Source organism: Rattus rattus, chromosome 5 (genome assembly GCF_011064425.1).
Source record: "Rattus rattus isolate New Zealand chromosome 5, Rrattus_CSIRO_v1, whole genome shotgun sequence".
Taxonomy (NCBI): domain Eukaryota; kingdom Metazoa; phylum Chordata; class Mammalia; order Rodentia; family Muridae; genus Rattus; species Rattus rattus.
This window is the reverse complement of record NC_046158.1, coordinates 108,457,075-108,601,253: the sequence shown is the minus strand read 5'-3', so window position 1 is coordinate 108,601,253 and position 144,179 is coordinate 108,457,075. Positions and strand designations below refer to the sequence as shown.

The following is a 144,179-nucleotide window of genomic DNA, read 5'->3' as shown; positions in this document are numbered from 1 at the left end:
GTGTGCACATTATGATAATCATTGACTGAAAACAGCAAACATAGGCTCAAAGCAATCTTTTAAATGAGCAGCCTTAAGTGTTGAAGACAACGTGACTATGTCTCGATGAGCAGTGGTGTTTGTAATACTACTTGTTATGTGGGTCAGTTGGAATCAGTGGTTTAACTCTTGGTAAAACTCGGTTGAAGATTTGTGTAGAGCATCCCACTCCTTCCCCATGTGATGCTTTCTGTGCCGTTCAGTATATACAGAGCAGAAGCCCTTTGTTAGACACACACAGACACAGGGACCCAGGGACATTCAGGTAGGCACAGATTCTGACTTGAACAACAGTCAGGAACAGCAGAAGACATGCGGCTCTCAGTAGCTCCTGTCTTCATGCCAACCCCCATGTGTTGACGAAATCATTTTCCTGGGAAGAAACAGATTAATGAAGCCAGGTGAGTCTCCCAGCCCAAGTGCAGCTTTCCACCGCTTGGAGAGCACTTCCTGTCCAGGAGTGACAGCTCTTTGTGTCCCATACTGTGCGCAGTGCACAGCAGCTCCCAGAACGTTCCCAATCTCAGCAGCTCCTGATGGACCCAGCTTTGCCTGTGTGTGGGAAGTGTACCTGAGGGACAGTCCACAGTCATCAGTCACTGAGGTGAGGCGGAGTCTTATGCCTCCACCCACTGGCCCTGTAAATCCGATGGCTTTAAGGCCTGACCCTTGGCAGAGTAGGACTTGGAAGTGACACACCATGCTGGCTCCCTCCTTCACTTGTAACCACCACTCTGTTTCCCGGGGATGGTTCCATTTAAGTCACTGTGCCAGAGAAGGATTCAGTTGGAGTCACTTTCAAAGGAATCCCTGTCTCAAGGTCAACTTCTGAGGAGCCCAACCCAGAACGTTTTCGTGGATTCCGTCCTTCCTTGTCTCTGGGCCCTGAGGGGAAAAAAAACAACAACTGAGAAGTGGCTGGTTGGAACCTGCACAGTTACCAAGTGGCCTGAGGAGGACTAAGACCTGAAACAACAAGCCTATCGTGCACATCTTCAGAGGAAGAATGGCGACTCCCGCACTGCCTGAGGAAGAAGTCAGGCCTCATCTTTGTTTTGCTTCCTGAACGCAATGGACCTTGTGCAGCAGACACCTGCTCAGGAGAGCACCTCCCCAGACAGCCCGTTGAGGTTTGAGTCTCCTAATCTGGTTCCGCAGTGATTATGCTACCTGACAGCAAATCGTCATTCATGCTGGTCACATCCTCAATGCTGTTGACTGTAACTGCAGCGGGCAGACCATGGTGTACTCATTCACTGTACCCTGACTTAGGACCTCTTGCATTTATTTGCATGTTATTTGATTGGGTCTGGGAAAGGAAAATCAACAGATGCAGTTCCTAAATGGGCCCGACTGTCTTCTCTCTCATTTTATGGAGCGGGAGGTCCAGGAGCACCAGGCTCTGTTCTGCTCTGAGATCTATTCTTAAACCACAGCTGAGCTGGTTCACTTCTGCAGCCCCACAGGTCTTATCTGGGCAGGAGCTGGGGCTCCTCTGTGAACGTCACATCACCATGGGCTCACCTAGCGTAGGACTGAAGCGATGCCCCATCTGGGTCTCCCCGCCCCATTGCTCCATGCTGGGAGCTGCTAGGAAGCTAATAGCACCTCCATCCGGTCACGACTACATTCCACAGCCTTGGCAAAGATGTTTTTATAAAGCACTGATTGTTACACAAATGAATGAACAATGTGCACGGTCTAGTTAATCTTTCCAAAACAAGGTTCTTCTGTTCCTGTCTTGCTCAGAAATTCTCGATGGCTCCATGAGAACTGGAGAGGAAAAGAAATGTGCTGTCATTCTGACAGCCAGTGCCTTTTACATCTTTTTTCAGAACCTGTGACTATACGAATAACACTTGCGTAAAAATTCTGCCAAACCTTGCTGATTTTTCTGAAACCCAGCCCCGGAGAGGTGAAGAGCTGAAGTATTTTACTTGCTTAAGTCAATTTACCAATTCTTCCCTCGTTCCTTTTCCAAAGCTGGCTAGAACGCCCTGATGTCCAGGGCCAGAACCAAATGTCACAGTCAGGAGAGGAATCTTAGAAATGATAGAGACCCCTTGGAGGGGTCTTGGTGGACGTATCGAGCAGAAATCATCCACACCTGTAAAGGTGAGTTAAGATTAGAATGAGCTTCCCAACCAAGCCGATTGCTGGCAAGACCCTGCATGCACTTCCCAAATCTTTCCAGAAGAGGGCGGCAGTATGCCTGGTTCTGAGTGCCGGCAATCTTAGGCATATCTAAACAGGCAAGCCATGTATAGTGTGTCCCCGTGTGCTTGCAAATGTGTGGGAGAAAATCTGAGCCTATGATCAAGTGCACATGAGAGAAACAGTGCTTGTCGTAGAATGTGTGTATACAACCTGTGGCGCACAGCTCAGGAGAGTTATACACCCCCCACCCCCACCCGCACCACAAATCATACCATACCTGGAATAAACCTAACCAAGGTGAGAGATCTCTACAGTGGAAGACTTTAGGTCTCTGAAGAAACAGATCGAGGACGACTCGTTAAGATGCAAAGACATCCTGTGCTCATGGACTAGTAGGGTTAATATCGTGAAAATGGCTATTCTATCAAAATTCATTTGCACATTAAATGCAATCCCAATCAAAATCCCCATGTCGTTCTTTGAAAAAACAGGAAAAAGAAATCCCGACATTCCAATGGAACCACAAAAGACCCCACATTGCCAAGGCGGTCTTCAGTTTTGCTGGGGGGACCAGTGCTGGAGGGATGGCCATTCTAGATTTATTACAGAACTACAGTAATAAAAACAGCATGGCACTGGCAGAACAGAGACTTGTAGATCAGTGGGACAAAACAGAAGACCCAACCTGAGTACATGTAAATACCACCATCTGGTATTTGATAAGGATGGCAAAAAGCATACAGTGGAGAGGACATCTTTAACGAAGGACCTGGGACAACCAGATCTCCATACGTAAAAGACTGAAATTAGACACACGCCTATGACCCAGTACACAAATTAAGTCCAAATGGACAGAAGGCCTCACTATGAAGCCTGAAACGTTAGAGGATTACACAGACAGAACGTACATATGTGTGGGAAAGGGCTTCCGGGCAGGATTCACTTGCCCAGAAATTAAGGCCAAGAACTAATAAATGGGGACGCTTAAAACTCAAAAGCTTCTGTATGGCTAAGGAAACAATCAACTGAAAGGAAAGGAAGACCGCAGAATAGAAGAGAATGGCCGCCAAGTACACATCCAGCACCACGCATCTATACATTAATAATCAGAACATATAAGAACTCGAAAAACAGAGTCAAACAAATGGCCCAATTGGGGGTTTGGGGATGGGGGTAGGGTGGGCTATGGATTTGAACAAAGTTCTTAAAAAACAAAAGGAAAATGCTTAAGAAATATCTCCAGAAAATGTTCATCATTCTTAGCAAGTGGGAGAATGCAAATTAAAACCACTTTGAAATTTCATCTGGCCTTAGAATGGCTCGATTTAAAAAAAAAAAAATCAGTAAAGAGCAAATGCAGGCAAGGGTGCTGAGAGGAAGGGAACCCCATTCACGATGGCGAGGCAGCCGAGTGCTGCAGCCATGCTGGGAATCAGTGTGGAGAATTCTCAAAGAGCTGAAAGGAAGGAAAGTCTACCATAGGACCCAGCGGTGCCACTTCTCTGACACTGGCTGGGCCATCGTCCCTCCACTCACAACAGCCAGGAAAGGAAAACAACCTGCGTGTCCTTCAGAAGATGAGTGAGAGACGAGAATGCAGTCCATGCACACTACGGAGTATTATATTATTCAGTACAGAGATGAAATCATGACATTTCTGGTCAGCGGTCAGGACAAGAACAAACCCTACTGAGGGCACAAACGAAGACCCAGAAAGACAAATGCCACACATTCCCTCTTATACATGGATCCTACCTCCAAATCTTTGGATGTGAGTATATAATCTGGAGGAAGCACAAACACCAGAAAAGTAAAAAGAGACCATGAGGTGGGGGAGCCCTAGAGAAGGGAAGAGCAGGATACAGGTGAGGGGGGATGGGAAAAGTGGGAGGAGTGCTTTAAATGGGAGGAGGGAGGACAATACAGTGGAAGGAAGGGGGAGATAACACTCAGGATATTTGAAAACCTAAGGAATCATATTATATTATACCTAAATATGATTATTTACCTAAATTATTTACCTAAAAGTAATGTAAGTATATGTGTGTATACACCCCCCACACACACACACACCGGCACGCACGCATACACGCACGCACTCGGACAGAAACAAATGAATTTTACTGGCAAACAGGCTGGCAAGTTGGAAGGTGAAGGACTTCCAAGCAGATTCCTTCCTGCTAGGGGCCTGAAGATACAAAAAATCACATGGCATTTCTAAAGGGTAGGTGATAGGGGCTGTTGCCAAGCAACAGGCCTCAGCTCAGGCCCTGTCTCAAGGTCAACCACCCACTCTCTAGCCTATTTCTGGGGTGTGGAATTGTCAAAGGCATCCTGGATTTGTTACTTGCATTAAGGTTGATTGGGGAGGGGTGAGCTCTTAGGGCTCTATAAATCACCACACCCCTGCAAAAGCAGATTCATTAGAGGCTAAATTAAATACTCACACTGTATCATCAGCTTTGGCACCCAGAGAAGAGCTGGGGGGATCCCCAAAACACAGAGCAAGTCTGGTTTGGGTACTGGAAGGCCTGGATTTATCTCCCAATTCCTATCTCACTGGAGAGGGGGGCAGATGGTTCAAAAGAGGTCAAACGTGAGGCCCAGGCTCATACAGCAAGTAGGGGCCAGAGCTCGGATTCTGTTGCCCAAGCACAAAGAGTACAGGAATCCTTTATGCACCTCGTGCTTTGCAGGTGGAGTCTTGCGTGTCACAGAAGCTTCTCAGGGACCTGCAAGACGTGAGTGGGGATGAACACACAAATGAGACTCTAATGTCCTTCCTCTGCTAACGGTCATTTTATTTGGGTCTCACAGCCAGGATAAGATGGGCCAGAGTTCCTGACCTTTCCCCAACCCCATGCTCCCTCTGCCCTTGTGGGAGGGAATGGGAAGTAACAGGAGGTTATCTGTGAATGCTGGCTTCCCAATAGGGACTATCAGCAGCCAGGGTGAATGACTCCCTTTAAGGGCAACATGAAGATTTTTCTCTCAGCTCAGATGCATGATGATGGTGATCCACTCTTCATTGCCAGGCTCCCCACCAACTAGAATGGCAATTTGGGGGGCCAAGTCTGTGTTGTTGACAGCAGTTCCCCACCCCCACCTTTGACACTCATCAGGCGTTCAGCAACAGGAAGGCACAAAGCTTCTCGACCTATGTAATGGGAGCATAGATTGCTTTTAGCTAACCAATACCCATCTTCTTTCTATTAATCAAGGTTCTCTAGAGGAATAAAACCAATAGGATGAATAAATTTAATAAATTATATATGCGACACACACACACATACACAATCTACTAATAAGCTTATGTTAAAATAGGAGCTACAGTTGTCTCACACCTGCAAGGTTAAGAACTGAGTAGTTGGGCTGGAGAGATGGCTCAGTGGTTAAGAGCACTGACTGCTCTCCCAGAGGTCCTGAGTTCGATTCCAGCAACCACATAGTGGCTCACAACCATCTGTAATGGAATCTGATGCCCCCTTCTGGTGTGTCTTAAGAGAGCAATAGTGTACTCACATACATCAAATACAAATACATACAGTCCCTCCATCCTTGAGGCTGGGTGCCTCAGAAGTTGGAACAGTCCCAGAGTGGTGTGTCACACTCCAGAGGCCAACCACCCTCTCAGTCACAAGGCAGGGTCCCTCAGCAGTGCCATGCAGGCAGGCCTGAGAGCACTGGTTCTGATGTCAGCAGAGTAGGAACAGCAGCAGCCACAGAGCAAATTGACTTCTCAGCAGTGGGGCAAGCCAGGCAGGCAAGAGGAAAGGCCAGACTGAGAAAAGGTGCAATAATTCTCCTTCTGCTACACCATTTCTCATCTGGGCCTCGACCAGGCGACATCCACATTCACGGTGGGCCTCCCACATAAATCAAGGTGCAATCAGTTGGGCTTTCTTATTCAGGAGCTTTGAATTTGTGGCAGTGTAGGCACTAACATCAACCAACAAATTTCTCACCCTAAAAGTGCGCAGACAAATTCACATCAACGGTGTTTGGTGAGTCAGCGACTGGAATCTTGCAGCTCTCCTTCCTACTGCAGATTCGCACTTTCCTACAGCAAAACGCACTTAGAATTAGTGCGCGGCAGCGCTTGGTGAGAGTTTTCGGAGTACGAAGTGCCCCTCGCGGTTCCACGCCTGTATCCTTTAACCTTCACAGTCTAGTCAGTAAGGAGGGATGATGCAGCCACTGGTAGAGAGCAGGCAAAGGACTTGCTAATGGCTGGCGGGGGGGGTGGGGGGTGGAGGGGTCTGAACTGTGATGAGCCGAAGTCTCCTGCTTTGTCATCAGCCTGGGATGTCTCCTCCTCAGGTCCGCCATCACGCTCATGACCAACGCTGGATGGGTGACTTGTAGCCACATCAGACTAACTCCTGGGTGAAAATATGCCAGGACTGAAGACCTGGGAGAGAGGCTAATTTCCTAGGTCAGACCCTGACAATCTGGTAACTACTTCTCTGATTCTAAACCCGCCTCCACAGCCTTCCTGGGCTCTCCAGAAATCTCCCCAAAACTCCCCTTTGACCCATGAATCCATGTAGGTAAAAGAATGAGAGACAATGTATCAACTAATTGTTTCTGTGGAACTAAAGGCCCCCAAGCCTTAGTGAGTTAAACATCAAATAATTTCCAACAACTCAAGGCTCTGCTGAGAAGCTCTGGTCCAGACCAAATCCCCTGAGACCAGCTGGTCTAAGACGGCCATTGTTTATCCATCCAGCACGACTGGGACGGCTTACCTGTGTCACAGCCTCTATCGCTCCCACAGGCTAGCTCAGACTCTAGCACCACAGTCTGAAGAGCGATCTTTGCTTTCTAAGTCTCCGGCACGTTAAGTTCAACATTGTCACCATTGGTCAAGCAGGTCGTAAATCAGTGACCAGGTCAGAGGGAGAAAATACCACCAACGGGCTCGATGGCAAACATGATGACCCGGGACGGTTTACAGGGCTTGGGTTGGGTTTCCAGCACCCACAGGGTAGCTCAACCATGTCACTCCAGTTCTAGGGGATCTGACGCCCTCTGCTGACTGATGCGGGCACTGCATGCTTATGGCACACATGCATACACGGCAACAAAGCACTCGTGGGCACAGGACAAACATAATTAAGTCTTGAAGAAGAGGAGCATGAGAGGAGGTGCTCACCATTTACCACCCGCGAGGACTCAAAGCAGTTGTGATGAGCAGACAGGGAAAGCCAGAGGCACAGCACAGTGGCTGGAACTCGGAGTCGGAACAGGGAGTCCACTGTTCGGGACTCAGTTTAGTTTTCCTCCGTAGGACATAATCTCTCATGCCATAAGGAAGATGTAACACTAAAACGCTTGTTGTGTAAAATAAGTTAGTCTCCTTTCCGACTGCCACCCTTGGGTAATTGCCTTTGTGAGCAGAAAAATAAGATGGACCCGAAAGCATTTTCCAGAGTCCAGAAAGGTTGCCTTCCTTTATTTAAAAAAAAGGAAAAATCAATTATGTGTTCGCACTTGAGAGAAAAACACTTCATAAGGCATTTTACATTCTAAATGGAATTCAGCTCCAGGCTGCAATGTACCTGGAAACCTGCTTGTGAAGAAGACAGATGGAAATCTCCCGTTACCTCTGCTTCACCCACCGAAGTTTCAGCAGCGGCCATCTCAGTAATGAACTGCTTTGTTTGGATCTGGAAGAATCTGTAAATCACCTTCCCCTCTCCACTTCCAACCCTGTCCTTCCCCCCCTACACACACACTCAGGAGAGGACGGAAGCTCGTTCCCTCTTAGCTCTGCCCCACCGGAGACCGGAGCTCAATCTTGGTCCTTCCGCTCCCTTGCTCTGCACAGCTGGCTAATGACTCCACGGCTCTTGGCCTTGGCTTTTCTCCTTTTCTGCAGGAATGGTAATGGTGTTCCACGGAATTGGGTGACACATCACCCTGAGGGGCAGCTGCACAGGACAGAGCTTTACCCGAAGGCAAGGGCAGGGGGCTGCCAAGGGGAGCACGTCTATCCACCTCTGGCTTCAGCCTGCCCACAGTCTCTGCTGCTGGGCAGCCAAGCATGGCAGTTCCCATGGACAGGCGACGAGAAGCCAACTAGAAAGGAGTGGAAGGAGCTGAGGTGTCCTCGGGTGAATGAGTGGAGATGTGGGCACATTTGCCTGAGTCACTGTTGTGTGACGGACTTCTGGGGAGTTGAGACACACAAGTCTACTCACCCCAGACAGGGAGTTCGTGACAGGCCAAAGTACAGATGCCACCAACGTCTGGCCTGGTGAACCTATGAGTTTTATTGGTGTTATTTACAGGACTGGATATGGCTCAAAGGCAGCTGTATCCCAAAGCCCACCCCAGCACGGCAGACACAGCTCACCAAGCTGGGAACCTGGAGACAAGGCTCAACAGACAGAGGGGCAGACCTCCCTTCCAGGTGGCCTCTTCTAGGTAGGCAGCTTGGCTGATCCGATTCTTTCAGGAGACTGGGTTTCTCTTGGAGTCTTCTTTGTATCTTGGTTCATCGGACAGTGACTCTCCATGGTTTTCACGGTTTACTCTGGGAGGACGGAAAGGCCTGGTTTCAGGGACTTCCTGGACTTCCTTTGAGTTGCTTACTTTGTGTCTAGAGGCGCCTTCCAGCAGGATCTGATGGACGACAGAGCAGGTGGACAAATACTGTGGAGGTCCTGCTGGCTCTGCACCGGGCAGAGGAAGCAATGTGGGCTAAAGCCATTTTCACAAGGGCAGTGCTTCGTGCATTCAGGAAGAAGGATCGAGAGGCTATGGTGGGGGGCGGGGGGAGCCCTGGCTGGCCACAGCCTCTCTGGTTATGACAGAACCAGGCTGAGACAGCAACCCTCAAGCAACAACTATTCCTCCAGCTTAAAATGAGGACAGAGATGCACCGTTTGTTTTGTTGTTGTTGTCTGGATTGTTTTGTTTTCTGGGGTGTTGTGGTCTGCAGTGTGAGGACATGATCCAAGATGGTATTGCTGACCCCACTCCATATGTACAGACATTCTGCCAGCCAGGCTGGTTGGCTCTACCCTTATATGGACCAGATACTCCATACTTCTTCCCTGCCATCTTGGCCAGAGAGGAGCCAGGATGCTGGTGCTGGCCCCTCGCCTCTCTCCAGCCTCTTCCTCGAACTCCTGCCTCAAATTGACTTCATTTCCTCTCCTTGCTTTCTCTGCTAAGAATCCCTCTGGCCTCAGGCACACCCAGACCTTCCTCTCAGGACCTGTGAACTTCCTATGTCTAGGCTCATCCTGCTTTAGGTAAACTCCTCCAATGCTACCTCTACAGAGAAGCCATCCTGACCCCGATCTTCTTTTCCCTATGTCCCTGACTTCTCTGTCTTAGAGTTTTGCCCCCCTGCACTAGATTCTAAGTGTCAACAGAGTAGAAACCTGAGGGATGAATTTTGAGACCCCAGCAACTGCCCTGTGGATGTAACAACGACCCTTGCTGTTGACCTTGAGAGGAAGCAAGGCTTTCTCATCACTCTGGGAGGTCAGTTTGATTTGAGGGTAGGCAGAGGATGACTGACTGGGTCTCTGTGGGTAAAGGAAGCCTAAGGTGCTGGGTAGTGCACCTCAGGCTGTGAGCAGTGCAGGAAAATGCCACCAAGCAGGTAAGCAGTCTCCCACTGTAGCATTTTAGAGCCCTGAGCATGCGCAGGCAGGTGACTAAGTGAGAGCTGCCCAGGGCACCGAGGCACCCAGTTACAGCATCAGATGCACGCCACAGCCCAATCTATTCCCATGCCCTAACCCTCCATCCATGAAGGCTCCTTTCAGAGCCAGTAGGCCTGCTGAATGGGTGCTGAACCCTGTCAGTGCAATTAGGAAGCAGAAAGCTGAAGGGTTGATAGCCCCGTATGTGGCTTGGAGAAGTTTCTCTGGGCAAACACAGAATAAAGGATCTGCCTGCCCCTTTCACCCCTGCCCAGTGCCAGGTTATGTAATGTGTTGATGCTGCAAGTGGCATCTACCCAGCCCTCTGCAAGCTGTGCCTACACCCCAGGAAATGAGTCTCAGGATGACCCAGATAGCTGGATGCTTCAGCGGGGGAGACATGTGGCATCAGAGAACAGATGGGAAGGAAGGTCAGCATAGCACTGCCCAACACGCATAAGCATACACACACATTCATGCACACGTGTACACTGGGTTCACACACACACACACACACACACACACACACACACACACACACACACACACACACACACGATGCATATACACCACCGTCCAGATAAAGGTACAAACCCACCTTGGGAGTCATTCACACCTAGTAGTTTCTATTATGTCTTATTAAGCGCGGTTAAAAAGCAGAAAGACAGATGGAAATGAGGTATTGGAGGTACTGAGTTGGGGCGACAGATAGACACGTGACACATCCCCGTGGATGTTTATCGGCGCTCCAAAGGAAAACAGCCCGCGGAGAAGCTGTGAAGGCACAGGCTGGAAGAAACCAGGGAAGGGGCCAAGGGAACATTTCAGAAGCATAAATAAGGCACAGCAGCCCCAAGGCAATAGTGTACAGCCTCAAAGTTTTAGGAAAACTAGTGAGGTTTGGACAGCGTGAGAGGGAGGGGTGGGGGAAGGGTAGGATGCAACCGTGGACAAAGAACCTCGCCTTCTTGGTCAGGGCTTTCACCTCAGGAAGAGAGACGCGCAGCATCAGAGAGCAGATGAGAGAGCAAGGGTGGTCCTGGGCAGGGGCGCAGAGCGATGGATGCATTTCAGCTACAGGTCGAGCTGGCGAGTCCCGCACCTCTTGAAACCATACTGCAGAGCCACTAGGCATGCGCAGCTTGCCTCTGAATTACTACTGAATACGCACCTCATCCATGTACCTCAACCAGACCTTGTAGACCATCTAAAAAGGATGAGAGGAAGGGAAAGCCCGTATGAGGAAAGACAGTGGAAAGCTCATAGAGGATAAGCTCCCGATATCCCTGGTCCAGGCCCCATACACCGGCAGGCTGGGAAGCTGACAGATTCCGAGTATGGGGCTTGGGTACTGCCTGCTACCCAGAGGTCACAGCCTTACATGGAGCCTCCAAGCTGAAAAAGCTCTGGGTGGCCAACTATCCATTTTGGTCCACTTCCAACTTTTCATCTCTATTTTCACAATGGCAGAAAAGGTAGAGGAATCCCACGATGCAAACCCCTTCACTCCTCACCCAGGCCCTTAGATGGAGCACGTGGGCAACATACGTGTTCTCTTTTGCTCTCTTCCCCCTTGGCAGATGGGTAGGTGGGATATATCTATACTACACGTATGTATTTCACATGAAAATGCACAATGTATCCAACTAAACAAGGGGCACTCCTCCATACAACAATACCAAATACTAGGGGCTGTCAAAATGGCAACCTTGTCACAAACTATAAAGGCAAGCCTGAGTCTTAACTGCTTTCATTTTTATTCTTTTCCAATCTAGGATTGATTTTACTGTTCCCATCAAGGAAGAGCCTCTTCATCTGGCTAAGTCCCTCTTGTTTCAACTCTAATGACCCCACTGGCCTGCCCTTTCCGACCTTCTTTCATGACACTGACATTTTTCAAGAGAGACAACCCAGTTGTCTAGTCGAATGTCTCTCAAATTGGGCACAACTCACTGTTTCCACATGATTAGATTCTGGCTAAACGCTATGGGTAATACTCTCAGAGAGGTGGGGCTGTGTCCTACCCACTGTTACATAAGGGGGCACCACGCCAGTTCCTCCTATCATTGGTGATATGAACTGTGCTCATTTGATTAAAATGCTTCCATTATGAAGGTAATCCCTTTTGTAAATAATAATTCATCTGTACGATGGATTATATTTGAGACGTGAATATGCTGTTCCATCACAAATTTTCACAAAGTGACTGTAATAGCTGTTGATACTTTGCTTGAATTAATTATTTTGCATTAGTGGCTGCAAAATGAAGATTTTTCCAAATTCTGCTATTTTTTTAATATACTTGTATGCAGCTTTCCCCATTACCCTTCCCTCTCCTCCTCTCGTTCTGTAGGAATACCACGTACTTATGCGGGTTTTTAAAGTCATTATTCAGTGCGTTAAAATATATCACCATGGTCCTTTTTATGTTTTCTTTATTACAAATTTTGCTGGAGGAATGAGTCCTTTTAAGCAAATCTAATACCTTTTTCCTTTTGTTCTGAAACAACTTTGTTGAGGCATCGTTGACATACTAAACTGCACATCTTTGAAGTGTGTGACTTAATAGATTCTTCACATGTTTGTATTCAAAGCCATCACTGTACACAAGATGAGGAACATATCCACCACCCTTATAATCTACCTTCTAGCCCTTCATTTCCCGGAAGCAACCCCTGGCCTGCCTTCAGGTATTGTATATTTGTCTGCATTGTTCAGGGTTGTATAGAATAATGGAGCTGCAATTCTTTTGACTTGAATTCCTTTTGTTCAGCATAATTGTGTCAAGGATATTCTGTTACTGTGTGCGCCAAATAGGTTTCGTTCTGCTCTGTTTTTTCCGTTTTGTCATGAGTAGACCCTCCACGGTGTGGATGCTTCACTGTGCAATTATCCAGGTGCTGATCTGCTGACGGCAATTGGGCCTGGTTAGGGTAGGGGCTGCTATGGGTAGGGGCTGCTATGGGTATTGTGTAGACCTCTGTATGGATACAAACTGTCTTTTAGTTTGGAGAAAACATGGAATGGATGACTGCATTGACCTCTAACAATTGAGAAAACCATGGGCACATCATTTCCCACCTGTACCAGCAGGCATAAGACTTATAGTTCTCTGCCCTTCCCAGCATTGGTAAGCTTTAATTTTTCCCCAGTCTATTAGATGTGTACTACTATCTTCTTGAGACTCTCAGTTACTTTCCTGTTGCTGTGGTAAAAGTAAGGCTTTCTTGTCACTCACAAATCAAAGCCACAGTCCATCATGGAGGAAGGCAAGGTGCAGGAACTTGAAGCAACAGGTCACATGTGACCACTGTCAGGAGGAAGTAAGCAATGATTTTCTTCTTTATATGCCGTCTAGGACCCAATCTCAGGGAATGATTCTGCTTTTGTTTAGAGTGTGTCTTCCCATCTAGATAAACTTAATCAAAATGAACCCACACAAAAGGCTGCAAGTTTGTTTCCTAGATGATTCCAGCTGCTGTTAAACTGACAACCAACACTAACCACTACAGGATGCTGTAGAACTGAAACTGAAACATTCCATCCTGCAGGGAAACTCCTAAGGCAGGAAGGTAAGCCATCAAAAGTACTTCAGGAAGTCCCTGAAACTGACCAGATTTGCTAGGCTCCTTCCTGCCAGAGTAAACAATAAAAGCTGAGAACTCCTCTCAGATAAGCCAAGATTCAAAAAGGACTGTTAGACCAGACCAGACCAGTTTTCCTGGTAGATGCACAAGTCAGCTGACCTGCCTAGAAGAGGTTTAGACCAATGAAGTCACCTGGCACAGACACTCTAGCCTGTTGAGCTGCCTGCAGGCTGTGCAGTGTGCTTTAGGTTCCATGCTGGGATGGCCTTTGGTGAGTCTTTGAGTCGTTTCTGCGAATTTATGTAACCTCTCACTTATATTCTTGTAAGTAACACCAGTAAAACTCATTGGTTCACTAAGTTGGACTTCGATGGTGTCTGTACTTTGGTCTGTTGTGGGTTCTCTGTTGTGGTGATTAGATGTATGTGCTGTGTATCCCCAGGAAAAGTTTTGTCAAAGGATACCCAAGAACCTCTGTGGTTATAAGGAGGAGCTAACTTAGATATTTTTGATGGTTTAATAAATTTTTAGAAAAACTTCGTCCATCAGCACAAGATCTACATTACTTCTGCCTCTCCTCTCCAGTTCCTCTTGTCTCCCTCCCAAATTCATGATCTCTTCTTTAGTTCTCATCTTTAACAATTGCATATGCATATACATAGGTAACACATACATGTATATATGAAATTTGAGTCGCTTTAGCATTGCTCATATATACAGCTTGTCCCTGGAGGAATCAGATTATCCCTCTTGCTCAGCAGATACTACCCCACCTATAGCTCTTCACCTAGGGGTGGGACCACATGGGAGTCTCACATTGGCATGACACCTGGTGATGTCATTACCACCCTAATAATGACTAGTCAAACATAATGTTGAGGTTTCATGGATGCAACTTCCCTATCACAGATAGAAGACACTATTTCACAAAAGATGTACCTCTGGCTCTTACAATCTCCCCAACCTCTCTTCCATGAATTTCCTTGAGCCTTAGTGTAAGCGCTATATTAGGAATGTATCAGTTTGGCCAGGGCATCTCACAGTCCTCTATTATCTGCACTTGATCAATCGTGGATCTCTGTAATAGTCTCCATCTGTTGCACTGGGGAGGGGAGGTACAAGGATAAGTATTTAGAATGCGGGTAGAGGTTACCTGGTTTGGGAAAAATGGCAATAGAGGGTTCTCTAAGGTATATGATCTAAGCCACCTTGGGAAGTTGGTTAGTGTCGTGGTTTGAAGGCTCATATGTTTTTTTTTTTTGTTTTTTTTTTTTTTTTTTTTTTTTTTTTTTTTTTTTTTGGTTCTTTTTTTGGGGACCCAACCCAGGGCCTTGTGCTTCCTAGGCAAGTGCTCTACCACTGAGCTAAATCCCCAACCCCAGGCTCATATGTTTTAATACTTGGTCCCTGGTAATCATAAACCCTTTGACATTAGACAAGTATTACAAGAATAGTTGGTAAAAAGAAATGTTTGGGAAGGATTAGGAGGTATGGTCTTGTTAGAGGATATGTATCATAGGGTTTGAGGGTACCAAGTTTGGGAGCCAAACTTGGCAGTGTCTTCCACATGGTTCCGGCTTTCCTGAAGGAGACATGAGTAAAAGGGTTGTAGAATCTTCCTCCATGGTTAAGCAGCACCACTGAGGCCAGGCACCTAGCAGGGGAGTCCCTGAATGGAGCCCCTAAGAGGCTGTTGCATGAAACTGTAAAATTGAAGCCTGGATTATGTTTGATCCCCCAAGATGTTAGAGGTGCCAGAGCCATGGGACATCTGCCAAGGATTGCTGCATGGTGGAACCAGCCCAAGAGAGAGACAAGTATATCTGAGGTGGCAAAGCTGGAGGGCAAAGGCATCTAAGCCCTTTGACATCAGACATGGAGCCACAGTATTGGAGTTCGACGTGCTGGGTTTCAGCCTTATTTTGGTTCAGTATCTCCTCACAGTGCCACTATGCATCCCTTTAAAGTGGTAATGCATATTCTCTGCCACTGTATGCTAGAAGCCTGTAATTTGCCTTTTGATTTTTACGGGGATTTCGATTAAGAGAACACCTTGAGTCTTAGCGTGACTCAAGGTTTTTTGTGACTGTGAAAGACCATGGGGACTTTTGAAGTTCCCATATGGGCACAAGCCTACAGGGACAGGGTAGTAGAACGTGGTGATTTGAGCGTGGCTCCCAGAGGCTGATGTGTTTGAATACTTGGTCTCTGGTCTGAGGAGAATTAGAGATGGCCTGTATACATGTATACATGCATATATGAAAAATATATGTCACTGGGGTTGGGCTCTAAGGTTTCAAGACTTGTGTGATTATCAGTGCTTTCTCTCTCTGCCTGGTGGTTGTTGATCAAGATGTGAGCACTTCGCTATCACTTCCTTTGCTATGTGGACTCCAAGTCTCTGAAACAATAAACCACGTTAAACATTCTCTCTTATTAAGTGCTTTGGTCACAGCAATAGGAAAGTTAGTGTCTTAGTCAGGGTTCCTATTCCTGCACAAACATCATGACCAAGAAGCAAGTTGGGGAGGAAAGGGTTTATTCAGCTTATACCTCCACATTGCTGTTCATCACCAAAGGAAGTCAGGATAGGAACTCAAGCAGGAAAATGGAGTCAGGAGCTGATGTAGGGGCCATGGAGGGATGTTACTTACTGGCTTGCTTCCTCTGACTTGCTCAGCTTGCTCTCTTATAGAACCCAAGACTACCAGCCCAGGCTGGGTCCTTCCCCCTTGATCACTAGTTGAGAAAATGCCTTACAGCCGATCTCATGGAGGTGTTTCCTCGAGTGATAACTCCAGCTTGTGTTAGGTTGACACACAAAACCAGCCAGTACATTAAGGTAGGGCTACAACACCAGGCATAAGTGCCATTCCTATTGAGAGGACTTTAATTATAACTAAACAGCTCTGGTTACCTGAACGATAAAAGCGCCACAATTGCACAACTGTGGCTGTCTTGCCAATCCAGTCAGGGTTATGGTTCATAGGCTTTAGAGCTGGGTGGGAGAAATTACCTGTTTCTCCTCTTCCTTGGCAGTTTGCACAACATCTTCTGAAACTATGAGAGCCAGTCCTCAGGGTGGAGGCATTCAGGTGAGTTCCAGATTCCTCAGAGTCCCGTATCCTAAGTATGGTGTCTCCAGCAATAGGCAAGTTCTTATCTTCATGTTCTGGAGGCAACCAAGGACAGTGGCAACAGTCTACACGTGTCTCATGAAGTCCGCTGGCAAACAAGGGAGGTTTCCACTGCCTGACAGTAGGGGTTTGTACGAGGGAGAATTACTACCCCAAGAGGCATAACTTGATTTATGTATGTATATATGACTTACATATGTAAGTAGTTTAACTGAATATAAAGTAATATATTTCCCTATGGTTTCTTTGATCATCCTTGGTGTTATATAGTCATTTATTCACTTTACATTCCGATTGCACTCCCAGTCTTACTCTTACAAATACCTCCCCCGTTATCCCCCTCCCTTCTCCTCAGAAAAGAGAAGCCCCTCCTCAGCTCCTTCTTCTCTACCCCATCCAGTCCCTTCCAGTCCCTTTCTATTTTCCTGGTTCCTATGGATACTCCAAGATATATATATTCACATCTAAAGATTTGGAGGTAGGATCCAAAAGTAAGACGGGACATGCAGCATTTGTCTGGATCGCCTCCCTCAGTAGAATACATTCTATTCTATACATTTGCCTGTAGATTTCTTTCATTCCTTCCTTCCTTCATTTATTCATTCATCTATGGCACGGATGAATAGTATTCGGCTGTGTTCACATACCATTTTCCTTATCCATTCACTGGGCGAAGGATATTCAGGTTGTGCTGACTTCCTAGTGCTGGGACAGCCCAGCAGTGGGCACGGCTGAGCACGTATCTGTGAAGTAGAAGTCAGGTCCTTGGCCTTACGCCAGGAAGTGGCATAGCTGGGTTGGGTGGCTCATTTATTTTTAGCTTTTTGAGAATTTCTCCACACTTCTTATTTCCAGAGTGGCTGCAGCAGCTTGCAATCCCACGGCTAGCGAACGAGGGCTTCCCTTTCCCCAGTATCCTTGCCAACATTCGGTCTAAGTTGTTTTTCATATCTTAAAGTGTTTCAGATTTGCATTTCCCTAATTGCTAAGAATGATGAAAACTTTTGGAAATATTTCTTAGCCACATGAATCATACGCACCAGTGATTAACCCTGAGTTGCCAGTAACGCAGTTGTCACATTTAGAAAGAAACCAAAGCACGTCTCCCCCCTCGGACCCATTTAACGAAGCGTGAGTCTAGGACTGACTCCCTTACTTTGCGCTCCCTGTGTCTTCCGTCCGCTGTCTGTTGCAAAAGTCTGAATCTGCTGCTGCCTGAAGAGAGTCTTGCAAATCTGTTTGTCCCTATGTCTGTCCCTATGTGTCTGTCTGTCCCTGACAAAGGGCTTTGCTCTGTATTTATTAAACAGCGTAGAAAGCTGTTAATAGGGGAAGAATGGGAGACTTTATAGAAATCTCTAACAGAGTTGTATAGAGATTAAGTCAATGGCTCCTTCTGATTCTCTCTGACCCAGATAACAAATACCATTGTTTATCAGCCAATATCCATAAATGGTTGTTTTCAACCTCAATGGTAGATGTTACAAGTTGCTCTCAACTTTGATGCTTCCAGCATATGATACCCATGTATTATCTGGATCAAGGGCACGAGGGAGTGCATAGTTTAAGATTACAGCTAGGCATTAGCTTAGTTTGTAAAAGTTGACCACATGGGAAATCCACAACAAGTAAGGCTGACTGTTAAACTATTCTCTTAGAGGAAGGTTAAACAAAGTTCGAGAATTCAGTAGGATAGCAGTCTTAGGTTTTAAGTAGCCTCATGATGTATTATTAACCTTGGCTATGAGATCCAGTAAAAGTTTTTAGAATGTAAGAGATGTTTTCATAATACTGCATCACCACAGCCATTTTTATTTCTTCTTTTGAAAACTCTTTGTTCAAATCCACAGCCCATCTCCTCATTGGGTCATTTGCTTTCTTTGCTCAGTTTCTGAGTTCTTTCTGTATTCTGGATATTAATTCCCTATAGTTATATGGCTGCTCAAGATTCTTTCCCACCATGTGGACTTCCTCTTCACTCAGTTAACTGTTTCCTTAGATGTACAGACGCTTTCTAGTTTTTATGAGGTGCCATCTGTCAACTGTTGGCTTTAACTCCAGGGCAAACAGAGCTCTATTCATAAAGGCCTTTCCTACACACATATCTTGTAGGTGCTGCCTGTGTTTTCTGTTTCTCAACCGAGGTCTTAACCCATTCAGAGTTGATTTTGTACAAGGTGACAGATGCGGGCCTGATTCCATTCTTCTTTGGGTAGACAGACATCGTCTCCAGCAGGATTGGTTGGGGATGCTGCCTTTTCTCCACTGTATGCTTTTTGCCATCCTTATCAAATACCAGATGGCGGTATTTACATGTGCTCGGGTTGGGTCTTCTGTTTTGTCCCACTGATCTACAAGTCTCTGTTCTGCCAGTGCCATGCTGGTTTTATTACGTAGCTCTGGATTACTGTAGCACTGCTCAAGCCTGCTTTGGCAACGTGGAATCTTTTGTGGTTCCATATGAATTTGGGGATTTTTTTTTTTCTGTTTGTGCAAAGAATGACATGGATTTTTCTGTGGGATTGCATTTAATCTACAAATGGCTTTTGGTAATATGGTCATTTTCATACTATTAATTCTACCAATCCATGAGTATGGGTGGTCTTTCCATCTTCTAATGCTATCCTCAGTCTCTTTCTTCAGAGATAGGACATTTTCCTTACAGAGATCTTTTGCCTTCTTGGTCAGGCTTATTCTAGATGTTTTACTACTTTTCCAGGCTATGGTATGTGGAACACATCTGTGACCTTGTTCTCGTCATGTTTATCATTGGTTTATCATGAAAGGCTACTGATTTTTGAAAGTTGATTTTGTATCCTGCCACCTTATTGAAATGGTTGATCATTTCTGGTGGTATCTTTGAGATCTTTAATATACATTATCATATCTGCAAAAAAAGTGATAATGGCTTCACATTTCCTTCTCTGGTCTCACTGTTCCCAGAACTGTACTGAAAAGGAGTGGAGGTGGTGGGCAGCCCTGTGTGGTTCCTGATTTTAAGGGGATTGATGTAGGCTTTTCCCCATTTAGGATATTGGCTGTGGGTTCGTTAGTCTTCATGTGCTGAGGTATGCTCCCTCTAGCCTTACTCTCCTCAGGGCTTTTATCTGGAAATCTTGTGGCATTTTGTCAAAGGCCTTTTAAGTATCTATTGAAATAAATGCTAAGTCTAAAAATCATGTGATTTTTTAAAAAACTTTAAACCAGTTTACATGGCTTATTTTAAATAATTGTTAACTTATATATGTTGAACCACCATCTCTGCATATCCAGGATAAAGTCACCTTGATCATGGTGAATGATTTCCGTGATATAGACCTGTATTTTACTAAGAATTTTTGCATCTGTGTTCATTGGCAATATTGTTCTGTAATACCTGTGTGTGCACACTTAACCTGATTTTTATTAGAATGAAAATGGCTTTGTAAAATGTGGTTTAAAATGCTCTTTCTGTTCTTTTTCTCTCTTTTTTTTAATAACTTAATAGTTTTTAGTTGCAGATAGTTTTCAAGAGCCTGGTAGAACTCTACTGGGAATTCATCTGGACTTGGGCTTTTGGTTTTTTTATTCAGAAGGCTTTTTAATACTGTTTCAATTTTCTTCTTTTTTATCATTTTACTTAGGATGTTGATCTCTTTTTAACTTAACTTGAGTAGTTTGGATGCCTCAGTAAACTTCTAGAAATTTGTCCATTTCTTTTAGATTTTCCTTTTTACATTTTAATTTAATTCAATCTTATATGCATGGATACTTTACATGTCTCTATGTTTCTGCACCATATATCCAAGTGCACATAGTGTGCATGAAGGAAGATGAGGGCATTGGCTCTCCTAGCACTGGAGGCACAGATGGTTGCAAGCTTCCATATGGGTGTTGGGCATCACACTTGGGCCCTCTGGAAGAGCAAGCAGTATTCTTCTGAGTCATTTCCAGCCCCTAGATTGCATATACAGTCAAGTTTAGAACCAAGGTTAGCCATCGCAAGCTGTCAGAACTTGTGTGTGTTTTTTAAACTTGAATTTTTTTTTTTTTTTTACAAATTTTATGATTTTTTCTTTTAAGTTCTGAGGCCTGTGTTTTCCTGGGTAATTCTCACTGGACACCATTTCCACAGGACTGGTGGATTTGGGGTAGGGATGAGGGTCCTATTGTCTTGGCCTCTCATGTTTGTGTTTTTATGATGAGACGTGGACATGTGAACTTCTTTTCTTGGATGTGTGTCTGATGAGAGGTTCTAGGTTGCCTTTGTAGGGTGGGGGTTTGATTGTGTTTTTATTGTTGAAGCCTGGTTTATTTCAGACCATGTATGAGAGCTTGGTGGGTCAGTCCTCTAGGGAGACCGTGTTGCTTTTGGGTTGGAGGAATGGGGGTGATTCCAATTCGTGGTTAACAAGAAACAGGTGAATGGAAGTAATGGCTGGCCCTGCTTGGACTGTGCTCTCCAAGTTTGCCTAGTAGTGTAAGGATGGTGTGGGTGGACCAGGGTCTTGGATACTCATGTGTCCAGCATACAGGCCACATGGCTGAGGCTAGATCTGAGGGGTTGGTTGGTATGATCATTCAACTCACCAGATCATATAGGCACACAAGTGAGTTTTGCTAGCCTGGAAGTTGAGCGTAGTGCAGTTTGGTAGCGTCCAGAGGACTCACCACACTAGACCAGCAATAGTATGTGCTATCTGGGCTAAGCCTGGAGTTGGATGTGGCGCGAATGGTCTAGGGTTTAGTGGATTTAGCAGGCTGGATTAAGTATCTTAGCACTTGGCAATGGTGCAAGCAGAACTCACTAGATTGGGCTGGTGCAGACAAGATGTGTGAACTGGGCTCGGTTTCGGGATTAGGAGGACACAGGTGGAGTGGGATCATGTAGATTCACCAGACTGGATCAGAGCAAAGGATTTGTGATGTGGGATAGGCCTGGATACGATAGGCAGGATAAATTTGAATGAATTCAGTGGATTGGTCAAGGCATATAGGGTCAGGTAGACTTACAAGGCTGGACCAGAACACAGAATGTGGAAACAGGAGTAGGCCTGGAGATTGAATATGGTCTAGATATGTCTTTTCTTTCTTCTTCACTCCTACCTAATCTAATCTTTTTGTGGCTTTTTAATATTTTTTTGCTGTGTTTTGAAGTCAAATCTGCATTTGTGTGTGTGTGTGATAGGGCTTTTCTGTGTGAATTAGGGTGATTTTGAACCCACAATGTAGCCCACACTGACCTTGAACTTGTAGCAATTCTCATGTTTCAGCCTTCCTCGTGCTGGAATTGCATTCATGCACCACAACTATTATTAGTAGCCTTTATTCTAGTAAACCAGTGGAATATCTAACATCATAGACCAGCTAGCTGCCCTCTCCCAATATCTACTCTCCTTTAATAACTGTGTTCATAATAAACACAGTTATTATGAACTTTGCTTCCCAGCATTCTTGGCAGTGCACATATATAGTCATGTGACTAATTTTTAGCCAATCCACGTAGAAAGAAGTGCGTTGTCTGTTTTAGAAGATTAGGAAAGCAGAGGGAGTAGGCTATTTCCCCTCCCCTTTCTTTATGCTGCGGTTGGGATGAGGATGAAGTGTGTGAGGTTCCAGCATCCATTCTGCACTGGGAGGGACCTTAGACACTGGAAGCCAAGGACTGAAGACAAGAAGATAAAACTTTGCTGACTTAATACATTCAATATGAGCCCTGTATTTCCCCTTGTTGTATGTGTGAAAGAAGACAGATTCTGTCTTGTTTCATTTTTTATTTATTTATTTATTTTGTATATGAGTACACTGTAGCTGTCTTCAGACACACCAGAAGAGGGCATCGGATCTCATTACAGATGGTTGTGAGCCACCATGTGGTTGCTGGGATTTGAACTCAGGACCTCTGGAAGAGCAGTCGGTGCTCTTAACCACTGAGCCATCTCTCCAGCCCCTCTGTCTTGTTTCAATAGCTGTTTGGGACTCTCCCATTTGTGCAGCAGTGACAAATACACACACACACACACACACACACACACACACACACACACACACACACACATATACGAATCACCCTCATTTGTATATGAGGAAACTGGGTTCTTGAAAAGTAGAACAGCTTGGTTGGTACCCATGGGGTTTCATAGTAGATCCAGTGTGCTGAACCACTAAGTGGCAGGTGTCTCCAAGCCAAGGATAACGGGATGTGTTGGTGTTTGGTAAACACTACATGAGAGCGCCAGGCTCTGCCAGTGTGGAGCCAGGAATGTGCGGGCTTGGTGCCACACTTGATACGCTGTCTGGAGCTACCACTCTGTGTTCTTACCCACATTCAAATTGTCTGGTCCGTGCTCCCAAAGCATTCGGGCAAGAGACCTAGACTCTGTTTATTAAATTCCCAATATTTTTGTTTGCCCTCAGGGAACCAGAAGAATGAGTAGAGGAAATTACTGAAGGTTTTGCAAGAATGATGTGATTATAGTCTCATGGGAAACAGGATGGGGCGGCTAAAGTCCCCTGGAAGGAAATCGGGTTCTTAAAGGTGTAGAAATTATCTTGTTCAGCATCTCCCAATATGAACTCCAAAGCATTTCTCTCATGAAACGAGTGTGAGGAGATGTTAGCAGGTGCTGTTCAATTCGAGACCAGTGATCTGAGAAGTTTGAGGAAGAGCACTTGGTACAAGACTTCTCAGAAGTCCCAGAAGGGAAATAAAAACAAACAGGCTCTTTAATATATCTGAACTTAGAACCTTTTTATTTGAAGATTGTCTTATAGGGTGTCTGTTGGTTTAAGAAACAAAACTAGGAAAATAAGGGGTCCCTAGACCATGAACACCAAATGTTGACTTTCTCCCAAGCTCCAGGCACTGACAAATAGGAGTCTTCAGATGCAGAGAAACTGACCTAAACTTCTGCCTTCCACTCTGCTCCTGACACCCAGAGGCAAGGTGTTCCTAGACCCTGAGACTTCCAACACCTACTCACTCCCAGTACCAACAGGTAAGAAGCCCCAGACTCAGCCTCCAAGCCACCCTTCCATTCAACTAAGTCCAGTTGTGCAAGTTCCAGTGCAGAAACAAAACAACATAGAAGTTCAAATCTCCTCCAGAAAGTACTAATCCATAATAACAAACCCCAGGGAGAATGGCCTGGAAAAACATCCAGACAAAAGATTCAAACAAGCTCAAAAAAGACACGAATATACTCCGAGAAAGAAAAGAGAGAAATAAAATAAGGAAGTTAATACAAGAAATGAAAATGGGAATCAACAGAAAGAAAAACTAATGAAAAGCCAATTCTGTTTTCGTGTGGAAAACAGAATCAGAGCTGGAAGACAAGGCAGAGAAATTGGTTCATACCACAAAGGTCAATGATAAATCCTTTAAAATATGAATGGAGGGGTTGGGGATTTAGCTCAGTGGTAGAGTGCTTGCCTAGCAAGCGCAAGGCCCTGGGTTCGGTCCCCAGCTCCGAAAAAAAGAAAAGAAAAAAATATGAATGGCATATAGGAATGTTCCAGGACACCATTAAAAAGACCAAACTATGGGCATAGATGCAACATAATAATATTGGGCCAAAGGCATACAATATATTTTCGACAACATCATAGAAGAAAAATGTCCATACCTAGAGAAAGAGACCCATCCAGGTATAAGAAGCCTACAGAACATTAACTAGACAGGGACAGAAAATAAATTCCCCATGACACAGAACATTAGAAACACAGAGTAAGGGAAAAGTATTGAAAGCTGCAGGTTACTTATAAAGGAAGGCCTGCTGGAATAACAACTGATAATTTTACAGAAACTGAAAGCCAGTGCATGCCTGAAAAGATGTATTCTAACTTTTGAAAGACCATAGCTGTCAACCCAGACTATTCTACCCAGCAAAACAATCAAGTAAAATTGAAAGAGAAACAAAAACCTTCCATGGTAAGAACAGAATAAAGGAACTTATGAAACCAGCTCTACACAGGATGCTGGAAAGAATGCTTCAACCGAAGAGAAGGACAGACACACCCAAGAGGTCATAGAGAATAAGTAAATAAACAACACTATGACAGGGAATCAAAAGAGATCTAAAGGGCATCACAAAATCAAGAGACTGCCAGACACTTTAACAAAAACCCTGAATATTAATGATTTTAAATCCCCCCAAGAAAAAGAGAACCTAGCAGATTGGATTAGAAAACAGAATCCAAGGCTGGAGAGATGGTTCAGAAGTTAAGAGCACTAGCTGCTCTTCCAGAGAATCTGAGTTTGATTCCCAGCACCCATACAGTGGCTCACAACCATCTTTTACTAGATCCAAGGGACAGGACACCCTGTCCTGGCCTCTTTGGGCACCAACACATGCTTCACAAACATCACATTAAATTAAACTTAAAAAGAAAGGAGACAACCCATCTTCCTGATGCCTCCAAGAAAAACACTTCACCATCAATGACCAACACCACCTTAGGGTAAAAGATGGGAGAAATAGTCCAAGTAGATGTAATGTCTGACAAGACACCCTTCAAACCAAAACTAGTCAGGAGAGATAAAATGGGGCATTTCATACTCATGGAAGGAACAAGACACTATGGGGATATTATGGTTCTAAACATACACACACTAAACGCATGTGCACCCAATCGCACAAAAGAAATACGGTAAGGTATAAAAATACTAATCCACTGTGTTGGCTTAATCCCAGCGCAGTGAGAGTCGGAGAATTTAAAGCCACACCATCACCAATAGACAGGACACCTGGATTAAAACTGAACAGAGAATCTTTGGCAGAAGTGAAACCACAAGGCAAATGGACCTAGCAGACATCTAGAGAACACCCCGCCGAAACCGTAAAGAATACACATTCTCTTCAGGAGCATAGGGAACTTTCTTCAAAACTGATCACGTATTATGACACAAAATAAGTCTGAACAAAGAAAACTGAAATAATGTTCTGCATTCTCACAGTGGAATAAAGCTAAATATAGACAGCAATAGAAACTACAGAAAGAGGGTTGGGGATTTGGCTCAGTGGTAGAGCACTTGCCTAGCAAGTGCAAGGCCCTGGGTTCGGTCCCCAGCTCTGAAAAAAAGAAAAAAGGAAAAAAAAAAAAAAAGAAAGAAACTACAGAAAGGGGCTGCAGAGATGGCTCAGTGGTTAAGAGCACTGACTGCTCTTCCAGAGGTCCTGAGTTCAAATCCCAGCAACCACATGGTGACTCACAACCATCTGTAATGAGATCTGATGCCTTCTTCTGGTGTGTCTAAAGACAGGGACAGTGTGTGTGTGTGTGTGTGTGTGTGTGTGTGTGTGTGTGTGTGTGTGTGTGTGTGTGTGTGTGTGTGTGTATATATATGTATGTATTTTAGCTGGAATTGCACTGAGTCTGTAGGTTTGGTATGGTGGCTCTCTTTCACAATACTGATTTTTCCAATGCAGAAGCATGGAAGGTGTTTCCATCTTGCGGTCTCTTCCTCAGCATCTTCCTCTGGCACCTGTACAAGTCCGTCATTTCCTCATTAGGTTCGCTCCCAGGGCTTTCATTTTATTTTGTGGCCATAACCTGCTACTGTGCTTAGGGGATTAACTCTGAAAGTGTTCTTCTGGCGGAGTCTCCAGGGTCTCGGGAAGAGGATCAGGCCATCTACCAATAGCAGTCTTGACTTCTTTTCTAGTTGTATCCTTTCCATCTCTTTCTACCTAAGACTCCAGGTGCTACATTGGAAAGGAATAGAGAGAACGGGAGCCCTGATCTTAGTTAGAACGCTTTGGGGTTTTGTGTTTAACTGATGTGTATATAGGTAGCCTTTTTAAAAAGTGTTCCCCCAAAAGAGTTGGTGATGACATCGCCAAGGCTACTGGAAAGGTCTCAGGATTTCAGTGAAACTGACCATCCAGAACAGACAGGCCCAGATTGAGGTGGTGCCTTCTGCCTCTCCCTGATCATCAAAGCCCTCAACCAAGAGGCAGGAAGAAGCAGAAAAACATTAAACACAGTGGAAACATCACTTTTGATGAGATTGTCAAAATGATGAGACACCGGTCTTTGGCCAGAGAACTTTCTGGAACTATCAAGGAGATCCTGGGTTCTGCACAGTCTGTGGGCTGCAATGTGGACGGCCGCCACCTCATGACATCATAGATGACATCAACAGTGGTGCCATGGGGTGCCCAGCTAGTTAAGAAGCAACAAGAAAATATTTCAATAAAAGACTATCTGATTAAAAAGGCTCAGCAGTTAAGAGCACTGACTGCTCTTCCAGAGGTCCTGAGTTCAAATCCCAGCAACCACATGGCAGTTCACAACCATCTATAATGAGATCTGATGCCCTCTTCTGGTGTGTCTGAAGACAGCTACAGTGTAGTTATATATAATAAATATGTAAATCTTTTTTTTAATGTTTAGTTACTGACCTCTGCATCCCTAGCCTCCCTGAGACCTTTTCATGATGGAAAATTTAGATTTTGTCAAAGACTTCTTCTGCATCTCATGAGACGATCATGTTTTTCTGCCTTTTAATCCAGCAATGTGCTGATGGCTAGTTTTCATGGCTTTATCTATGTTAACCCTTCACTGAATCTCTGTGAAGCTTGACCATGGGAGATGAACTTTTTTTGTATGACCTTAAATTAGGTTTGCCAGTCTTTTACTGAGCGTTTTGTTATGTTGACCAAGAGATTTGTAATTTTCCTTTTCTTTCTTTTTTTCCTTTATCAGGTTTGGTATCAGAGTGTATACTGGCTTGATAAAGAGAGTTTGGAAGCCTTCGTTTTTCATTTCATGGAATAGTTAGAATAGTGACGGTGCTAGTTCTCTGAAGTCCTGGTAGAATTCTGCCGTGACTCCATCTGGTCCTGCTGTTTTGTTTGTTTTTGAGACTATTATGGCTTCAGTCTCATTGCTGGATGTGGATCTATTCATCTCATCTCGGTTTCATTTTGTGTGCATGCTTCTAGTAATTCATCCATTTATTTTAGATTTTCCAATTCCATAAAATAAAAGTGTGGTTTGAATAAAAGAATGCCAATCATAGGCTCAAGTACTTGAACACCTGACCCTCAGCTCATGGCGGGGCCCTCTGAGGGGGTGAAGGAAGGAGAAGAATGGTTATGCCCTTGTTGAAGGCAGCTTGTTACTGGGGACAGACTTTGAGAGCTTACAGCCACGCCCCTCTTCCAGTCCACTCTCTCTGCTTCCTCTGTGATGTTGACAGGTAACCTCCTAGCGTCTGCCTTCTGCTGCCTGCCACCATGCCTCCTCTCCCACTAACCCTCAGGAACCATAAGCCAAAATAAAGCTTTTTCCTTAAGTTACTTCTGGTCACTTTGTTGGGAAACCTGTGGATCAACACACAGAGAAATGAAACTAAATACTTACCTCTCACCCTTCACAAGTCACCCCAAATGAATGAAGGACCTCCATGAGGCCCAATGCCTTGAACCTGCTGACAGTAAAGCAGGGGCAGCTTCCAATTCCAGGCACAGGTAAGGACTTTCTGAATAGAACCCTGATACCCAAGGGAAGAAGATCGGCAACGGACAAATGAGCTTTCAGGGAACTAAATGCTCTGTACAGCAAAGGAAGGAGCCGATCAAGTGAGGAGGCAGCCTATAGGAGAAGGCAGAACATCTTTGCAAGACGTGCATGTAACGGAGGGTCACCATCTAGAATATACAAAGCACTCACAAAATAAACACTAAGAAAAATAAAAAATTAAAAAAGAAAACCTACTTAAAAACTGGGCTATGAATGGAACAGAATGTCCTCAGAATTCCTCAATAAATGTTTAACAGTGTAACCATCAGGGAAATGCAAATCAAGACTATGTTAAAGGACTGGAGAGATGGCTCTGACTGCTCTTCCAGAGGTCCTGAGTTCAAATCCCACATGGTGGCTCACAGCCATCGGTAATGAGATCTGATGCCCTTTTCTGGTGTGTCTGAAGACAGCTACAGTGTATTCATATACAATAAATAAATAAATAAATAAATAAATAAATAAATAAATAAATAAATAAAATAAAATGTTAAGAACCTCTCTCACCTCAGATGGCCATCATCGGAATACAAACGACAACAAATGCATGGGTGTGGGGGACGGGGAAACTTCAATATTATTGTGGGATTTTATAGTACAGGCACTCTGGAAATCAGTCTGGAGGTTTCCTAACCTAGAAAATCACCATAGGACCCAGCAACAGCACTCCTGGGTACAGACCCTGAACTGTGTTTACTGTAGAGATGTGTGCACGTTCATGCTCACCGCCAGCCCATTCACAAGTTAGTAAACTGAGTCAACTTAGATGCTTATCAGTGACAAGTGGAAAACAAGGGTGTGCTTCATACACATCAGATCAACTATTAGTCAGCTTCCTAAAAAATAAAACAAGGAAATTTGCAAGTAAATGGATGGGACTGGGAGTCTTTTGCTTTTTTTTGGTCTTTGTTTTTTAAACTTAGTAATGACACTCAGGCGCTGAAAGACAGATGTTGGGTGTTCTCTCTTATATGTCGGTGGTAGCTTAGAACCTTGCATTTTGTGTTTTAGTGTGGGGTAAATGTAGAAGTCAGAAAACCAGTAAGAGGTCAGTGGGAAGGGGAAGTATTTTATACGGTGGGCAGAGCTGATTATAGGAGACGTGAGAGTAGAAAGGAGGCAGAAAGGTCCATGCAGCTAATGAAGTGGTGCTGATGGGAAATAAGGGAACACGGAAAGGGTTAACCAAGTGTGCATGAAGAAGCTACATGGGGACGTAAGTAACTTATGACCCAAGTTAAGATAGTAAGAGGAGATAGCAGACACACGTGCTATGGAAGAACAGCCAGCAGGGGACTCCAAGGAGTAAAGGTTTCCGTGGAGTTGTGGGAGGAAACCTGAGGGCAGGGGTTGGATTCACCCTAACTAAAACTGTATGAAGGAACATTGTGAGAGCGCACTAATCTGTAAGCTTTAAGCATAGTTTCTAAAAGAAGTTTGAAATTTTCTGCTCCCAGAAGACATAGCTTATTAGCATCGGGTGCAGGTTACCTCCCTATAAGTTATTATCAGGGAGGTTCCCGAGTCATCCAAAACAAGGCAGGCTGTCGCCATGGCTCTTGGTCGCCCCTCATGACTAGATGCTAACATCTTGTTGCTGAAGACACACACACTCATGTTGCACGAAGGACATAGAGAAGTCATGACCTGACCGGCGCACTCTCTCCCTAGCTTTCACAGTGATGGAAAGTGCTATGCTGCTGTTAGGGTAGAATACATCATAGTTTCGCTCAGCTCTGGCTCCTGATGCTACGATAATGACCTGCTAGGCAAAATGTGCCCTCTGTGAGAAGCCGGGGAAGCCCACTGGTGAAGGTGCAGTTCAAAGTCCAGAGCTGAAGGAGTCATACAAAGAAGTTGAGGCTTGGCACCATGAAGAGAGCCTATGAGAGGCTATTGGTGAAGCCTAGAAGCCTAGTTGCAGCAGAAGACCCTGTGGTTTGGAGATGCCAGTACCATGGGATGACCACCAAGAACAGCAGTGGCAGTGGAGTGGGTCAGCCTGAGCCAAAGTGCTACAGAGGGCAGAGCTGGAGAAGTGACGCCAGCCCTTTGGAGGAGTCCAGAAGATCATGTGTGGATTCCAGACATTGAAACAAGAAGCTGTAACATTGAAGTTGCCTTGGAGACCCCAGGATGTTCAAGATGCCAGAGCCATGGGCTATCTGCTGAGGAAAGCTGCTAATAGGGAGTAAAACCAGCCCAGGAGAAAGAACTTTGTTGCAATCAACAAAGATGAAAAAGGAGTTGGAGATCTGAAGACTGCTTTGACACCAGACATGGAGATGCAGAGTTTGGAGTTTGTCCAGCTGGTTTCCTGTCTTCTTTGGGGATTACAGTTAAGTGATTGGATGAATCTCAGAAGAGACTTTGAACTTTGGACTCAATATTGCTGAGACTGCCATAGATTATGAGGACTTAGGAAGTTGGACTAAATGTATTCTTTATTATGCTGTGGGTAGGTATGGCCCTCACAGACTCATGTGTTTGAACAAGCATAAGGGGGTCAGGGAGTAGGATGTGATGGTTTCTATATGCTTGGTCCAGGGAGTGGCACTACTAGGTGTGGCCTTTTGGAGGAGGTGTGGTCTTGCTGGAGTAGGTGTGTCACTATAGGCGTGGGCTTTAAGACCCTTGTCCTAGCTGCCTGGAAGTGTCTTCTCCTAGGAGCCTTCAGATGAAGATGTAGAACTCACAGCTCCTCCTGCACCATGTCTGCCTGGATGCTGCCATGCTCCTGCCTTGATGATAATGGACTGAACCTCTGAACCTGTAAGCCAGCCCCAATTAAATGTTGTCCTTTTAAGAGTTGACTTGGTCATGGTGTCTGTTTACAACAGTAAAACCCTAGCTAAGACAGGGGCATTGTCTTAATAATTAACTGATACAGGAGAGTCTAGGCCACTGGAGGCAGTACCATTCCCTGGGCAGATGTTCCTGGGCTGAATAAGAAAGTAGGAAATGGTGAGCAAGCCAGCAGGCCGAATTCTGTCATGGACTCTGCTTCAGACTCCTGCCTGATTTCTCCCATTGATAAACATAGATGTGTAACAAGACAAACTCTTCCTCCCTAAAGTTGTTTTTTGTTATGTACTTGCCACAGTCACAGAATGAAACTAAGTACAGCAGGTGGCATCTGCTTCCCTCCTCCCTACTCAAAGGAACCAGGTGGGCATGAAGCAGGCCTCAGGGCTTAGGTTAACCTTGCGGGTGCCGGCAGCATCCTCACTCCCGTGAACCTGGCATAACCACTGAGCTGGCCCCATCTGATGATAAGTCACTATGTAATTCAGACTGCTCATAAAAGCAACCCCTGGACCACTCCAGTGTATAGTTTTATTTCTGTATGTATTAATTTATCATATTTATTTATTTAGACCAGTTCTCACTTGTGTAGCCCTGGCTGGCCTGGCACTTACTATGTAGACTGGCTCTGGCCTCAAACTCACACAGACCCACCTGGCTCTGCCTCCTAAGTGTTGGGATTAAAGGTGTGAACCGTCCTGCTCCGCAGGTGTGTGGTTCTAAGTGGTCGAAGTAAAAGTACTGACACCCTGGAGTAGACATGAAATCCGGATTTCTGCACCCATAACTAGAGTTCTGTTGTCACTCAGAACACTCACTTGTGTGCATACTCTCAATGGCAGTGTGCATCACGACAGTAGAGCTGGAAATCTTCAATGGACCCTTGAGCCAGCAAAGCCTGACATATTTACTGGTCGGCCTCCAACATGCTGGCCGACCCTTGATCCCGGTGAGGGAGATTAAACTGCAATCTCACAATTAGCATCTGGTAATATCCTTGGGTTTCATTCCTATGTCTCTGGGGCTGGCTGGAATGAAGCCAAGCAGAGTGGGCTGGGGCTCAAGGCTCTGGGTTCTTGTCCCATGGTGACAGTCTGCCCTGCTGGCTCCCAGTGTTTCCTTCAGAATGTGGAATAATAAATGACTCTGATTACACAGGGTCTCTCATTCATTGACTTAAATGCTGTCGTCTACTATGTGCCATTGCAGGAACTCTTTAAGGACATACACAAACTTTTTATATTTTCTATTACAGAATATAATTACATTTCTCCCTTTCATTTCCTCCCTCCAAACCTCCCATAAGTCCCTTTGCTTTCTTTCAAATTCATAGCCTCTTTTTCATAGGTATTACACATGTAGGTACATACTACATATATGTATGTATGTATGTATGTATGTATGTATATATACATATAAATTATTAAATTCAAAAGTACAACTTGCTCAGTCTGTGTTATTTATACGCAAGTTTTCAGGGCTGACCATTTGGTATTAAGTAAGTTGGTGTGCTCTTTCCTGAGGAAGGCTATTTCTCTCGCTGCCGGCATTCCTTGTTCTTGAAGTAGGGCTGAGGTTCCACGAGCTTTCTTGCATCAGGGTTAGCATGTCTATTGTCCTTGTTCAGATCATGTCTAGACAGCCGTATTGGTGAGACATTCCGTATTACAGCAAACTTCCTGGTCTCTGGCTCTCTTATAATCCTCCTGCCCCCTCTTCTACAATGTCCCTCCGAGTCTTAGGCGTAAAAAGCTGTGTTGCAGATAGATCAGTCGGGACTGGGCTCCATGTGTGATGGTTTGCATGTGCCTGGCCCAGGGAGTGGCACTATTAGAAGGTGTGGCCTTGTTGGAGGAAGTGTGTCACTGTTGGGTGGGCTTGGAGACCTTCCTCCTAGCTACCTGAGGATGCTCAAGCTGTTCCTGGCTTCCTTCAGAGGAAGATGTAGAACTCTCAGCTCCTCCTGCACCATGCCTGCCTGGATGCTGCCATGCTCCTGCCTTGATGATAATGGACTGAACCTCTGAACCTGTAAACCAGCTCCAATTAAATGTTGTCCTTTATAAAACTTACATTGGTCATGGTGTGTGTCTGTTCACAGCGATAAAACCCTAACTAAGACACCATGTATATATGCACATTACACAGGACAGTACAGTTCACATGATACAGTATACTGTAGTGATATGATTTAGGAGAAATGAGATATGTTGAAGAGTCAGTGACAGTTGGGGACTTGTTTCTTTAAATAAGTCAGGAAGGGTCTCAGGTGACATGGACGGACCACCTGTATGAAGCAGGAATGGAGGGAACAGGCGTGCAAGGCTCAGGGTGCTTAGAGACAGCAGAAAGGCAAGATGGCTTTGAAGCAGAAACAGAGAAGACGCTGGTGGCTTGAGAGTAAAGTAGAAGAAATGTTAAGTGCTACAACATCTATAATGTTCTGGGCCACTGTGTGGCCTGCTCTGTTGACTTAGAAGGAAACTGTGTGGATACTGACCAAGATGGGTCCAAGGCCATAGGAGCTCCTTTGGAAGCTCAGGCATGGACGTGGTAAAACCTCCTGGAAGGCTCCAAGTTGGAAGACCAGAGGCTGAGAGAGCCCTGGGCAGTTGAGACTGCAGACCGAGCAGGGTCTGGAGTGAGATTCTGGCTAGGTGGTAGGGTGGGCAGAACAGTCACCTAGGACTTACCTCCTCCAAGAAGACTACGCCACGCCCTCCAGATTGTTTCAGGGCCTCATTTCTGTCTCCCCCGGTCAGGCCTGCCAGACCAACGTGCCTGTATTCACCCCATTTCTTCCTCTGGAACAGAAGCTCCTGGGTAGCAGTGTAAGCTGGAGACAACTATTTATCAAGCCCCTCAAGCCCTGAACAACGAACAGAGGCCAGGTGAGGGGTGTGAGCAGGATTAGTGAGGTTCTGGATAACTTCTTCCACTGACATAAACACTCACTCACTTAGCTGGGTTTGTTGGTTAGTTAGTGGTGTCAATCTAGAACTCTAGGATCTAGAATGTACTGGAAGATGAGCCTCCGGGAATGCCTGTGAGGGATCTTCTTATGTTAGTAGATGTAGGAAGACCCACGTGGGTGGGACCACTCTCTGAGCGGGAGTTCAGGAGGATGCAGAGAGCTGCGCTGCTGGCATTGTGTGCATTCGTTGTTCTCTCTCTTGGCTGTGGATGCAGTCATCTGCTTCAGCCTCCCGCCTTCCCAACGTCCTAGCTACGACTGTGAACTTGCTCCTTTACGTTGATCTTCTTAAGCTTTTTTATCCCAGCAACAGAAAAAGAGAGACCAATATAGAAATTGGCACCAAGTGGGACCAACGCTGTGCTAAACCTGACCCTATGGTTTGTAGGTCTTTGAGACTGTTTTAATGTGGGCTAGAAAGCCCTTAAGTGCTAAAAGCAGAATAGGCTGTTCTGATGGGAGCTTGGAAGACAAAACTGCTGAGGAACTCAGACAGTGGAGGCCCATCTTGTGAGGTTCCCATGGGCTGAGTGGTTTGTACAGTGAGGCGTCTCCACCTCTGTTTGCCCCTGAGCTAGGGACCTCCAATGTGAGATTTTGGCCAAGAGTTCCATTTTGTCCATATCCTAAAAAGCTGAATGGAGCTCAGTGTAAAGACTACAAACTTGTTGTTTGGTAGAGGAAAAGGTACATAAACAAGCCTGCTTCGGGCAGAGAATACGAAGACAGCAAACCGCTGTCGTTAGAGAGAAGTGACATTCCTGGACATCTGTGCTGCACTGGAACTATAGTAAAGTTGTCCCCACAGAGGCTCCAGCCTAAGCTGTTGGCAATGAGGTACTGGTTTTGATGGCATAAAAACACAAGTCATTGGGAGCAGCTGAGACCAGGTAATCTGTGACAAGGTCAGGTTCCCCATAAAGAGGTCCTGAGAGGCCATTTGTGTACAAGTACAAAGGTTAAGCAATGGAGACCCCCAGGATATTGGAGATGTCAGGATTGTGGGATGTCAGCCAAAGCAAGCTGTATAGATGGACTGGAACCAACTGGAGAAGCCACAGAGCTTAAGGGGGTGTGGCTACCTTTATTTTTTGAAAATCAATTCCATCACAGCCTCAGACACTACGTAGAGAGCTGCAGATTTTATATGTGCTGTGCTGGCTTTAGTTCTTGCTTAGCATGACCATTCCTTGTTATGCCTGGATTCTTCCCTTCTGGAAGAATATTTCTTCTAAGTTGAAGGCCAGTTAAGATTTTACTCATTGAAACTGTTAGACTATAAGAGAGGGGGCCAATTATGAGGTGGCTTAGTAGTTCCATTGTGCTGTGACACACATGTACATTGTGCACCCCATGTACATGGGACCTCCCCCCTCACATAACCACAAAAGATCTTTAAAGACTATGGAGACTTCAAGTTGGGCTGAGTGCCTTTTACAATGAGGCATTGTCTTTGACAAGGGGTAGAGTTGGGGTCAGGGTAGACTCTAAAGTGACTAAAATGGGGTTCTGGACATCTGAAGGATTTTTTGAACACATTAGCAGATGTGGGGAGACCCTGCACAGTGATCCTAGAGGCTTTGCATGTATCCATCCTTGTTCCCTTTGTAGATATCTGTGGTCTGAAGCTTTTTCACCTCCACTTTCAACCTTTAAACTAAGTTGAATATAGCCCTTCCCTAGAAGTTGAGCTCCCCTGACCCAACCCCACCCAACGTAGACCTAGCAATCCTGGAACTTGTTATGCAGATTAGGATGAACTTAAACCCAGAGATTCACCTGCCGGTCTCCGAGGCACCACCACACCCTGCTGTTCTTACCAACGAGCCAAGTGCAGCTAAGAGTGTTCTAGATGTTTCCACAAAAGGTCTAAATGGCACACCTCAATTCCTTGGAACACAGTGCTTTACTACTTTGCTATAGGTGGTTCATGCTTCATGTTAGTAATGATCAAATGGTCACAACCTCCTCTTTCCCTTTCGAATACTACCCTACCTCCAGTGCCAGGGACAAGACTGGGAGAGAATGCTGATGGAAGAGAAGGGCATCTTGCTTTTCCTGTAAAAGGTTTTTTTTTTGGTCCTTTTAGCCATCCTGTGTGGCTATTTACTGCTCTGTGGATGAGAAGTGAAGTTGGAGGGAAGTGACCAGTGAAGGGCCAGTAAACAGCAGAGCTGATCTATATTCCTTTAATCTTGCCAAGTGTGGGTGTGCACCTCCTTACTGGATCGGTGAGTCGGGATCTAAAGAATCTGCTGGCTGTTCTCCCTCCCTGCTCTGTACACCGGAAGTAGACATCTGTAGTTCACACGTACTCAACTAACTACAAGGGGTGCGGCAGAAATGCATCTATTGGAAATGTTCAAAGTATGACAAAAGCAAGGTCTAACTAAACCTTGGTGTATGCCTCTAAAAAATATCTTAATACTCACACACATAAAACAGAATCTTAGAACACACACACACACACACACATACACACACACACCACACACACACGCAACCCCACTAAACTTGTGGTTAAATTCTTCAAGTGCCAACTCATTACCTGGGTCAAGGACAGAAGAATCCTTTCCAGAAGGCCTTGTCCCTAAATCTAGGATCTAAAATGGAGTTTACGCAGTTTACGTCTGTATCAGAAGTCTTTTTCCTCTAACACATATTCCAAAGTCCTGATTCTTTCATGTTTTGTTCTGTTCCTTCCAGTCTGCTTTGGTAAGATCCGAAATGGGGGAGGGAGGTTCAACAAGTAAGTGCTACACAGACTGCAAGAATCCCAAAGGTGACTTCAGGAAGAGGAACCAGGCCCAGCGGGTGTGTGTGTGTGTGTGTGTGTGTGTGTGTGTGTGTGTGTGTCTTTACTTGCTCTGAAGGCGGCCATCTTACTTCCGCTGTGTCCTGGCTGCTATTTGCCCCAGCTGGCAAGCTTTTCATTACCACTTCTGTTTAGTTGGTCTGTTGAGGGCAGGTCAGCAAGTCTAGCTTGTCAGAAGTGCCAGGGCTCAGGCTTTAACCCTAACCCCAATAATACTGTGGCCCCGCCACTCATCCGGTAGCAGTAAAATCACAAAACACTCATTTTCAAATAGCATATGGCTTTTTTTGACCCCATCAAATAACTTTATTCACACAAACGTCCCTTAATTTACAAAGTTTCAGTCATTCATACACATTAGAGGGAATCCACAGTGTTCAAGGAACTTAAATATGTTATCATACCAACCCAAGTAAGCCAAGTACAAAAAATATTCATATAAAGTTGTTCACACATAGGTCCTATATTACCAGCTTCTGTGCAAAAAAAAAAAAAAAAAAAAAAAAAATAAGATTAACTAGTATTTGAAACTAACCTTGTGCCTGGCTTTAAACCTCCCTCAAAATCAAGTCTGACCCACATGAGCATTAAGAGTAACTGAAATATCCTCCAATGTTGATGGTAAGGAGCCCTAGGGGTAAAAGTGTTTTAGGGAAAAAAAACAAAACAAAAAACAAACAAACAAACCCTCCCCTAAACAGGTTTCCTTCTTCCTATGATCTCATCTTGATTTAAAAAAAAAAAAAAAAAAAAAGGCCCACTCATTATACTCTCCCCATCCTAGGGGCCCTAGGCAACCCATGGCAGTAGACCTGCCCCTCAGCAATGGCTGTGGATACTGATATTAGCCAATGCTACGAGTACCTACTGGGTTCTCTTTCCAGAGCATGTGTGCAGACAAGGCTCCTTTTCCTCAAAGTCGGGCCTGTGCTGACCTGTGCACACAAGCTCAGAGTCAGAGAAGGCAGAGGCATCAGCCTGCTGGCCTGGGGAGCTGACTACCCAAGCTTAGCCGATTCTGAGGTAGACTCCCAGCAGCTGTCTGGAGCTGTCAGACCAGGAGAGAATCCAGTCAGGGGGAGGGAGGGATAACCCAAAGACCCACCAGTGCCCCCCTATGGGGACGGAGGAAGAGAGGTGGGAAGTTTATGGTGGGCAGGGCTGGAAGGGGCAACTCAGTAAGGCAAGGGCAGTGCAGTCCCTTCCTTGGAGGATAGCAGTCAAACTCCTGCTCTTCCCATTCTTCAAGATACCTAAAGGTTAAAAGCCATATATAACCACCCCTCCAAGCTGTCTTCCCAAACAGTAAACAGCTAATAGCATAAACAGATTCCCACAATGCTCTTTTCTTCTTGGAATAAGATTCACACAAAAACAATAACTTTATTGCTGCAAACACTGGTTTTCTAAAATAGTGATATGTTAGAGCTGAGAATCTTGGAGGAAGGAAATGACATGGAGGGGACTGGCGGGGCAAGAAGGCTACGTGGGAAATAGGGAGTGGTCTTAGCACCACAGGGTTAGGAAGCAGAGTAAGTCAAGGGCCTCTGCTCACTCCGGGCTTCTCCGCCTTTACCACCACTGCAGTTACTACTGGCAGTGCCACCAAGGAGACCAGGCCCTGTCCAGAGTCAGATCTTCACCTAGTGTGGGCGCATTTCTCCTCCAGCTGTAAACAGGGTATTTTCTTTAAGTAAACATTAAAACATCCCTCAGGCAGCCAAAGGGCAAGCCCTACAAGGTGGGACTAGAGTTCCTAACTCCCTGCCTCAGTGCCCCTAAGCTAGGTGAGGCGAAAGCCTGAACCTTGGTCTCCTGTGACCAGAATGGGGTTAGCTGGTGCCAGTTTGGATGGTGCAGTAGGTGTCCTCCTGGCTTGAGCTAAGTAAGAACAGGGAGGGACAAAGGCAGTGTGCATATATGGGCAGCAGCATTTGGTCCTGGTCTAAAGCTGCTGGGAGGGCCACGGAGGCAAGAGGGAGGTGTGTCTGGCTATAGCCCACAGAAGGTGGGTGGGGGCTCAGGTTTCCTTCCCCTGTGGCTATATACAGGTGAGAGAGTCTGTGAGTACAAGTGACAAAATGAACCAGAAGACAGCCACCTGCTTCTGGCTGAGTCTGGACAGGGAAGACAATGGAATAAGGCACTATGATCTGTCCTGCTGACTCCCTTCCCTGACAGGGAGCTGAGGCCAGGCTAGTCCTCACCAGCCCCACCCCGCAAGAGGACAAACTTCTAGAATGTGAACAGCTTTAACGCACCTGGAGGCACCTGAGATCAGATGCCCCAGACCTACTGGTGAGCCTGCACCCCAGAAGAGAGACTGAAGAGGGACAGGACAGGGGTCCTGACCCACCTGCCATACATTGCACATCAAGTGCGACATAGGGCTAGCTTTCGTCTAGCTGGCAGGTGATGGATGGGTCACAGGGAGGAAAGGGCGAAAAGAGCAGGAGCAGGCACTTGGGGCTCAAGACCTGGCTCTTGTTTGAGCCAGAGAAAGAGGTGCAATCTCCAGGCCAGAACTAGCTGGGAGTCATGGAAGAAAAGGTGCAGGGAAGCAGGCTACCCCTCACCAGGAACCCACCTGCAATCTACAGGGGCTGCATTGACACCAAGAAAAGTGCAGTGGGAAAGCACTATCCCAGGTCTCGGCTGGACCAAGAGCTAAGTAAGAGAGAGACAGGGGAAAGAAAAGAATTAAGGTAGACAGAATAGTGATTTGCTAGGCCTGAGTCTTTACCAGGAACCCAGAGCAGGACTGGAGCAGGGAAGAGTTAGGGTACCGAGCTCAGCGACTGCTTTTCCCATTTGCTCAGGCACAAAGGGATAGCAGCACCCAAGGGAAGGGAGGGTAGCAGAACAGAAGTGGAATGTATCTTGCAATTAGGGGATGCCGCTGTTCCCACCCTCCCAGGTGCCACTGATTAGGCTCAGGAGGCTGCTTAAAAAGTCACTCCAGGAGACGAGATGCTATCACAGTGCAGCACAAGGTAAGTAAGGTTCCACCTGCAGTCATGCACCCCCAGAACAGCTGCTGACTGACCTCTGGCCAAGAGGAGAAAAACTTTGGTGCTGAGTTGCCCAAGAGAAGGCTGGAAAGTGAGACTTGGAGGAGCTAACTAAGCAGGGTCAGCTGTGCAGACCTTCCCCACACTACAGGAACAAGGACCCTGCTCAAGGGAAAATTCCCCTCAACCTCTTATCTCCCTATCCATCCTGCACTAGTTTAGGAAGTATAAACAAGAATGAACAGAGACTTTCTTTCCTTGTCCAGAGGCCAGAACAAGGTGAAGTCTGGGAAAGTTTTGGACCAACCAAAGGTGCATCTAAGTAGAGGGCAACACCAGAGAGGATGGTGGGGTCCATGAGGCAGCTGGAGGGAGGGGGTCTTCCCTCAGGAGGTTGTAAGCACACTGCAAGGGTGTTTGGCAGTCACGGGGATCTAGGTTGGGGGTGCTTTATAAGGCTAGCTGCTATATGGGCCTCTAATAACCTGGGCACCCCTAATTGCCTCATACCTCCCTCTTGAGGCAGGTCCTTTCTCTTCTCGTCAGACAACAGTGACATAGAGGTTGATACCTAACATGAAGTCCCTGGGGGTAAGAGATGGCGCTTGGCAGTGTCACCCAGTGGTGACACTAGGGATCCTGTACACAGGGCACACCTTTCACTGTGAGGAAATGATGGCAGCAGCCAGTTGAGGGTACTCTGCAAGGATCAAAACTGGATCTTGGGACCTAGGTAGTCTCTGTGACAGGCTGGACTTGTAGCACATAGAGAAGACAATCCAGAAGTACAAGAGTGTGGAAGGTGTCAGCCTCATAGTAGTGATGAGAGGCCAAGGAAGACCAAGTCTGACGGAGTGGGGATGGGGGGAGAGGGGGACTTGGCACAACAGTCCTAATAGAAGATAGGCTTGTGCAGGAGAATAGGGGTGGGGTCTCTCTATCCCCAGGTGATGGGATGACCACTCTTGGTCTCTTTCCTCAGGGACCCCAGTTGGAAAGGGCAGAAGAGAGAAGCAATGCCTATTACACTGAGTCCGGGTGTGGCCTAGAGCTCCCAAGAACTTAAACAGAACCAAACCCATGGTTTAGGTCTTTTTTCTAGAGTCCCTCTGGCCAAACCCTGGTGGTTCCTCTTCTGAGAGGTTCTTCATCTCTGATCTTGTCTGAGGCCTGAGGGCTGGCCAGGACCAGCATCCAAGACGTTCAGCAGCTCCCACATCTGGAGGAAGGCAACTCAGAGGCTGCTTCCTCAGATCTTCTATCCCTTTCCAGGAGAAATACCAAACTCTGGGTAGACAGAACTTCTGTGGGAAGTGGGATGTTAACGAAGAACTGAGATGTGTGTAAGAAAGAAACAGAACATGAAAAATAAAACCAAAATTGCTTCCTAAGAAGTTAACAGTGACTATATGCATAAGCTTTGTCCACATTCAATGTTCTTAAAAACAAAACAAAAACAATAAAAAGGTGCCTGTCCAGAGTATAGCCTTCTGTTCCTCAGAAGACTTAATGGTTTAATGTTTAAAAAAAATAATTATTATTATAATAAAGGAGAAAGAAAAGGGTAGAGTGGGAAACCCAAGCAAAAGCTTCACATTGTGGGAGGTCCAGCTGTCAGGAGATCACCACGACCTGCACCCTCTGCCATCCTGTCCGAGACACGATGAGACTGTGGGTCCCGAAGGATCGACCTGGAAGACAGAAGGCAGGCAAGGAGTGGACATTGGATTAGTGGGTGAAGGTATAGAGCCAACACACAAACCAAACTGACCCCAAAGCTGTGTACACTGTTTTCTAAATACTTTACATACAGTAAGCTGAACTTCTAACTACCTCAGGCAAGGACACTGATGTCTCCAAGGTCATATGACTCTGGAAGAGGGGATTTAAGGCATGTTGGCTCCAGCTACCAATCTGATCACAAATCCTGTACCTTTTTCCTAATTCCAGCTTCCCTGTACTCCACAGGTCCCATTCCAGATAGGCTGTTCCCAGAAGACCCTCATGGTCTTGATTCTACTCAGCCTTCTCCACTCTCATCAACACCCGCTGTCACGGCCTCGAAGCTGACCCTGTATGGTTCTGCTAACAGTGCTCAGCACCTGGGAACCTGCACACGGTACGTTAACCAGCAAGCTTTAAAGAGAACACACTTCCCCCACCCCCTACTTAGTCAGGTAGACCCAGAGCAAGCTTTCCCAGAACCAAGTGACAGGTCCCACCCTACCCACAGCATCATCTACTGGGGTTATAACTAAGTGCTCTGCAGACAAAACTGGGCCTTATTACATTCTGCCAGCTGACCGTACAATTCAAGACAAATTCTTTGGTCTCACAATCTATGTCACAAGCAACTTTACAGATCACATAGTACAGCTGTCTGAATATCAGAGTATAGTTATGGGACCACCACTGTGTACTGTCTGTTACTGCTAGAAACATCATGACATGTAACTGTGCATGCGCGTGCATGCACACACGACTTAGAACACCTGGTCCTGTGAGCACTGGCTGCTGTTTGGGAAGTGCTTTGATACAAGGTCTCAGGAATAAGACAAGAAGCTGCCCTTCAAGGAAACACAGATTAGCCTTGGGTCAGCCCCATATTCTAAGCCACTTAATCACATAGCTAAGTATAGCTTTGTCTTAGACAGGGCAGGTCATCTGGGTAGGAAGTAATGTTCTGAAGTTTTAAAACTGTCTAGTTTCTCCCTAGATGACTGACTCAAACAAGCCCTTCCCTGCACACTTGCAACCCTTCAGTGGCTTCTACAGACACATCAAGCCTACCGTCATCATCATCAGCTTCAGAAGTAAGCCCTGCTTCCAGCCGGTGTGCACCCTTCTCCACTGAGCTGTGGCTAGTACCATCAGACAACACTGGCCCTATAGCCTTAGGTCTTAAACAGAGGCTCATTCACAAAGTGACACCAGAGTGGGCATGTCTGCCTCGCTCTTCCTCTGGAAGCCTTCTGTCCCCTTCTGTCCCCTTCGGGCTGAGTGGAATAACGATAAAGTATTGGGCCTACAGGAGTTCTGACATTCAATGAGTTCACTTGTCCTTTGCCAGTGTCTCCAGCTAGACTCTGAATGTACCTTCAGCCATTCAGCCATCCCAAGTGGTTTTAAGTGCCATGGGAAAGACTTCCCTCACACTGATGGAGGAGTGTAAGCAACCTCTGTTACCAGTGTAAGCTGGTTAAAAACCTTCAGACTTTCAGGTGTGTGAGAGCTAGAGCCTGGTACTCCCACTCCTGGAAACCCAACTTCACTGCTAACTCTAAATATGGAGAATTCATGAATAAAAATGACCAATTGTGAGGCAATAAGTTCAAAACTAAAGAGACTAAGGACCTATCAGCTCACTGTTAACTGAAGAATGAGTGAAGGATGGCAGTTGTGTATCAGTGAGAAGACTTAATGGGTCAAGTGAAATACTGTTACAAGGCTATGTGGTAGAAAGCAAGACTATGGCTCTCCTCTATAGGAGAATGTTAAAGTCCTTGTTGCAAAGGTAATAGGGTGGTGAAACGTGGTGTTTGGATGGAGGATGCCTTTGGGAGGTTATGAGAATTTCAAAAATCATTTGGGTAGAATCCCATGATTAAGCTCTTAAGAGGAGATCCTAAGCAGCTGGAGAGATGGCTCAGTGGTTAAGAACACGGGTTGCTCTTCAAGGACCTAGGCTCAAGTTCCAGTACACCCATGGCAGCTCATAACCATCTTTAACTCCAGTTCCAGGGGATCTCATGCCCTCTTCTGTGTGATACACATTTACATGTAGGCAAAACAGGTGTATACACAAAATGAGTAAATCTAAATAAGAAAGGGAGTAGGGTTGAAGTGCAGGTCCTGGACACATACACCATGGAGGCTTCTTGATACATGATGCCCTGTATTGCCTCAAAACAAGCAAGCAATGTGGACCAGATGTGGACCTCTGACTTGGGACTAAAACCAAGAATCCCCTCTTTTCCTTATTTTTAATAAACTTATTAAAACAAACAAAACATGACTTACACATAAAAACCATAACGTACTGAAATTAACCAGACCCAATGACTACACATAAAAGCATGCACTTTGGAGACAAGTTAGAGTAGAAGGGAAAATAGAATATATAGTTAATAGGCAGAATTGGTGGGATACAGACCAGAATGGATGGACCAAACTGAAAGGGGAAGAGAAAAGAGGAAACAGGAAGGGAATAGTGGAAGAGAATTAAGACTGAGGATCATTGGAGGGGGTCATATGGAAACCTTCTATTGTAGACGCTTCTTAAAATATATTCCTGTATGAAAGAAATCTAAATGGAGTCACCAAATAAAGGAGGAGACAATCCCCCAACTAGACATTTTTCTCTGCTACGTTAAACTTCCAGTGCTAGGAATAGGTTACATCTAATTCAGTTGTTGACCAAAGGGAAAAGCCATCCAGAGCCCAGGGTATTACCAGAGATAGTGGTTGCTTTCTACAAACTGATAGTAAGGCCCTACTGCTGAAAACAACATATATCTGTGAGCAGCAGTCAAGCTGTGTCTGCCTGACAGAGCGCCTGCACCCTTCCTGACAAGTTGTCATGGTACTGGAAGGTACTCAGCATGCTACCAGAGCAGAGAGGAACCACAAGCCAGCTACAAACCTACAATGGTAACCTGGTGCTTAACACACCTGTGCGATGGTTGACCAAACACCGTGGGAAAAACCAACTTCGGTCTACTGAAGTGGATTTAAGGTCCACTCCATGAGATGAACCGGAGACTAGGCAGACAGGCCATGGTCCATGGGAAAACCAAATACTATTGTTCTGCTAAAGAACGGCAGCAACAAGCAACGAAATGACTGCTAACAACTGTGCCCACAGAGCAGCATTTGCTCAGTCTCATCAGGAAGCTTCCTCCTGAAGTAGGTGGGAACCAATAAAGAGACTCAAATCTGGACAATTTAAAGAATGAGAGCTGTCAGGAGATGGGAGGACACCAAGGTAACAAGGCCTCCTAGGCACAACAGGACTGTGTTACTGTGACAGGTCCAAGCTGGACAGGGTCCCAGCACTGAGAGGGAAAGCCAGACAGAGAGTCATCAATATCCAAGAAGCTATCTCTGATTGATAAGTTTTCTCCAACAGAGTCTCCAACGATTCTCCAGGGCACCCGGCCCCACGCCCAGCAGTTGATGGTCAGTAGAAAACAAACCCCATGGTACTGGAGGGTGGTGTTTTTTTTAAAACCTTACTGGTCTTTGCATATTATGGCTTCTAATTTTGTGTTTTTATGGATTTTGTGTGTCTCTCTCCATATGTATGTGTTTCTCCTGTTTTGGGTTTTGTTTTGTTTAATTAATTATTGAGTTTTTGTTTTAATTTGCCTGTTTGCTCTCCAAGGAGAAAAAGAAAGCAAGAATAGTTTGGTGGGTGAGGAGGTGGGAAGAACCTGGGAGAATCAGAGAAGGGAAAACAGAATACACAAAAAAATACATCCAATTAAAAAAAAAAACAAAATTAGTACTGGACCCGAAGTCTATACCTAAAGAACATACACTCTAGAAAGAAAACTCTGAGGCCCACTCTTTCACTGACTGCATCTGCTCCCCTACTAGCACTAGGAAATAAAAAGTCCCCCAAAAATTCAGTTGGGGATTTTCCCCCAGCTTTCATGGGGAAAACCTCATCTACTCCCTGATGACTTGGCAGCTATCCCAGCTTATGGAGCTTTTGCCTGTTGCTCTATGTTTTCAGTAGATCAGTAGATGAGACAGAAGACAGACAGGTACACCTTCCCCAAAGCACACAACACAGCATGCTTACAAAAGATGGGAGGCACCTTTTACCACCTCAACACAACAGTAAAGGCCATCTGGGTAGGAGTCAAAGCAACCAGCCCTGAATACTTGTTAGCTGATAAACAATGCAGGGCCCACCCATGTGGGCCCTGGCTTAACTCCTTTCATCCTACCAGACGCCAGCCTTGGCTCCCTTGGTGACCAGGGTATATATCGTGATGTGGTTCCTAGCATCAACCAGGAATTTCCTTGTTGCTGTCAGTGAGACTCCTGGCCACAGCCCCTCCTGAAAGTTAAAGCTACATCTGCTAAGCATAATGACAAATGGTAACCATCTGTAGTGGACTTCAGTTTGTAACTACATTCCACCACTCGTGTCAAGATGAGCTTGACCACTTTTCCCAAAGAAAGGTACAGAGAGAGGGAGCAATCGGGTCCCATCACAAAAGCGAGAATAGTACTTCTATCTTAACAAGAACCTCTCCAACTTTCCCACTAGAACTTTTACTGTGTGCTTCAAACCTGGTGAAGCCACTGGTCCTAACAGCATACATTAGATACAGCGTTGGGATAGAAGGTAATCTATCAGGTTTTCTATAAATCCTTACCTTTGTTACTTCAGATCTTGGACTAAGGTTCCCTCAGGACCACCCAATTTCTCTAGAACACATCTTATTGGGCACTTAACCCAGTGAGGTGATTTTCAACCCTCCTACAAAGCTGTTCAATTTAAATTTGCAACCTCCAGCAACTCTGAGGTAGGAGGCAGCGTCACCCTGGCCTTAAAGGGAGAGACTTGAAGCTGGGAGAGGGGTTACATCATCACTAAGCAGCAGCCAGTCTCTAAAACCTCTACTTTCATCACATAACTCTGTGGTGTCAACTTCATTCTTTCAGACACAAGGGCCAAGTGTTATTTATTGCTTAGAACACATGTGACCCTTACATTTTTATATAGAAAGCTCAGCAAAGATTGTGGATTAGGCGCTTGCCATACGCCCAGTGTTCAAGGTAGAAAGGTGTGTTAGCCACCAGGACCTCTTCTGCCAGCGAGCAGTAGTTTGTTTTACTCAGTAAGTTGAGGGAAACTAACCCTTCCCACCAAGCCATCAGCATCTCAGAGTACAGAAACCAGAAGAGCAGGTAACAAGGGGTGGAAAGATATGTCTAGAGACAGGACAGTGTTGTCGACTTCCTGTCCTCCCCATTACAGCCTCTCCTCCTGTATGTCTAAGTGTTACTTCTTTAAATAACTGTTCATAATTAGCAGGAACAGTTTGAAAAGCTGGATCCCTGTACTGGACCCTAGTTTATTAATAAACTGTATTATCTTAGGAGATGTGTTTAGAAACATGGCAGGTGGAACACAACTTTCTTATTCCCAAACTCTATGAAGGAAAGGCACAGGTTTTACAGGAGACATCTAAGGGTTTGGAGTCAGACTACTACCTGTTATTTATGACCCTGATTGATGCGCACCTCCCACCCTCTCCTTTTTTTGGAAAGCAAACAGTGCAATGTACACTGAGGTCTGCTGTGAGGAGTAAGACAGAGTCCAGTCAACTGTCAGCCCATCCTCTTCACCTACTCACTACTCGGCTCACAGAATGACATTCAAATTACCTCACTGTCATGTATTCATGGTCACTTTGGGTATCAGACCAAACAAACTACTTAAAGCTTAAACTTTTTTTGTTTTATTGAAACAGGATTTTATTCTTTAGCCCAGACTGGCTTAGAACTAAGATTCTTAAAGTCAAGGCAATCCTCTGACTTTAGTCTCCTTGAGTGCTGGGGTTACAGCAGAGTCATCACGACTAACTTGGGAGTCGAGGCTTAATTCAGGGTCTGGCCTGCATCTTCCTTAGGAGGCAGAGAATGAATGCCGGTACACTCCATTCAGAGGATAGAAATCTCTACCACAATGGTCCCAGAGACAATTATCCTGCCTCAGCCCCTTAGGTATTAGGATTACAGACATACACGACCACGTCCAGCTTCAAGCAAAATCTGTAACTTAGTGTCTAGTCAGCCGTCTCTTCAGGTGAGAGCTTCCTTCCTTCCTTCCTTCCTTTTTTTTTCAATTTATTTATTTAATGTATGAGTGTTCTGCTGCATATACATACACCTGCATGAAGAGGGCATCAGATCCCATTACAGATGGTTGTGAGCCACCATGTAGTTGCTGGGAATTGAACTCAGGACCTCAGGAAGAGCAGCCAGTGCTCTTGGCAGATGGATGAGCCGTCTCTCCAGCCGAGAACCTCCTTTCTGCTTGAGGATTTAGCTCCCACAGTTCTGCTTCCTTCCCATCTAGCTGTCACCTTAGCCTTCCATATTGCTTTCTGTTCCTTCTCTCAGAAAGCATGTCCAAAGAACAGTCTTTGCAAGCACTCTGTGGTGAGCAGGCAGGCCCAACAATCAGCCTCCACAGTCTACACTGTGGTCTGCTGATTCTCTTAGGGTTATTAGATTATCACGTGGTGGGTCGGGGATTTAGCTCAGTGGTAGAGCGCTTGCCTAGCCCTGGGTTTGGTTCCCAGCTCCGAAAAAAAAAAAAAAAAAAAAAAAAAAAGATTATCACGGTGTTGGACGCTACCACTACAATGAACTCATATACTGAATAACTGATAGAAACTGTCAAATTAGTATATATGGCAATATAAAACTAATTTTAAAATTTCTCCGAGATATTTAAAAGGACAGCATTTTAAGTGAAAAATACGGTTATAAAAACTTTCGCTGGGCTAGAGAGACAGCTCAGCGGTTAAGAGCACTGACTGAGTTCAGTCCTGGGTTCAATTCCCAGCAACTACATGGTTGCTCACAACTATCTGCAATGTGATCCGATGCCCTCCTCTGGTGTTTCTGAAGACAGTGACTGTGTACTCACATACATGAAATAAATAAATCTTAAAAAAAAAAAAAAAAACTTCTGCCTTTGACTAAGTTTCTACCTCCATGGCAAGTACTGACTGACACACTCAGCCCAAGCTTCTGAGCAGCCAGCATATTGAGGAAGTTCATTCACACCTATAAAGATTGGGCTACTTCTCTTCCCCCTGACATAGAGCAAGGGGCAGAGCTCCCACGAAGCCTGCGCTCTTCTGGCACCAAGCTATCCATCCCTCGGCTCTCACACCATCCCAGCAAATGGAGAGCGTGGACTCTTCTGACTGACATTGATTGAGCCACTCTACTGCTTAGAGAGAGGCTCCTGTCTCCCTTCTCGTCCCAGCTTCTCAGCATGAGAACCTCCCTCAAAGGAAAAGCGAATTCCACATGATATTCATGTGGAAAGCTCCTGAAACCCAAACCTGGCTATGCTGAGGGGGCTGGCTGCAGACTATGTCCCTTGGGCATAAGTCAGGTATAAAGGACAGGATTCATGTCAAGAGCAGAATTAGAATCTGGCAACTATCTATCTGTAAAATAGCAAATGAATAAACAGGAATTAAGTTTTAGATGGCTTTACCCTCCTTGGCTGGCAAGCAGCTCAGGAGGTATAGTGGAGCTCTGGTGGCAGAAGAACAACTGAGACTCCACACTCACAAGTCAGTGTCAGAAGGGCCGGCTGTGGACAGATGCCAGCTATCAAAGGAAACAAGCAGTGCCCAGGAATCTCCTTCTTGGCCAGGGAGCCCATGCTCCCAGCTTCTACATCCCACATACCTACTTTGTTCCGAGTCATCTGGCCTGACAGCTTCTTGGAAAGGTAGAGTACCACCTGGGCTGTAGTAGCACTTGTGGCACACTAAGTCTTGGACACAGATTCCCAGGCGGTGGCCTATGCAGAAGCAACAGGAAAGACCTACATCTCTACATGATGGTAAGAGTGGATGAGAGGCCTGGCTTCTAGTGCCACCCCTTTTACCCACAAGTGCTCCATGAAGAACTTGACAAGACTGAAGGATTTTTAGTCCAAGACTCTTCTAATCTCAGGAATGTAGCATGAGTTCTAGAATCCCTGAAAGGCCGTAAGCCCTCACAGTATATGTGTCACATGCAGTTTTCCTGTAGACTATTTCCCTACTCAGATTCTGAGAAGCACCCATGGCACAATGAATAATCAAATAATCAATAAAGCCTGATTTATGCAGGCAAAAACTAACCGGAGGTAGCACTTGACCAAGAGAATTGGCCATGGCTTTGCAAGGTCAGAGAATCTGGTCACTGAGAAATGGTGAGGCCACCTTCAATTCAACATACCAGAGCCTTTCCTTGTCTCCGACATCTTCAAGCAGAACCCACAACCCTTTCTCAAGGGCACAGCACCACTGAGAGACAGGGCGCCATGTCCCATCATCCAAAGCTGGATCCACAGATAGCTTACTCTCTCAGAAACACATTGTTAAAGAAAGCACAACTGCCAGGCCAATGGACACCAGAGCAGGAAGAGTCAGGAAAGAGAGAAAGGACATGAGTAGCACACGGCTAAAAACACACCAGCTTTCCCTCAACTGTGTCAGAAAACTCCACAGGGCAGTGAGTGAGTCTACAGCAGCAGCACAAGGAGGAGCTTTCATACATTTAGACTTACTTCGTCCTAATGTGTCAGTAATCACACTTCATTACTGACATACTATTTTAAACCATCTGATTCCTTAGAGTGTGCTGCCAAAATTGCTAGTATTAAAAAGTTCACCAAATGCACAAAAAGAATTACTAGCCAGGATGGAAGATTCTAGACTTAGAAGGCTCCATGGTAACCAACAGTAGGCAGAGCTGCCAGCTGAGTCATCCTGACTATGAGAGCTTAGAACCACTGAGACCTCTCCTCTGGCCTGGAAGGAAGACAATAGGTCTTGGGGGTGGGGCTGGTGTTTTGTTTAGCATTTTAGCTGTTAATGGGTCCTAAATTAAAAGAGAACATTTTTGTTCCTAGAAATAGCTCTGCTAACACTGGCAGTGAGTTAAGTGCACACCATAACAAACACCTTCCCTAAGCTTGTAAGTGTGGGACTGGACAATGCTGCTCACTGCCTCAGTTGGTCCCCACAGAACCAGGTTCAACTGCAGATGCTATGATTAGCAGAGAAAGGGCTCCAGGGAAAAGTCAGGGATCCTGGGATTTCCCCAAAGGACACTTTCCCACCAGGAGGAAGCCATCTAAGTCCTCGTTCCTAAAGGAGAGGTCACTCTTCCATGTGGTGACAGACAATCTGTGGTTATAAAAGGAAAGGCTCAAGGCCAAAATGGTCCGGGCAAAGAACCCTCTGCTTACAGCTTAAAGCCCAGCATGCGGAGGGAAACTCCAGGGGCTCTTGCTAAGGAGTCTGTGGCTTTCTTAAGGGAAAGAAGGGCAGCATACATCATGAGGGAGAGATAAAGTCAAATTCATGGTTAGCCTAGAAAGGTTTCCCAAAAACAAAATACCATGGTGAGGTAAAAGGAGGCATGGCACATCTGAATTCTCTGCTTGCTGAATTGCAATGCAGACAATGGTGTGAACACCATCCCACATTTCACACAGGTAAACAACCCAGAGAGATGAAATACCCAAAGCCATTGAGGCTTTGGTTTAAATAAAGATTCCACAAACCTCTAAATGCCACTATGAAGATTCCACAAATCTCTAAATGCCACTACTGTGAAAATAGAGGGCTTCCATGATCCTGTCTGGTTGTCTTTCCTCCTCCACATAGAAAGGGACTGTGTAGTTAGTTTCATGCCCTCCATAGGTATCCTGCCAGCTGTGCTACTGTAGCTCCTTCCCAGAAGGTCTGACCCACCCTCCTAAAATGCTAGCATTTCACCCTCTCTCCTCCTCTTTAGGCTGACATCAAAGCCCCTGGCAGCTCAGATATCTGACCTTTGTATGAGCCAACCCAGGCCTAAGCTCTTTGCACATATATTCTGGTGCTCTGTCAGTGCTCACTCTGAGTTCTGCTCAGGATGCTGGCTGCTGGCCTTTCTCCAAGTCTATCTAGACAAATGTCCTGTCATCTATTTCAAAAGACAGCACTTTTCTTCTCTGAGCTTCTAGTGGCCTTTAAGACAGCGTAGCATCCCCCTAGAGTTGCCTACATGGCCTCTCTTTGGAGCTCAATGGAGGCAAACCTGGGCTACAGCTCTAGCACTTGAGCTAGCAAATGTCACCCACATGGCCAAATCACTCGCTTCCTCTCTGGAATGGAAGTGAAAACAGGGAGGAAAGCAGCCACACCAAGGACACAAATAGGATTTAACAGGCTATACAGTGGGAATGAATGCGGGGAGTCTGGCAAAGTCAGCAAGTGGAGGAAGCAGGGCTTCCCTTTCACATCCCACTTGCGTTCCCAGTGATAAAGAAGCCGGCTTGTTCTAGGTTGGCTCCTCTGCAAAAGTAAACAAGTGAATGCAGGGCTTGGACACACACATGTCCACTATGTACAAAGACAGAGAGGACCCACGGGTTCCTGGGTTCCATTACCAACATGTGCCTCTCCTTTGTACCATGTGTCATTCAAAGCAAGGTGTGAGAGGATACTGAAGGACAGAAGTCTCTTCTCCTCCAGGGAGAGGTCAAGCTAAGGCTACGGAGCATTCATTTCTGAGCTTCTGGTAACTGTACTCAGTTTTAAAGGCAGCTGACAGGAGAAGACTGTGTCAATGGCTTGAAGTTCTCTCTGATGGATTCCAGTCCTTGCTTATGGCTGTCTTAAGGTTTTGACAATGCTAAATTGGAATCACCTTCTAACACTGTTCCGTTTATCCGGGAGGCCAAGGACTGGGACTACAGAGGCCTGTCATTTGGTCTGCCCACACAATCAACCCCAGCTCTTCGAGCAGGTGGGCAAGTGGAATTCTGTATCAGTGGGATGGAGCTGCATGCTCTCCAAAGGCTTTTTATACGGCACTAGAATGAAGCTGGACCCTGAGATGGTCAAGGGACCTCTGGACTGTGTCAGTGGTGACAGCTGCACTTCACTTCAGTACTTGGCTTAAACCCCAGAACAAGTTTTATAAAGGTGAAAAGTCACCCTGTTGTTTGTCTGGGGTGTGGCATTTTTCACACCCATTTCTGCTGCACCATGCAAACCAAGAGTTTCTTCCAAACATTCACCAGATCCAAACAGGCAATCTGGTTACTAACAACAAATGAGTCTTTATTTGTGACTTCCAGTTTTCTTTATGTCTGGTACAAGGGGCTGGGTCCTGCTGGCAGTGGTGTAGAGTGCTGCCAAGATCTCACAGCAGCACCCTCCTACTCCATGCCTAAAATTTGTCCTAGACTGAAGCTTTCTAGAAGGGAGAGGTCTTCAGCATGTCCAATAGAAATAGAAAAGGAAAAGCTAAGGGGGCCTTTCCCTAGAGGACGGACGTAGGAACCTGCAGAATCAACCTGCTGCCTCACATCATCTTGGTAATTTTACTCCCTGGACAAAATAATAAATATTAAAATCCAAATGATATAGCCAGTGTTTCTGCCATCACTGCTCTAGGACCATGCCTGTGAGTTCAGAAAACTAAAATCTAATCATCATTCATAAGACTCCTTCCCCCAGCTTCAAATCAAGATTAGTTTTATAGCTAGAAAACAAGCATTTCTATCTTCCTTACTATGCCTTATGGGGAGCCAGAGTAACTCTAATAGTCTCCCCCACGTCCCTGGGCATCATTTTCTTTAACAAAGAAACAAAATACAGAGTTCTTTCTGACCTGTTTATGTTACAGGCTGAGTTACAGCTTTCCCAAGGTAGCTCTTACTAAAAGTGAAATTCCTTTAAGGTTGGGAAATTCACTGCAGTGTTTTATAGTACTGATTTATTTTAAACTTGGTTGGCATTTTTAAGACCTGCTATGCCTCTGAGCCCTAGAAATGCTGAAAGAAACCTCTATTTCTTCTGCTTTTGGAATAGTATGAGGTATTAGTTGAAATGAAGAGGGGCTGACTTGTCTGTTCTTCCCAACAAAATCTTAGGTACTCTTCCCAGTCCTGGATCAGCACTTGGGAACATCACCCTTCCCTTCTCAACAGGAGTAGGCCTGAGTAGTCTGTTGAACCAAGCCTCCTCAGTACATACCCAAGGGGTCTCCTCACATCCCAACTTTGGTAAGATATTCTTATGAACCAGTCCTAAACACTCCTCCACAAAGACCTGCCTGCCATCCACTGAGCCATCACCTGTAACTACTGCAAGCTCTCAGGAGACAGCAGGAAATCTAAACGACCAATGTCGCCAATGGGCTCCACTGCCTGCTTGCCTTGGCCCCAGAATTTTTCAACACAGGGTTGCAGGCAGCCACACCCATCAGAGCAGACACTCTTGAGGACATCCCAGCTTTAGTCAGGATTTGAGAAAATTGAGAGATCTGTCCCTGAGAATCATAGCAACCCTGCTGTTTTGTTTTGGGTCCTTGTCTACCTGAAATTTCTGGCTAATTCTTGGAAATAGGTTTCAGACAGGATGCTGTGGCAGTGCAAGCTAGTGCTGCACCACTACTTGGATGAAAACCCTCCTTGGTTATATGGGTGTCTCTATCCTAGACTGCCTTCCCTGCCAATGTCTAGGACAGGGTCACAGTAATTCAAAAGGAATCTGTTATACCCAGCTTAATGTTACCTAAAGCAATGGCTGGGCTGGTGGTCCTGCTGTGGTAAACATAGCCAAGAGCAGCCGTGGCTGTAGAGGAACCTACAGGAACTATGCATGGAGGGCAATCAGTGTAGTTTTTTTCTGGGAAAGAACTCATTACCTGCTTAAAGCATGAACCCAGAAAAGTGTGGTTTTCAAGAGACTGCAGAAGACAGAATAGAAGGCTAGAACCTCCAACCACATATACTTGTATCAAATTCTGACTCTCAGTGAACACTGCTCTCTCATGTACAGAAGGAGGACAAATAACTTAACTAGATAGATGATGTAAAATAAGTTCATTTAGGGATAGAGAATAAAGAGATAGGGCCATTGGCTCCACTCACAGGCCCTTCAAGCAGGCTTCTTTGATAGCATGTTATTACTTAGGTCAGTGGGAATATCTTCATGTCCCAAGGTCCTAAGAGATTCAAGTTGGGGAAAAAACAAACATTCAGACAGCTTTGCTGGCAGATGACTATCATCAGTCCCTCAGATTCGCCCAAGGGATGAATTTTCTGCTGGGTGAAGTCAAGGATGCTAGAGAAAGCCCTATTAGCAGCATCTGAGCCTTGCTACCAACAGCCCCAGGGCAAGCTTGTTCCTTCCCGATACTAGCATAACAGAGGACCCCGGGTGGGTACACAACCCATTACAGAACTAACAGCTCAGCTTCCTCCTGTCTGAGAGCAGGAGCCATCAAGAGGTGGTAAGGGATCCACCAGGAAGCTGCCTGGACTTGCTATCAGCCTTCCTCATCTGTGGAAGACAACTCCAAAACACCTAGAAAGACAAGGCCTCAAGGGACATAGGTGTGCACTGGTACCAAAGTCATCACAGTCAAAGACAAAGAACCAAAAAAGGCATCTTCCCCCAAAGTTATCTCTTGTTATAGCTCTGTCAACACCCTGTGTGTCTGAGACACACAGCCCTGACCCAATCTAATCCCTGTATAGTAAAGGGCCCAAAAGAGATTAAGACAGAAAAGACTCACAAGTCTGCCTAAAACAAAAACAAAACCCCTGCTAACTGTAGTGGTTTGAATAGGTTTGGCCCCCATAGACCCATGTGTTTGAAAGCTTGGCTAAAGAGAGTGGTACTTATGTGGCCTTGTTGGAGAAGAATGTCACTGTGAGAAGTGGGCTTTGAAACTCTAAATGACTGGAAAACAGTCTGCTCTTAGCTTCCTTTGAATGAAGATGTAGAACTGTTTCTTCTCCAGCACCCTGTTGCCTGCATGTTGCCATGCTTCCTGCTATAATACTGGACTAGACATCTAAATCTGTAAGCCAGCCTAAATTCAATGTTTGCCTTTCTAAGAGTTGCCTTGGTCATGGTGTTTTCACAGCAATGGAAACCCTAAGACACTAGTCAATGGATCCCCTGTAGCCAAGTGATCATTCTACTTAAATAAAAGTCTCATTCTTACATCTTCTGTGTGCAACAATCTACTTCAGGCCACAGAGTGTCAAGTTCCTCCTTTAACCCCACAAACCCGAAGGGGGGTGTGCATTGTGGCAAATTCAATGTTACCTAAAATCAACTTCTGGGACAGACACCAAAGGCCTTGGCCCTTTAGCCACCAGTTTTCCTTGAGAGATTGCTTGGACCGGGACACTAAATCTCATTGAAGAAACTATCTCCTATGGGAAACCTACCAAGTTCTCTAGCCTCTGCCTGCACTCCAGAATGCTTTGAGCTAGACAGCCAAAGTCAGGGTGGTCCACACTAAATTATTCACTGAATTCAATTATGGAGATTTAAGATTTAAGATCTAAACTATACACATTAGCTCAATGATCTTCATCAATAACAAAAACCAGGCCTACTTCTTTGATACAAACTATTAAAAACTTCGTATGGAGCAAAGACTATTTTCTATGACCCCACCTCTCTAGACATTTCAAGTCACACTGACATCTGCTTTCCTTCAGCAGACTTTAGTTGCCCATTCCAAATATACCACCCAAGAGCTTGACTTCAAAAGGTCCCAGTAATGGAAATGTGTGTACTGGACAGCAGGCTTGGTCATTAGCTCAGAGGCCCTCACTCTTATCACAGTACCCTCCTGGTAAAGTGTGGGCTATGGCACAGGACCATCAGTTTGATGGGCTTCCTGCTTGGGGTAAGGCTTGTGTCTGATAGGCTTCATTAGAAATGGCTCTCTTCTAAAAGTGACAAGTAAGGGAGAAAGATAGGCTGTATTGAGCAATTGTTAGATGCAGGTATCCCTTTCTAGAGCAATCAACTGGACAAGTCAGCTGTTCTCAAAGGCCAGCCAGCCAGTGTCAGGCTACTGTGCATCAGCTTGCTCCCAGCCAGCAGACGTACACCTAAAGCTACTGCTCCCCTCACACATTTGGGGCACATACAACCACTATAAAATATACATGGTTAAATCCATTCTGTGAGTTTAAAGCCAACGCCCAGAGTGCGGAAATAACCAGCCTGATCATCACGTAGCCAATAAACCACAGAAATGAGACTCAGGCCCTACACTGTAGCCAATTATCTCTGCATAGGAGGAATCCTACCTTTCCAGCCCAAAGGGCGGTTTCTCCCCTCTTCACTGTTGCAAAAACAACTGCTCTTTAGGCGCACACCTAACTGCTAATTGATTGGGTTTTTATGTTGGTACTGGGACCAGGTATGCTGGGACCCCCCAGCAATGACAAGTCTAACAGAAAGTTACCTAGCAACCAGGGTTTTCAAGTGCTATCCCTTAATTTGGGACAGTCCTCAAATAAATCCTTTGTGTGTGTGTGTGTATGGGGGGATTCTAACTAGCACACACTTCTCAGATGCTCTTCACAGAGCAACTAATCAGAAAGAGGCATCTGCATCACAGCTTCTCTACCTGCTGTCTAGCCTGGGAGTTTATGAAGCTACGCTTTTCATAACAAGACACTGCCTGCCTTTGTCACTTTCCTTCTCCCAGTGGAGTTTTCCAGAAGTTACATGAGTTGTCTACCATATTGTAATGCAGAACCCAGTGAGACTATTAAGGCAATTAAACAGATTTGTAAAAACAATGCTAGTCATCCTTAACTTTTAGAAAGTTATTTTCATAAAATATAATTACTTATGACAATAACTGGTATATTGTTACTAATCCATTCATTCATTTGGAGAACATTAAAATAATGTTTCTTGGGGTTGGAGAGAGCTCAGTAGTTAGTAAGTGGCTTGCTGTTCTTCTGGGAGGACCTGAGTTTGGGTTGTAACACCTAAATCAGGTGGCTCACAACCTGTAATTCCAGCTTCTGGGGACTGGCTTACAACACCTAACTAATCCACCCGACTTCTTGTTTTCTTTAGCTGCAACTTTGTCCTGTAAAGGAGTACATGTCTCATGTGCTGAACCAAGTAGGGGTCTGGATCTCACTTGAGACATTCCAATAATCCTAACCTAGAAAAGGTTGTCCTTTTCTCAATGACAACCTCTTACACAAGGGAAACTTGAATCCCAAGAGGTCTTACAGAAATGCAAAGGCCAGGATGGAACTGTAAAGCTATAGTTAGAATACAGTCAGAGCACTGACCAACCAAGTCTACTGAGAACAAGGCAGAAGCGTGCTGCTCGCCAAGCGCAAGTCATCTTTTGCAGAGGCTCAAAGGGAGAGAGAAGCCAGGTTCTGTGCCAGACGGTCCATTCCTATGACCATGAAACCAGCACTACCCCTAGCAAGACACCAGCAAAACCTATGTGCAGCTTATTTCTTCTACCCTGTCATCTGGATGATCCAGGGAAAGGGGGGTTGGTAGATTCGATAAGATATACTTGACCTTAATTTAATGGGATATGACTTAGAACACTTACGTGTGTGAAAATACCTAGCATATATGGTGGTCAATTTCTAATGTCCTGCCCTGTCCACCACACCTCAGACTTTGGAGAGTCAAACATCTCCAGACACTCTCTGTTCTTTATCCTAGCGGATCCTCTTCCATTTCTATGTTATTCCACACGAAGACAGACTGGTCTGTTCTCTCCACTTCCCAACCTCCTCCCTCCAGTACCAGGTCCCCTATGGACAGATCTGGGTGCAAGAACACCATTGAGACAAAGTGCCTTCTCTAAAAACTGTATTCCTTTTAGCACCATTTCATAGGGAAATAAATTTTATTATTTGATAATAAGAAAAGATGTTTCTAAAGAGCTTGAAAGATTCAGCCTAGTATAATTTCCTCTTAAAAGACTTTTCTATGTTCCTTACTTTTTACTCAAATAATCTGACCTATCTCTACTTGCCAAGACTTGAGGGCCAACCTATGTCAACAAGACTTACTTCTTGGCCCTGAATTTTCTCTACAACTCCAGAGTCCAGCACAGGGAGTGTGTTAAGTATAACAACAAAAAAGCACTCACCTAGTTTAACAACACCCAAGACGTTCAGCCCTGGAGTTTAAGCAGCACATGTGACCTGGTCCATTCGGGTTTCAAGTTCAAAAGCATCAGGTCGGTCCTGTGGGTTAGCAGCTAACATGTCTTTCAAGAGCTGCTTGACCCCCTCAGACATGGAAGTCCTACGTTTCTGGGGGATATGCAACTCCATCTTTGGGTTTTCTAGCAGCGCCTCACCAACAGGGACGATCTCAGTCCCTTGTTTAATGTAGGTCCCCAGGAGCTCCTTCTTGGTTTCAGAGTCAATAAAAGTAATTCTTTCTATCATTGCCCAGATGATAATGCCCAGAGCAAAGATGTCCGCCTTGGCTGTGTAGTGTCCCTCCCAGACTTCGGGAGCCATGTAGAAGTCTGAGCCACATGCTGAGGACAGCCAGTACTTATTCACATTCACATCTTTGTTATCTTGATTGCCCTCTTTGCCTCGAGGTGCCAGTCCTGCACAGACCTTGCTCAGTCCAAAGTCTGCCACCTTGAGGATGGGGGTGCCAGACCGCTCTGTGATCAGGATGTTGTCTGGCTTTAGGTCCCTGTGCACGATGTGGTTTTTGTGCAGGAAGGCAATGGCGCTTGTAAGCTGTAGCATGAAACTTTTGTTGGTGGCTGGGTCAGGTCTCCGGGACAGGACATACTGATTGAGGTCTCCACCTTCACAGTACTCCATGACAAACCAGAGATAGCAGGGCTCCTCAGCATAGCCCAGGATCCTTTCTCCTAAACCAAAGGACAGGAAAGAGCTTGAGTGGACATTCAGATTACTATATTAAAGAGAGAAGACGGTGACAAGTAACTGTGCCAAGAGGGTCTACACAACTGGCACCAAGGAAATTCCATGCCCGCAGTCCTCTTCTACCTTACAGAACAAGTCGTATGGCAGAGGCACCAAGGCTGGGTGTCAAGCACCCGGGCTTTGAAATCAAGACTCTGCACCTGCTGCCATCTAGTTGACTTGAGGCCATTTTGTGTATTTACATTTTTTGAACTGCTATATGATTCTATCCATTCTTTGTAAGGCTGCTGGAAAGATGAGAATAAAAATCGAACAACAGGAGCTTTGTAGAGTGCATGCTGTTTCCGCTATTACCATTTGGATAGCACCCTAGCTTCTGTAATTCCTAGTCCATTCAAGGCATATGTTCTAGCTCTCTTCTTCCTGATGCACGTAAGCCTTTAGTAACACAAACACAGTGACATTTTCTACAATTTTATTTCAGAAGTACACTCCCCTCCTTCCTTATCTTCTGCTAGTTTACCACATATATGCCTAGTCCAAGCTAGGACTGTACCATGCCCCCTGGCTCTATGAACCTTGGTTTCACAGGGACTTATGCCAGTTATTAGCCCGAATGGAATGTTGGCCATAAGATCGACTTCTATAGAAGATACACACACACACACACACACACACACACACACACACACACACACACACACACACACGTAAGAACTCTAGGCTAAGATGAAAAAGGATAATGGAACACAGACAAGTGGACCAGGAAGGTATAAGGAAATGAGGAATGAGGGTACGGTTAGGAAAACTTAACCTGATGGAACAGTGAGTAGATGCGTAAGGCAGAATTGGGTTACACAGAAAGCTGGAAAGCTGGTGACTGGCACTTCCACGTCGAATCAATCCCTACATGCTTCATAATGCAACTCTGGAACAGAGTCCTTATGAGTTACTGGATGACAAATGCCCTCTATAAGCTAAGTCCAAGTAGGCAGATGTCTTATTTGACAATACAAAGGCTGATACTGTGTGTGCAGGCATGCGCCTTTAATTCTGGCACTTGGGAGGCAAAGGCAGGCAGCTCTCTAGAAGTTTGAGGCCCGCATAGTAAGTTCTAGGACAGCCAGGGCTACATAGTTGACACCTTATCTCAAAAACAAAACAAAATAGAAGGAAGAAAAGGAAGACAGACTATACATTGACTGGCAATTGTTAAGTGAATCAAGACTATACATTGACTGGCAATTGTTAAGTGAATCAGACTATACATTGACTGGCTAATTGTTAAGTGAATCAGACTATACATTGACTGGCTAATTGTTAAGTGAATCAAGACTTGAAAATAGGTCCCTTGGCTCAGAGTATGCTATGTCCCAAAAGACAAGGCTAACACTTCCTCAGCCTCTAAAAGGAGGCTCTAGCCATTTACTACAATACTATATACTACAGTGATACAATAAGCCACTGCTTCCCCAGTGGCCCTTAAATCACTAAAGTACAAACAAAATCTACCAAAGCCAGAGGTAGGAAGAGACATGACAAAAACATTTTGTTTTAACCACAATCTGTCAGACCTAACTTCCCCTGTAATTGTACAATTTATTTGTTTATATTACTCACAAAGTAATACAAACAGAACCAATTCAGGACATATGGCTTCTTTTTAAAATCAGTGTTGAACTGTTCCCTCAACCCCCACTCCCTGCTCTATAATCCTCTTTTTGGTTGCCAGCAAGCAGGCTAAGTCTACCTTAAAAAGAAAAAAACAAAAAACTGAAAATGAAGCCACAACCTGAGGCCCCACCTAGAAACAGAAAAGGGACAGCAGGAAAAGTTCCATGACATACAGCCAGGGAGGAGGAATGCCATCAAATTCCTTCTACAGAGACCACATCACAGAGCAATGAAACTTCTAATCTGAGATATGAATAGGGAAATTATTATTTTATACACAAAACTGGTAACTATGGTAACTAAGAGGACTAAAAGAAAACAAGTTGGCTAAAGGAACTATCACACAGATCTCGGGGGGTAAGAATGCAGGGAAAGGAAAGCTGGGAAAAAGCACTCTCAGCTAGTCTATAGAAGGAACCTACAGATGCTAGAGGAGCCCTAGGACAGAGAGACCAACAGAAGCAGCAGGCTCAGAGCCCATGCAACCTCACTGAGCAAACAGATGGAACCCTGCAGAATCACTTCTCTAAGCAGGCAAGGGTCTGGGCTTCACTCAGGGGAAGCCTGTGAGTCCTGGCTGTCCACCCAGACACAGAAGAAATATTAGGATTCCAGTCCTTCCTTCAAGACAACTACCTGCCCGGGCCTCTGCCAACTTCTGACCAAGACAAAGGGAGGAGACACAAAATGTGAAGAAACCAGGAGGAGCACAGAGCAGGACCCACCCCCCACCCTCTGTTCTAATGGATTGTTAGCTCTTTGGCACAAACAGAAGGTAAGGGTAACCTTGGGAAAATCCAGAATTCTTATACATCAAATATGAGAACTTAAAATTTTGCAGAGCATAAGGATACTTTTTTTAAAAAAAATATCTGACCATCACTACATCCTCATCACTACCTGAACCAAGGTCCTCCAAAATCATCTGGGGGTGGGGGCTGGGGGCTGTGTGCAGCTGCAGAAGCCAGGAAAGGGCATCAGATCCCCTGGAACTGGAGCTCCAGGCAGCAGTAAGTCAAATGTTAGGAACCAAACTAAGGTCCTCCGGAAGAGTAAGAAACCCTCTTAACCTCTGCACTCTCTCTCCAACCCCTAAATTTTTTTGGTTCTTGAGACAGTCTTGATATGTAGCCCAGACTATCCTCAGTCGTGGAATTACACTCAGCTTGGAAGTCATTGATTTCAATAATCCCAGTACTATACAGGTTACAGAATGTTACATGTTGGGCAAAAGATGAGATCTAGAATTTTGCTCCATCTATACTACATCAGGATAGACATCAGGATGGGTTAACTTATGCAAGAGCACGCCACATCTTCGGACATTGGGTGAGAAAGCTCTCTCTGGAGCTGAGAGCCCCGGAAGACGGATGAGCAGGTAAGAAGTCATTTGGAGGTTCTGCAACAGAGGAAGACAGTGAAGGGAGGAAGCCAGAGGGGGCAGGGTCAAGGATTTGAAGGTTTACATCAGAATTTAGTAACTTATCTCCTGTGATAATTAATCAAAGAATTAAAAGCATTCTCTCCAACTGTTTCTGCCCCAAACTGTAATCCTGGTAACGACACCCTTAATCCTGACAATTAAACCCCAATTTCAGGTGAGAAGGCTAAAGCTCAAACAGTTTGTCTTATAATGGTGAAGCTAATTGGAGGGCAAGACTCAGAACTTTTCACTCAGAGCTCTATTGCTTCCCGGTGCTAGCAGCAATTTCACACTTGGATATTCTATTTCCCCTGCAACACACCAAACAATTTAAGCTTCATCAAGTCCCTAGTGCAGGATTATCCAACTATAGAAAATACAGATTCCTTTTTATGGTACGGGATTTTGATAGACTTAAATGTGCTTTGTGAAAGCTACTCATCAGGATTCAACTAAATAAGGATGAGAATTTGAGTCACTCAGGAGGATTCGTGCCCTAAGGACAGGGCTGGAGGGCAAATTCAAGGTGAACTGATACTCTAATAGGGAAGCTAAGGTCTCCTTGAGAGTTTACACTATAAAAAGCCTTCCCACTGCAACCCCAATTAACCAAGGTTCTCAATTAAGACAGGGTGGCTTCTACCTCCTGGGGCTAGTTCCTAAAATCCCTACACATGGAAGGAAAATACTCAGTGCAAAGAATATGCAATTGCCCGAGGCATCCAAGGACAGCTGAGAAAGCAGCTCCAGCCTCTCTGGCTGCCATGCAGAAGGATGGCACCAACAGAAAGCAGTGTGACAAGGGCTCATACCGCATAGGAAACAAACCAAACCGTGGCATCAGGATACATGACCGGTCACTAGCATTAAAACTAGTAAAATATAATTACACTTATTTTACAAGCAAAAACCCAAACCAAACCAAACAAACCAACAATAAACCACAACTCAAACCTTGAAGCCTCTCATTTAACATACCCCCTAGACTGTTAAACGACAATCAAGTCAGAAGGTCTGTACTTGAGTCCTGGCTGGGTTACTTGCTTATCTATTTTACATTATATATTGTCAAGTTTGGGATATCTGACCTGCAAGACACTCATAGAATCCATTTCCAAAGGTGGTCATGAAGGCTGAATGAGCCTGGCACTATCATCAAGCTTTGTTTCTGAGACATGGTCTGACTTAGGACTTGCTGTGTAGTCCTGTTTGACCCTGCACTCAAAGCAATCTTCCTGCCTCACCCTTAAAAAGATGGGCTTACATGTGTGAGTCACCACAACTAGCTTCATCCAGTAAATTTCAGTAAAATTGGGAAAGACTTTGTGGACTCTAAATCATTGTTCTACTGTATCCCCTTAATTTTGAAGGTCCCCAGTGCCACTTTATTTCAAGAGTCAAAGATCATCCCATTCTGCCTAACCTGGAGGGGCTCTAAATTCCACGGCCCAAGCCACAGTAGTAAAGAATTCAGAGATGCTTTGGAGATGACTACCATGCTCAGAGCCCCTTAGGTTTCCTTGGGCGTTCAGTAGCCAGGAGTTTGCAGTTAATTCCCTTCTAGATCCAGGTTCCTGTGTGTCAGCTACTTTTGTCCTGCTTTCCTAAGCCCCTAATGAAACTCTCACCAAGAACCTGTTTAATAGGATGCCACAGCCTGTGACCTTACAGATAATCATTAGGTGTACCCTCTTAGGAGGAAAGCCTGCAAGCCTCTTATGCAGCGACCTGGCTTGCAGCAGCACTGGCACATAGGGAGGAGGGCCACCCAAAAGCCCAGGTCAAACACATCTAAACTACAAAAACATTCTGGTAAACAGGAGAGCTTACACACGAGCTAAGCTAGTTTCCCAGCTTTTCTAAGTTCCCAGTCCCATGAGAGTTATCCAGAATTCATGTTTGGGGTACGTAAAGGTCAACCTTCCTGTCAGAAAGAGTTAGACTAGGGCAGCAAATTTCTGAGTGCTTGCTATTTTGTTTTAGGTACACTCAGGACAGGGGTTTTTAAGGATGGAAAATAAGGTGACAAAAGCAACTGCTGATACCTTAACTCACAGGCTAAGGGCTGGGGTAGAGCCCTGTTGGAAAAGTATCTGCCTAGCATACACGGAGCCCTAGGTTTAATTCTCAACAGCACATAAACAAAATACGATAGATAGTGCATACCTTTAGCCCAGTTCTCAAGGCAGAGAACCCTTAGTTCAAAATAATCTTTGGCTACATAATATTCTGAGCTACATGATACCCTGCCCACCATGATACAGGTCCTAGGAAACACCTGCTATGAGGCAGACATGGACCACACTGACTTCTGAGTAGGATTTGTTTAGCCCATGCTCAGAAAAGATGAATTTGACACACACACACACACACACACAAGCTAATATGGAGTGGGATATGACCAAGAACATAGTTATGCGTTCTTTTTTAAAATGTATTTTGGATACTTGTTTGTACTTCAAGTTATTTCAGTAAACTCTAAAACTGCTTTCTGTATATTCACTAGAAGCTGAGGTGAGAGGTGAGGTGAGGAGATAACTTAAGGCCGGGCACTATCCTCTCAGGATCACCTTTCTCTCTTAAATCTCTCTCCAGTCCTCTGGTTAATGAGCTAACCTGTCACACTGGAGTGACCCTGATCACTATCAATGCCTTCAAACTTTTCAGTAGCCATAAAGTGTTTTGTTTTCTTTTTTCCTCTTCCAATACTACCAGAGGCACGCAGTAAATCACTCTGCATTACAAAGGACAGGGCAAAGTATGATTGCAAAGAACTTTTGGGTTTAAGGAAAGCTTTGATATCACTAGACATCAAGTGCATGCTAAAAACCCAGGGCCAGACCAACCAAGACTTGGATGCTAGAGTCAAGAAAACATACCCTGGAGAAACCGGAGTCTTTGTTTTCCACTTTAATGTTAGCAAGCTATGCATTATTTTATCTGCTAAGCAGAGCACACATGACATGTGAGCTTACAGTCATTAAGACTCCAAATTAAAACAGACATGAAGTATGTGGCCTAAAGGAAAAAAATTCTCTAGTTTAAGCTCACAAAGGGAGGATGAAAAAATTACTGTAGCTTTCAACCCGCTGTTCCCAGCCATACAGGAAATGTGTTCCACAGTCAAAGTTTGAGAAGCTACAAACCTCTAGGATGAAGATGGAAGAGATCCAAAGCGGCTGAACTTAAAGAGGCAGTGGAACCTTATGGAATACTGCTGACAGCATGCACCACCTCATCAGAGAACCCCAGCGTAGGGTAAAGGCCCACTCCCTCTGAGTTTTCAATTTGTCATCGGTTCAGAACAAGCCAGGACCTCATTAAGTCCCAAACTCCAGGGTGTTAAACACTTGCTATCCTGCCACTATTTACTGTAAAATTCTTTTTAAAATGTTATCCATGAACAAAGTTTTTGTATGCTAGAAGAACTAATAGGGGCTGTTAGCTGAAGTTCAAGTTTCAAGCTGGCAGCAGCAATGAGCGAGGTTAAAGATATTGTTTGGCAATGCAAATTCATGTAGTCCAAGGTAGTACTGAAACATGACCATAGAAACATTCACTAAGATGTCCCATTCATTGCCATTGAGAAATGTGTGTGAGAAAGGACTGAGAACGTGAAGAGACTGAAGGCAAAGAAGGCGCTCCCCAGGAAGGAAATCCTCAAGTCCCCATCCTCCTGGAATTGATGGCCTTTTCAGAATGGACAAGCAAGATGGGAAAGGCCCCCAGAGAACTCCATCACGCTATCCAATCCATTGTTAAAGGAATTCCAAACTCTGCAAGGATTCTCCGGGGACCTTACAATAAAATCTGACAGGTGCTCTAAAAAGTTTAGGAAATCTAGTCCTAAATCCCACGCATCCTGCTAAGCTCAACCTCAGGTGGGGAAGACAGCATCACACCTGGAAGATCGGTGAGCACAGACCATTCCAAATACTTCAAGGACGCAGGAATTTGAAGCCAGGAGTCCCACCCCTTTCAAGCTGATTAACCTTAATCAAGTTGTATTTGTTCCTTCTATTCTTTAGTTCCTCCATTTATAGAACAGAGGCATAATTTGCTTTTACAGATATTATCCAAAATTGTAGTGCTCAGATTTCATATAGTTAGGATTCCGATTGTCCATTTTTCCCATGGCCTCTTCTCTGCCCCAGGAAGCCTCAGACTTCTAGCCCACTGCCTCTCTCCTCTAGCAGTTCACCCAGGAAGGCAAGTGTTTGGCCTCATAGAGCCCCATTTTCTGCAAAATCACTTCTCAGACAGCCCCAAAGGTTATAAAAAACTGAGATTGTACCGTGGCAGGAAAAGATGTGACATGTTTTGTTATGTGACAACTCTTGGCCCACCTGTGAGGGTTATTACTCTGTGTGAGCTATGCATGCCTCAGGGACTAAGCCAAGAACCAACTAAATAACTGTCTGCCCTCAGGTGAAGGGCTGGGTTCTCAGAGGAAACTTCACATGTGGAGACAAGGTTTGGGAATAGAGTTGGAAGAAACTAGAAATCAGAAAAGGAGACCGCACGGATGGGTCTGCTTCTTTTTTTCCCTTTATGTTCTGAAGAGAAAGAGGCATGAGGGGGCTTCTGCAGTTCTACCAACAACTTTGAATCCCACCAGGACTACTCTTCATCCATCTTTAAAATGCTAGACTTGTAATTATGGCTCACACCTAATGATTGAGTACTTTAAAAGATCAAGGTTAGCACTTAGTGAGCTTGTTATGGAATGCCAGCTAGTGTTTGGGGAACAGACTGATTTTGCAGCATTGAAAGAAAGGTGCCAAAGCCGGGGCAAGAACCTAAGTGAGCCAGAGACAGTTATTAGAGCTGAGAGGTTCTGAGAATGAGGGGGTCCAGGAGAGGGCGGGACTGCCTGCTGTAGTCTACCTTTGAGCGAGGTCTCCACCAGGCGCAGGTAAAGCTGTGAGTTCTTGTTGCCATGACTCATACGCTGGGCTAACCCATTGCGCTGTAGGACACACTCCTCAAACTGCACGATATTCTGGTGACGCCGCTTGAGGCTTGTTAGGGCCCAAAATTCAGCTAGTGCCAACTCCACGTTCTCAGGAGCGTCGCAGCGGATCTTCTTGACTGCCACCTTGGCCCCACTGCGCCCAGCCACAGCCTCATAAACCACGCCGTAGCTGCCGCGCCCGATCTCCGCCAACAGGCTGTAGCGCGGCCGTGCAGGAACATCCCCGCCGCCGCCATCCGGCCGCCGCCGGGCCAGGAAGGCCTCGCCCGGGACCTCGGCCATAGCCGGATCCTTGGCCTGGGCCACCGGCCTCAGCTTCTCGCAGAGTACCCGCTGCACTGGGCTTCGCCTTTTCCGCTCCGGGCTTTTTGTCCCTCTGCGGGCTCCGTTCTCTTTCCCCGTTTCCATGGCTGCGGGGGGCGGGGGGAGCAGCAACGGCGCCGCCCGGGCCCCCCCTGCCTCATCCCTCCGTCTAGCCCGGAGATGCGGAGGAGCGGTACCTTGGATTGTGATCTAAGAGCGAAAGAATCAGTTAAAACCACTAGGCCGAGAGGGGTAGAAGAGGAACTTAAAGCGTGCGGCGTCCCACCTCCGCCGCCAGTCGCGGCCCCTTTAAGAAGGAGCTACCGTCCCGAATTGAACGGGGGAAGGGAAAGGAAAGCGGGAAAGACGGAACCACCGGGAAGTACCGAGGGAGGACCGGAAACCGAAGCACAAACCGTTCCCTCTCTCCACTGATTTATCCGTCAAGAGTAGGAAAAAATAAAGCAGTAGGGACCTTCACCATTCAAGACAACCGTCTTAAGAGAGACAAGGCCGGCTTAAACTTTCCTGGGACTTAGCCCCCTCCCAACAGCCCCTCTCCGCGTCCTACCCAGACTTCTCCCGGTGTAAACAGGCCTGTGAATTAAACCTAGCCGAGCCCGTGGGACGACCGAAGCCCCTGGGGACAACGGGTGAAGGGAAACTGGCTAAAGGTTCGGCTTCCGAGGACGACAAGCCGAGGCCCCCATGACCCTCCCGGAGTGCTGTGGGGTACTGGGGATCCCGCTTCGGCCCTTCCTCCTCCACTCGCTCTTACCTGGCCGGCGCTGTTCCTCTTCCGGGCGGACCGGTTCCCCCTTGGAGCCCGCGCCGGAGGATGATCCGTTCCGAGCCGGAGTTGTCTGCAGAGCCGAGTAGGGCGCGAGGCGGGGAGCCTGGTTGGACGTGTAGCAGGTCGCGGCGCTACTCCTGAGATGACAGCAGCGCTCCCGGGGGAGGCCTCGGCTTCCAGGTTCCCGTGGCTGTCCTCGAGTTCGCGCCAGCTGAGCACTTTACGTAACCTCTTTATGTAAGCTGCACCTCCCGCCGCTGCTTTGGTCAGTGGAGATTCCTGGTGGCCCATCCCCCAGGAGGCCAGCGAAGAGCTGCGCCGCCTTTCTACAGCCGAGGTAGACCCAGCAGCCGCGACAGCCCGGAACCAATCACTGGCGAGAACACCCAGCCAACAAAAAGAGCGCGCCAAAATCCCGCGATTTGTACTGAGGGCCTTCGCCAGTCGTGTGCGCTCCGCTAACGCCTTTCCGGACTTGACCTGCATGGTACCTACAAGCCCGCAGTCGGCACTTGATGCTGATTGGGTGAATGGCTTAGGTGTAATTGATTCACCAGCTGAGACCCGGGTTAGAATGCTAATCCCCACGCCCACTAATGACCCCAATGATCTCAGCCGCACGTAATCCTCAATATCCTTCTCTGCCAAACCCGGTGGTCCTCACTTCCCAGGTTGCAAAGGCCCAAATGAAATATGATGGCTGGCTAATTGAGTGCCTGATATAAGCTGCTTTGGGCTTGGATTTTGATACTCTTCACCCCGGCCGCCCATTGTAGTGGGAGGGAGCACAATGGCTGTGTAGTTAAGAATGATCTTGAACTCTTGCCTTCCTCTCCTGAGTAATGAGATTAAAGGCGGCCACCACCAAACCGGGTTTATACTCCTTATTTGTTTGTACAGGGCTAGGAATCAAACCAAGGGCTTTGTGCATATCAGACAGGCACTTTACTAAGCTTCATCCCCGGCCCTTGGGCGTGGATTTTTAAGTATTTTGTGCCCTGCTTTGTACTCCAATGCCTAGAAGGTGCCCAGTATTTTGTTAGCTGATATTGAAGGTTGAGTTTCTGCTACACACTGTTTTAAGTCTAGGGAAAAAGTTGTGGGCTTGACAGCCTTTGCCTTAATTGTGATTCTTTGCCCCTGGAGGAGACAATCAACTTTGCGTCTTCGTAGACTTTTCACAACTAAAGTACTAGAACAGAACAGTGTTAAAAGCACACAGGATAGATTAAATATAATGTAAAACAATAAACAAGAGTTTCTGGAATTTCTATAGCTTTTTTGTATGTAAAAGGTCAAGTATACACACAAAGTGTAAGAATAGTAGAGAAGTCTCCCCCTTTTTGGCTAGAATTATATTGTTTTGCTATTTTCTCTTGTTTTACATAAATATATATATGTACTTGTTGTATATGTATGTATCCTCTTATAAATCCTTTTAGATTTATGCCATATGTGTGTATGTATTCCTGAAGACAAAGGTACTTTCTCACACAATCTCAATTACAATACAAAACAGGAACTTTAACAATAGAATGCTTTTGTTTAATATGCCACTTCGGGTTTTACCGATTGTCCTTTCCTTTCTCTTCTAGTCCAATATACAAGAATTTCAACAGCCTTGTTTTTAACTTAAACTCCTTTACTTCTTTGTTGTTGTTGGATTTTTTTTTTTTTTTTGAAACAGGTTTTCTCTATGTAGTCTTGGCTGTCTTGGAACTCGATCAGTAGACCAGGCTGGTCTTGAACTCAGGGATCTGCCTGTGTCTGTCACCCAAGTGCTGGGATTAAAGGTATGCACCACCAAACCCAACCTAACAACTCAAACAACTTAAATGTCTTTAAAGGGGTTATCTCCAAACATTGTTACTAACCTATTGGGGGTTATAGCTTCAAACATGATTTTGAGGTAAGGCCATAATTCGATTAGTAGCAAGTACAGAAGTGACACCATAGGCCAAGACTGCTGCTAAACTGTAGTCAATTAAAGAGACTATTAGAATGTGAAACAGCCTGGGTGATGGCTCAGTGGCAGAGCCACTTGCCAAGTGAACCTGTTGACTTGATTTCATTCCCCTGAGCTGACAAAAAGTGGATAGAGAACCAACTATACAAAGTTATCCCCTACCTCTACTCTAGTACCCACAATCCTACAGACTTCAGTGATGAACACCAGAGGCTCAAAGGTATGAGTCCCCTGCAGCTGTTGAATTACCCAATAAATCCTGAATTCACATCTTATTGTCTACTTTGGACTTGCTTAAACTACTAAAGTAACCTTCACTTACTTTTATGCTTAATAGCCAATGTTTATGAGCATTTTCTATCTTCCTGGCATAAAGATTGACAAAGAGTAGTTATGATATCCTTGAAAAATAAAGTTTCTTCCAAAGTTAAATATGTATGTTTGCATGTGACCTAGCAAGTTCCCGGTCTCGGTGTTTACACAAAATAAACTTAAGATTCACAAATAGACTCGTCTATAAAACTATAGTAGCTCTTTCCATGAGAGTCCAGAAGCTGGAAGGTACTACTATGTTTATCAAATAGACAGATGTGTCACTTCCAGATAATGGGAACAAAAGGGGAACTGAAACTCTATAGCATGGACGAATTAAAAAAAAAAAATGCTGAGTGAAAGAACCCAGGCACAAAAGAACATGTACTGGGTGACTCCTACACCACTGGGGAAAGAAATACGCCTAATTTATACTAGAGAGGGAATGAAGGAAAACAGGCAAACTTTTGGGTTGAAAAATAATGTTCATTATTCTTATGTGGTGATAGTTTTAATGGGAAATGCTAGAATACCTCAAATTGGGGCTAGAGAGGTGGCTCAGTGGTTAAAAGCACTAGCTGTTCTTACAAAGGGCCCAGGTTCAGTTCTCAGCATCTACATAGCAGCTCACAATTATCTGTAACTCCAGTTCCAGGGGATCTGACACCCTCACACAGACATACAAGCAGGCAGAACATCAACGTACATAAACGTAAAAATAAACTTAAAAAATGTTTAAAAAGAATATCTCAAATTGTGTCCTTGTATGGGTTTCGTTTATAGCCACCTTTCTGCCTCACCTCTAAAAAGCTCTAGAAATGGAGGAAGTAGGGAGAATGCTACATACTGTATGATTCCAATAATGTAAAGTGTAGCCACCAGCCTTCGGTTCCAGAATGCGAATGGTTGACTGCCAAGTGGCACAGGGTGATGGAATCTGTGAAGTGTACTACAATAAAATTCAATTAGAAGCTGAAAAACAAAAGCCCCTCAATCATGAAGATTTGTGGGGTTTGGTTTGGGGGTTTTCTGTTTTAAGACAGCATTTCTCTATGTAGTCCTGGCTGTCCTGGAACTCAATTTGTAGACCAGGAGTGACCTCAAACCCACAGATCTGCCTGCCTCTGCCTCCCAAGTGCTGGGATTAAAGGCTTGCTCCACCATACCTGGCTAAGATTTGTGTTTTAAAGAAGTTTCTGAGGACAGAGCACTGTGTGGTATATCCTAGCTCCACTCCTCCCACCCTTAGGTCCATAGTCTGAGAAAAAGTCAAGAACCTTTGTCCTCCTTGCTACTGTCCTCACCTGAATTTGAAGAGAGAGAGCAAGAAGCTCTAGAAGAACTATGGGTGTGAGTTTTCTGCAGCTGTTAGAGTACTTCATTTCTTTTTAATTTGCTCAAATTACAAATATAACTATTGTTATGCCTGATGCTAACATTTATGAGCATTTATGAAACTGACATAGAAGATTTATGACATTGCAGAGATGTGGTTTCTATCACCAGCCCATTTTACAGACAATGAAAACGAAGGTGAACGAGGTTTGGAACTGAGGCCCTAGGCTCTTTATACCCTTCCTGGCTTTAGCAAGGTGGTGCTAGGGGTTGGGACAAGGTATCATTTTAGAATGGATGGTTTGGAAAACCTCTGTGATGCTGGAATCATTGAATAAGGGTTTGATTCCTGTAACAGAATAACCAAATGTATCTCTAAGAAAGTATTCCGCCCCTAGGGGGTCCACCTGGGATAACCAACGGAGACAGGAGCCTAGCTTAGCCGCCCTCTGAGAGGCTCTACCTAGCAGCTGACTGAGATAGATGCTGATAGCCACACACATTGGATGAACGTTGGGAATCCCCATGGACGAGTTAGGGGAAGGATTAAAAGTTCTCAAGGAGACGGCAACTCCACAGGAAGACCAACAGTGCCAGCTAACCTGAACCTTGGGAGCTCCCAAAGACTGAGCCACCAAAGAGCAGACAATGGCAGGTCCGAGGACCCTGGCACATACATAGCAGAGGGTTACCCTGTCTGGCCTCAGTGGAAAAGGATGCACCGAACCCTGCAGGGGCTTGATTATCCTGCAGGGAGGAGGGATGCCCTCTCAGAGGCGAAGGTGAGGGGGGACTGGGAGAGGAGACAGCATTTGGGATGTGAATATATATACATATATACACATATATAAGCATACATATTTATAAACATATCAGGAGAACAAATGCAAAGTCCCTGAGATGGGAGAGCCCAAGGAAGCCAGTGGAGCAGGAACTCAGAGAGTGGGAGACAGGTAAAAGAAGTAGGAAATGGTAGGTGTTGTGTGTGGGACTCACAGTGAAGCAAGGGCAGAGGCCATGGTAGACTTGGGTCTTACTGATGTGATCTGAGCAGCTGGTCTTGCACATAAAGCCTCTCCTTTCTGGTAAGAAGGCTGAAGCTCAGTTATGCTAAGAACTGCCACACCCACCAAAGTGAGCGGGCTGACAGTTGAGGGTGGAGCTGGGAGTCTAGCCCTCTTCCCCATGCTCACTCTTCAGGAGAACACCCCAACCCTGGGTCTGGTTCCATGAGAAAGTAGGGGGTTCTGGCTTATAGAGAAAGAGTGTGGGGGGTGGTGGTGACTAGAAGAGGAAAGGGTGAAGAGAAGAGGTGATAGTCTAGAGGGCTGCTCTAGGCCACACTGTGGGATTGTGAGAGGGTGAGCTGAGGGTGGGAGTGGGCTAAGGAGGGCAGAGACAATAGTACCAGGATACGGTTTAGGGAGGACTTCTGAGATGAAGGAATACTGAAGACAGACACTCCAGTACCTCAATGGAGTGGTTCTTGAGCAAGGGATCCTGGGAAAGACCTGGGAAGACTAAGTTTGTAGAGCAACAAACTGAGTAACAGAGTAACTGAGTTCTGAGTAACAGAAGAGGGAGAGAGACCAAAATATCTGGATTGTATAGGAAGGAGCTACTCTGGGAAGAGCAGCCCAGCCCCTGGGCTGGAAAGTTTAGGGTTGGGGGAAGGGTATGCAATGTAGGGAGGGACTGAGGGTTGCTGGGAGAACCTAGAGGCCAGGTCTGCTTTGGTATGTAAAACATGTACCTTAGTCACTTGTTCCGGGTCAAACCAAACTAATCTTGAATTGGACTAAAAATACCTAGGACACTGCTTAGTGGTGGGCGTGCCTTTAATCCCAGCATTCCAAGGCCATCCTGCTCTACAGAATGAGTTCCAGGACAGCTAGGGCCACCCAGAGGAACTCTGTCTTGAAAACAAAATGAAACAGAAAGAGGAAAAAAAAGAGAATGTGTCCCCATTTTAGGGAGGAGAAGAGTGGGACCTGCAAATCGGGTGTGCATACGAATTGCTCAGAGCTGTTAAAACCCAGATTGCTAGGTCATCTGCAGAGCCACTCATTCAGTACATCTGGGACCAGATGTGCACTGTTGTGCGGAGGGACACATATCTGGGAAGAGGGAGTCTCAAGTGAGGAATTCCCTCTGTAGTGCCAGGGAAGTCTGAGTGATCCCCCAAAACAGACAGGAGCTGATCTGATGCAATCATAGTAGGGCCTTTTCATTTGAGCTAGTTCGGGCTCCCCAGCGCACCACCATCACACAGGAGAGTTTTGGTGGTAGAGCTAGGCTCCAGTTTTGTTGGAAACGATGTTAGGTACCACCTGTTAGTTTGTCTGAGTTCAAACTTAGGTAGGTCAGGTTCTCTAAAATGGAGTCTGAACTTAAAAGATTTGGCCTCTTACCTCCATCAGATTAGCCTGTAGGCAAGTCTGTGTGGCATTTTCGTGAGTGACAATCCATGTGAGGATTGCCAGCTAACTCAGTGGTCCTGGGTGGTGTAAGCGCACAGGCTGAGGAAGCCAGGATCTGTGGCTTCTGCTTCAGTTCCTGCCTCTAGCGTCATCCCTTGGCTTTCCCTGATGATGGACCATAACCAGTAAGCCTGTGTTAAAAATTCTTTCCCAGTGGGAGGTGTGAGCAATGTCTACCCCTTTTCCTAAGGTCCCAATATAAATCAAGACATCATTCCACCAAAGTTCACTCTGGGGAACCAATGAGTTTATTAGGTTTCCTTACAGAACAGAACGCAGGTGAGGGGCTACTTACAGGGGTGTAAGTGCTTCATCCCTCAACAGGCCATACCTGGAAAGCCTTTTCTTAACAGAAATGAAGGCTTCCCAGTAGCTACACAGATGGATCCCCTCAGACTATATAATCTAGTACTTACCCCGCCCTCAGGCCGGATGCAATTAAGGCAAAGTTGTATATAACAGGTTACAGAGAGGGGACAGAGACTCGGGTGATGGTTCCTTGAAGGCTTTCCATGAGAGGTGGTAAATAATCATTTTACAAGGGATCACATTTAACTCTCCAAGATGGTGCTGCTTAGCCAAATAGAACTTTTCTCCTTCCAGTTGCTTTTGGTCAATGTATTTATCACAGCAATACAAACTTAAGTCAGGATATTATAATCTGTAATTCTTTTTTTTTAAATTCTCTCTTTATGTATATGAGTACGCTGTTGCTATCTTCAGACACACCAGAAGAGAGCAGCCATTCCAATTATAGACAGTTGTGAGCCATCATGGGGTTGCTGGGAATTGAACTTAGGAAGAGCAATTAGTGCTCTTACCTGCTGAGCCATCTCTCCAGCCCCTAATCTGTAATTCTTACTGGTCCCAAAGATGTTCGTATTGATATGCTAATCTCATGAGATCACACCTTGAGAATGAAGCCTGATACTTCTCTAATCCTAGATAGAGCAATAAGGCGACTGCACTTAAGCAAATAAGACCTGAGGTGATTATCCAAATCAAATCCAAATCAAGAAAAAAGCAGCCTGAGAGTGGTAGCCCACACCTTTAGTCCCAGCACTCTGGAGGCAGAGGCAGGCAGATCTCTGAGTTCAAGGCCAGTCTGGTCTACCAAGAGGCCACCAGTTATAGCTACAGTCCAGGGTTAGGGGGGCACTGCATAGACATGGTGCCCAGATATACATGCAAGCAAAATACCTATACACATAAAACAAAAATAAATAAATCTTTAAAAAAGCATATGCATATGCAACTGCTAATCTTCATTGAATTATGTATGTATTTAGGACCATCCTAAGTCCTTATGTGTGTTGGCTTTTCTAGTAAATCGTGGGATATAGTTGATCATTATCTTAATTTCCCTAAGAAATTTGAGGCAAAAAGAGTTTAAGTGACTTTCTCAAGGCCACAGCAGCAAATGATGGACGGACTCAAATGTAGATCTAGCTAATTCCACAGCTTCTGACCCTGAGCAATCATGACACATAAACCTTTGTAGTTATTATTACTTTTACATACATAAAAGGAAATATTGGGTAAATAGTGCTCTAAAAGTCAAGGAGAATCTTTTTTTCAGTTGACTTCTTCACATGTAACATAATGTTACATGATTTGAACATTTTATGTATTATTTGCGGCATTAACTTTTAATAATGGTTTCATAATTGTTTCATAATAAAATTCAACTAAAAACAAATAGTGTCTAATAATATAGAACGTTTCTTATTTGTACAATGAGTTCTTTTAAGTCCCCGTTTTTTGTTTGCCTGGGGACTGAGATGAGCAGAACCAGTTCTTGTCCTGCAGGAATTCATGGTCCCTGCAAAGGCACCCAGAGGAATGCTCATTCAATGGTCTGTTCTAGATTGATGGTTGGGGTCCTTTAGGTTTTTGCTTGCCAATGAGAAATGTGTGTGAGCCCCAGTGCAGAGTGTGTTTCTTCCAACACGCAGAACTAGGGTCTGTGCTGTTCCCAAACTATGTGTATTGTCGTTCTCTGTGGAAATGAACGGCTCAGCAAATCTACAGGACTAGGTGTTAGGCCTCAGTGTGGCAGTCGGGGCTCGTGCTAGTGAAAGCTCACAGAACAATGGGGAGACAGCTGAGCTTTGAAGTAGTTGGGAAAGTCCCTATGGTATAATTTCATCATTTTAGAGCACATAAAAAGATAACTAGCAGGCAGTGATAACTGAATATTTCAAAGTATCAAGTAAAAGATATCTTTAATATTTCCAATGCAAAGGCATAATAAACATCAAAGGTGATACATATTATTTTGTTCTGATCCAATCACCACACATGATATAATGTATCAGATGTGATTCTGTACCCATTCACATGTAATTATTAGGCTTCAATAAAAAGTTAATTCATTCACTCATTTTTATTCTTTTATGCCAGAGATTGAATCTAGAGCCTCACATATGCTAAACATGTGTTCTATTATTAATCTATACCCTCCAAAGAAATAAAGGTATATTATTCGAAACATTTTCCAATAGAAATAGCAACAATGTTTGTTCTATGTTAATATAATTTTCATAACCACTTTTCTTTTTCAAGATGAGGTTTCTCTGTGTAACTCTGACTGTCCTAGAACTCTCTCTGAGGACCAGGCTGGTCTCGAACTCACAGCTCTGACTGCCTCTGCCTACTGAGTGCAGGGATTAAAGGCATGCACCACCACTGCCCAGCTGCATAACCAGATTTTAAGAAGCGTTTGCCAAGCACTGTTTCAAACCCTTGCTGCAGGGCCTGGATTCAGCGAGTGATCGGAGAGATGCTATTACCATCTACTTTACAGATGAGGGAGCTAAAGCACAGACAAGTTTGCCACAGGCCCATTCTTTTTTTCACAGTAAGAAGATGGTGTGTGTGTCTAGTGGAATGTATTATCCTAAAGCTATAGACGAGCTACTTAAATGCTTATGTGTAACATTTAATATTATTGCAATAATTATGTTAAAATTATTGTAACGTTTAAAAGTATTGTTTTTTTTTATTTCAAGATTATTTAGAATTATTAGAGTTTTTCCCCCCACTCTATCATTCCAAAAAACAATTTCCTTCCATTTCTCCTCAAACATGGGTATCTCTATTTTTTTTTTTTTTTTTTTTTTTTTTTTTTTTTTTTTTTTTTTTTTTTTTTCGGAGCTGGGGACCCGAAACCCAGGGCCTTGCGCTTGCTAAAAGCGCTCTACCACTGAGCTAAATCCCAACCCGTGGTATCGCTATCTTAACTGTCCACGGGGATGGTTTCCCCAACCTCCAGGTTGCTCTCTAGATTGCATGCTTCTCCATCCTGTTCACAGTGGGATCTAGCACCTTTTCAGCATTTAGATACTACAGCTTCCAAATTACTTCTTCCTGGCTTTCTTGCCTGAAGACATACCCCCCCCCCATTTCCAGACTAAGTTTATATTCATGGCCACAGAATCCTATACATTTCAATTTTTTTTTTTTTTTTTTTTTTTTTTTTTTTTGTGGGGACTGAACCTTTCTCCCATTAATCCCTCTTTTTTTAAAGCTTTCTTTTTTATAAACTTGCAAAAAGATTTGCCCAAGATTTTAGTGTAGGGTGGGTGCAATAGTTCAGTCAGCAACACGCTTGGCCCAGGATTGTTCTGAGAATTTTCTCCCAGAGGCGATGTAATCCTTTACTCTCCTCCCAAGGACAAACCGAAGTAGGATTCCGGCAACGTTCACTCTGGAGAACCAATGAACTTATTAGGACTACTGAACAGAGTGTGGGTGAGGGGCGATGGGCCAGAGTGTGGGTAATCCTAGAGCACGCCCTGTGCAAGGTCTGTTTTGGAGCATGAAGGATGTCTTTCCAAGGCCACATAGACGGAGCCCTACCAGTCTTCCCTAGCTTATCTACCCTAGCGAGTCCCTGAGACCCCGAGGCTGTAGGTAATTAAAGCTGACACGGTTGAGAGGAATGTCTGGATTCTCAGGTGAGAGTCCAGTGATCTTTCCCACCCTTATCTATCATCCAACAAGCCCTGCTAAGGTGGTCTGCCACCAGCAGGCACAGCTGATCTTGTAGTGATAACGGCTCTTTTGACTGGAGGATAGTCCTCTAGTAACAAGAAACCGAGTCTGCTTTCCAAGAACAAAGAAAAGCCGGGCAATGGTACTTGTACTTCCGGGATTTCAGAGGCAGAGAAAGGTAGGTTTCTTGGGCTAATTGGTTAACCAGCCCTGTCTACTTGATAAGCCCCAAGGCAGTGAGAGATCTTATCTCAAAAGCAAGGTAGTCAGCACCTACGGAAGAATAGCCAAGGCTGTTCTCGGGCTTCTACTCAAATGTTGGAACAAGGAGAACAGAGTAACAGAGTAACAGCGTAAAGAAACAATTCTACCCACCAGAACTGTAATGAGATAAAACTCATTTTATCAAAGGGTTAAAAAAGACAAAAGAAGCCCAGTCTTTAAGGAAATTTGCAATTTGTAAAGTTGCCACTTAGCAAAAATCACCCCCCTGTTCATTATTTTTCTTTTAAAACAGATTTATTAATTTTTATTCCCTGTGCGGAGTGTTTTTACTTAGATGGATTATGCCTAGTGCTCCAAAGGTTGGAGGCATTATGAGTTTAAATAATTCATGCATATGGTTTTTAATTTTATTTAAATTATTTTTTAACAATCCAGATTTTATGCCCCTCCCAGTCCACCTTCTGACTGTTCCCTATCCCATACCTCCTCCCCACTCCCATCTCCACCCTCTCCACAAGGATGCCCCGCCCCCACCGCCCGCCCACCAGACCTCTAAACTCCCTGGGGCCTCCAGTCTCTTGAGGGTTAGGTGCATCTTCTCTGACTGAACACAGACCAGGGAGTCCTCTGCTGTATGTGTTGGAGGCCTCATCTCAGCTGGTGTAGGCTGCCTGGCTGGTGATCCAGTGTCTGAAAGTTCTTGGAGGTCCAGGTTAATTGAGATTGTTGGTCCTTCTACAGGGTCGCCCTCCTCCTCAAAAATGAATACAAAATGTTGCAGTAAAAAGTATTTTCCTCAGCCTGGGCCATCCTAATTCCTATTCTCAAAGGCAGACTGTTGTTCAATCTACTTCCAGAGATGTGCCCTGTAGGAACGTACATATAAACGGTAGCATGTCACCAAAGTGGCTAGCCGTGTGGCTTTTGTGTAATACGCTGCATATAAAATCTCAGGGATTATGTCATAGTCGTACACAAATGTATATACATACATACTTACACACAAGTATATACACACACACATGCTTAAAGTCTCAGGGATTATGTCATCATAGTCGTACACACATGTATATACATACATACTTACACACATGCATATACATACACACATACTTAAAGTCTCAGAGTCTGCTCTAAATGGGGGCATCCAGATCTGCTTGTTTGCTTCTTTGAGACAGCGTTTCCATAGGTAGCTTTGGCTGTCCTTGAACTCACTGAGATCGGCCTATTTCTGCCCCTGAGTGCTGGATTAAAGGCATGTGCCACCATGCTCAGCCCCTGGTTAATTTTTGAGAACTGCTCATTACTCCATTTTTGGACTTACCACGGTCCAAAAGTATGGGCCACCACAACTAGTGAGGTCTTAGGGGTTTGTTTGTTTGCATGTTTGTTTGTTTGTTTTCTGGAATCAGAAAGCAGGAATTTTCATGGGTTTTTTTTTTGGATTTTTTTAAATGTACGTTTTAAATGTTATCTCCTTTCCTAGTTTCCCCTCCAGAAACCCCCTATCCCATCCCCACCTCTGTTTCTATAAGGTTGTTCCCTCACCGACCCACCTACTCCCTCCTATCTCCCTGCCCTGACATTCCCCTACACTGGGAATGTCTAGCCTTGACAGGACCTAAGGTCTCTCCTCCAATTGATGTCTGACCAGGCCATCCTCTGCTACATATGCAGATGGAGCCATAAGTTCATCCCTGTGTTCTGTTGGGATGGTGGTTTAGTCCCTGGGAGCATGCGCGTGCATGCGAGGGAGGCAAGGTGGGGAGTCTGGTTGGCTGATATTATTGTTCTTCTTATGGGGTTGCAAACCCCTTCAGCTACTTCAGACTTTAACATGTCCATTGGGGACCCCATTCTCAGTTCAGTGGTTGGTTGAGAACATCTGCCTCTGTATTTGTCAAGCTCAGGCAGAGCCTCTCAGGAAACAACTATATCATGCTGCTGTCAGCATGCACTTTTTGGTATCTGCAATATTGTCTGGGTTTGGTGTCTGTATATGGGATGCATCCCCATGTAGGGCAGTCTCTGAATGTCCTTTCCTTCAATCTCTGCTCCACGAGTTGTCTCCATATCTCCTCCTGTGAGTATTTTTGTTTCCCCCTTCTAAGAAGATCTGAAGCATCCACATTTTGGTCTTCCTTCTTCTTGAGCTTCATGTAGTTTGTGAATTGTATCTTGGGTATTCTTAGTTTTGGGGCTAATATCCTCTTATCAGTGAGTTCATGTCATGTATGTTCTTTTGTGTCTGGGTTACCTCAGTCAAGATATTTTCTAGTTCCATCCATTTGCCTAAGAATTTAATGAAGTCCTTGTTTTTGATAGCTGAGTAGTACTCCATTGTGTAAAATGTACAACATTTTCTGTATCCATTCCTCTGTTGAAGGACATCTGGGCTCTTTCCAGCTTCTGGCTATTATAAATAAGGCTTCTGTGAATATAGTGGAGCATGTATCCTTGTTATATGTTGGAGCATCTTTTGGGTATATACCCAGGAGTGGTATAGCTGGATCCTCAGTTAGTACTATGTCCAATTTTTTTGAGGAACCACCAAACTAATTTCTAAAGTGGTTGCACCAGTTTGCAATTCCACCAACAATGGAGGAGTATTCCTTTTTCTCCACATCCTTGCCAGCATCTACTGTCACCTGAGTTTTTGATCTCAGCCATTCTGACTGGTGTGAGGTGGAATCTCAGGGTTGTTTTGATTTGCATTTCCCCGATGACTAAGGATGTTGAACATTTCTTTAGCTGCTTCTCAGACATTCGATATTCCTCAGCTGAGAATTCTTTGTTTAGCTCTGTGCCCCATTTAAAAAAAAAAAAAGAATTATTTGATTCTCTACAGTCTAATTTCTTGAGTTCTTTGTATGTATTGGATATCAGCCCTCTATCGGGTGTAGGACTGGTAAAGATCTTTTCCCAATCTGTTGGTTGCCATTTTGTCTTATTGACAGTGTTTTTTGCCTTACAGAAGCTCTGCAACTTTATGAGGTCCCGTTTGTCAATTCTTGATCTGAGAGCCTAAGCTATTGGTGTTCTGTTCAGGAAATTTTCCCTTGTGCCCATGTGTTCAAGGCTCTTGTACACTTTCTCTTCTATAAGTTTTAGTGTATGTGGTCTTATGTAGAGGTCCAAGATCCACTTGGACTTGATCTTTGTACAAGGAGATAAGAATGGATTAATTTGCATTCTTCTACGTGCTGACTGACAGTTACACCAGCACCATTTGTTGAAAATGCTGTCTTTTTCCCACTGATGGTTTTAGCTCCTTTGCCAAAGATCAAGTAGCCATAGTGTGTGGGTTCATTTCTGGGTGTTCAATTCTATTCCATTGGTCTACCTGCCTGTCTCTGTACCAACACCATACAGGTTTTGTTGTTGTTGTTGTTGTTTTGTTGTTGTTTTTTTATCACTATAGTTCTATAATACTGCTTGAGGTCAGGGATGGTGTTTCCTCCAGAAGTTCTTTTATTGTTGAGGATAGTTTTCACTGTTTTGTTGTTATTCCAAATGAATTTGTAAATTGCTCTTTCTAACTCTGTGAAGAATTGGCTTGGAATTTTGACAGGGATTGCATTGAATCTATAGATTACTTTTGGTAAGATGGCCATTTTTACTATATTAACCCTGCCAATCCTTGAGCAAGGGAGATCTTTCCATCTTCTGAGATCTTCAATTTCTTTCTTCAGAGACTTGATGTTCTTGTCATACTGATCTTTCACTTGCTTGGTTAGAGTTACAGCGAGGTATTTTATATTATTTGTGATTATTGTGAAGGGGGTCATTTCCCTAATTTCTTTCTCAGCCTTATCCTTTAAATAGAGGAAGGCTACTGATTTGTTTCAGTTAATTTTATATCCAGCCACTTGGCTGAAGTTGTTTAGCAACTGTAGGAGTTCTCTGGTGAAATTTTTGGGGTCACTTAAGTATGCTATCATATCATCTGCAAATAGTGATATTTTGACTTCTTCTTTTCCAATTTGTATCCCTTTGACCTCTTGTTGTTGTCTGATTGCTCTGGCTAAGACTTCGAGAACTATATTGAATAGATAGGGAAAGAGTGGACAGCCTTGTCTAGTCCCTGAGTTTAGTGGGATTGCTTCAAGTTTCCATTTAGCTTGATGTTGGCTACTGGTTTGCTGTATATTGTTTTTACTAGGTTTGGGTATGGGCCTTGAATTCCTTTTATCATGAAGGGGTGTTGAATCTTGTCCAATGCTTTCTCAGCATCTAATGAAATATCATGTAGTTTTTTTTTCCCTTGAGTGTGTTTATATAGTGGATTACATTGATGGATTTCTGTATATTGAAGCATCCTTGCATCTCTGGAATGAAGCCTATATGATCATGACAGATGATCGTTTTGATATATTCTTGGATTCAGTTTGCAAGAATCTTATTGAGTATTTTAGCATTGATAGTCATAAGGGAAATTGGTCTAAGTTCTCTTTATTGGGTCTTTGTGTGGTTTAGGTGTAAGTGTAATTGTGGCTTCATAGAAGGAATTGGGTAGTGTTCCTTCTGATTCTCTTTTGTGGAATTGTTGTGGTTTGCCCTGGAGTTATTAGTATTTTGATGCTAATTCCACTGCCCCAGGACAGCTGCCTAGCCGCTGCTCAGGACTCAGGTGACTTCACCAGAACTTTCTCCCCATTTAATTGTAAAATACAGGTGAGGGCAGGTACAGGATAGAAGGAGGCCTGTCATTGGACAAGAAAGAAGGATGGGCAGGAGAAAAGTTTGAAGAAAGAGGAGGAGACTGGAACGAAAAGAGAGGATAGGTAGAAAAATTGCTGCCAGACTCAGAGAGAGGCAGTGTGATATGGGATGGAGCAAAGTGGGTGAGAGGCTTTGCTGACTGAGAATTAAGATATCCAGCAGATATCTTGGGGCACCGCAGTGCTGTATCTAGAGCGGGATAAAAGATTGTATATTTTTTATATTTTTACAACAACATGGAATAGTTTGAACAGTATTGGTATGAGGTCTTCTATGAAGGTCTGATAGAATTCTGCACTGAACCCATCTGGTCCTGGGCTCGTTTTGGTTGGAAGACTTTTAATGACTGCTTCTATTTCTTTAGGAGTTATGGGACTGTTTAGATGGTTATAATCCTGATTAAACTTTGGTACCTGATATCTGTCTAGAATTTGTCCCTTTCATCCCTATTTTCCAGTTTAGTTGAATACAGGCTTTTGAGTAGGATCTGATGATTTTTTTTTTTTTTTTTTTTTGGATTTCTTCTGATTCTGTTGTTATGTCTCCCTTTTCATTTCTGATTTTGTTTATTTGGATATACTCTCTGTGCTCTCTAATTAGTCTGGCTAAGGGTTTATCTATCTTGTTGATTTTCTCCAGGAACCAGCTGCTGGTTTTGTTGATACTTTGTATAATTCTTTTTTGTGTCTACTTTGTTGATTTCAGCAATGAGTTTGATTCTTTCCTGCCTTCTACTCCTCTTGGGTGTATTTGCTTCTTTTTTGTTCTAGAGCTTTTTAGGTGTGCTGTCAAGTTGCCAGTGTATGCTCTCTCCAGTGTGTGTGTGTGTGTGTGTGTGTGTGTGTGTGTGTGTGTGTGTGTGTGTGTGTCCCGGAGCTGAGGACCAAACCCAGGGCCTTGTGCTTGCTAGGCAAGCGTCCTACCACTGAGCTAAATCCCCAACTCCTCCAGTTTCTTTTTGCAGGCACTCAGAGCTATGAGTTTTTCTCTTAGCACTGCTTTCATTGTGTCCTATAAGTTTGGGTATGTTGTGCCTTCATTTTCATTAAATTCTAGAAAGTCTTTAATTTCTTTCTTTATTTCTTCCTTGACCAAGTTACCATTGAGTAGAGCGTTGTTCAGCCTCCATGTGTATGTGGGATTTCTGTCCTTTTTGTTGTTATTGAAGAACAGCCTTAGTCCACGGTGATCTGATAGGACGCATGGGATTATTTCTATCCTCCTGTATCTGTTGAGTCCTGTTTTGTGATCGATTATATGGTCAATTTTGGAGAAGGTACCGTGAGGTTCTGAGAAGAAGTTATATTCTTTTGTTTTAGGATGAAATGTTCGATAAATATCTGTTAAATCCATTTGGTTTATAACTTCTGTTAGTTTCTCTGTGTCTCTGTTTAGTTTCTGTTTCCATGATCTGTCCATTGATGAGAGTGGGGTGTTAAAATCACCCACTATTACTGTCTGAGGTACAATGTGTGTTTTGAGTTTTAGTAATGTTTCTTTATGAATGTGGGTGCCCTTGCATTTGGAGCATAGATACTCAGAATTCATTCACTTGGTGGATTTTTCCCTTGATGAGTATGAAGTGTCCTGCCTTATCTTTTTTGATAACTTTTGGTTGAAAGTGGATTTTGTTTGATATTAAAATGGCTACTCCAGCTTGTTTCTTGGGACCATTTGCTTGGAATAATTTTTCCCAGCCCTTTTACTCTGAGAAAGTGTCTGTCTTTGTCACTGATGTGCATTTCCTGTATGCAGCAAAATGTTGGGTCCTGTTTATGTATTAAGTCTGTTAGTCTATGTCTTTTTATCTGGGAATTGAATCCATTGATGTTGAGAGATATTAGGGACCAATGATTGTTGTTTTCTATTATCTTTGTTGTTAGAGATGGAATTATGTTTGTGTGTCTCTCTTCTTTTGGTGAGGTCACAAGAAGATTGCTTTCTTGCTTTTTCTAGGATGTAATTTCCCTCCTTATGTTGGAGTTTTCCATCTATTATCTTTTATCTATCATCTATTATCCTTTGTGGGGCTGGATTTGTAGAAAGATATTGTGTAAATTTTGTTTTGTCATGGAATATCTTGGTTTCTCCATTTGTGTTAATTGAGAGTTTTGCTGGATATAGTAGCCTGGGCTGGCATTTGTGTTCTCTTTTAAAAATATGAAGGTTTAAAAATATGAGGAGGTTTAAAAATATGAAGTTAAAAGAATAAGTTTCAAAATTCAGACTCAGGGCTAAACACTGTGAAAAGCAAGTCCAGGCAGCCCCGCCCTGCCGCTAGGACTAACAGACCATAAAGATAAAGAAAAGGAATGCAGGAACCAGCCCGAGTTATCAGGACTGACCCAAACCATCTGGCAGAAAGGCACCTCCCCCAGCTTACTCAGAGTCACACCTTAACCAGATGTCCTTCAAACCCTGATACGCCCCTAGCTCCTAAAATCCTGTACGCTCCAGTAAACACGTACTCTCCTGCTGTGCTGTAATCTCACTGCCATGCTTAAATGAGCCAATCACTTATAGCCGAGCCAGAAATTAGCCAATTGTAACTGCGCCAAACCCCCTAGCCTTCCCTATATAAACCCCTGACTTTTGAGCTTCGGGGTCAACACCTCTGTCTCCTGCGCAGGATACGTGTTGACCCGGAGATCCCTGTAATAGATCTCCGTAATAAACCTCACCTTTGCTTATTACATCCAAAATGGTCTCTCTGTGTCTGGGGTCCGAGATTTCCCGCGACTTTAGAAAGGGTCTCTCTTTGGGGATCTTTCAGTCTATCTCCAGGGTTATCTCCCTTCCTTCGTGAGTTCTTTATCGTTTCTATTTTCATTTTTAGAACCTGAATGGTTTTGTTCAATTCCTTCTCCTGTTTGGTTGTGTTTTCCTGTAACTCTTTAAGGGATTTTTGTGTTTCCTCTTTAAGAGCTTCTACCTGTTTACTTGTATTGTCCCGTATTTCTTTCAGGGAGTTATGTCCTTCTTACAGTCCTTTAACATCATCATGAGATGATTTTAAATCAGAATCTTGCTTTTCTTGTGTGTTGGGGTATCCAGAACTTGCTGTGGTGGGTGAACTGGGTTCTGAAGATTCCAAGTGACCTTGATTTCTCTTTCTTAGTTTCTTACATTTGCCTCTTGCTATCTGGTTATCTCTGGTGTTAGCTGGTCTTGCTGTCTCTAACAGTGGTTTGACCCTCCTATAAGTCTGTGTGTCAGCACTCCTAGGATACCAGCTCTGTCCTGGTGGGATTTGAGTACCGAGAGCTCTGGCCGCACACAAAAACTGGAAGGAACCTGTCCCATACTGCTCCTGGGCTCCTTCGTCCAGAGAGCTCCAGGCAGGTCCCTCAGAGCAGAAGTGGTGGTTCTACCTGTGCTCTCAGGTCTGGTGTCAGCATTCCTGGGAGACCAGTTTTCTCCCAGCGGGATCAGGATACAGAAAGCCGTGGCACAGGGTCAGCTCCAGGTGCAGATGGAAACCAGAAAGAGGTTTTCTTAGGGTTTTAAGATCAGCTCCTACTTCCTGTTCCACCTCAGCTTCCTGGTTTATTTAATTGGTCCTCTATGGATGACATCTGTGTTATTGCCCATCTTTTGACAGCAGAGATGAATGGCGTTTGCCAAAATCTCAATCTTAGCCCCAGACTTATTTTCAGGGTGGTGCTTTTGGGTGTTTGTGGCATCTTAGGGAGGTAGGCCTTTGGGGAGTCCTTAGGAGAGCAATTTGCTTGGTCATGTACTGCTGCAGTGATGTACTACCTTCCTAAGAGCCTGAATCATCTCTGTGATCAAATACCAGACAAGAAACAATTCCAGGGAGGTGTAAGACAGGTGTGATCTCTGGGAGTTCTAGACCAGCCTGGTCTACAAAGGGAGTTCCAAAACAGCCATGACTCTTGTAGAGGAAACCCTGTCTCAACTAACAAACAATAAAACAAACCCCAAAGAAACTTTGAAATCTACCCTAAGTGGCTCATTTCCTCCAGCGAGGCTCTGTCAAGCCTAAAAGTTCCATAATCTTTCCAAACGATGCTACTTTCTGAAGACTAAGACATTTCACATTCAAGCCACAAGGCCCTTAGAGGACTAGAGACCAAAGTAACCATTTTTCTCTTGTTTCATTAGTTGCCCCAGGTATTTAGTGATAGTGATAGTAACAGGAAACTTATTAATACATCAAACAGCCTTATCTTTGCACTTGCACATGAGTATTTTATTTTGAGACAACATTTATATATCACAGGTTGGTTTTGGTCCTTCTGTTTCTCTCCAAAGGGTTCTGGGATTACAGGGTCTGTGCCACTATGTCTAGCAAACATTAGTGTTTCTCCAACCCAATTCCTGGATATGGAACTATAAAATCAAAGAATATGGCCATTTTAAATTCGGATTTGGTTGGTCAGGATCCCTTCCAAGGTTTGTGTTAGATTATGTTCCAACTGACAATTTAGGTAAGTGTCTGAGTTCCCTTGGTCCTGAGACATTGTTGCTGGCACCTTGGACACCTAAACTAATCTCCGGCATTGTTACTGGTGGGGAAACCCGGGAGTGGTGAGAACAAGGACTTGCTCAATACTGCTCATCTCTAAACTTCTGCCTTCAGAGCTAAGAAGTGAGGGCTATCAGTAGGGCCTGGTGCTGTAACCCTGTGAGGAATGATGAGGAACCTCGGACCCTAGGCATCTATGCTGTTCTCTGTGGGGTCTTTATTAGCCTTGTTTGTCTCCAATGCAAGGTCGTAAGAACATGAGGATAAAGAAGCAGCTCTGGATGCTGCAGCACAGCCCGTAGTCAGTTACAGATTCCACTTTCTGAGTTACAGATGCTACCTTCCTTTCCAGAGCTTTCTGCAACCACACCCCTGCTTTATTTTTTTCTTCAAAGTTTCTGGAGCAGAGCACCTGGGATCTAGTTAGAAATGTCTATTTTCAGACCCACTGAAGATTTACTCAGTCAGAACTTGGAGCATGGGTGCAGTAACTTGGGGTTTAACAGCCTTTCAGGAGATGCAGATGGCTTCTAGAGTATGGTGCTCTGCTAGCCACTTCCCATTCATGAGCCATTTCATTTCCCACTAGGTCCTTCCTCCATGGTACAATTTCTGAGCATTCTCTGGCTTCCAGCTTCTGAAACACTCCCTATTCTCACACCTGAGCTCAAACAGAGGTCTCCAGCTGACCCCAGTTTCTGCAGCAATGAAAACGTATAGTTTAAGATGCATGGGTAGACAGACAGACAGACAGACAGATAGATAGATAATAGATTGATAGATGATTGATAGGTAGATAGATAGATAGATAGGTAATAGACCGATGATAGATAATGAATAGATGATAGCTAATGTACAGATATATGTTAGATAATTGATAGATAGGTGATAGATAATTGGTAGATAAGTGATAGATAATAGAAAATAAATAGATAAATAACAGGTAGATAATATAGATGATCGATAATATATAGGTGATAGAAAATCAATAGATCAGTAGATAGAATAGATAGATGATAGATAAATTATGGATAATTAATAGATAAGATAATAGATCAATAGATAGATAGATGACAGATGACTGAACCAAAGGAATTGTATATGCTAGACAAGCACTGTGGAACAAAACTATATCCCCAGCCTATTTCTCACTTTTATGTTGTGACAGGGTCCCAAACTGGCCTTAAATTTGGAAATCTATGGCCCCAGCTTCCCTGAGTACTGGGATTATAGGAGTGTACTTCACATCTAGATAACAGTAAGTTTCCTAAGCTTGTATACATGTGTAGCACTGTGTTGGAAATTTATCTCCAGTTCCTGTATATTGTGGGCAAGGCATCTCTACCTCTAAGCTATCCCCTCCAAACCCTTATTTTGTTTTTGTTTTGGAAATGGCATCTCTCTTTGTCACTCAGGCTGGCCTGCGATTTTTCTGCTTCTCCCGTCCAAGTGCTGAAGTCACAGGTATGCAGTACCACAACCAGTTAGGAAGCCTACATTTAAAATTTTTATTTTCTAGGTTCGATTCCTGTTTCAATCTCTAGGCCTGCAGATCGAGATGTAGTAGCTCTCAGCTACTGTTCCAGCACCCCTGTTGCTACCATGCTCCCCACTGTGATGCCAAGCCTCTGAAACTGCAAGCCAGCCCCGATTAAATGATTAAATACTTTCCTTTACCTTGGTCTTGGTGCCTCTTCACAGCAATAGAACACTGATTAAGACCGTTTTTGTCTGTTTTTGTTTGTTTGTTTGTTTGTTTGTTTGTTTTAAGACAGGGCTTCTTTGTGTAGCAGAGGCTGGCCCCGAATTTCCCTCTGTGTACCAGGCTGACCTCACAGAGATCTGCTTGTCTCTGCCTCTCCCCAGCGCTGAGATTAAAGGTGTGAGCCAACAACACTGGTTGTTTTTATCTGATAACATGGCAGCTTTTCCTTTCCTGGGCAAAATCAAATCTGCCACTGTTCCCCAATCCCAGGAGAGCATTATCTTCTGTGGGTCCTTATGCACTTAGAGAGTTTGTGATGATTATCAGTGTGGGGGGGAATCTGGGATAAAGGGAGACATTATCCTGTGGGGACTATTTAGGCTAAGTTAGCCCCTGGGCAGGTCTGTGAGGGATTATCTTGATTAGGCTAGAAGATTCGGAAGGCACCGTCCCTACCCCCACTCCATCACCACTGCTTTGGGTCTCAGACACACAAAAAAGAGAAAACAGGGCTAAACTTCCTGTCTGTCTGTCTGTCTGTCTGTCTGTCTATCTATCTATCTATCTATCTATCTATCTATCTATCTATCTATCTATCTATGTTAGAGTAAAGTGATTTTTATTTGCTCATCAAGTCTGATTTTAGGTTTCTTTACCATATTTCCATTTCATTAAAAGCAAAGGCCAATTAGTCCTCAGAAACCACCTTCGTCTTGACTAATTTGGAAATAACGAAGTTCGTAAGTCTCCTTGTCAGATGCAACCACACGAAGCCAATCACAAGAGATTATTCTTCTTAAGGTATGTCTTGGTAAGATATTTCGAATACCTTTTTGAGAACTGTTTCTCAGAAACAACTGTGATTTTATTCTTCAGGCGTTCAATGTGAACAACATTCCCAAGATTTCCAGTTTTTCCGTTGACTTTAACCTTCTCCCATAGAAACTGTTCAAAATGTCCAGAATCAAAAGTTCCACCTTCTACTGGATGAGTAAGGTCCAAATGAAGCCTCCAGCTTCACTTCTTAAGCCTCTTGTCTCTCTGTGGTGCCATCCTGACTGTATATTCTTGACCATCTGCTTCAAGCTCTTATTTCCAGGACTTCCTCACCATGATGGACTTTACCCTCCAACTAAGAGCCAAAATAAATCTTGTTGGGCTGGAGAGATGGCTCAGTGGTTAAGAACACTGACTGCTCTTCCTGAGGTCCTGAGTTCAAATCCCAGCAACCACATGGGTAGCTCATAACCATCTGTAATGGGATCAAATGCCCTTTTCTGGTGTATCTGAAGATAGCTACAGTGGACTTATATATAATAAAAAAAATTTTTAAAAAAATCTTGTCTCCCTGGAGTTACTTTTCTTGGGATATTTTTATCACAGCAACAAGGCTGAGTTCCCACCCTCCTCTCAATGTGGCTTCCAGTCATTTTGTCTAAGAAGGCAGTGGTGGGAATGGCGGGGGGTATCACTGTGGCTGGGTGGCAACCCATAGGACCAAGAATTGTTTTAAGCCAGCACCCTCACTTATACCCCCAGCTGAACTAAGCTTTGGTTAATATGTTAGATGAGAACTAATAGTAAACTCATAATCGAACTGCACTCCAAGTTCTTCCCCTTCTTCTAGAGCCACTGTGGGTCTAGTGAACTGAGCTAGGCTACCAATGGATCCTTTGGGGGCAGCCCAAGGTATCAGGAGTATGAAAAAGATGTACACAGGGGAGAATTATGTGTGACCTTTCTGCAGAACCTGCTAAGTCCCTTTTCTTTGTGCCTGTTCTGAATGGCGTGGAGAGGCTGTGAGCACAAGGCTGAAAAATGGAGGTGGGGGTGGGGAGACCTTTCTCAAAGGCCAGTCAGTCTACATGCTCTGGTTTTTATGCCCTAGGAGCCTCCCAGAACAGTGTTTGTTCCCTGGACCAGGTTAGATCAGAACATTCTGACCTTTATTCTGACTCAGAGCTAGAAGTCTACAGTAATAAACTGTCAACCAGATTGACAGTCTCTCTCTCTCTCTCTCTCTCTCCTTCCCTCCCTCCTCCTCCCTCCCTCCCTCTCTCCCTCTCTGTCCTTGGCAAACAAGTCATTAATATTTCATTGGTTCATCAAATGTTTATTTGGTATCTGCATAGCACCAGGAATTATATAAGGAGGTTGGAACAGGAATAGGAAAGCAGTGCCTGTCTCACCTGCTGTACCCGCAGGAGCACGTGTGGACACAAGGTCACAAAACCATGGTCTTCCCAACATGCATTTGGGGGATTTCTGGGGTCCTGAAAATGTTTGAAGGGGTCTGTGAGGTTGGAAACTATTTTCATAGGAAAAATAAGGCACCTTACACCTTTTATTCTATTCCAGAACTACATGCTTTGTATGTGCGTCCCCAGAGAACCTTCCAGTCTCCTCCACATGACTATCAGGTATTATGGAAGCAAATATGAGGATCCGGTTGTATAAATGTCAGAACAATGCCAAGAATAACTATAGTTCATAAAAATTAAATTAATATGTAAAGATTTATAGTTACTTGCTGAAAAAGATTTGAAAATGCCCCCCCACCCCCGCTTCCTTTCTCTTTTTCAAGACAGGGTGTCTCTTTGTAGTCCTAGCTGTCCTGAAACTCACTCTGTAGACCAGGCTATCCTCAAACTCAGAGATCGGCCTGCCTCTGCCTTCCTAGTGCTAGGATTAAAGGTGTGTGCCACCTCCACCTGGCCTAATTTCCTAACATAGTAAATATCATTGCAGTTTGCAAAACAATCTTAAAAACTCTTGATTTTTGAGACCATTGTATACTAGTATGCAATTTTAAGAAACAATACAGCAAAGTTCTGTAGAGCAATGTGTCTCAGAACTAGCATGTCCATCTGTCTCCTCCAGAGTCAAGTTCAACATTCAACACCTTGTCAACAATTTGTCTCCCTCACTGGCGGTATTATAAAGGCACACGTAATTTCATGAGAAGATGCCACAGTCTAGGCAGCTGAGCCATTTGACGTTCCCAGCTGCTTACAAGTGAGCTCTCGAATCTCACTTTAGCCTGGTTTTCTACATGTCGTCTGAATTACCGCTCTCTTTTAAGAAGTCCTGGTAGCTATAACAGATACCTCACTGACTTTAATTTGCATTGCCCTAATGTGTAATGATGCTGAAAATATTTTCACACACTTACTTGACAACTGGAGATATTCTCCAGTGCACTGACTCCTTATATCTTTTGCCCATTTTCCAATTAGAGTTTTTTTTATTTGAATTTCCCAAATTCTTTGCATTTATAGGATTTCACTACATTGTCAGATATGTGCTTTGCTAACACTTTCCCTTGGTTTCTATCCCTTTCCTGGTATCTTTTTCAGAACAACAGGCTGTCTCTTTGAAATAGATTTCATCTTTTTTTTTCTTGGCTAGGTTACACCTTGGGGGTCGTCTAACAACATCCATCCATCCAGCTTCCACCCTGGGGGTCGTCTAACAACATCCAGCCAGCCTGCTTCCTGAATATCTTCTACTGTTTTCTAAGTGTGGTGTAGTGATAACGTTTACATCTAATCTTTCACCTTTATTGAGTTAATTTTTATAAGGTTTGAAGTTTAAATTGAGTTTCATATTTATCTATACTGTGCTTTAGACATGCTTAAATTTCATGTATTCAATATTCGGAAAGTCACATATTACTATTTGATCAGTGGGATTTTCGGGGAGGCAATTGGTTCTACTCATGGATTAATGGGTTAGTTTTTTCTTTTCTTTTCTTTAAAGATTTATTTATTTATTATATATAAGTACACTGCAGCTGTCTTCAGACACACCAGAAGAGGGCATCGGATCTCTTTACAGATGGTTGTGAGCCACCATGTGGTTGCTGGGAATTGAACTCAGGACCTCTGGACCTCTGGAGAGCAGTCAGTGCTCTTAACCACTGAGCCATCTCTCCAGCCCAGGTTAGCTTTTTCTTAACTCGCTAACTTACCCCACCTTACCTAAAACCCAGGTTCTTCAAGGACACTAAGAATTTATCATGATAAGCACATAAACCGCGGGTAGCTGCCAGGTGCTGGGGGGGATGCTGGCACCTTTTCTTTTTTTTCTTTTTTTCTTTGGTTCTTTTTTTCGGAGCTGGGGACCGAACCCAGGGCCTTGCGCTTCCTAGGCAAGCGCTCTACCACTGAGCTAAATCCCCAACCCCGCACCTTTTCTTCTCCTCCCATCATTTCCTTCTTTCCAGTCTGGGGAGGTGAACTCACCTTGGGTGTTCAGTTTATACTTGATTTAATTCTTTTTCTCCCAAGTTGATGTTCAATCAGCTGTAGAGGCTTCTTAAAGCACAGCTGCCAATTCCACCCTCAGAGTTTTTGATTTGCGATGATATAGTTGAGGAATCTGGAATCACCTGGGGAAAGAGACCTCTGGCAATGTTTGATTACATTAATTGAAGCTGGAAGGCCTGATCACCGTAGGCGGCACTACTCCCTAGGCTCGGGATCCTGGATTGTGTAAAAGTGGAAGTGCATGCATGCATTAGTTCATTGTCCTATGCTCCTGACTGCGGATGTAATGCAATGTAACTAGTTCCTCAAGTTCTTGTCACATGACTTCCCCACAATAATAGACTATAACCTGGAATTGTGAGCCAAATCAACTTTTTTTGCCTTTGGTTTTGTGGTCAGATTATTTTATCACAGCAACAAGAAAAGAAACCAAGACAGTAGGTTTGGGGGAGAACCCAATAATTCACTTATCTGACAAGTTCCCATGTGTACTGATGGTCTGGGAGCCATATTGGTAGTTAATTTTGGCTACATTAGATTGAGAGATGTCTAAGAGACTAATAAAACACGCTTCTGGATGTGTCCATGGAGGCACAGAGAGGGTTAACTAAGGAGGAAAACATGCTCTAAAAACATACTCTGAAAGGTTTGTCCCATACGTCAGGGGCTCAGAGGGGGTCGTTGCCCCCAGGATCTGTAATGCCCTGTCACACCCTCCTAGCCATAGTGTCTCCAAACCTCTCAAGCTATGAGACACAAGAACACCTTTCCTCCTTTCTGTTGTTTTACTTGAGGATTTTGTTACAGTGACAGAGAATTGAGAAGCTCCACTTTAGATGGCTCTTGTTAGCTTGAATAGGTGTAACAGTGGTTAAAACGTTCTCTCTGCCATGGTTGTTCTTATCAGCTTCATTGGTTAGCTTCGTGTAATAGAAAAACTTCTGGGTATGTTCCTAAATGTGTTTTCAGAGAGCTTCAGCTGAAGTGGAAAACCTGCCCTGAGTGTGAAAGGCACCGTCCCACTGGCTGACATCCTAAACTGAGTAGAAAGGAGAGAGCAAGAAGACTACCAGCCTTCATCTTTCTTTGACTCCTACCTGGGGACACAATGTATCGAGCTGCTTCACAATGTTGACATCATCACTTCCCCAACATGCTGGACGGTGTCTCTTCTTAAGCTGAGCGCCAAAACAGCCCATATCTCTTTAAGATGATTTAGTCAGGCATGTTGTTACAGCAACAAGAAAAATAGTAATACATTCTGCAAATAAATAGACTCCAAAGGGCATGGCTTATAGTATTTGTTTTCTGAAATTTACAGAAACTTAATGGGAAGGTCTTTTTAAATGGCAGAATTTTATTTGTCTTGTTTTTAATTGTAACTAAAAATTGTAACATAAAATTTACCACCGTAATCATTTTTCAGCATAGTTCAGTAGTGTTAAGCATATTTAAGAATGCCTGATTCGGGTGGACTAGGAGAATTCAGCAGTTAAGAACACATACTCTTTTTCAGAGAACCAGAACTGGAGTCTCAGTACCTACCATGACCCGGAACTCCAGATCTGACTCTTTTGGTCTTCAGGGGCATTGACACTCACCGAACATACCCACACATAGACATATAATTTAAACAAATAAATAAAATATAAAAAGAATGACTGAGTTTTGCGTCTGCTATCCTTTCCTTAAATTCTCTTTGGATAATAGAGGACTGTTTTTGTCTTTGATAAAACTGACAGGAATTACTAACCCAGAAACAGTGTGGGTAAGGATGGGATCTGGGTTGTGGAGTGGCAAAGTTTGTCAAGAGTGACAGAAGATCCTTCATGGTCCAGGAAGAGGAGATACCCAGGAACATTACTTCATCTAGAATGCTAGAAAGACTCAGGAGATTGCAGAACCAGATGTTGAGCAGATGAAGGGAAAGTAGGGCATCCAGACAACAAGGCTGGCTTTGAGATGTCATGATATCATGAAGACAGTTTATTTTTATTCCCATAGACTATGGACTTCATCTCCAGGAACTTTTGTTTTCTTTCTTTGAGACCTCATCTTTCAGTGTATCCCAGGCTGGCCTTGAACTTGTGGTAACGCTTCTATTTCAGCTTCTTGACTGCTAGAATAGGATGCCATGTTCAACTAATCTCTAGGAACTTAGAACATGCTTTACAGATGTAATGGATAGGGATAGACCTAGCAAACGGAAAGTTAGGGGGCTAGAACTAAACATCAGCGCTAACCACAATGCTGTGTCCCGAGTAATAATGCCCTTAAGCACTCAGAGACCAGTTCCAGAAAGTTTCACGTCTGTCTTAGACTTTTCATTGCACTGTGAAATACTTGGTTACATGAATTGAGCTTGGAAGACCTGACCACTGTAGGTGGCACCATTCCCTAGGCAAAGTAGAAAAAGTGAGCTAAACACTGGCATGCCTGCAAGCATGCATGCATGCCTCATTGCTCTATGCTCTCTTGGCTGTGAATGTAATGCACCTAGCTACGTCAAGTTCTTGCTGCCTGACTTCTCCACAATAATTGAATGTAACCTGGAATTGTGAGCCAAATAAACCTTTTTGCCTTAAATTTTGTGATCACAGTATTTTATAGCAATAAGAAAATAGGGGGGTGAGGTGGGAGAAAAATTTTTTAAAAAAAATTAAAAATAAGAAAATAAACTAACGCAGTAGGTTTCCGGGAGAACTCACTAATTTCTGTTTCTGTCAGGTTTCCGTTGACGCCACTGAATAACAATGCCCTTGATACTCACAGACCGTTTCCAGAAGTTTCGAATCTGTGTTAGTTAGAATTTTCATTGCCGTGTATAATACTCAAGAGAACAGCATAGAAGTAGGAAATGTTAATCCCAGGCTATAGCGTTGGAGGTTTCTCTCGGCGCCATTGTTATGGGCGTGGCGAGGTAGATCATGGTGTGGACATCATGGTGGTAGTGAGTACAGTGGGGCTCACTCATGGTACCAGTTCACACTGAGCCCAAAACAAGATACTGTCCCAAGGACATGTTCCCCAGTGACCTATTTCCTTCAAGCAGCCCCCACCCTGGAGAGTTTCCATTATCTCTCGATGTCATCAAATGATGAGCCTCTCCATGGATTCCTTCACTGATTAGGTCAGAGCCTTCCCGATCCAGCCATCTCTCAGTGATCGGGTATGCTGTACTGGCATCAACATATGGCCCTTTTTGGTGAGAAGGGTCTGTGTGAAGGCTTATATCTACACTCATCAACACCGTAGATGGGTTCCACTGGCCACCCACAGGCAATTGATAGGAATACAATTTTATGAAGAAATCCAACTGCCCCAGTTGAAGGAGCTGTTGTCACAGCCCTTGAGACTGCTTCATGAAAGAACTTGCTGGATGCCGAGTTGCTCAACAAACGACATGTGCCAGTTGTCACACAATCTCCTTGCTTGAAAAATTTTCCAATCAGATTTTACTTGACTGCCTTTGAAGTAAAGCTTATCAGTCACTTGAGGCAAATATACAACCGAGTGAGAGAAGCTATGTCCACCATCCTCGTGAGTCAGGGCTTGGGTGCAGCTCTTGCCTCTGCCTTTTTGGGGCCTGTTTGTGGATTGACTTGTACAGTGGAGTCTTCCCCTGGAACTCCTGCACCCCTTGACAGTGGGAGCCTATGTCTGCGTCTCTGTGACAGAGGCTTAGTCCTGGAGTAGAGTGTGAATCTCTGAGAACCCCTAAGAAGTGATGGACCACTTATTCGTTGGGTCTGCATGTACTCTATGTCTGTTCCTGAGTACATTTTGCTTTCTGTCCTCTTGAATGAATGAGGTACCTGGGATGGCTTAAGTACGTCTTATGCCTTCCGTCCTCTGCATGTCAGGTTTTTTGATGGGATCAGATTTTCTCTTTTAGGTCAAGTTGATTTCTGTTCTTCCTGTTAGACTCATGGGAAACACCTGGTTTCCCTGGAAGTACTCAATCTCCAATTTATGGTAGAGGGTTCCTTAGCTCTCCCCCAACCCCAGATACCTCTGTCTTTTTTTCCCCCATTCTCCTTAGAAAGCTGTATCTTCTGTGTCTGGACAAAAAAGCTCATCTTTTCCTGACAGTCTGGCTGCAGAGCTTAGCGCCAACCTCCCAGCAGCATCTGTGCTCTCTTTTACAGGATGAAGAATTTGTTAATTGGGCCGAGAGCTGGACAGGAGCAAATCAGCTTACCCCTTTGAGCTACACTTCAGAGTTCAGCAGAGTGACATGAGTAAAGGGATGAGGAGGTAAGGCTTGAATGAAAGGGCAATGGTCAAGGGAGATTAATTTCCTGCCACAGGGATGACTGTGGGGCTAAGGAAGTAGCTAAGCTTCCTGCAGGAAGGCTCAGCCACACAGCTATTATGCCCACCACACTTCCTGATCAGAAGTGGCCTCCCCGACAAGTTTTATACTTTGATTTCCAGCATGGTCTGGAAGTCTGCAGAGTGCCTGTCTTCAAGTTTTCCCAAAGGGAGAACTTGAGTTGAGAAACAGGTAGAGGTGGTTTCGTGAAGCAAACGTGAGAAAACAGAATGCCAGAGAGGAGGGACAGCCTACAGACATGTCACTCCAGGCATATTATAAAGCAAGCTGCAGTAAAGAGGATGCTCAAGTCCTCACGAGACCTGAGGCAAGAGGAGTACTGAGCCATCATCCTTTGTGCCCTCTCCCTCCAGGGAAGGGAAGGTTTGGGCATTCTGGACTGTCTCTATGCCTGAGCTCTGCAGGTTTCTGAGGTTTCTAGAAAGTTCCAAGGTAGGATAACACAGATGGATCAGGCCTCTGAGGTAGGACATGGTCATTGTGAATTGAACTGCCCCGGCCGCCATATTGGTTTCTCCCCTAACCTGCTTATTTGGTTTCCTTGGTAGGCCTATGTACCTCTTAGTGTTTTTGTTTTTTTTTTTTTTTTTAGCTCATTTCCGTTCATTTATATCACATCAGTCAGGGCTGGTGTCAGTGGCTTGAAGTCTCAACATGAAGAGAATTAAAGAAGCGCGTTTAGCGAACCCTACACTGCAAAACCTGTCCGACGGCACACTTCTGGAACTCCAGCACTCAGGAAGCAGAGGCAGGAAGAGTAGAGGTTAAGTCTTCATGGGATGTATAACCAGCTCAAGACCAGCCCAGGACACTAAAGAGCTGTTCCAGAAGGAAAAAAAAATTAAAATATGGCTCTCATAGACATGAAAATTCTTTCAGTAACTCCTGCCTCATATCTTAGTCTTTTAGGTGTTTAAGCTATGGCAAATTCTCAGGCCCCGGAGGTCCTGTGCAGGTCAGTTTTTATACAGAGTTTCATTCCAAGTCCAACCTGATTCCAGCCACTTCACAGGGTTGTTGTTTGGGTTAAACTATATGTATTTAGTGTCTCGTTTGCAGCAAATGCTGACTTCTTTCTCTTAGAGTTTTAACATAATTTATTTTTAGAGCACTTTCAGGTTCATGGTAGATTATCAAATTCTAAACCAGGGGGATGCACTTGTCGTAATTGAGGAAGTATTATCATTTAAATTTGTAACTCACTTCAGGTTCATCTTGGTGTTGTATATTTGGGTTTTGACGAAGTATGACGTGTATCTGCCACTAGAGGATTTTACAGGATAGTTTCACTACTTTGGTAACAGTCCTTAGTGTTTTCCCTGCCCCTTCCCCTTATGCCTGGCGACTACTGATACTATAACTGTTTCTGACCAAATCTTTTGGGTTCAGACTGGAGTTCTTGGAGAACCTGACCTAAGGCTGAACTCAAGTTAGCTAACAGGCAGGTACCTAGCACCAATTTCCAGGTTATTTCCCAACAAATCTGTACCTCCAGGTTACAAGCCTGCCCCTGACATTTCAGTTCCTAACAACCACCAATCAGGAGGAAAGCAGAAGTTAAGTTTATGGCTTGGCTCCCAGCACCAGCCAATTATGTTAAAGGCCATAATGCCCCCCACCCCCAATCAGATGTGTACCAGGCTAGATACCCGCTGCTTTTTTTTTTTTAAAGATTTATTTATTTGTTTACTTATTATCTGTACACTGTGGCTGTCTTCAGACACACCAGAAGAGGACATCAGATCTCATTACAGATGGTTACGAGCCACCATGTGGTTATTGGGATTTGAACTCAGGATCTTTGGTAGAGCAGTCAGTGCTCCTAACCACTGAGCCATCTCTCCAGCCTTAGATACCCGCTTCTTGCCAATATAAATGCTTGTCTGAAACTGGGCTTGAGGCCCCCTTCCATTCTACACTGGAAACAGTGATTTGGCCCAAGCTCCAGCTTAAATAAAGAGACCCTAATGCGATTACATCAGAATCAGCTCTTCGGTGGTCTCTTTGGGGTTCACGAACATTTCCAGGCACATATGGCATTTCCATATGATGCCTTCCAGAATGTCATACAGTTGGAAGCATACAGTCTCTAGCTCTCAGAATGGCTTCTTTCACTTAGCGATGTGCTTACATTTCCTTTATGTATCTTTATAGCTCTATAGTTCAGGCCCTGGTTCTGAATAATGCCCCAGTGGTTTAGATGTATTACAGTTTGCCCTCCTTCTCGCCAATAGCTCTCTTGGTTATTTCCAAACTTCTCGATGATAACTGAAGTGTCTATGGACATCCATGTGCAGGGTTGTACACGAACATAAGGAACAAAATTACTGCCTCATTTAGTGAGAGCATGTTTTATTTTATAAGACACCGGCAAAGTGCCTTCCAATATGAATGTACAGTTTTATAGTCCAAAGAACAATGAACCAGAGCCCCCGCTGCTCAGCACAGCATTTCATTGTGTCGATGTCTGGTATTTTTACCACTAGGTAACAAAGGTACACGGATATATATGTATATGTATTTTTTCATTTGTAATTCCCCATTGACGTATGACATGGAACATCTTTTCATGTTGATATCATCTCTTTTTTTGAGACAGGGTCTAACTTAATAGCTCTGAGTGGCCTGAAATTTTCTATGTGGACCAGACTAGCCTCAAGCTCAGAAAGGCCCACTGGACTCTGCCTTCCCAGCGCTGAGACTAATGGCATGTAGCACCATGCCTGGCTTCATAGCAATTTTTATTTCTTTTCTAAAGAACAAGGATAGTTTTTCAGTATATTCTTTTAAATTTTAATGAGGTCCAGCTTATTAATTCCTTCTCCTATAAATCGTGTCTTTGGTGTTATATCTAAAAAGTCTTTACCATATCCAACATCACTTACATTTTTGAAAAGTGATTTGTCTTTTATTAGTTCATTGAGAATTCAGTACTACATGGTTTGATCATATTCACTCTCTCCCCAAACTTCTCCCAGATCAACCCCTCCTCCCTACCTACCCAACTCCTCCCAGACCCACCTCTCCTCCTTACCTACCCAACTCCTCCCAGACCCACCTCTCCTCCTTACCTACCCAACTCCTCCCAGACCCACCTCTCCTCCCTACCTACCCAACTCCTCCCAGACCCACCCCTCCTCCCTACACAGCCATCTCCTCCCAGATTCACCTTTCCTCTCACCCCACTTAACTCTGTGTCTTTTTTTCACCCATTAAGTTCGATTTGTGCTGTCCATATGTTCTTGGGTGTGAGGCCTTCTGCTGGAGTCTGATCAACATACTAGCAGCAACCCTCTTAAAGAAGATTCTCCCTCTCCCAGCAGCTATCAGTTACCAGTAGCTCCTCGGCTAGCTGTGAGACTGATCTCTACCTCCCTTCTCCATGATGGGATTTGGACTGGCTTGACCTTGCACTGGTCTTGTGCATGCCGTATTGATCACAGGGTAAATGTGCTGTTACCCTGTAATGTCTGGAGGACACAGTTTCCTTGTAGTCATCCACTACCTCTGGCTCTTACTGTCTTTCTATCTCCTCTTCACCAGTGATCCCCACGTCTTGGAAAGAAGGGATTAATATAGATGCTCTTTTTAAGGCTGAGTATTATTCGCTATATGTTGGCCAGATGTGGGTCTCTGTGTTAATCACCATCTACTGCAAATAGGAGCTTCCCTGATGAACATTGGGAGATGCACGACGATGTTGTTAGGAGTGAGTTTAATGCAATGTCCAATTAGCAGAATATAGTTGGGTTTCTCTTAAGGACCTGTGACTTGTCTAGCCATAGGTTCTTGGTTCAACAATGGTGCCAGGTATGGGTTTCATCTTGTGGAGTGGGACCTAAATCCAATCAGAAAGTGGTATGTTACTCCCGTGATGTTCATGCTACCATTAGTCTTCGGACATGCCTTGTCAGGCCAGTCATTATGATAGTTCATAGGGCTCACAGCTTGGTAAGGTTGATGAGTAATTTTCTTATTGGGAAGTGTCCATGGCACCTCCTACCTAGCATTCTGAAAGCCAGCTAGTAAGGATGAAGACTCCAGGTCAGCACCAGCATAATATCTCCACGACTCCAGAATGTGGAGTCCAGTAATAGGATCCTATCATCAAGTTCTAGAGGGTAACAAATAGCATCGACAGTAGTCTGTAATGTTCTCAAAATCTAGGGGATCTCACTAGCTAACAACTTCTCATAATTTCATAGTTTTGTGTTTTACATTCAGGCATAGGCTCCACTTTGAGTTAATTGCTATAAAGGGTGTAAGCTCTGTGTCTAATTTAACTTTCTATTTTCGCATGTGTCTTAACTTGGGTTTTATTGCTCTGGAAAGGCACCATGGCCACAGCAACTCTTATGAAGGAAAACACTTATTTGGGGCTAGCTTACAGTTTCAGAGGTTTATATTAACATCATAGCAGCAAGCAAGCAGACGAAGTGAAGGAGAAGGAGATGAGAGTTCTACACCTCAGTCTGAAAGCAGCAGGGTGGGACTGTGTGTCACACTGGGCATAGCTTGAGCATGTATGACCTCGAAGCCTACCTCCACAGTGACACACTTCCTCCAACAAGAACACACCTAATAGTGCCACTCTCAGTGGCCAAGCATTCAAACACGTGACTTTGTGGGTGTCATTCCTACTCAAACCACCACAGTGCATTGTGGTGTTTCTTTTCTTCTCTTTCCTTTTCTTTTCTTTTCTTTTCTCTTCTCTTCTTTTCTTTTTTAAAGGTTTATTTATTTATTATATATAAGTACACTGTAGCTGTCTTCAGATACACCAGAAGAGGGCATCAGATCTCATTACAGATGGTCGTGAGCCACCATGTGGTTGCTGGGAATTGAACTCAGGACCTCTGGAAGAGCAGTCAATGCTCTTAACCTCTGAGCCTTCTCTCCAGCCCTGTTTCAATATCACTTGTTGAAAACCATTTTCTTCTTAGATTTATTTATTTTTATTTTTATGTATGCGAACATTGTGCTGCATGTATGTGCTTGCACTATGTGTGTTCCTGGGGTCCACAGAGGTCAGAAGAGGACCTCAGAGCCCTTGGAACAGTAGTCACAGATGGTGGTGACCCATTATGCGTGTGCTGGGAACAGAACCTTCGACCTCTGCAAAGGTAGCCAGTGCTTTTAACCACTGAGCCACCTCTTCAGTCCTGAGAAATCCTTGTCCCTTCCTCTATTGTACTGACTCTACTCTTGTGTCAAAGGCCAGTCCACTATACTAATATGGGTCTACTTCCATGCTGTTGATTCTGTTCTCTTGATTTATTTGCATATTTTGAAATCCCAGCCAAAATATCTTGATTTCTTTGCTGCATAGTAAAATTTGAAGTTAAGTAAGGGTAGTCCTCTAGATTTTCATCTTCAATACAGTGTTGGCCTTCCTGGGTCTTTTGCCTCTTAGTTTGTTGACATTCACAAAATTATTTGCCCTAATTTTGATTTTTATTGCATTTAATCTATAGATCAAGTTGAAAAGGATTACATTCTGTCAATCTGGAGCCTGTCTAGCCATGAACATGGGATGTTTCTCCACTGACTTAGCTCTTTAATTTCTTTCACCAGAAGTTTGTTGTTTTTCCTCTTACATACATATATGTCATATACACATACACATCTATGCACATGCACATATACATATGCGTATATACATTTTATTGGATTTACTAGATTACTATATTTTTTAAGTTAATATAAATAGTACTAAATTTTAGATTTTCAGAATCCATGCATTCATTGCTGATACATAGGGAAGCAATAAACAGGCCTTATTGTAACTAAAAGAATGGTTGAATGTATTTCAAAGTGATTCTTTTCTCCATTCCCAGGCAGGAATAAGAAAGGATATTTTTCTTTCAGCATTCATGCCAAGAACCTGGAGAAAAACCCATAAAAATCCCCTTTGGCCATCACTGGGCACCCTGGAAGTTTTAACCCTGATTTGTGTAGAATGAGCGTCCGGTAGCCTGTCAGTCACGCACAGGTTTTCCTGCCCTGGTGCTCGATCCTGACTTCGTAGTCAGAGGAGTTTGTTCCAGGGCGAGCACTTTGCTACCTAGGCTGTTTCTCAAGCTTTGGGGCAGCAGTGTGTGCTGATCCCACTTCTCCAACAGGAAGTGCTTGTAGGACTGAGCGAGGAACTGTAGTTCCTTACATGCTGGACTGAAAACCAGAAGCCGGTGCGCTTTGTTTTTCTAAAAGTATGGAACATAAATCCTGGCCGTCTATTTGTGGTGCTGAATCCAACCATGTCACTTACTGCCGTCCAGTGTCCATGTCCAAATTTCCATCACCCCACGCTGGAAATTAAGGGCTACATACTAACTCCCCACAAGTGCCAACTTTACAGTACTATTAATGATTGACTAGTGATTGTTATTATTATATAATAAACAATTACAAATTTTCTCTCTCTCTCTCTCTTTTTTTTTTTTTGCTAAAGATTTTTATTTGTTTGCTTGTTTTTGAGACAGGGTCTCACTGGTCTAGAACTCATAGATATCTACCTTCCTCCACCACTCAAGTGCTGGGATTAAAGGCTTGCATCACAACGTAACCTTTTTAAATAAAAATAAATGTAAATATGTATTTAAAATTGTATTTTCTGGATATGAGTGTTTTGCCTGCATGTATGTACTGTACCACATGTGTGCATGGTGCCCTCCTAGGCCGGAATAGATGTCAGATCCCCCTGAAGTTTGAGCCACCATGCAGGCGCTGGAACAGAGCCCAGGCTTTCTGCAAGAGCAGCCAGTGCTCTTGACTACGGAGCCGTTTCTCTAGCCCCTGGTTTATTTTTTATGTATGTGTATGTGTGACAAGTGTTTGTGTGAGGCTACATGCATGTGAGTACTGTTGCCTATAGAAGCCAGAAGAGGGTGTCTGATCCCTTGAAGCTGGAGTTACAGGTGGTTGTAGCCACCCATGTGACTGCTGGGAACTGAACTTGGGTTCTCTGAAAGAGCAGTAAGCACGGAGCGGAGCCAACTCTCCAGGCCCTGCCCCTGCAGTTTTTCCAGTCAGACATTGGGCATCATTCTCAAGCATACGTTTGGGTCAGAGAGACGATCATGACTGCTTTCGAGACGACAGAACTGATAACATCAAGGTATGTTCTACGGAGATAAGGCTCACTAATGGCGAGGCCGCCGATGAAGCACAGCGATGCTTCTTCCAGTCAGAGCAAGCAAATTACTCTTGAAGTTGGTCCTAAATGGAAACATTTATCAAGGTAAATGTTCTGGGTCCACATTGACTTCACCTCGCTGGTTTTGGTTTACTGTTTCATATGCTCAGCAATGGAACCTTGAAACTGCCAGAGAGATGAGTAAGAAGATTCCTTGTGCTAATCTTATTTCCAAATGTAATTGGTGCCTGAATTATAAAGCTCTTGGCCTCTAAAGACTGTATGAGCGGAGCCATTTATCCTCATAAGTGGGCCAAGGTGTCACTGTGATGCATGCTCATGTCCCAGCAATGGAAAAGTTAGTGGAATTGGTACGATCTTTCTGGAAAGCAATTTGGCGATATGTCTCAAACATTTAAATTTGTAGATCCTATATTCCACTGGTTTTATTTTGAGAATTTAATTTATCTGAAAGAAACGATTGAACAAATGGGTAAAGGTGTGTGTGCAGAGGTGTACAGTACAGCTTGTTTATAATTATGAGAAATTAGAAACATTCCAAGTGTCCAAAAATAGGGGACAGGACACGTCAATTATGGTCTGTCCGCCCTATGGTGTGCTCGTCATGCAGCTGTTGGCAAAGATAAGATAGAACTCAATAAGGAAAGGCATGTATAACGTTCAGGCATATCTGAACTTTAATTTCTGATACCTAAACTCTCTGCCCCATTGTGTGTGTGTGTGTGTGTGTGTGTGTGTGTGTGTGTGTGTGTGAGAGAGAGAGAGAGAGAGAGAGAGAGAGAGAGAGAGAGAGAATAATAATGCCTTTCTTTGGCAAATTCTTGCATAGAAAGATGAATTTATATATCTTAAACTCAGAATATTTTAAATAATTTTAAGAAAAAGGAAAATCAGAGTCATGTGCAGAAGTATAGAAAAACCCATTGCTTTTGATTTCCAAAGGATTGTGGCCAAAGGAGCACAGCTGAAGTCACGTGAGCAAACTCTTAGGAACCCTTTAAGCTGGGACAGACCCCATGGACTTGTCCCCTTTGTCTTCAATGCCCTTTTCACATCTTGAACATATGTCTTGTCTAGACGCACAGCAAGCATTATATGACGTCAAGGGTCCACGGCTTGGGGCTGGAGAGATGGCTCAGTGGTTAAGAGCACTGACTGCTCTTCCAGAGGTCCTGAGTTCAATTCCCAGCAACCACATGGTGGCTCACAACCATCTGTAATGGGATCCGATGCCCTCTTCTGGTATGCATGAAGAGATCAACAGTGTATATGTGAGATAAATAAATAATTTTAAAAAAAATTTTTTTTAAAAATTAAAAAAAAAAAAAAGGGTCCACGGCTTGAACACAAGCATCCTCACACTTTAGTTATCGATGTGGTTTGTTGTGACATACGATTCCTCATTTCCCCGTTCCTTCCCTTCTAAATCCAAATGATTACAATATATCACAGGCTGCTGGGTAAAACTTGAACAAGTTAAAGAGAAAGAAGATTAAAAAAATTCAACTTCATGACGATAAATGGGCTGTGTATCATGGCTCTGCAGGCATTAAGAGAAGCCTCATTACTGACTACAACTAAAGTGGTTTACCTTGGCTGGGAAGCTTTCTAACGTGTAGTATCAGGTCGTCTGCAGATGGGTCGAAGCCCTCTAAGTTCCTCCTCTAGCTTACCGCTCCAGCTAGTGGTTCCAGCACACTGTCGAAACAGAGTGGGGATAGCGGGCATAGCTGTTCTGTCCCTCATGCCAGTGGGATTCGGTTTAAATGTTGGCCGTGGGTTTCTAATATATATATATATATATATATATATATATATTATATATATATATATTATATATATATATATATAATCTTTTATGTTGAGTTATGTTCCCTCTTGTCCAGCATTCTCTAGGGCTTTTATTATGAAGGCACGATGGATTTTGTCAAAGGCTTTGTATGCATCTATTGAGATGATCATGTGACTCTTGTCTTTAAGTTCATTTACGTGGTCACATTTATTGACTTTTTTTTTTTTTTTTTTTCTGGAGCTGGGGACCGAACCCAGGGCCTTGCAGTTGCTAGGCAAGCGCTCTACCACTGGGCTAAATCCCCAACCCACATTTATTGACTTATGTATGTTGAACCATCCCTGCATTTCAGGGAGGAAGCCGATCCCGTCATGGTGGATAGTCATTTTGATGTATGCTTGTATTCTGTTTGCAACTGTTTCATCAAGGGTTTTCAAATCTATGCTCACTAATGATTTTGACTTGTACTTTTCTTTTGTTGTTGTGTCTTCTGGCTTCATAGAAGGAGTCTGGGAGTGGTCTTTCTGCTTGTTTCTTTTCCTTTTTTTAATGGTTTAAAAAGGATTGGCTGTAGATCCTCTTTGAAAGCCTAGTAGAATTCTGCTGGAAATCCATCTGACCCTGAGTATATATAAATCTGGTAGACTTTTGATTATCATTTCAATCTATTGCTTGTTTTAGGTCTGTTCAGGTTGTTGTGTTCTTCTTCGTTTCATTTTGGTGGTTAGTCTAGAAATTCGTTCACTTCTTTTACGTTTTCCAGTTTAATGGAGCACAAGTTTTTAAAATATTCTCTTATAATATTCTCGGGGTTTTTGGTGCCTGTTGGAATCTTTCCTTGTCTATCTCTGATCCTGTTCATCCAAGTCCTCCCCCTCCTTTGACTCATCAGGCCAAGGGTTGATCATTCTTACTCATCTTCTCAAAGAACCAACTCTTAGATCCATTGCGATTTTTATTATTTCTTGCTATTGACTGGGTTTGGATTTTTTTTTCTTTTTTCTTTTTTCTTTTTTCTTTTTTCCGGAGCTGGGGACCGAACCCAGGGCCTTGTGCTTGCTAGGCAAGTGCTCTACCACTGAGCTAAATTCCCAACCCCGATTTTTTTTTTTTTTTTTTTTTTCTCCCAAAATTTGAGTTGCACCATTAAATCATTTATTCATGCTTTATGATTGTTTAATGCAGGCAGTTTTCAAATAATTTACATTTTATACATTTATAAAATTATATATATATCTATTTTTAACACTGTGGTCTTGTCTATCTGGTGTTCTGCATGTTTCTTGTATCTGCATGGGTGTGTCTTTTTTTAGTTTGGGGGGAAGTTTTCATCTGTGATCTTGTTGAAGATCTGGTCTCTGCTGTTGACTCTGGCTTCTTCTCCCTAATCTATGCCTATAGTGTGAAGGTTTGGCTTTTTCATGGTGTCCCACGTTTCCTGTACGCTCATTTCCTGTATTTGACCTCCCCACCCACATTCCTTTGTTATTTGGTCTAGAGCTCTCCTGTATCATTGAGTCTTGGTATTCTGTCTTCTGTCTGAATCATTCTGCTTCCATCACTTTCCTTTGTGTTTCCTAGTTGAGTTGCTGGGTTTTCAATTCCATTTCCGTTTCATTTGAATCTTCTTCAAGGTCTGTGTCTCCCGGTTGTGTTCTTATCTCAAGTCCTGCCATAGTCTTCATCATTTCTATCAACCAGTCTCTGAGTTTCCTTGGGCACCACTCAGAACTTTATTCTCCTTAATCAAGCTCCTTCTTCTTAATTTCACTGAGCTGTTTCTTCATGTCTTCTTTAAACTCCTTGATCAAGTTTATGATTGTTCTTTTAAATTCTGTGTCCTGAGGTTCACCTAGGCAATTCTCACTGACAAACATGGAGAAAAGATGCTAGGCTGATCTTTCATAGTGTTTGAACTTTTTACAATGAGATCTGGTCATGGAGACTTAGTGTAGGTTGATGTCTATATGCCAGTGATGGCTGGCACACGTTAGGTCAAGGCCATGATTGGACAGTAAAATAATAAGGCAGGGGCAAAGCTTGTGTAAGGCAGGAGAGAAGGGAAAGAAAGAGGAGAATCAAGATGGAGACAGAGAAGAAACCCAGATCTGGGTGGTCTTGAATGGTCCTACGTAGTTATGTATATTTTTTAAGGGATGGATGCCTGTAGGCAAATTTATCTTATCTAGGTGGACGGTTTATATCCTTATCGATTGGTTGTGAGTTTATTGTATGGACTGAGAATTTAACATAAATCTGATTGTTGGATTGCAGTCTGTTGACTTTTGATTTTACCGGGTAGCTGGATCCAGAGAATTCGCAGCTAGTAGAGAGGGGCTGGGAGAGATACTAACCAGAGATAAATTATGATTAGCTCCATATGGCCCCACGGGTGCCAGAACTAACTCCAGGGACCAGAGAGGCAAGGTGCATGCTGGAACGGCCCACAGACCGCCTGGGTCAGTACTTGGGGGCAGCGTGGAGCCGCTGAGATAAAAGATACCCTGTAGCGCCATGCGGCTGTACGGGTGCTGGTTAGCACAGGATAAAATGTTAGCCAGTTTTTAAATATTTACTGCAAACTTCTTTTGTAGTTCCATGTCTGATGTAGACACAGAAGGTTGGGGCAGAAGAGAAGGTATGCAGATGGGATGGCTCTAACAGTTGAAAATGGCTTGGATGGAATGAAGTCAATGGGGACTGGATTGGTGTATAGGATGTGCATCTTGGTCCAGTCCTGGAATGTGGTGGTAGATCTGTGGTAGAATAATAAGGCCTGGACGGGACCTGTGGGTTGAGGGATAGGTAAGGGGGATTCTGGCCAAAGTCTAGAGTATTACAGGCGTGTGCTCTCATGCATAACAATAAAGCAAGTGTTTAACCACCAGTTCAATTATTGGAAATCAAGATAGGATATTGGCATTGCATATATGCATTTGTGTATATGAATTATATGTGTGTTTGTACACCTAGGTGAGTATATGTGCCCGTGTACATGCATATGGAAGTCAGAGGAGGACATCTGTGTCTTACCACCTTTTCTCTTAGTCCTTTGAGATAGGATCTCTCACTGAATCTGAAATTTGACACTTTTCAGCTAGGCTGAACTGGCCCCAAACCCCAGCAATCTTCCTGTTTCCATCCCACTCCTGCCCCCACTGTTAGGATTACAGGCTTATACAGTCATATGCAGATTTTATGTGGGTACCAGGGAAGCCACATCCAGGTGTTCATGCTTGTTCATTAGGCAAGCATTCTTACTACTTGACCCATCTCCCTGCCACATGGTGTTGCCATTTTAAAGCTTAATATGATAGGCTGCTTTTGCTTACTAGACATTTTGTTTTAGAATACTTTTAGGTTCATATACCCTGTGTCTCTACTGTGAACAACTTCCCCCACCATCATCAGCTCCCTGTAGAATGATGTATTTGTTATAACGGCCAAACCTGAACTGAGACATCCTAATCAACTATTGTTCACAGTTTATGTGATTCTTCCCTACTGGTGTCGCATACTCTATGGCTTTGCCTAAATCTATTGTAGGGACATGGAGCAGTTTCACCGCCTTGAAAATCCTCTGTGCTTTATAGAATAGGATCTTTAAAAAAAGTTATAGGCACATTACTGAATATCAGTAAAGTTTTAAGAAACTGGTTGGATTTCTGACTGATGTATAACACATTATAATTTCTTTCCTATTTAATGTAATGAGTCCCTTTCTGGCATTTTCCCTAAGAACATGCTTTTTAAGGAAACACTTGAGTGGCACTAAATGGGAGACACTTAGACCAAGTTAAAAAAGCATGTCGCAAACAAATTTTATACTATTTTAGTTAGGAATCTTTGGCTGTGCACATCTCAGCTGGCGAAAACATAAATGAAGTGTTATTTCTCTTGAGAACAGAAATAGTGTTTCTGGAGGTGGCTGATTCAGCCGCATGCTATATCATCAAGGAACCTATATTTCTGCTATATTATCTGTAGGTGGAAGGCTCATCATCCTCTTTAGTCTCATGCTATCCAGGACCCACAATGGCTGGCATTGTTTCAGTAATCTCACGCTCCTGGCAATATAGAAAGGCCAACAGGACCTTACCTGTGCCCTTTAGAGCCTAGGGCCCAGAGCATCTGTGAGAGTCTTCACTGTCACAGCCAGTGCAGGGTCATGGGCCCATTACCAAGCAGGCCAGAGGTGACAGGAACAGGAAAATCACAAAGAGCAGCAAATAAATCTCGATCCAACAGAGGACTAGCAATATCTACCATGCCTTCATCCCCCAATCCCACAAAGAGCAGCGTGTAGTGTCCATCTCCAGGCAGGACCGGGCCTGGCAGCATTTCAAATCCTCCAGGTTCCTTTGATAGGCAGCAGAGTCAGAACCCCTCTTTTATACTAATTATAATTCACTCCTAGGAGACATGTTTCTCAAAGCATTTGGTCACTAAACACCCGAAGACCATCATAGCTGTTAGGAAAAAAAAATGACCGATGGATATTTGATATACAGGCAAATGTTCATGTTTGACATACTCAGCATGTTCCAATTTCCGCAGGCTCAGATCCGTGCTGGGTAGTTTCTACCCACTTAACAGAAACGTCAATTTCCTGGGGATAGAGCGGCTCAGGTGAATTACCTCCATCAGACTGGTCTGTGGGTGTGTTCTTGAGTTCCTCCCCTGACTTCCCCCAGTGACGGACTGCTACCTGGAAGTGTAAGGCGAAATCAATCCTTTCCTCCCTAAGTTGCTTTTAATCATCTTGTTCATCACAGCAACAGAAGCCAGACTAGGACAATATATGGGCCAACTTATATACAAATTAAAAAAAAAAAAAAAAACAGATCAAACTTTCAGTAGTGATTATTTCTGTTGAGTGAGGGATGATTAGTTACAGGCCACTTTACTCATTAGTTGAATTTTGCAATGGATTAAACATAATCCCAGCACTCAGCAGGCAGAGGCAGGTGAACCTGAGTTTGAGGCCAGCCTGGTCTACAGAGAGAGTTCCAGATCACCCAGGACCAAACAGAGAAACCGTGTCTTAAAAAAAATCCTTGGGCTGGAGAGATGGCTCAGTGGTTAAGAGCACTGACTGCTCTTCCAGAGGTCCTGAGTTCAATTCCCAGCAACCACATGGTGACTCACAACCATCTGTAAAGAGATCTGATGCCCTCTTCTGGTGTATCTGAAGACAGCTACAGTGTACTTATATATAATAAATGAATAAATCTTTAAAAAAAAATCCTTAGGGCTGGAGAGATGGCTCAGTGGTTAAAAGTAGTGAGATATGGGGTTGGGGATTTAGCTCAGTGGTAGAGCGCTTGCCTAGCAAGCGCAAGGCCCTGGGTTTGGTCCCCAGCTCCGTAAAAAAAAGGGAAAAAAAAAGAAAAGAAAAAAAAATTAGTGAGATATGATTCAGATTCAGATATTCCAGAAGAGGGCATCAGATCTCATTACAGATGGTTGTGAGCCACCATGTGGTTGCTGGGATTTGAACTCAGGATCCCTGGAAGAGCAGTCAGTGCTCTTAACCACTGAGCCATCTCTCCAGCCCCTGCCACTGTGTCTTTTAGAAACTTAAAAACATGTTTATTTTATGTGTATGAGTATTTTACCTGTATGTATGTATGTATGTATGTATGTATGTATGTATGTATGTATGTATGTATGTGTATGTCTGCCATGTGCACCTTCAGACATCAGGAACAGGAGAGAGGATATGATCCCCTGGAGCCAGAGTTATGGATGGCTGTGAGCCACCATGTGGGTGCTGGGAACCAAAGCCGGCTCATCTGTAAGAGCAGTGAACTCTCTTCACCGCTGAGCATCTCTCCAGCTCCTTTTGTGTGTCTCTTTGGAGAATAAAGAAATATTTCCTAAAACTCCTGCACCTACCAGTAGATGTCTTCTCACATTTTATTGGCCCAAACTGTGTCACCCGTCCTGGTGTCTACCGATGCGTGGGCAAGTGAGATACGACTGCATTGCTTGAGTTCACCTTTCTGCTGGTTACATGGGAAGAAAGGAACTCTTGCAAGTGCTGACCAAGTGCTATGATTCTCTGAACAAGGATGGGACATCCCATAGAGGTTCCACATGAACAGAACACAGCTAAGACTATCCAAGAGCTTTCCCTAAGGGTTTTTTTTTTTTTTTAAAGATGTATGTTGGGGCTGGAGAGACTGCTCAGTGGTTAAGAGCACTGATTGCTCTTCCAGAGGTCCTGAGTTCAATTCCCAGCAACCACATAGTAGCTCACAACCATCTGTAATGAGATCTGATGCTGTCTTCTGGTGTGTCTGAAGACAGCTACAATGTACTTAAAATAAATAAATAAATAAATAAATAAATAAATAAATAAATAAATAAATAAATTTTAAAAAGGAGAGAGGGGCAAGGGGGTGGATTTCTTTCTTGTGGAGACATATGCTGATTCCATACATGTGATGCCTGGCTATCATAGCTGCTATCTTATGGGGACCATTATGGATGTGGGGATGATGTCCACACATTATGGAAAGCAAAGTAAAAGTATAGGGAGGACCAGGCTCTGCTTTGGTGGCACATTTTAAACTTCCATACCATAAAGGTTGCCAGTTTTAAGAATATAGCTTGGTAGATTTTCCTACCTGCATGTAACCAATTCTAGGAAAACGATTAATTTGTTTCCTTTAGAAGACTACCTCAGCCCCAGATACAGGGAAATAGAGGGTTAAGGGAACCCAGAGGGAGAATGAAGCCCAGTGAATCCTTGATATCAAAGCCAGCCACTATCAGTTTGGGTTTGGGTCTGGAGATTTACGATGAAGGACTTGTTATGACCGGTAGCTGTGGGAAGGGTTGGCCTAACAGATGCCGTGGCTGGACAGGAACATTGATGTTGAGAGAACCATGGGCAGTAATGGGGGGAATACATCAACCTCTGATTTCTTCTTAATGTTCCACTTACTGAGACTAATCAGAAATCAGAAGAGTAAAAGACACCACGGGGCTGGTGTGGTCAGCATCCTGGGACACTAAGGCAGAAGCAGAAGTGGGGGTAGGGGAAGAGAGGTGCGACAGTCATCACCTTCACTATCGGCATGAGTTTCATGAGGATAGACACTCAGTCTTTGCCAAGTTAAGTTGCACAATGTTTTATAAACCTGCGAAAACCTCAGCATTGCTGATAATACAAGTCTGCCTTCTGGGCTCTGGGATGACCCTAGCCAACTCTTTGTTGTGAACAGGTTAAACTTTAGATATTTACACTGAATATATAAAGCAAACAACTGTATTTCCAAGATGAGCATAGCAATGCTTCTGGTCTCATGTGTTTTTCTAGACATTGCTATTCCCTATCACAGGGTAAATTGACTTCCCTTCCCCTATGAATTTGAATAAGAAATGCCCCACTATTGCTTAGCAAACGCAAGGCCCTGGGTTCGGTCCTCAGCTCTGAAAAACAACAACAACAAAGAAATGCCCCACTATAGTCCCGGGCATTGGAAAACTTAGTTCCCAGTTGGGAGGGTAGGGGGTGTGGTCTTGGAGGAAGTATGTCACTGGGGGCGGGGTTTGAGGATTCACAGACCTGTGCCATTCCCCATTTGCTTTCTGGTCAGTGCTTGCCGGTTCAGCTTTCAGAATGCGGCTCCAGCTACCATGTCTGCTGCCTGCTGACCCTGCTCTGTAACCATATCCCCAAATAAACTTGTTCTTCTATATGTTGTGCTTGTCATGGTGTTTTATGTCAGCAATAGAAACGTAACTATACACACAAAAGGGCTTTGTGATCACTTTGACAGACAGCAGTGGCCTATGTGAGGTTGCGTGAATTCCAAGATCATGAGAGATAGTATGGGAGCTGGCATGGACGCTTATGTCTGCTGTCCGAACATTTAGGAATCTGAGGCAAGAGGATCATGAATTCAAGTCCAGCCTGTGCTACATAGTGAGTTTCAGTCAAGCTCGAGCTACATAATGAGACTCCATCTCAAAGTATAGAAACAAAATGAAGCAAAAAAAAGTAATTTGGCTTCCTGGAGTAATTTGTTTCTCTTGGAATGCCTGTCCTGGGAAGCCTGCCACCATTGCCACTTTGCAAGGAGCCCATACCACATGAAGAGCACACGTTCTGGCCGATTGCCCAGCTGAAATCCTACAGACTGGTCTGCAACAGTAGCCAGACAAGTGAAAAACTAGCCACCATTCAGAGAATTCACAGTAGCATTCTGGCCACCCAGTGGTGCTCTGGGTCACAGAGACAAGCTATTCCTACCAAGTCCGACCCAAATTAAGATGTACAGACAGGGGCTGGAGAGATAGCTCATTGGTTAAGAGCTCTGACTGCTCTTCCAGAGGTCCTGAGTTCAAATCCCACCTGTAATGGGATCTGATGCTTTCTTCTGGTGTGTCTGGAGACAGCTACTTATTATATATAATAAATAATTTAATAATATAATATATAATAAATAAATATTTTTTAAAATGTGCAGACAAAAGACACAATCTCTCACTGAGATTCTGTGTAACTTGTCACAAGCATAAAGACTGCAACTGGGGCCATGGGAGGGGGTTAAATTCAGGCTCTGGAGCCCTGGGTTTGAGAGTGAGTTCTACCGCTTACTCCCCGTGTAATTGTTAACAAGCTGTTCCATTTCTAATCCTCAATTTCATGGGTAAAATGGGAACAATAACATTAAAACTGTCACTAAACAGTAGTGTCAGTGTGTAAAACATTTGGGCTGTGTTCTGTGCATAGTAAATTATGACTGTTCATCATTGGTTCTCTAGAAGACCACCAGAAAAGTAAATTTTATCGAAGTAAAGCTAAATGCATTGTTTCCTGCACTTGTGAGGATAACTCCTTGAGTTCTTACAGTGAAGAAGTTAGGGAAAATATTTACCAGGCTATGCTAGGTCATTTACAGGTGGGTCACCCAAAGGACAATGTGGTTGGACAAAGTTTATGATATATTGGTGGTCCCAGAAAGGCAAGCTCCTCGAGATGAGCCTTTATGAGCAAGTGATTATTTATTGATAGGTAAGGCAGTCGGATGGCTTAGTCCCTTGCCTTCCTTCCCTTCCTTTCCATTCTTCTTCTCCTTCCCTTCTCCCCTCCCTTCTCTTTTTTTTTTTTTTTTTTTTTTTTTTATTGGAGCTGGGGACCCGAACCCAGGACCTTAAGCTTGCTAGGCAAGCGCTCTACCACTGAGCTAAATCCCCAACCTCCCTTCTCTTATATGATCTAATTATGTAGCCCTGGAAGTTTGTGGACTAAAGACTGGCCCCCTACATAGTCTGCTCCCACCAAGATTACCTAAGTCTGTCTCCTTGATCCATTTGTATACAATAAACTCTGCCTCCTTGTGAGAGACCAGATCAACTCCATCTTGGGTTCAGGCTCCATTGTAGAGAGGCTGGCCTAAGGTTGAACTTGAGTTAACCAACAAGCCTACACCTAGCACTAGTCTCCAGGTCACTCCCCAACAAGCCTACACCTAGCACTAGTCTCCAGGTCACTCCCCAACAAGTCTACGCCTAGCACTAGTCTCCAGGTCACTCCCCAACAAGTCTACGCCTAGCACTACTTTCCAGGTTACTCCCTAACAACTACCAATCAGGAGGAAAACAGAAGTTAAGTTTATGGTTTGTCTCTCAGCTACAGACAATTATTTTAAAGGGCAACAAATTCCATAATAGCCCCCCTCTCCCCAATCGGATATGTGCCAGGCTTGAATTCCCCTTGCTTGTTTGCTTGCTCCAATAAATACTTGCTTGAAACTGGGCTCCGAACTTCATCCTCTTGTCCTGTTGCATCAGGGTCAGTGGTTGGGCCCAAGATGGAGCTTGAATAAAAAGATCCCAGAGTGATTGCCCCTTGGTGGTCTTTTGGGATTCATGATCCTGAAGGGGCACAACACTTGCTTATCTAATAATATAATACATATAATAAGCCCACCTCTTTGTCTAGCTGTGTGCATTAACACTGCCTCTCTCTTCAGTTCTATATAATAGACATGCTGGGGGCTTCCAGGCTGATGTAGTTTCTCCTAAAGAAAACCCAGACCACTCAATACCAGCTTTCTGTCTGTGTGTCCATTTGTCTGTCTATCTTTTTTTTTTCATTCTCTTGCTACCTTGCTCAGGTCCATCCCAGGAACTGTGCTAGCTATGTCAGGCAGAAACTGAAGGCAAGAACTGAGGCACACATCAATCACCAATCAATAAAATGCTCTCAAGACCTGCCTATAGGTCAGTTTGATGGAGGGATTGTTTCAGTTGAAGTCCCCTCTTTCCAGATGACTCTAGTTTGTGTCCAGTTGACAAAATAACTAACAAGAATGGACTACAGAAAGCAGAGTGGACTTAAAGCCTGTAAAATGCCACTGCATGTAAACAATAGGTGGACGGTTGGTCTCACCCATCTCTTCTTACTCAATCCTTGCCTGCCACCTGAGAGTGTTAAAGAACAGAGAACCCATGGAACTGTGGTGAGCAAGCAGATGGGTCCCAGAAAGGCTCAAGCTCCCAGGAGAGTAGCGATTCTAAGCCAGTGCCAATGGGAGCAAGTCTCCAGTCTCTGTAGCTGTGCTTTTTGGCCGCTGATGTAATTGGAATTCCACTGATTAGACAGTGCAAGAGGTAGCTCAAGAAACCAGTTAGAAGCCAAAAGGCAGCACAAAGGCCACCTCCTTGAATTGCCAGAAGGACATTTTCCTCATGTTGTTTAAAGGGACAAAGGGAGGAAATCAAACAAACTCTATAGAATTTTTAATTTTTAATTTCCTCCTCCTCCTCTTCCTCCTCCTTCCCTTCCTCCTCCTCCCCTTCCTCCTCCTCCCCTTCCTCCTTCTTCTCTTCCTCCTCCTCCCCTTCCTCCTTCTCCTCTTCCTCCTCCTCCCCCTCCTCCTCCTTCTTCTTCTTATTGATATAGTCTCTAAATGCCATCCAGGCTGACCTCAAACCTGGAATTTTCCTGCCTCAGTTGCAAGTGTCAGGATTATAGGCAAGTACCATCAACCATGTTATCTGTTGTTGTTTTAACTGATAATCAGACTGAACTGAAAAGTAACTTTCAACCTGTGGAACCACACCAACAGGACATTTGGCAGCAGGTCAAGCATTTTCCACTACTCTCTTAAATTGTGAAATTAAGCATGAGCTAGAGAAATAGTCCAGTGGTTAGAAGCCCTTGTTACACAATCATGAAGGCTGGGGTTTGGATCTCTTCACTCACATCAGAGATGGGTTTCCCATAAACACTTGTAAGTCCAGCTCTGAGACATTCAACATCCTCTGCTGGCCTTCTTGGACAAAGAAATGTGCACTACATTTGTGTACACACACACACACACACACACACACACACACACACACACCACTTCACACTTAAGGGGCTGGAGCAATAACTCATCAACTAAGTGAGCTCTTTGCTCTTACAATGGACATGGCACCCATGTCTGACGGCTCATAGTAGCCTGTAACTCTGCTCCAAAGATCCGATGCCCTCTCCTGGCCTCTGAGGATATATATGTATATGTATATATATGCATATATATGCATATATATATGCATATATATATATATATATGAAGATTCTTTTAATTTAATGTGCATGGGTATTGCCTGTATGTGTTCAGTACAAAGGACATTGGAGCCTTTGGAACTGGAGTTCCAGATGGTTGTGCACTAATATGTGGGTGTTGGGAATCGAGCCCAGGTCCTCCACAAAAGCAGCCAATACTCTAACCACTGGGGAATCACTTCAATATCTTTCATATTTTAAAATTATGTTTTAAAAAAAAAAAGCTCAAGCAGGAAAGTAGAAAGAATAAGAGAACAAAGAGCTGCTATCCACACAGTTACAAGCTCAACTGTGTTTTCTGAAGAAGTTTAAAGTAAATCACAGCGATCCTGGCATCTCACCCCACACGCATCTCTGACAAAGCAACCACACAGTTCTGCAAGCTACGGGGCATCCTTGGCTGACACTGGAGACTGCTGCTGACATTGGAGTGGGCGAGGGGCAGGGAGGCTGTGTTCTGCAGCCTGTGTGTCCCTTTTCTGCAAGGTCAGACTGTCTGCCAGCACTCTACAGCCTCGCCTTTCAGGAGACACACTTGTGAGGGAGTGTGTGGTGTGCTCTCCCAGGCTGCCACATGTTTCTCCTTTATATCTGTTTTATTATAAAGATTACACATAAATGGCTGAAATGTAAAGACGAACCGGAAAAGGTTTACAGAAGAGTAAGGGAAAACGTTGCCTGTGACCCCACCCTCCAGTGGCAACCATTGTTAACATTTGAGTGGCTTTCTTTCCAGTCCATGTTTGCTACAGGACTTGAATTGTGCTAAACATTCATGTGGTTTCCTTTCTCAGGCATTGGTTCCATTGGTTATTTAAAGTCTCCTGACCACTGCTCGCTCACAGAGGCCGGGGATGGAAGGGTGCTTAGCATCTGTAACAAAGACGCTACATTTTCCGAAACTGTGTCTGAATTGTTGCTTGTCAATTTACTTCTGTTCCGCCTTCTTGTAACCTCAATCTTCAGGTTGACTTTAGTATGTAGGGGCACCCCAACCCCCAGGGGCAACCCCACCCCCAGGGGCACCCCCATTCCCCAGGCAGGGGCTGGCTTGAATGAACTCCCCGAGGGCTGAGATGACAAGCTATCTCACACCCTGCCTGGCTTCATGGACTTGTTCCCAGTGAGACCCTGAAGACTTGGGCAGAGCACACATGGCCCACAGCCTGTGTTTCTCCTGACTCTGATTTACAGTTTTCCCTGGAATAACAGTCGGTTCTGCACCCAGACCAGTGTTGAACATGTACAGCCTTTTTTTCTTGTTGCTTCTTACATAATTCGGCACTTCAACGGTCTCAGCATTGCCACTGAATTAGGTATAAAAAGAGGCCTGAAGATCATTTCAAGGAAGATGGAAGTGTACATCTAGGGTTGAGACTATCACAACTCCATTCCATAGAGGAGGCTTGAGCATCCTCTCATATGGCTATTCAGAGTCCTAATGCTATCCCTCAGGTTCCGGAGCTCGGACAGCACCATCCTGTAGAAAACCTGAACTAAGCAAGACACACTTGTGGGCACAGGTTGGAAGAGTACTGTAACATACTTAGCTCACATGTGTATGTGTGTTTTTATAGTAACAGTAAACTTAGACATAGGGATACTGAAAGGAACTGTAACTAGCCCCTCACCGACCAGCTCTACAGAGAGAGAAGGCAGAGCGCCCAGATGCAGAGTGGGCACCTGACTCAGGGGTCTTCAGAGATGGTCAAATCCCTCCCTGTTAAATCTTACCTGCACGTAGGCGCTGGCTGGCCAGTTGGAGGGTCTTTTCTTTGGTCGGATTTGGTTGGATTCTCTCTGAGAAGCAGAGTAACGGACCATGAGAACCAGGGACCTAGCGTATGACCACAAAGCTTCATATGAGGATGGATGTAAACTATTTTGTCCACTTTCAAGTGAAGATGAGGGTGTGTGCTCCTCCTGTAGGCCAGATTCAGTGACTGCTTCACTATTAACAGTTGAGTGACCTTGGGCTATCTTCCGGTCAAGGCCTTAGGGGACCAGAAGTCGTTTCCTTTTGTTTTTGTTTGCTTGTTGTTTGTTTGGTTTTTTTTTTCCCCCTGGAGCTGGGGACCGAACCCAGGGCCTTGCGCTTGCTAGGCAAGCGCTTTACCACTGAGCTAAATCCTCAACCCCATTGTTGTTTGTTTTTAAGACAAGGTCTCCTTATGTAGCCCTGGATGGCCTTGAGCTCACAGAGATCAGCTTGCTTGGAATTAAAGGCAGGTACTACTTCACTCAGCTGCATTCTGGTTTTTGGAACAGTTGTTGCAAAGAAGCCCTAGCAGGTGTGTGGAGAGCCCTGTGGTGGGGTTCGGAGGTCACAGGACTCTTATTTCTGTGGGAGCTGAGCCAAAAGACGGTACCTGGAGGCTACCTGTAAGAGAGAGTCATCTTGGAAGCAGGCAAATCCTTCCAAGTGGAAGGGCGTGGAGTTAAGCCGACACTACAACTTCTGCCCCAGTAGCAGACTCTGGAGCAGTATAAATGATTGATCTCCCCATTATCCACTAAGTTTTGGAATGGCTGGTTGGGTAGCACTAGGTAGCCACACTGGACCTATTTTCTGAGCTAATTTCATGAGATGAATTATGTGTCAACAATTAACATAGGTTGTCTCCCTTAGCCCCCATTCTTCCCTATAAGGTTAGACAGTGGCTTACGTTCATCCGGTACTTTTGTTAAGTCCAGTGGCCTTCCTACATGCTTTTCCTAGGCCAGGTCATTCAACATCTAATGAACAGCTCCTCTGTTCCACTCTCAGCTCACTTACCATATGTCTTCTAGATTCATCCATGGTGTTTCCAGTGACAGGATTTCATTTTTATGGGTGATCTGAAGGATATGTTAAATCACTCCATCCGATGACTTTGAAATATTATCCATATAAAATATTACACTGTATCTTGTAAATGTGTAAACATCACACATTAATAAAAAATGTAAAAGATAGTGGAGTGATGATGATTAAGGAGGAGGGGGGTCTCTGAAGAAGGCAGCTTGGGTCAGAAGAACTTTCCAACATTCCAGAGACTGCTCTTTGAACATTCTTGGCGCCAGGTGGTCCTCCCTCCTTGTAATGCTTGCCTTTGTCTGCCGCAGGCTGAAGTGTGGGATGAGCAGAGCGGGGAACAAGATATGGAGAAGAGAAGTGAGATGGGGAAAGGCAGTTATTTTATCTCTCATTCCACTCACTTATTGATAAAATGGGTGTGTGAACTGCCTCCTCCTCACAGAGATATTGGGAAGAGTAAAGAGATGGTCGCACATCCTTCAGAGCGCCTTTCAGCGTGGGACACACTGGAGCTGCTGGAAGAGCACCAGCTGCAGATTCTCTTTACTGAGGGTCCTAACCATGATAACTGGTGCCCAAAGACTGACTGAGGTGGGAGGAGAACAACATTGGCATCTTGGCCCAATTTGGGACAATGCTGAAGGACCATTCCAGCTTCATATGATAGGCTGAAGTGACCTTCATCCAGGGTGGCTTGTCTTTGTCACTGTGCAGAGAAGGAGACCACAGCATCACACACTTCCAGGTCCTTACCTATATTCGCCTGCCTTCACCTATTTCCTTCTGGAATCTGCTTGGGAGCATTGATGGACCTCCTTCCCCAGCAGTTTTGCCACCGCTGACTGTTGGAAGGTTCAACTGATGGGGATTGGGTTTTACAATCTTCCTCCTAGGCCTTTGAGTTTCTTCCTCCATTTGATTCCCAGGAACATCGAGAATCCCAGTCTCACTAAAAGAAAGGTACTGTGGATGTCAAGTGTTAGTCAACCACCCAGTGGGCAGCTAGATAAACCTCTAATCCCACAAGATACGTTAACATGAAATCCAGAGTGTCTAGTAAGTTTTCTTGTGACAATAAATTTCCTCCCAATAGTGTTTGTAGCTCACCCTTGTTAGTCAGACACACCTCAAATATATGCTCGTCACGTCCCCCACGTTTACACGGCTACATAATAGAAAATTTTTGTAGTTCTTTTGGGACTCACGCTATTTCCTTGAAGTTCATAGTATGCACTTCTGGAGCATGCTAACGTTCATCCTTAGTTTGGGTTCCAGTGGCTTTAAAGCTAGTGGCGGGTTTAAAACAGAACGGACTACATCCTTTCCAAAGCGTTTGCCTCAGATAAGCCTGCATCAGCTTGTCAAGCAAAGAGACGCCGATGTCCTAATGCACAGGGAAGGCAAGCTGCTTCTCCTGGGAAGAGATATCTGTAGTGATTTAGAGATTATCAGCTTCATCTAGGTCCAGTCACATGTCCCCATTTTTAGCTACCTCTCTATTCCCTAATAATGAGCTTCTTACGAAGGGTAATTTGACCGACACTAAATCTCAGTGAGCCGCAGAACTAACTTTCTAGTCTATTCTCAGCAGCATCAGTCATGTACCTATAATAAGTCCACTCACTCTTTTTAACATTTATGGTTCTCACCTCATGGTTTGAGCTAAGCTTGGCAGTTTCTCTTCGTAAGTATTCGAGTACATTTAAAAGAATATATGCCACGCTATGGTTCCTGCTGCCATCCGCTACCGTTAGAGCTGGGAAGCACCTGCCTGGGCTCCTTGGGTCTTCCAATCCAGCACAGGAGATCGCTGTGCTGCACGGCGCTGCACGCCCTGGGCCACACCAAGTTCATTTCCTGTGTGGAAGGAACTTGTTACAGCGCTCAGGTTTGATAGATAACCAGGCCAGTGCTCAAATCCACCCTTTCCAGCCTGAACTGACTCTTAGATCAGCCAGAATCCTCTCAAGGCAAAACACACACAGCAGGACTGATGAGCTAGCTCCATGGTGATGTCTACTGCCAACCCCGACCTTCTGAGTTTGATCCCTGGAACCCACATGGTAGAATAAGAGGACTTGTTCCTGAAGGTTGTCCTCTGACTTCCCCATATGCACACTAGATAAATATTTTTTAAAGTATAGCAATGCAAAGTTGAACATGAAAACTTTGCCTCTGAAAGAGAATTGGAATAAAAAAAAAAAAAAAGATTGGCTCTACTAAGGAACAAAGAATTGTGAGAAATAAAAATACAGAAGTAGAAATTGCATCGAACCCTCACTACTCTTAGAACTGAAATAGCAGGCCCATGAAAGAGCTCCGGGGCCTGGGTCTGTAATCAAGAACTTGTTAGAGAGGGCATGGTGTTTCGCTGTCAGGCAAAAGAACGTTGAGGGTATTGGACCACCAGTACTTTTGGGACTCTGTCTCGTGGGGTTCCAAAGGAAATATCTAGATGGAAATGCCATGCTTTGAAACTTTCTTAAAACAGTCTAACATGACACAGAGGGAGGCTGGTCACAGGGAGCAGCCTCTTCTATGGTCCCCTCTGAAGGCACCAGAAGTTTGAGGGACTCTTCCTGCATTTGAGAACTGCTGGTCGCAGCATTCTGAGAACCTGGTGCCTGCCCTTCATGATCTGGATGTGGGAAGAGTTACATATGTTACTGGGGTTAGATGCTGCAAGGGCCTGGGGATTTAGCTCAGTGGTAGAGCGCTTGCCTAGCAAGCACAAGGCCCTGGGTTCGGTCCCCAGCTCCGAAAAAAAGAAAAAAGAAAAAAAAAAAAGTAGATGCTGCAGAAATCACACACACACACACACACACACACACACACACACACACACACACAGAGTCATGCACACACAGTTACACACACACACACAGTCATGCACACAGAGTCATGCACACACACACAGACAGTCATGCACACAGAGTCATGCACACACACACACAGTCATGCACACACAGTCATGAGCACACACACACACACAGTCATGTACACACAGTCACACACACACACATGCACACACACAGACACACAGACATGCACACACACACACATAGAGTCATGCACACACACACACAGAGTCATGCACGCACACACACAGAGTCATGCACGCACACACACAGTCATGCACACACAGTTACACACACACACACACACATGCACCCCCCAGTCATACACACACACACACACACACACACACACACACACACACCCCTGAATACTGCTGCATCTGTACACACAGTCACCTGCCCACCTGAGCCTGGAGACGCCTGAACTCGAGCAGCTAGAGGAGAGTCTTACCCAAAGCCGGAAGACGCATCTTCTCCTTCAGCACCTCTTTAGGCTCCCTGCAGACAAACTTTAGATTTTATCAGTTGGCAAATCGGCAATAATTATGAGGCACAGCGGTGCTAGTACACAGCTGTCAGGGAAGGATAAATTTGCATTTGAGAGACAATAAAGTGGTGAGTGACACATTGAGCAAACACTGAATTATCTTAAACTGAGCGGTCCAGTCCAGTGCAGTGCTCCCCTAGCCTCCGGCGGCCATTCCAGTTTGTATTCAACACAATTAAGTGAGCAGTTATATTTTTAGTATCCAGTCATGCTTGCCATATTTCAAGAACAGAATTGTCTCACGTAGGTAGCGGCTACTGTATTAGAGTGTACTGTTCTTCTTTGTTCTTCCTACAACCCTTATTTGCTCCTTTGCTCTGGCCCAGGGGAAGCTTGGAAACAGATCAGACTCCAAGGCCAAAGAGAAGGTTGCTGTCTAGCAAGGCCCAGACTCTCGGACCTCTCCTCCCTTGCTTTTCCTTCATGGCAGTTTCCTAGTCTATTTGTCTCTGTTGCCCTTCTTTCAGAAAAAAAAAAACAAACTCATTTTAAACCATGTATTTCAAGATTAGGGTAGATAAACGAAAACCTTTTAAGGAAAGGACACTTAATTTTAAAGTTGAATGAGCCTCTAACAAGTCAACTTTCTTATTTTCCCAATAAACAAGTTAAAATTCAACATACGAAAGCAATCACCCCGTGGGTCACAGAATCATAGCTGAGATGATGACACTGCTCCCATGACTCCTGCTCTGGGTCTCACTGTGCAGGATCTACTGCCTGCCTTCGGAATACAAAGGTGACATCATCCACGGAAATAATTAGACCAGAGAGTTAGCCATGATTCATGGCTGTCTTCTGGATTTCTAAATATAGGGATGAGAAGGTCAGGCAGAGGGAGGTGTCACCAGCCCAGCAGTTCTCAGCGTCACGTGTTACCCTTACCTGTGGAGATGGGGTGGGTTGCTTGCCTTTTTGCAAAGGTTACTTGGGACCCTGCTCATATCTTAGCTGCTCCTAGATTGCAGCAGACCCTGGGGATGGATTAATTTCTATTCCTTCGGGTTTCCGGGAATGTCTCTGTTCACTCAGCTAATGTCCCTGTCCTCTTTCCCTTGAGAAAAATACAAGGTCATAGCTATTGTAATTGGGAGAAATTGCAGACATACACATTGAAAGTTGTCCATCTATAAATGTAAATGTGAACTTAGGAGGTGGCAGCCTGTGTTCAATGTATTTCCTGTACCATGGTTTCCTCAAAATAGCTCCCAAATCTGCCTACACCCTCACTTTTGCTCCTTGCTATGGCTGTCTGCACACTGTCATTCTCTCTGTCTCTCTGTCCCTCTGTCCCTCTCTCTCTTTGTCTCTCTGTCTCTTTGTCTCTCTCTGTCCTTATGTCTCTTTGTCTCTTTGTCTCTCTGTGTATGTGCTCATATGTCTCTCTCTCTCTCTCTCTCTCTCTCTCTCTCTCTCTGTCTCTCTCTCTCTCTCTGGCAAGGTTTTATTATGCATTTATGGTTGACTTAGAACTTGCTATGTAAACCAGCCTGCTCTTGATTTACAGAGATCTTCCAACTTTTGCCTCCCAGTTGCTGGAGTTAAAGGCATGCCCCCACCCTGCCTGGCTACCACCTTGTTTCTTACCAACTTGCTTGGATGGAAATGTCCACTAGTCTTAACTAATCCTCCTCTAAGCAACAGAACTGTTGTTGTTTTAAAGATACAATTTATTTACAGAAAGTTTACTTTCTTTTTTTTTTTTGGTGTGGGGTTCTTTGAATTTTGACAAGCACACAATCATATAACCCCTACCAGGATCAAAAGATAGCAAGGCTCTGACAGACCTAAAGCTCTTCTGGAAGTTTTGCAGCAGGTGCCTCTTTCCATCTCTAGCTCCTGCCAACTATTAGTTTTAGTCTTTAAAAAATATCACACAAAACAGAATTATATAGTGGCTATCTCTTTACAACTGTGAGTACTTTACAGTTGTCTCAGGCATTCAGCAGATGAGTCCTATTTTATTCCTCCACATCTTCTCTGTATTGTTTGCTTCTCTTGTTGCTAAGTAGAATCCCCCTGAACTAATGGGCAGTTTGTTGATCCTTAGTCAATGCCTGACTTGTTTCCAAGTTTCTGGAAGCTGCTACAAACAATTGCCTGTAGTACCCATACGTGTAAATGTGATGTGTGAATTCATGTTTGGATTTCACTTGAATAAATCTTAGAAATCAGTTATTGAACGGGCAGTGGTGGCACATACTTTTAAACCCAGCACTCAGAAAGCAGAAGCTGGTAGATCTTTGAGTTTGAGGCCTGCTGGGTCTATAGAGTGAATTCCCGGACAGACAGGACTACAAAAAGAAACTACATCTTGAAAAAAAAAATCTATTGCTGGGTTGGATAGTGTAGTAGTTGCTCTTTTTTTTTTTTTTTTAAACTGTGACAAAATACTAGACACAAACAACTAGAATAAAAAGGGTTTGGTTTTGTTCATGGCTTACAACCCCAGTCCATCACAGCAGGAAAAGCATGGTGGCAGGAGTGGGAGGCAGACTGTTACATTGTATCCACAGTCAGAAGCAGGGAGGTTGATGCTGCTGGACCTACTTTTCTTTGCTAAAATCATGAAGCCCAGATTGGCCTCGTGAGCCTCCTACCACCGCCTCTTCATCATCTGCCCACTGGTGTGTGGGACCACACTGGCTTTCCTTATTTTTGTTTGCCTGAACCCCAATTCATGGGATGCTGTTGCCCGTGTTTAAGGACAGTATCGGTGCCCCAGTTAAACCTTCCTGGAAGTGCCCTGAGAGACCTACACAGAGGTTCGTCTCCTAGGTGATTTTAGACCCTATCAAGTTGGCAGTGAAACGAACTATCACAGATGGTGAGAGTATTTCTAACTTCAAATGGAAATTGTAAAGTTGTTTTTCAAAGTAGTAATTCTCACAGTATGTGAAGAGACAATTGCTCCACAGTCTCGGCTGTACTTGGAATAGTTTAGAATTTTTGTATTTTATTAGTTCTTTGAGTATGTCATAAATGTAGTTCGTTCGTAGTCACTGCCCTCCCCTAACTCCTCCCGGAACCCCTCCTTTCCTACCTAACTCTGTCTTCTTGCTTTTAAACCCATTGTCTTAGTTAGGATTTCATTGCTGTGAAGAGACACCATGACCAAGGCAGCTTTTATGAAGGACAACACTTAATTGGGCCTGGCTTACAGGTTCAGAGACTCAGTTCATTATCATCAAGGCAGGAACATGGCAGGGTCTCAAAGCCCACCCCTACAGTGGCACACTTCCTCTAACAAGGCCACATCCCCTAATAGTGCCACTCCCTGGGCCAAGCATATTCAAATCACCCTCCCCATCAAGTATAACTTGTGCTGTCTGAACATTCTAGAATGTGTGGCCTTCTACTGGAGCATAGTCAATCTACCAGAAGGTGACTCCCTTAAACAAAACTGACTCTCTGCCACTCTCAATAGCTATTGAGTTTTAAGACGTTTTGAATGAATGTTCTTAATAAAAACTTCAAATGGGTGTCAATGGATATAGTTCAGTGGGTAGAGTAGCTGGTGTGCAAATACAAGGATCTGGGTTTGGATCCCCGGCACCCATGTAAAAGCTATGTGCTACAGTGGACATCTACAGCCCCAGAGCTTAAGGGTAGAGACAGGCAGATCCAAGAGGCCAGCCAGGCTGAAACAGTGAGCTCTGGGTTCACTGAGGTAATCAGCACCCCCAAAAGTTAAAATGGAAAAGTGAGTGAGAAAGATGTAGCATCAACTTCCTGCCTCCAGATGTGGCCCTGCGGGCAAACCCACCTACGTGCACAGCACACATACATGGACATATATAACCGAGCACACACAATTCATACTGCACTGGTCTTCAAGACCTTAGGGATCTGGATGCCTGGATTATTCTGACTTCACCCAAGGAACCCAGCCCACTGAGGACCACATCCCGCTTAAGGTTACAGCGAATCTAGTGTCTTGGATTCTTCAGGGATGTGGGACTTGAGAAGCAATTTGCCTTATCAATGAGAACATACAGAAGAGACCAGTCTTGTGTATCTCTACTTCTATTCCACAACCATCTGTGAGTGGGAATACTTCTGATAACATACATTCTGCCAGATTGTTTCCATGTTTACGAGGTTTGCCCAGCTTCCTATTCAACAGATGAAGAAAAGAACCTTGGGTATTGTAGGAAACTGAAGCTCACTCAGGGCAGGGTAAATGACTCTCTAGGCAGAGCGACTTGGGCTCAAGTCTTGGCTCTGCAGTCATTAGCTGTCCCTCTCCAGTAAGACACTCTATATGTAAAACTGAGCCAAGCAGCCCCTACTTTTCACACTGGAGAGGATTAGATGAAATACTACAAACAAAAGGATGATACTTGAGTCAGTGTTCATTGTGGTTAATATTTTTATTAATTATTCTATCCAGGATACTCAAGCCTTCCAGGACTAGCTCTGAACCTAAAGATCCAGCCTTCTCTTTATCCCTACTTAGATATCCCACCCAGTACTAGGGTTCTCTATGCTTAGAAATCTTCCCCTAGGGGTTGGGGATTTAGCTCAGTGATAGAGCGCTTGCTTAGCAAGCGCAAGGCCCTGGGTTCAGTCCCCAGCTCCAAAAAAAAAAAAGGAAAAAAAAAAAAAGAAAGAAATCTTCCCCTATTTCTCGCCCAGCAGAAGGCTTTCCTGTATAGACAAGGCTCATTCCACAGAGAGCTTCCTGTATAGACAAGGCTAGCCTTCCTTGGCTTGTAGTCTTCCTGTCTCAGTATCCCCAGTTCTGGTAATGTACTTCTGCATCAGGTACCCTTCCCTTTCTTGACCTGAAAAACTCAGCATAGGAATCTCCTCTGGGAGTTACTTCCTGATTTGTAGGTGGTCTCACGAGCTGTTTCTTTGAAGAATAAGGTAAGATTCAGAGGTTTGACACAGGTAAGCGCAAACACTTTGGCTTTCCTTCTCTGAGCTCCAATTCTGCCAGCAGCTCACTGAGTTGCTTGCAGACCTGCTGCTCTGATGTGGTATGAGATGAATAGTCTAGGGAATTTTGTGAGGATAGTAGGCATGGATCTTTATAAAGCACAGACCCTGGCCTATAATAAGAACTTAATTATGGCATTCATTCCTAATGCTCAGTATCTAGAAGCTATTATTCTATATGCAGTAATTAACATCTATTTATCTATTTATTTTTATTATTTATTGAATATGAGTGTTTTTCTTGCATGCATTGATGTGCACCATGTGTATGCAGTGCCCACAGAAGCCAGAGAAGGGTATCTTATTTCCAGAAACTGGAGTTACAGCCTACTGTGTCTGAGCTTCAACCCGGGTCCTCTGCAGGAGCAGCCAAGCCCCTTAACCACAGAACCATCTTTCTAGCTCCATTATTTTGTATTTTAAGTAATACTTTTATTTACTTCACACACTTATACAATATATTTTGACTTATCCATCCACCACTACCTTTCTCTAATTCCTCCTAGAAGTTGGGCTTTTAGGGGTAGGGGTGAGACAGGGCCTCACGTATCCCAGCTTGGCTTCGAACTCATGTAGTTAAGAATAATCGTGAACTTCTTGTCCTCCTGCTTCTACTCCCTGAATGCTGGGATTATAGATATTTATCACCATACCCTGTACATAAGTGCTAGGGGTCAACCTTGGGACTTGGAGCACAATCAATTGAGCTCCAGCCCTTCCCATTTTGGTTTTTTTTTTTTTTTTTTTTTTTGGGGGTTGGGGTTTGAACCCCGGACCTTCGCCCCCCTCGGCAATGGTCCTACCCCTGAGCCAAATCCCAACCCCCATTTTGTTTTTAAAGATGTGTGTGTGTGTGTGTGTGTGTGTGTGTGTGTGTGTGTGTGTGTGTGTGTACTATGAGTGTTTGGTACCCTTGGAGGCCAGGGGTGTAAGATCCTCTGTAATTGGAGTTACAAGTGGTTGTGATTTGCTCAATGTGGGTAACGGGGCTCCTAGATACCTGCCTACATTTCATTGCTTCCTTACCCCTCTTTGCCCTACACAGTATCTAATGTATAGGCTCTGGTTTATAAGCCTTTAAATATAAAGAAATCGTGCACCCCTAACTATCTCCCTAATATCCACTGTAGGGTTAGGAGGAACACTGGTGTCAAGCAGACTTGGATTCTAGAGTAAGCTAACTCCGTGACTTCAACATGACTTCTTTTCTCAAACTGTGGCTAAGTTTAAGAATGTCCCACCCGGTATATGTAAGCTTTCCTGTAGTCACCTGAGTATCGCATATTGACTCCTAGCCACAGATAAAGTAATGTGTCTTCCCCCTGCCTTGTGAAGGTCAATCAAAGACCCTCACTCTGCCTGAGAAGTGGTGGCATTCCCACTGTCTAGAGGTGTATTTTTTTATTTTCCAAGCATTCCTCTGCGTCTTGCCCCCTTCACTAACCTAGTTATGAGATCAGCAGGGATGATTTCCTGGCCTTTTGTATCTGCTGTCCTGTTCTCACCCTGTGTCTCTTCTGAGCAATTTTCTATCATTGTTGTACACCAATGTCTCTCTGGTCTGTCAAGGACAGAGATTATAAGATGACTGATTGTCACTGAGTAGCTACTATGTGCCTATTGTCTCACCTCCTGTGGTCTTTCATCTCACCTCAGCCTTAGCTCCGTACCCCAAGGTAACTCCATTTTTACCCTCAATTTACAGACAAGGGAACTGAAGCTTAAAAATGGGTAATCACAGAAGGAAATACCAAGACAAAGTGTGGAGCAGAGACTGAAGGAAAGGCCATCCAGAGACTACCCCACCTGGGGATCCATCCCATATACAGACACCAAACCCAGAAACTATTGTGGATGCCAAGAGGTACATGCTGACAGGAGCCTGATACAGCTGTCACCTGAGAGGCTCTGCCACAGCCTGAAAAACACAGAGAAAGATGCTCATAGCGAATCACTGGACTGGGCACGGGGTCCCCAATAGAGGAGTTAGAGAAAGGATTGAAGGAACTGAAAGGGTTTGCAACTCCATAGGAAGAACAACAATATCAACCAACCAGATGACCCAGAGATCCCAGGGACTAAACCACCAACCACAGAGTACACTTGGAAGGACCATGGTTTCCCCCATATATGTAGCAGAGGATGGCCTTGCTGGACATCAATGGGAGGAAAGGCCCTTGGTCCTGGGAAGGCTTGATGCTCCAGTGTAGAGGAATGCCAGGGCGGAGAGGCAGGAGTGGGTGTGTGGGGGAGCACTCTCATAAAAGCAGGGGAAGGGAGGATTGAATAGGGGGGATTCTGGAGGAGAAACCAGGAAAGGGGATAACATTTGAAATGTAAATAAATAAAATATCCAATAAAAAATGGATAGTCACTGGCCTGAGGTTACAAAGCTGCTGATTGTCAGAGCCACAACTGAGTGCAGGTAGTCTGACGTCAGAACCGTGCTTCTCTCAGTGGCACCCTGCCCACCTCCTCTGCCATTAGAGAGATGGATAGGACTATATTTGTCCTACTTGCGTCAAAGGATGGTCTGAGCACAATGAAATAAAATAACTGGAGAGGGTTTTAAAAATAATAAAAGAGAAGTAAGAGATTCAAAGGAAAAGCATTGTCATTAAACCTCGGGGATTTCCAGACATCATTTCATAGTTCCGGTTCCCTGACATTATTATCTGCTACCATCTGCCCCTTATTAAAGGTTTCCCAAAGGGATGGTGTTGATGAGAACCCAGTGGTACTTAGGAGGAAATTACTCCCCTAAGTGCTTCTGGGTGACCCTTAAACCTCTGCCCTTGCAATCAAAGCAGGTTCTGAGACATTCAGTTTTGGTGTTTTATTCAAAAGAATGACAAAGAAGTAGAAAAAAAAACCCATTGATTTTTCTGGGGAAGCTTTTAGGATCTGGTTCTAGATATCGTCTGTCTCCCTTTTCCTAGGGCTCCCCTGTGGCCAAGGTCGAACCCATTTCTGTATTTATGGCTCAAAATTGATCTGGGGAGGGTGCTGTCTAAGCTGATTCTTGAACACTCATTAACTCCTATGAGAGTTATGTCTTAGCAGGTAAGAGAACTGGCTACCAAGCCTGATGACCAGAGTCATGTGATGACACACAAGTCCTGCAAGTTGTCCTTTGAATTCTATGCATGTGCCTTCACACACACACAAACACACACACACACACACACACACACACACACACACACACTATAGTAAATAAATAACTGTAAAACCAGAATTAGGAAGAACAGAAACTCTGTCGTGTTGCAGGAGAGGGGTCACCCGTGTGGTGGTGGAGGAGTCTCCTGAGTGACCCTAACTAAGCACAGATGCCACTGGTCACATTCCCTAGTCATAGTCACATTTCCTAGCCATAGTCAGGTGCTCCTCCTGTGCCAACTAATAGGCGACAGCACAAGCAAGCACTACTCAGTTTCGCATTGACCAAATGATTACAGAGCCAGGAGCTAGAGAATTGGCTTGGAGGTTAAGAGCACCTGCTGCTCTTGCAGAGGACCTAGGTTCAGTTCCCAGCATTCCTTGCAGTTGAGGCCATGTGTAACTCCAGTTCCAGGTGATTTGACACTTTATTACCTCACATCCATACATTCACGAAGGCGAGATGCTCAGACACATAGAATAAAGAAAGATAAACCATTCTTTAAAAAGTTACAGAGCTCACTGCTGACAAACGCAGAGAAACTCAAGACAATGTAACTCTGTATCTATCCTTGAGAAAGAACACGGTGGATGACACTGACAGTCCCCATTTACCGTGACAGGAGTGAGGACTTGTGCTTCCTAAGCCTCATCTCACTTAACAGCCTCATCAGGTAGGATCTATTATTATCCCACCTCAACAGAGGAAGACAAGGCGCTTGGGGTGGTTGAGTCACCTGCCCGAGTGTTCAGGTGGCTCGCACCCCCTTTCCCCCCTAACATTTCACTGTGAAAAATGTCAAATCAATAGAAACCTTGTAAAATAAAAATTCAAAAGGGTACAGCAGCAACCATGTGCTTCACTGTTTATGGTTGGTCCTAAACCGAGGCTTTCTATAGTTCTATTTGATTTCAGTTTTCAACAAGCTAAAATAAAAAAAAAATAAAAATACAGTAAGATACAAATGAAAAAATGGGTGCGTTTAAAGACACCACATGCATGAGATGTTCCTGTGTAAAGGGTTGAGTCCAAGTGAGAGAAAGCTATCTCGGACTGGTTGAAAGGAGAGATACCCTGCAACAGTTACAACCAGAGGGAAGCCTTGGGAATTCCACAGACACCTCTTGGGAGTATCTTTTTCTCCATCTTTGAGTATCTGCTTTTTCTCCTTTCTGTTCATTTGTTGTTGTTGCTGTGGTTTGCTTTTTTTTTTTTTTTTTTTTTTTTTTTGTTGCTCTCCACCTGCACATTTTTAACTGACAAGAGGGTGTGAGGAAGAATGAATGATGGGAAGTGCTAAAAGTTAATGCACTCAGCAAACAGAGAAATCCTAACTAGTAATAAGCATAATTGCTCTTCAAAATCCACCCAAAGCCCTCGCCCCCAACAGCAGGCAACAAAGAGGCAGAACATGTTCACATCAGACACCTCCTTAGCTGGGAGGGTGGGAGAGTGTCGGAGGAATGAGTCAGTTGTCAGCTTCGCTCAGGCTCATCTCTGTCTGAGCCTCAGGTAGCTGGGCCCCGCTCCAGACTTGCTCTGGGTCTCCTTGTTCTATGGCTGAACACAGGGGTGCCAGAGGGGGTCTCAAGGCCATACCTGCCTTAGACTCCATGTTGGCACAGCTGTGCTTCCATGAACCGTAGTTTGCGAAACACTAAAATACATGAAAAATTCTGTGTTATGTTTAGAGACATAACATGTCTTCTGTCCATGAGGTGTTACTATGTGAAGCCTTCTGATCCAAGTAAGAGGAAGAAGCTATCTCCCACTGGTTGAAGCGAGAACTCTCACCAGCTTTGTTTCCTGAGAAGAAGTTAGCAGCAGGGTCTATTTGTACAGTAAACGTCGGGATGATAGAAGACTGTGGCCTGCAAACTAATTAAATGATGCAGGTCAAAGCAGAAGGAAGGCATCAGAGGGAAGATGGGATGTAAAACCAGTGAGTGTTTGTTTGTTTTATTTTTCTGTGCTTCATCTTGATTGGCACAGGCCCAGGCTGGCTCCCCTCAGCCATCCTCTACTTTAGCTCTCAAGGCCTCATCTGGCATGCATGTCCCCACCCAGCGGACAGATACCCAGCCCTGCTTGGATAAGTGAACGGGTTTTGTGGCTAGGACAATACTGTTGAGAGTTTCCTGGGTTGTATAGACATAAGACTTTGGGCAAATTATCTTTTTAGCATCACTTTTCTCACCTACAAAGGAAGTATCTTAGCCACTAAATGTATTGATAGTAAAAGCCAGAGAGAACATTTTTTTTCTATTGTTTGGGGAAAATGATTTGATGAGTTTGTAGAGGATGAGAGACAGATACCGACTCTTATCCACTCTTCCCAGGACACCAGATTATGTGATTATGGCAGGGCCAGGAGGAGGCTGTATTTTGATATTGAGTGGGAGGGGGTATAAGAAATTGGTCTTCACTGCAGAATAAGCGTCTCGCTTCCTTCCTGAAACTTCCTCCTTAGTCTTTATTCAGGTTGACAAACTCATCAACTGTTCAGTGTGAGTGGAGTTGTCGGGTAGATAAATGAAAATGCCGAGCAGATCCAGGGATGTAATGGAGACAATCCTGATAGGTCACCTGTCAGTAAGTAACCCCACCCCGACCTGTGACAATCATAAAGGCAGGATCACAAAGCTAGGGTCCGTATGAGCAAAACTCTTGGTCGACAGTGTGTTTAACTTTCATCTAGTCACTATTCTCAGATGCCAGAAGCAAAACTGTTGTGGACCGGGCCCTTCAGTTTTGGAGAATTGTGTAGGCAGGAAAATAAATTGCTATAGCTTTTCTTGAGAATTTAACCAAATATTCATCAACACATTAAAAATATGTGTGTTCTTTGACTCAGTAGATGGGTGTTTGCAAAGATTTAGTTCAAGACATACCGTAGGCTTTCAAAACCTACTTTACTTAGGGTTCTTAAACTCTTCAACCTCCCTTCTAGCTCACCGACCAGAGGTAGGAGAGAAAGAAGGTTAATAGGAAAGGGGTTTTGCGGACCTGTTTAGAAGTCATTCCTTAGGGGCAATTCCACTCTTTGTTGTCAGGATACTATCAGTCCAGTTTAATAGCAAACACCAAACATGAATCCGTGGTGGTGACCTGATCCAGCAGAAATAGCAAGGCCCCCACGAATCGACTTGAGTCGGGGAAGTGACCAGAATTATCTGGCATACCACCAGAAGTACTTTTGGGGCATTTCTGTCTAGGAAGACCACTGTTTGTGGGGTTCCATCTATATTCTTTCTAAATGTCATACCCCCTGTCAGGTTTTTAGCAAAATATCACATGCCCTCTCACAAGACAGCTTTCATAAAAACATCACGTGACACAACTGAGTTGTTAAAGAAACCAGAAATTTCCACTTCAGTATACTGTGCTGGTCATTGCACTGAAAATCAGAGAACAATAAACAGTTGAGCAACCGAGCTTTCATTTGATGAAATAATGACCAACTACCTCACAGGACTGTAAAGCAGGCTAGATGGTGCTGGAAATGTGTTGGTTGTGTTTATAGAAAGCTAACTGAAAAGAGCAAAAAACCAAAGCAGTAAGGGCTATGGTCCCATGAACAAGCCTCTCATGACATTAGAACACTGGACTTTCAAGTTAAGCTGGGCCAACAGAGGCCAATCCAGAATGGTGACAGACCTTGCTGAAGACAGACATGAGTACTAAAGACCTCAAGTTGTCATGTCCTTCTAGTGACCAAGTGGAAGAACCTGCTTACCATGGAGTAGCCTAAGAGAAAGACTACCAATAGTGAAAAGAGCCTTCCTAGAACAGAACTTTCTCAAGGACATGTGGTTAACTTCATATTTTACAGCTCAGTGGGGGGCCGGGGCAAGTCGATGTTTTAGCATCGTTGTGACATCCAATGTGCAGAATCACTGAATTCTTACGAGCAGCTGTCATATCAGGTTAAAGTTTTTCCTTAATTGTGAATGTTGGCAAATCTTTTAAAAACAATTTGGCAGCATGTAGTACATGAATTAGGATGCTTATGTTTGAAAGTAAAAACTCAAATGTAAGTGGTTTAAAAAAGAAATGAAATTTATTATTTATTATGATTTTTAAATATTAATTTTTAAATCCAAACCTCACTTGCTGGAACAAAAAACATAACCAGGACATCCTACTATAGGAAACTAGAGTAAGATTCTTTGACCTTCTAGAAAACAGAAGACCTGGATAGAGGGTGTATCCCTAAATACCAGGTAAATGAAGAAATTGCAACTTCAGCCCTGTTTGGAATTAGTCCCATCCTGAACACTTTATGTTCTGATGAAAAAGGAAAGATGTCATGAACCAAAAAGACATCTTTTATTTTTAACACTGAATATTAATGTTCTCTATTCCCCTAGTAAGATGACATAGACTAACATATTGGATCTACCTTTTGTTGTCTCAGAGGAACACACCTCACCAACAAGAATAAATATCTCCTTAGGGTAAAGGGGTAGAAAAATATATTCTAAGCAAATGGAACTAAGAAACATGCAAGTGAAGCTATTCTAATATCTGATAAAATCAACTTCAAATCAAAACAAGTTGAAGACAGATGACATAAACACAGAGACTCTCAATTTCATAAAAGAAACAATGTTGAGTCTAAATTACATTGTATCCCAGCAGAGTGATCATGAGTGATTTTAATACCCCTCTCTAACAAATTGATTATCTGAAAATAAGCTAAAAGAGAAACTTTAGGAATAAATGACATCATAAATCAAATGGGCTTAACAGATTATCTACAGAACATTCAACCCAAACAGTAAGGACCAGGTTTCTCTCAGCAACCTATGAAATATTCTCCAAAGTTGATTACATATTAGGAAACAAAGCAATACTCAACAAATATGGAAAAATTGAAATAATATCCTGAATTTTATCTGACTACAATGAAATAAAGCTGGATATCAACAGTAATAAAAACAACAGAAAATCCCCAGCTCCGAAAAAAAGAAAAGAAAAAAAACAAAACAAAACAGAAAATACATGAATTTGTAGAAATTAAAAACACATGATAAATACTAATTGGGTCAAAAATTCAAGAAGAAAATTTAGAAATTTCTAAGAGTTGAATGAATATGAAAATACAACACATCAAAACCTATGGGACAAAATGAAGGCAGTTGTAAGATAGATGTTTATAGAACTAAGTATATACATAAAAAATTAGAGATATCTAAAATTAATAAATGAATGAATACTCATGGTGTAGAAAAAGGAACAGGGATTAAAAACAGGTTGAATAAACATAATATTTAATGAAACTATAGCAGAAAACTTCACAAACTTAGAAAATAAGTAGACCGCTAAACACAAGAGGTATCAAGGATTCTGAACAGACATGACCAGAGAAGAAAGTCTCTATGACCCAGGAAAGTCAGGGCATCAACAATGCAAAGTAGGAGCTGTGGAGACGGCTCAGTGGTTGGTAACACTGGCTGCTCTTCTGGAGGATCCAGGTTCTATTCCCAGCTGCCAAATGGTGACTCACAACCATTGGTGATTCCAGTTGTGGAGACCTGATGCCCTCTTCTGGCCTCCCAGGGCACCAGCAATCCATGCAGCACACAGACATGGAGGCAAACACTCATGTGCATGAAATAAGATACAATTTTCTTTAAATCCAAGAAATTGAGATAATTCCTTATATGCTATCAAACCACAATGAAATAAGACTAGGAATCAACAGTTAGAGAAACTGCAGACACCATAAAAGACTTGTAGGCTAAACAATACATTTTAAATTGCATTACAAAAGAACCAGGAAGAAAATTTAAAAATTCCTAAAGACAAATGACGGTGAGGACACAATCTACCAGATCCTTTGGGATGCGGCGAAGGCAGTCCTCAGAGGAACGTTTACAGTGATAAGCACTCACATTAAAAATATACGAGAACTATCGAATAAACGACCCAAGGATGCACCCCAATGCTCTCACAGAACAGCAGGAAGTCAATCCAAAGTGAAAGAAATCAGTGAAATAGAAAGGAACAACAGCAAAGATCAATCCACAAGGTCAATAGAAGAGTTAGTTCTTCTAAAACATTAGCAAACAGACAAGTTCTTAACTAATCTGATGAAAAAAATACAAAGAAGACACAAATTAACAAAAGTTCGTGGTCAAAAGCATGACATTCCAACTGACTCCATTGTAACACACAATGTTATGAGGGATTACTGGGGAGATTTATGCTCTAAAGGACTTGAAAACCTAAAAGAAGTAGAAGATTTTCTATCTTCTACCAAAATAAAATCCAAAAGATATAAATAACCTAATCAGACTCATTATGTAGTTAATACTTTAGCCAGCAATGAGATCAAAGCTCAACTCCAAAGCCTTCCCCTCAAAGAAAAGCCGGCAGCAGGCAGAGTCACTGCTGAGTTTTATTAGACTTTAGAGGAGGGTCTCATACCAGTTCTTTTTAATTTGCTCCACGATAGAAAGTGAAGGGACACTTCCAAACTCCCTCCAGGACACCAGTGTTAATTTGATAGAAAAAAACAGTTACTACACAACAATAATACAAAAAACTACGGGTTAATTTCTTTGACGAGTGTAGAAGCAAATATTCTCAAAACAGTGTAAATTGAATCCAGTAACACACTAACAGGATTATATATTATGACTGGGTGGGATTCAGTAAAGAAAGACAAAGTTGGTTCAATATAAACAAATCAACAAATACATCATATAAACGTAAGGACAGACCCCCATAATCATCCTGATGGATGCTGAAAAGGCATTTGACAAACTCCAAGATGTCTTTGTGATTACAAAGTCCTGGAGGTAGGAACACTAGATGGACCTTACCTCAAGACAATAAAGGCTACACACAGCAAACCGACAGTTAACACTATATGCACAAACCTATAGCTAACACTGTACACAGCAAACCTGTGGTTAATGCTATCCATAGCGAATCTACAGTTAACGCTATAGCCAAAAAGCCTATAGTTAACACTATACACAGAAAACCTATAGTTAACACTATACACAGTAGACCTATAGTTAACACTATACACAGAAAACCTATAGTTAACGCTATACACAGAAAACCTATAGTTAACACTATACACAGAAAACCTATAGTTAACACTATACACAGAAAACCTATAGAATAACACTATACACAGAAAACCTATAGTTAACACTATACACAGAAAACCTATAGTTAACACTATACACAGAAAACCTATAGTTAATGCTATACACAGAAAACCTATAGTTAACACTATACACAGAAACTATAGTTAACGCTATACACAGAAAACCTATAGTTAACGCTATACACAGTAAACCTATAGAATAACACTATACACAGAAAACCTATAGTTAACACTATACACAGAAAACCTATAGAATAACACTATACACAGAAAACCTATAGTTAACGCTATACACAGCAAACCTATATTTAACACTATACACAGTAAACCTATAAGCAATGCTACATCTAACAAGCATATAGTTAACACTATATTAAATGGAGACAAGCAGGACATTTTCTCTAAAATCAGGAATGAGATAAGAATGCTCAATTCCCCTCTCTTATTTGATTTCATGCCTGAAGTCCTAGTTGTAATAGTTAGGCAAGACAAAGATATAAAATGAATAAAAATAGGAAAAGAAGAAGTCCAGCTATCCCTATGTGTTCTCTGCATGCATGAGTCTTTACTTAAAATACCCCATAGGAGCCACTAGAAAACTCTTAGATTTAATAAGAGCTAAATTAACTTTACCCAGTAAAGTTTCGGGACACAAAAATCAATATGAAAACCAGCAGGCTTCATATATTCCTTTAATGTACTCTCAGAGAAGGAAATTAGGAAAAAATCCCATTCGAAATAACTCCAAAATAATGAGTGTCTATATCTGATGGAAAAAGAGAAAGACCCTCTACAAAAACAACTTTAAGACATTTTCAATGGGGGATAACAAAGAACATACTAGCTGGAAGAAGATCTCCCACGCTCCTGCATTAGCAGAATTAATATTGTGGAAATGGCTACATTACCTGGATGAATGTGCGGATTAAATGCAACACCTGCTAAAATCCTAATGGCATAGTCCAGAGATTTTTTAGAAAACAACAACCCAAGAATTCATATGGAACCCTAAAAGGCCACGGATACCTGATTTGGGGGTGCGGGGTAAGAACACAGCTAGTGTTACCACAATTCCGAAATTCGAATTATACTACAGAGGTTCATGATAAAGACAGCTTGGCATTGGCAGAAAAATGGACACATAGACTAGTGGAATAGAATAGAGTTTCTGGAAATTAACCGACAAAGATATGGCCATGTAATTTCTGACAAAGGATGCAAAAACACACAAAATTGTGCTCACATATATTGTGATAAAGTTGGGATATCCAGTAATGACACTGGAGAAGCTGGCTCTCCACCAGCAAACGAATGAAAAGTAGGTTTGCATCTTTCCCCCTTGTGTAAAAATCAATTCAAAATGGATCAAAGACCTTAGTTTAAAGCCTGAAATGCTATACTGCTAGAAGAAAATGCGGAAATTACTCTTTAAGACCTTGGGGTACACACAAACTTTCTGAACAGAACTCTAATAGCACAGAAACCAGCCTCAAGTGTCAGCAGAAGGGGCTTGAGGAAATGTAGAGCTTCTACCCAGCGAAGGGAGCTGTCGGCGGAGCACAGGCAGCCCACAGAGTGGGAGAAAATCTTTGTCAGCTACTCCAAATGGGCGAACATGTAGAATTTATAAAGAATTATAGGATTCAAACACCAAGGAAATAAAACTGCCAAGCAACGAATGAGTTAATGATTGAAAAGACAGTTAAAAAGAAGTGGCCACTTGGCCAATAATTATTTTTAAAAGTGTTCTACATTTCGAGCCATCTGAGAAATTTGAATTAAACTAGTAGTTGGAGATACCATCGCGCCCTAGTCAGAGTGGCTGTTATTAAGAGGTCTGATAATCAATGTCAGAGAGGATGTAGAGAAAGCGGAACCCTTGCTCATTGTTGGTGGGGGTGAAAATAAAGTTATGGAAATCAGTGTGGAGACCCCTCCAAAAAGCGGAAATAGAATCATCATAGGACCCAGCTATGTTGCTCCACAGTGTACATCCAGAAATTCCTACACCCCAACTGAGAAATATTTGCACCCCTATGTTTATTGCTGCTCTATTTACCATAGCAAGGGAATTGTCCATCAACAGTTGAATGGACAGTAAGACTCTGGACCTTATATTAAAAGGAATACTCTTCAGCTCTAAAGGTAAATGAAATCACAAAATCTCTAAGAAAATGGACTTAGAATGTATTATACTAAGTGAGGGCACCAGTATCAGAAAGAAAAAAGGCATGTTACCCCTCATATGTGCACGTCATGCTACAACGCACACAGTGTATTTGTAAACAGATGTGGCTACAGTCTCTCATGTAGAAAGGAGATAAAATGATATTAGGGGATGAGGAAGAGCCGAATGTAGGCAAAGGGCACATGAGTTATAAAAAAGAAGGAAAATACTTTAATTCTTTTAATTCTGCCATGAATGGTAATTCGTTGTATGGTAATTAAGCGTATAAAAATGTAATTGAGAGTTAAGGCTCGAAACCCACAGTGAAGCTCCATGCCTCAGAATGTCTATTCTGTGTTTGGAAGTTCTCGAGATGTGTTGACGTTAGGTCTGGGCAAGTCCCTGTTTGAGTTGCAACATTAAACTAGCTGTGTGAGACTTTTTATTTGCATGTTCTAGAAATACAATAATGTGATTTTTATTTTAAAATATGCATGTGTGTGTGTGTGTGTGTGTGTGCATCTGTTGCATGAACATGTTCACGTGCGCAGGCACTGTGGAGGGCAGAGTTGTCAGATCCCCTGGAGTTTTATATAGGTGGCTGTGAGTGGCCAGACACGGATTGCAGGAACCAAACTCAGGTCTTCTGTAGAAGCAGCGCGTGCTCTTGAATGCTGAGCCTTCCCTCCAGACCCCACGGCTCTATATTATAATTTTCAGTTTCTAATTATTAATTGGTTCTATACAGAGATATGATTAATTTTTACACAATGGTCTTGGGTCCTATAACTTTGCCAAACTCACTGATATAGTTCTAGGAACTTTTTGTTTTGCAGATACCCTGAGATTTCTTTTAAAGGTTATTTCTATTAAGCATAGTTTTTAAATTTTATTTATTTCTTTTTTTTTTTCAGAGCTGGGGATCGAACCCAGGGCCTTGCGCTTCCTAGGCAAGAGCTCTACCACTGAGCTAAATCCCCAACCCCTATTTATTTCTTTTATGTATATGTGTACACTGTCACTGTCTTCAGAGAAGTGACACAGCAGAAGAGGGCATCGGATCTCATTACAGATGGTTGTGAGCCACCATGTGGTTGCTGGGAATTGAACTCAGGACCTCTGGAAGAGCAGTCAGTGCTCTTAATCACTGAGCCATCTCTCCAGTCCTGAGATTTCTTATATTTTCTGTGACATATGACCTACAGATGTATTTTCATCTGTGAATACGAACATTTTGCTTCATATTTCCAGTGTGGTTCCTATGTTTCTTTCATGTATCTTGTTGCAGTGGCTAGGGCTGCTTGTAGAACATGGAAATGACGCATGGGTGTGGACCTTGTTCCCAGTCTTAAGCACAATGATGTCGGGCATAGCATTCTCATGGACACGCTCTTATAAGGCTATCGAAACTCTCTTCTAATCCCGGTTTGCTGAACGATTTTCAAAACAAAGTATGACAGGATATTGGGTATAACTAAACACTTTTCTGAATCAATTACAGTTTACTGTGTTAATGTGGTGAAGGCATTGATTTTTATATATTGGGTTAGTTTTGGGCTTTTAAGACACATCTCACTAAGTCCAGACTCTAGGTGTGTGTGTGTGTGTGTGTGTATGTGTGTGTATGAGAGAGATAGAGAGAGGAGGAAGAGAGGAGAAAGAGAGAGCAAAGGGGTGAGGAGGGACAGAGAGGAGAGAGCGAAAGGAAGAAGATTTACATTTGATAAATGATTTGCTAATATTTTGCTGCATCATATGCATGGACCTGTAGTTACATTTGTTAGGAATGTTTCTTACTACTTATTTTATATTTATTTTTTAAAAATGTTCATACTGGTTAAGTATATTCTTCTTGACACTAGTTTGATTTTTGTAGTAGACTTGGAAATATTC

The 144,179-nt window shown here is 43.9% G+C and overlaps 1 protein-coding gene and 1 pseudogene across 3 annotated transcripts; both read right to left on the bottom strand.

Annotated features, from left to right (window-relative positions):
- Positions 1-39,109: 39,109 nt before the first annotated feature.
- Stk35 (serine/threonine kinase 35) lies at positions 39,110-69,774 on the bottom strand. 3 transcript variants are annotated; one of them, XM_032904200.1, is made up of 4 exons: positions 68,319-69,774; positions 67,150-67,750; positions 58,400-59,149; positions 39,110-41,382 (listed from the first exon to the last, which is right to left on the bottom strand). In XM_032904200.1, exons 1-3 carry the CDS (start codon positions 68,817-68,819, stop codon positions 58,437-58,439), a joined length of 1,815 nt encoding a protein of 604 aa, XP_032760091.1. In that variant the 5' UTR covers positions 68,820-69,774; the 3' UTR covers positions 39,110-41,382; positions 58,400-58,436. The 3 variants fall into 3 exon arrangements, with proteins under 3 accessions (XP_032760091.1, XP_032760092.1, XP_032760093.1); XM_032904201.1 differs by having other exon boundaries at positions 68,112-68,421; XM_032904202.1 differs by lacking the exon at positions 58,400-59,149 and having other exon boundaries at positions 68,319-69,021.
- A 20,484-nt stretch (positions 69,775-90,258) lies between these two features.
- Positions 90,259-90,616, bottom strand: LOC116900974 (annotated as a pseudogene).
- Between the last annotated feature and the right edge of the window lie 53,563 nt (positions 90,617-144,179).

What these genes read in the sequence shown, in the direction of transcription:
- Stk35 (XM_032904200.1), bottom strand. Translation starts at nt 68,819, where the DNA reads ATGCAGGTCAAGTCCGGAAAGGCGTTAGCGGAGCGCACACGACTGGCG. An exon ending in AGAGGAACAGCGCCGGCCAG is followed by an intron (nt 67,751 to 68,318) that starts GTAAGAGCGAGT and finishes TTTCGCTCTTAG; the next exon opens with ATCACAATCCAAGGTACCGC. An exon ending in GGTGGAGACCTCGCTCAAAG is followed by an intron (nt 59,150 to 67,149) that starts GTAGACTACAGC and finishes CCTTTGGTTTAG; the next exon opens with GAGAAAGGATCCTGGGCTAT.